The 144,179-nt window shown below is 42.5% G+C and overlaps 1 protein-coding gene across 3 annotated transcripts; it reads right to left on the bottom strand.

Annotated features, from left to right (window-relative positions):
• Positions 1-30,945: 30,945 nt before the first annotated feature.
• WIPF1 (WAS/WASL interacting protein family member 1) lies at positions 30,946-141,208 on the bottom strand. 3 transcript variants are annotated; one of them, XM_073633862.1, is made up of 9 exons: positions 141,069-141,185; positions 118,090-118,172; positions 55,699-55,788; positions 51,868-51,997; positions 47,197-47,385; positions 44,669-45,733; positions 41,730-41,936; positions 37,639-37,752; positions 30,946-33,995 (listed from the first exon to the last, which is right to left on the bottom strand). In XM_073633862.1, the coding sequence occupies exons 3-9, from the start codon at positions 55,753-55,755 to the stop codon at positions 33,940-33,942; spliced, it is 1,818 nt and encodes a 605-aa protein (XP_073489963.1). In that variant the 5' UTR covers positions 55,756-55,788; positions 118,090-118,172; positions 141,069-141,185; the 3' UTR covers positions 30,946-33,939. The 3 variants fall into 3 exon arrangements, with proteins under 3 accessions (XP_073489963.1, XP_073489962.1, XP_073489964.1); XM_073633861.1 differs by lacking the exon at positions 118,090-118,172 and having other exon boundaries at positions 141,069-141,208; XM_073633863.1 differs by lacking the exons at positions 118,090-118,172; positions 141,069-141,185 and adding an exon at positions 99,645-100,161.
• Between the last annotated feature and the right edge of the window lie 2,971 nt (positions 141,209-144,179).

The following is a 144,179-nucleotide window of genomic DNA, read 5'->3' as shown; positions in this document are numbered from 1 at the left end:
TGCGCTGGGGCTTTTGTAAAGACTTTTCTCGTGGCAGTAATGTTTTTTTCTGCCTCTAAACTCCTGTTAATGCCTATATGTGCCCCTAGGCTAACATGGAGGGGTGTTTAGAGGTAGAAAAAAAAGTCAAACTCTTGTAAAACAGGCGTTTTTGAGCTCAAGAGTACATGAGCCCTAAAACTGAACTCTGAAATCTTGTAGCAAGCCCCCCTCCTTGCTACAAGATTTAAATGCTCCTTTGGCCTAGAAGATAATGAATAAGGTGATCTGCTTACTTTTTTATTTCTTCATTGCCCCCCTCTGCTGTCTGAACCCCACGTTGTAGGCAAGCCCTTGCCTATCTTTCCATGTAATGCAGGATTGCTGGTCTTGCATTGTATTGTATGTGATGAAAGGGTACACACTGCTATTGTAAATTTTTTTTCCTTCCCTCCATATCCTACTTTCTGCTGCTGTTTCATTACATCCCCTCTCTGTTGGTATACCACAAATCTGTTTTGTGACCACTTCCCTTTTCTGGCTGGGCTTACAGTCTTAGTCAGCTTGTTTCCTCTTTTGATTTCAAAATCACCTATAAGCCAATTCCCCCAAAATATCTATGAGGTAAGGAAATGCAAAGATAGTACTAAAGTGATTGTAAAGTATACTTTTTATTTCTTGTTCAAATAACAAACATATTATACTTACCTGCTCTGTGCAGTGGTTTTGCACAGATTAGCCCTGATCCTCCTCTTCCTGGGTCCCCTGCTGGCACTCCTGGCTCCCCCCTCTCCTCCGCTGAGTGCCACCATAGCAAGTGTAGCAGTGTAGTTGCCACTAGTAACCGACAATCCACCAATTCACCCCGATGCCAGATTTCATACATCACTTGCAGAGACAATGAACAGTCTTTTGCTGGTTTTCTTTTTGTTGTTTTATTGGGGGGGAACAACTTGGGAAAAAGGGTATATGGGATGCCCATAGGATCGATTAATTGCCATCATATTCTAAAGATCTCTCACACTAGCACAAAGTTAGAGCCAGAAGAGTTAATGTGCATCTTCACTGAGTATGAATTTCCTCCTGCATCTCCATGCAGACTGTTGCTCCTCCTCTGCTTAACTCCCGCAGACTATTCCTTTCAAGAATTCCCTATCCCTCACCATGTAAAGGATGAAGACATCACTTTTGACCATGTAAAAGTGATGTTCCCAGAAATTCTTCTCCTCCTGCACAAAACTTATTTCCTCCTGCACAAAACTTATGTCCTCCTGCATAAAACTTATTTCCTCCTGCACAAACTTCTTAATACTGAGGTAATATAATGTCACATCTTCTAAGGGCAAGAAGGACCCACTCTGAATGAGTCCTTAAGCCGGCTCTGGTTGCTCACTGCTACTGGGCCTGAGGTCTGCAGTACCTCTCCCCGGAGGCCCAGTAGTTTAAAAGCATTCTTATGGATGGTGGACTACTGTTCCCAGCCAACCCAACTTGCAAATTCTGTGCCCTCAAGCCACATTGATTTGACACAGATCCCCACAGTCTCTCCTCTGATCCAGGACTCCTCATCATTCACCGTGTAAATGATGAAGACTTTGCTAATGACCATGTAGAAGCAAAGTTCCCTCACAGACTTCCTGGCACTTCCAGCCCTCCACTCTGGTAACACTCACCGACCTTCCAGTGCCCTGAGTCCTTGATGGAGAACTTGACCGGTCCATACGTTCCAACAGCTTCACCTGCCCAAGCGTACATATTCGCCAGCACACCATGGATCAGCAATTATTCGTCCAAAAAAGTTTTAATGAAGAAAGGTCACATCACAAAGGAAGGTGCAATGTTTCGGAACCACGCAGGACCCCTTCGTCAGGCATGTGATAAAGTGCAACAGTGTCAAAAGCAGAATATACATTTTTATTTTTATTTTCATCTGCTCGTATCACCTTTGTCTTTGTTGTTGATTCTTCTTTTCCTCTTTTTCTCTTTTCATATTGACATCACAGGGAGGGGGTGTGTAATGTTTTTTCATCTTTCACATGTTTTGATTGGTGACCACTGTATTTATATTCTGCTTTTGACACTGTTGCACTTTATCACATGCCTGACGAAGGGGTCCTGCGCGGCTCCGAAATGTTGCACCTTCCTTTGTGATGTGACCTTTCTTCATTAAAACTTTTTTGGACGAATAACTTCTGATCCATGGTGTGCTGGCAAATATGTACGCTTGATTTGATGCTTCCAGGACCCAACTGGTAATCGCTGCAGCACCCACCATTTTATGAGCCATTTTCACCAGGAACGTGTGCGATAGGAATATTGTTCAAACTGCTATACTGGGTTTCCGATACGCACCCCTGGTGGCGGCCCAAACGTGGGGTTCATTAATTTCCGTGCCCATCACACATGGGACATGGTTGTCACCAATTGATCCAATTGAGTAACTTGCCTAGGCACTGATAGCATCCGATGAGGCGGGGTCCTCCCAATTCAACAGAGCCCCTGGCTGCATCTACAGCCAAGAAGAGATTGATGCTATCTTGTTTCCTCCTAATGAGGACAAGGCGTTTGGAACTGACACTGCCACAGATATTCACCGTGAAATCAAGCGACTGAAGAAAAGACAAGTTGATCTTGAATTTCATGGACAGACTCCCTCTGAATATTACAGGACAAAGAAGATCCTGAGGGGTTTTCGTATTAAAAACCAACCTACCATTGGATGCCACAAACGTGAGTTCTGTGAAAAGTGGTGTGAGGTCTCCACGCAAAATTCGCTCAACTATATGTTAATCATTATAGAAGAAGTCAAAGTTCAACTGTGTCAAGTTAATAGAGAACTATCGACTCTTGTAGTACCTATCCAGGACAACGACGCACAATCAGGTGCATTGCGCAATATTGACAGTGAGATACTAGCATACTCCGAAAGACAGAAGCAGGTCAAATGAGACAAGCTAAGACTGGTCAATCAGGACTACCAGGAAGGCCGAGTTTACCTTTGGGTCACAGGCGCCACGCGCCCCAGAAGGAGACTCCGTGCATGCGGAGGCACAACGCGGAAATACGGCTGACCCCCAACGTCAGAGAGTGATCGCCCTACCAAAATCTATCGTCTGACAGTGAAACCGGGACATCAGCAGGCATCATTGCTTCTGAAGGCGTCACCAACAAAACCCTTTTTCCAACGGCCAGTGGAAACGCAGATCCAGGAGGGGCATCAAAAGACCAGGCTTTTCCACCACTTCGTAGCATCGGACGACGGGGACCCAGACGTGCCCGGTAATCAATCTTTCATCACGAGCCATCACTAATGGTGAGTCCAGACTTTTATCTAAAGGCTTGTCATTCTGTCCTACAAATAGACTAAACCTGTTTGATTTCGAGATAGAGATGTTTAAGTTTGAACGCACATTGAAAATAAAACAATTTTTTCACACACAACCCGGGACACCGGCTAAGACTACACCTGATAAGACTACACCGGTCCCATTCAGAGTAAAGAGCAAGTTCATGCCTCCTGGACAGTTCCACTCCATTGAAAACTACACCAGGGCAATCAAACATGATGTGTCCTGTAATGTTTCCAGCAGAACATATACCAATTTGAGTCCCAAAGACTTTGCAGCACTTAAATCACTCAAGGACGACAGGAACATCATCATAAAACCCGCCAACAAAGGTGGGGGTATTGTGATTATGGACTATAGCGACTATAGGGATGGTATGCTTTCCATGCTGGCCGACTCCACCAGCTACATGACACTAAAGAGGGACCCATCTCAGGGCACCAAGAACTTTCTGCTTGACCTAATCAACACACAAATTCGGGGTACAGCCATGGGGAGCTCAGCAGCACCCTCATTCGCCAACCTATTTGTTGGTTATCTCGAAGAGGAACACATTTACCCATCCCTTCTATTCAACAAGTATGTAAAAAAATGGATGAGGTATATTGATGACATTTTTCTCATTTGGTCGGGCAGTGAGGATGATTTCACTGTGTTCGTTGGCTTCCTGAATAGTATCTTTCCAGGAATAGTGTTCAATCCTGAGTTTTCACGTGATCGTATTTCATTTATTGACGTGCTTATCACCAATACCTAAATAAATAAAATAGGTGCAGCGCTAAAACAAAAACCAAAAAATATATAGTATAATCCAGGGATGAGGAAAATAACACTAGGGTAATGTCCTTGAAATTATGCAGAGCACAAAAAATGTCCAGATATTAAACATGAATTGTCCAGGTATTAAACATGAATCCACCAGGCAAACGTGATTTTCACAGCAATGATGTGTGACTGATAGAAGGACCCTTCACCATAAACCGAATGGCCTCTCACCTGATAACCAGGACCCTTCAAAGAAGAGTCAAGCGAGCATTCCCATAGGGATCAACAAAGTGAAGGTAGGGTCCAATGGCAAGAGACTCCTCCAGATAACCACGTAGCAGGGGGTCAGCGTGATTCATATAAACAAAAAGGGGCCATACATAGTGCTCTCCGTATAGCATACTTTATTGAAAGAATATGAAAACACACTTACATAGCAGGCACTTCACAAGTGCCAGGACGCTGACAATGAAAACACACAGCAGAGTGAATGCGAGCGGTGGAGCATGCGCAGTAGCCGCGGATGACGTCACAACGTCACGTTCTGTATTATCACCAATACCCATGGGACTGTCACTACATCCCTGTACACTAAACCCACTGACAGAAACACCTTACTCCATTTTCAGAGTGCACATCCTGCACATCTTCGCAAGAACTTACCCATCTCACAATTTACAAGGGTGTTACGCATCTGTTCAGATGAAAATGACAAAAAGAAACAACTTGAGATGATGTACCACAAATTTTTGGAATGCGGGTACCCCGCATTGATACTTGACCAGGCCCTTGACAAGGCCCTGTATAGGCGTACCAGGACCCCCAGTCCTATTACTCGTCCATTGTTTGTACACACATACAATCAGGAATCTTGTGCGATTAAACGTGCTACTGAACGTAACCTGAATATTTTACAATCTGACAGATCCTTAGGACCTGCCATCAGGACTAGACCCATGATAGCTTACAAACGGGGGAGGACGCTGCGCGACCATTTGTTACAGGCAGATCCTAGACACAAGTACACCAAAACACCAAAAAATCTAAGATATCCCAAAAAACTGGTTGTTATAAATGTTATAATTGTAACGTATGCAATTCACTTATTTGTGGTACACATTTCTCACATCCACGCATGGGTAATCGATACCCGATACATGAGTACTTCAATTGTAATGCCCTGTACACACGGTCGGACTTTGTTTGGACATTCCGACAACAAAATCCTAGGATTTTTTCCGACGGATGTTGGCTCAAACTTGTCTTGCATACACACGGTCACACAAAGTTGTCGGAAAATCCGATCGTTCTAAACGCGATGACGTAAAACACGTACGTCGGGACTATAAACGGGGCAGTGGCCAATAGCTTTCATCTCTTTATTTATTCTGAGCATGCGTGGCACTTTGTCCCTCGGATTTGTGTACACACGATCGGAATTTCCGACAACGGATTTTGTTGTCGGAAAATTTTATATCCTGCTCTCAAACTTTGTGTGTCAGAAAATCCGATGGAAAATGTGTGATGGAGCCTACACACGGTCGGAATTTCCGACAACAAGGTCCTATCACACATTTTCCGTCGGAAAATCCGACCGTGTGTACGGGGCATTACACTGATTTCTGTGTGTACATTCTAAAATACCCCTGCACATTGACGTATGTGGGAAAAACTGTTGGCCCATTCAAAAAACGGTTTCAAAAACACAGAAGTGATATTACGGTTGCCCTGTCCAAAACTGAGAAGGGTGAGCGGGCTGACCCTAACAAACCTGTAGCGATGCATTTTGTGACAACTAAACACCAAATCCATGAACTACATTGGATGGTGATTGAACATGTTAAGCTACCTTATAGGGGGGGTGTTTGGGATCGGTTACTCCTCCGCCGTGAGGCATACTGGATACACACACTAGGCACGGTACAACCTGGTGGTCTCAACACCAATTTATCTCTCACATGTTTCATTGATGACAGATGATGATCGCTTCTCTATTTTCGATTTTTTTCTTCTATGGCTTGTTTATCATTATGATGTACAGTATATCTGTATAATGTTTGTTGATGCTTAGTCTGGGCGATGCCTCATCGGGTATGAGATATACCATGTAATATACTTATTACCTTTCCTTCCTTTTCTCGGGTCTGTATTTTTCCTTCTGTCTTTTCCTCACACCATATGCTTACCTGCGATATGTACCTAGGGAGCTGGTAAATTGATGAATCTACGTTTTTTTGTTAAAGTATTGATCATGATTTATATTGCTATATACTTTTTTAGGGCTAAACGTAATGACTTCATTTCCATTGACTTATATAATAGATTATTACCAATTTGATGCATTCCCAGACTCCCACTGTGTTATGAGCATGGTGTGTTCTCACACAGGAGCGATGTGCTTAGATTTCTGTTTTCCCAATACTGCATGTATCTGTTTTTGTTCCATTTTGTGTCTTCCTTATATATTTTAGAATTTTTTATATGTTTTGAATTTTTGATTTTTTTTTTAAATTTTTATTTATATTTATCTTTATTTTTGTTTTTATTTTTATTTTTTATTTATTTACTTATTTATTTATTTTTTATTTTTATTTTTATATTTTGTTTATTTCATTTTTATTTTTACATTTATTTTTATTTTCGTCTGCTCATATCGCCTTTGTCTTCTTTGTTGATTCTTCTTTTCCTCTTTTTTCCTGCTTCTTATTCCCCCTTTTCCCCCTTTCCCCCCCCCCCTCTTTTCTTCCTCCCCCCCTTTTATTCTCCCTTACCTCTTTTTCCTTTCTTTGCTTTAACCTTTTTTCCCTTTTGGACATTTCCCTTTTTCTAAGTTCTCTCCTTCCTTCCTCCTTTTTTCCCCAATGCTTTTCTTTCCCCTCGTTCCTCTCCCCTTGCTGTTAGTTTTTTTCCCTTTCTTTTTCCTTTCCTCCATTCGCTCTGTTTACCCCCTTGTTACCACCTGCCGTGTTATCCCTGCTCCACTCTTGTTTCACTCTTCTTTTGCATCTATTGCTTTTCCCTAGCCTCGCTCTTGCACATACACACTCACATCTTCTTTTTGATTGCCTGATGCAGTGCCGGCCATACGTCACTGGTTTCCCTGACGACGGCGCATGTGCGGCATACGTGGCATGACGGGATTGGCGGCCAGGGCTGCTATCCGGCAACAGAACCGCTGGGTCCTAGAGGCGTTGTGCTCCGAACGGGCCCCACTGGTTAGTATTACCGATCTAGTGCTGCTTTTTATTCTGCTTTTGACACTGTTGCACTTTATCACATGCCTGACGAAGGGGTCCTGTGTGGCTCCGAAACGTTGCACCTTTCTTTGTGATGTGACCTTTCTTCATTAAAACTTTTTTGGACGAATAACCGCTGATCCATGGTGTGTTGGCGAATATGTACACTTGATTTGATGCTTCCAGGACCCAACTGGTAATCGCTGCAGCAGCACCCACCATTTTATGAGCCATTTTCACCAGGAACGTGTGCGCTAGGAATATTGTTCAAACAGCTTCACCTGCCCTTCTGCTCCAGGAGTTCTTTATCAAACACCATGTGATGAAAAAGACATTGCCAATGACCGTGTAGAGGCAAAGTTCCTTCACAGCTCTCCCCAGGCCTCCTCCTGCGTTCGGCGCACCCCCCAGATGGGGGTGCCCTCCTGCTGCTGCCTAGTATTCCATCCTCCACTTTACTCAGCCAACATCTCCCCCCAGTGACATGTTACCTCAGCTTATATAGGAGGCCCGCCACTGCCAATACCAATTGGGGATTGGTCAGGGCTCCCACATGAGCTGCCTGTCACTGCAGTTCTAGGCCCAGCCCCTCTTCCAGAATATTCTCCCTGGAAGCAGGGGAGGCGCCTCAGAACTGAAGTACAGGTGGTCACACGCACTGCTACTCTGACCACTCACAACCCCCAAATCAAAACAGACAGGCCTAGCTTGCAGCATAGGCCTGCCTAAATTTGCCTGTGCTGACAGTTCCTAGTAAAAATCTATTACTAGCCCCTACCTATTGATCGAGGGTGCTACACAAGCCACTTACTATGGAGCACGTGTGCATGTTTGCTCTCGAGCTCCGCTCCGCCCCCTCATCACTGGTTGTAATTAACAGCAGCAGGAGCCAATGGCTTCCGCTGCTGTATCTGAGCCAATGAGGAGAGAGAGCTGAGAGAGCCTTTGCTCTCGTGCACATCACTTGATTGAAATGTATTTAGGGGGGCTCTTGGCTGAGGGGGTTGCATGCAAAAGTTATTTTTACCTTACTGCAAATATATGCATATAAAAGCAAAAGTCCACAGCAACTATAGTCCTCGCTACATACGTATTTACAAAGATTGAAAGCAACTTTTGACACTGCATTGACATGTTAAAGTTTATATTCGATTTTAATGATTGAGTTTGAAACTATTTATATAAGGTATATTCATTGCTTTTTAAAATTTTGCATGCCGTTATTTATTTTTATTTTTTCAACACATTTACATGCAGCCCAAGCTAACTAGAAAAAGTGACAGTGTTTGAGAGAAAGTATATAGTCAGATTCTGGGTCACATACAGTGCTCATAATTTTACATACGCTGGCAGAATTTATGATTTCTTGCACATTTTTCAGAGCATATGAATAACACAAAAACATTTCTTTCACTCATGGTTAGTGTTTGGCTGAAGCTATTTATTATCAATCAACTGTGTTTACTCTTTTTAAATCATAATGACAACAGAAACTAGACAAATGACCCTGATCAAAAGTTTACATACCCTGGTGATTTTGGCCTAATAACATGCACATAAGTTGACACAAAGGGGTTTGAAATGGCTATTAAAAGGTAACCATCCTCACCTGTGATCTGTTTGCTTGTAATTAATGTGTGCTGCACCAACGTTTCTGGATTCTGATTAAGCAAAAGAATTATCAAAGGATCTGCGGTAAAAGGTAGTTGAACTGTATAAAACAGGAGAGGGATATAAAAAGATATCCAAGGAATAGAGAATGCCAATCAGCAGTGTTCAAACTCTAATCAAGAAGTGGAAAATTAGGGGTTTTGTTCAAACCAAACCATGGTCAGGTAGACCAACTAAAATTTCAGCCACAACTGCCAGAAAAATTGTTTGGGATGCAAAGAAAAACCAACAAATAACTTCAGATGAAATACAGGACTCTCTAAAAACATGTGGTGTGGCTGTTTCAAGATGCACAATAAGGAGGCACTTGAAGAAAGATGAGGTGCATGGTCAATGTGCCAGAAAAAAGCCATTACTACGCAAATGCCACAAAGTATCCCGCTTACAATACGCCAAACAGCACAGAGACAAGTCTCAAACCTTCTGGCACAAAGTCATTTGAAATGATGAAACCAAAATTGAGCTTTTTGGCCTCAACCATAAATGTTACATTTGGAGAGGAGTCAACAAGGCCTATGATGAATGGTACACCATTCCTACTGTGAAACACGGAGGTGGATCGCTGATGTTTTGGGGATGTGTGAACTACAAAGGCATAGGAAATTTGGTCAAAATTGATGGCAAGATGAATGCAGTATGTTATCAAAAAATACTGGAGGAACATTTGCATTCATCAGCCAGGAAGCTGCGCATGGGACGTACTTGGACATTCCAACAGGACAATGATCCAAAACATAAGGCCAAGTCGACCTGTCATTGGCTACAGCAGAATAAAGTGAAGGTTCTGGAATGGCCATCTCAGTCTCCTGACCTCGATATCATTGAGCCACTCTGGGGAGATCTCAAACGTGCAGTTCATGCAAGACAGCCCAAGAATTTACAGGAACTGGAGGTTTTTTGCCAAGAGGAATGAGCATTTTTACCATCTGAGAAGATAAAGAGCCTCATCCACAAATACAACAAAAGACTTCAAGCTGACATTGATGTTAACTACTTCCGCCCAAGGTACCAATAGGACATCCTTGACTTTGAGCAGGGATATCTGAATGATGTCTGCAGCTACACCTATAACGGTTCCCGAATTTAGGATCTTCCTTGGCCTATCCCTCAACATGGGCATTACTAATAAGTGTGAGTTGTGGTCATATTGGTCCACTTACCCAATTCACCATATGCCTATGTTCTCTGCTGCCATGGCCAGGACTCGATACAAGCAGATATTGCGGTTCATGCACTTTAACGGCAATGAACTCTGGGGTGACCCTGAACATGATCGGCTCCATAAAATTCGACCCTTTGTAAACCACTTTAATGAAAAATTTTCAGCCTTGTTTATCCCCAATTAAGATGTCTGCATTGATGAGTTCCTGATTAAATTTTCTGTCCGTCTTGTTTTCAAACAGTATCTCTCCAGCAAGCGTGCCAGATATCGGGTCAAAATGTATAAGCTCTGTGACAGGCAACAGGCTATACGTGGAGTTTTTTGGTTTACGAGGGTAAAGAGCCCCTCAACTGCCCAGACTACATAGGGAGCAGCGGCAAGATTGTTTGGGACTTGGTGTCACCCTTATTCGGAAAGGGGTACCAGTTAAACGTGGACAATTTTTATTTAAGTGTGCCATTATTTAGACACCTCTATCAATCAGGAATTGGTGCATGTGGCACTGTGCGATCTAATCGTCTGGGCCATCCCCAACGGCTTGTAAATGCCCAACTTAGTCTGGGAGAGGGAGCCTGCTTGAGGTCCAAATGAGTTACTTGCAGTGAGGTGGAAAGACAAACGGAACATTTTCGTTCTGTCATCCACTCACCCAGCTACGGCAGTCCAAATTCCTACAGCAACTGGTGTTGTTGAGAAGTCCCTTTTTGTCCACAACTACAACCATAAAATGGGAGGGGTGGACTTCAACGACCAGATGATGGGGCCGTACTTAGTTGCCTGTAAGGCCAGACGCTCTGTATACTTATTCCAATTGACTTTGCTCAACGCTTATGTGCTATACAAAGCGTCTGGACTAACTGGATCCTTTCTAAAATTCCAGGAAGAGGTCATCGCAGCCCTTCTGTATCCAGCAGGTGCTGTGGCCCAAATTCACAACCCAGATGCAGTGAGCTGGCTGCATGAGAGGCATTTTCCAGATGTCTTTCCTGGTACCCCTACCCAACAAGCGCCCCAAAAAGGATAGAGAGAAAAATATCACCGCTCTGAAAGAGGTCTGTGAGGAACAAAAATTTTCTCCATGCTGGAAGTAACAGGTGCAGGCAATGCTGGTAATTGAGAGGTAAACGAGAAATCCTGGACAGCCGCACTCAAAAATCATAGCTATGATTAAGCACTGACTACAGTGTGAAACGCGTCAGATTTCCTGCTATGTGATGCTGTGGCATGTATTTTTATGATTATACTTTAATAAAGATCGAAGATTACTTTTGAGTGTGGCTGTCCAGGATTTCTCGTTTACCTCTCGCCCCAAAATGGATGCCGTGTCTGTCACAAGCGCACATACAAACATGACACCTGCTATTTTTATCCCTCCTGTCCTGGCGAACCTGGTCTCTGTATCGGGGACTGTTTACGTCGCTACCACACACTAGTGGCGTATTAGACTAGAGTACAGCACGGCACAGTCCTATCGCATTTTGAGAGACCCTAAGCTGGAACATTTAAAATTATGATAAAAGTGTAAAAGAAAACAAAAAATATACAGTATCTCAGTACACCCCTCACATTTTTGTAAATATTTTATTATATCTTTTCATGTGACAACACTGAAGAAATTACACTTTGCTACAATGTAAAGTAGTGAGTGCACAGCTTGTATACCAGTGTAAATTTGCTGTCCCCTCAAAATAACTCAACACACAGCCATGAATGTCTAAAACGCTGGCAACAAAAGTGAGTACACCCCTAAGTAAACATGTCCAAATTGGGGCCCAAAGTGTCAATATTTTGTGTGGCTACCATTATTTTCCAGCACTGCCTTAACCCTCTTGGGCATGGAGTTCACCAGAGCTTCACAGGTTGCCACTGGCGTCCTCTTCCATTCCTCCATAACGACATCACGGAGCTGGTGGATGTTAGAGACCTTGCGCTCCTCCACCTTCCATTTGAGGATGCCCCACAGATGCTCAATAGGGTTTAGCTCACCTTTACCCTTGGCTTCTTTAGCAAGGCAGTGGTCATCTTGGAGGTGTGTTTGGGGTTGCTTTCATGTTGGAATAGTGCCCTGCAACCCAGTCTCCAAAGGGTGGGGATCATGCTCTGCTTCAGTATGTCACAGTACATGTTGGCATTCATGGTTCCCTCAATGAACTGTAGCTCCTCAGTGTCGGCAGCACTCATGCAGCCCCAGACCATGACACTCCCACCACCATGTTTAACTGTAGGCAAGACACACTTGTCTTTGTACTCCTCACCTGGTTGCCGCCACACAGGCTTGACACCATCTGAATCAAATAAGTTTATCTTGGTCTCATCAGACCACAGGACATGGTTCCAGTAATTCATGCCCTTAGTCTTAGTAAAACTGTTTGCAGACTTTCTTGTGCATCATATTTAGAAGAGGCTTCCTTCTGGGATGACAGCCATGCAGACCAATTTGATGCAGTGTGCAACGTATGGACTGAGCACTGACAGGCTGACCCCCACCCCTTCAACCTCTACAGCAATGCTGGCAGCACTCATACATCTATTTCCCAAAGACAACCTCTGGATATGACGCTGAGCACGTGCACTCAACTTCTTTGGTCAACCATGGCAAGGCCTGTTCTGAGTGGAACATGTCCTGTTAAACTGCTGTATGGTCTTGGTCATCGTGCTCCAGCTCAGTTTCAGGGTCTTGGCAATCTTCTTAGAGCCTAGGCCATCTTTATGTAGAGCAACAATTCTTTTTTTTAGAACCTCAGAGAGTTCTTTGCCATGAGGTGTCATGTTGAACTTCCAGTGACCAGTATGAGAGAGTGAGAGGGATAACACCAACGCACCTGCTCCCCATTCACACCTGAGACCTTGTAACATTAATGAGTCACATGACACCGGGGTGGGAAAATGGCTTATTGGGCCCAAGTTGGACATTATTACTTAGGGGTGTACTCACTTTTGTTGCCAGCAGTTTAGACATTAATGACTGTGTGTTGAGTTAATTTGAGGGGACAGCAAATTTACACTGTTATACAAGCTGTACACTCACTACTTTAAATTGTAGCAAAGTGTCATTTCTCCAGTGTTGTCACATGAAAAGGTATAATAAAATATTTACAAAAATGTGAGGGGTGTATTCTATGCTATACTGTAATGTTTTATTGTCTCTGTGTTTTATCGTGTTTGCTTTGCAGGTATGTCCTACTATTTTACTGTACTGATACTGTGATTTTTGCTATAATGTAAAATGTTATTGTTACTGTATTTTATTGTGTTTGCCTTGCAGGTATGTCCTACTGTTTTACAGTACTGTTATGTGATTTAATGTTAACCTTTGTTTTCTTTGCAGGTATGCCATTCAGCTGCAGCATGGATTTATTTATTTTGACTGCAAAAGGATTTGCTCTCACGATATGTAAATTCGTGACTCCAGCGCTGTAGGAGGTGATTTCACCACCACAGTTAAAAATAAGAGCATATATGCCAAAGCATAGGAGCGGGGTGAACATTAGGGGCGCATTGCCTCTATGCTTCAGCATATATTTTTTGGCACAGATTGCAATAAAAAAGTTGTTTTATTGATACTGTGATCTATTGTTACTTTACAATATATGCCCAACAGGGACCAGGGATGTACTGGTATGTTTCTGGACTTTGAGTGGTTATACCGGAATGATGCCTGAAGGTTTAGGTATAATCTTGGTATAGTTTTTTTTCATCCGGCGGTCGGCTTTTATGGAAAAGCAATCTTACCAGCTAATTAGCCATTAGACTGCTTTTACAAGCAGTGGGAGGGAATGTCCCCCCCACCATCTTCCATGGTTTTCTCTGGCTCTCCTGTAGCACTGGGGAATCCGAGAATGCAGCTGGTGGTTCCGCCAGCTGACCAGAGAGTTGATTGGAGACCAGAATGGCTCCAATCATCTTTATGGCCTAAAAAACCTGGAAGCTACGAGCATTTCATGACTTCGGTTTCACCGGATATAAACAGCGCCATTGGGAAATTGGGAAAGTATCTTGTCGCACTGATCTTGGTGTGGTCATATGCTTTAAGGGCGGAGAAGAGATCTAGAGTCTAATAGACCCCTCATTTTTCAAAAAAGAGTACCTGTCACTACCTATTGCTATCATAGGGGATATTTAAATTCCCTGTGATAACAATAAAAAAAAAAAATGAAAGGGACAGTGAGAAAATTAAATAAAAAAGGAAATAAATGCATGTGAGGTATCACAGTGAACTTCGAATTGAGGGGCAGTAATTCCAGCAGTAGACCTCCTCTGTAAATCTAAAGTGGCAACCCATAAAGGCTTTGAAAACTGTATGAAGTTTGTCGCCTCTGCACGGGTGTGCGTAATTTTAAAGCATGTCGTGTTTGGTATCTATGTACTCAGCAAAAAATTATCTTTTTTTTATATCTAGAACATTTGGGCAATATAGTGTGTTTTTGTGCAGTAAAATTCAAAAAAGTGTTTTTTCTTCCCAAAAACTTGCGTGGCTGCGAAAAATACTGTGTGAAAAAAAAAAATTGCAACACCCACCATTTTAATCTGTAGGACTTCTGCTTTAAAAAAAATATAATGTTTGGGGGTTCAAAGTTATTTTCTAACAACATTTTTTTTTCAGGCTTTCTAAGGGCATAAATTGTTGATTTCACTCCTCACTACCTATCACAGTTTCGGAGGCCATGAAATGCCATGATAGCACAACCCCCCACTAAATTACCCCTTTTCAGAAAGCAGAAACTGTGATAGGTAGTGAGGAGTGAAATCAACAATTTACGCCCTTAGAAAGCCTGAAGGCGGTGATTGCTTTCGGGGTCCTTTACGAAGCTAGATTGCCAAAAAAGTCTCACATGTGGTATCCCCGTACTCAGGAGAAGCAGCATAATGTATTTTGTGGTGTAATTTCACATATACCCATGACATGTTTGAGCAACATATCATTTATTGACAACTTTGTGTAAAAAAGAAATACATTTTTTTTGTTTAATTTTCCTGAAACTTGTGGCAAAATATAAAATATTCCATGGACTCAACATGCCTCTCAGCAAATAGCTTGGGGTGTCTACTTTCCAAAATTGGGTTTTGTGCTATCTTGGCATTTCATGGCCTCCGAAACTGTGATAGGTAGTAAAGAGTGAAATCAAAAATTTACGCCCTTAGAAATCCTGAAGGCAGTGATTGGTTTTTGGGGTCCTGTACGTGGCTAGGCTCCCAAAAAGTCTCACACATGTATCCCCATACTCAGGAGAAGCAGCAGAATGTATTTTGGGGTGTAATTCAACATATACCCATGGCATGTTTCAGCATTATATCATTTAGTGACAACTTTGTGTAAAATTTTGGGTTTTTTTTGTCATTTTTCAAACACTTGTCACAAAAAAAATAAAATATTCAATGGGCTCAACATGCCTCTCAGCAAATTCCTTGAGATGTCTACTTTCCAAAATGGGGTCATTTTGGGGGGGGGGGGTTGTACTGCCCTGCCATTTTAGCACCTCATGAAACAAGCTAGGCAGTCATAAACTAAAAGCTGCGTAAATTCCAGAAAATGTACCATAGTTGTAGACGCTATAACTTTTGCGCAAACCAACAAATATACGCTTATTTAATTTTTATCACCCAAGGCATGTGGCATAATACATTTTGGCTTAAATGTATGACAAAAATTTAGTTTATTGGATTTTTTTCATAACAAAAAGTAGAAAATATCTTTTTTTTCCCCCAAATTTTTGGTCTTTTTTCATTCATATTGCAAAAAATAAAAATCCCAGAGGTGATAAAATACCACCAAAGATCTATTTGTGGGGAAAAAAGCATGCAAATTTCATTTCAGCATTGCATGACCACACAATTACCAGTTAAAGCAGCGCAGTGACAAATTGCAAAAAGTGCTCTGGTCATTAAGGGGGTAAAACCTTCTGGGGCTGAAGTGGTTAAAACCATTGTACGAGGAATGGAACAATTCATTGTTTGCCATGACATGTTTTAAGTAAACATAATAGCAAAAATGTATTTGCTCTTGTTTTTTTTTATTTATTGCGTTTAGTACATCATTGGTATCATTATATACAATGTACATTATAGAAAATATACATTAACCCAGAATGTGAACATAAGTAAAATCACATACAATTTTGTTTTCCATACTTAGAATCATCAATAAAAAGAACTGATATACTGTAATTGTACTTTAGCACCCATATAAAGCCAATCAATAGTAAATGGAGTAGTTTACAGGTCAAATGACACAAAAGTGATATTTCAGTTTAGGTGGGATCCGGTGATCTGAGTCACTCATTGGCTTCTTTTACCTCCAGAGAATACAAGCAGGGTCATTTCCCATACAGAGTTTCTGGCTTTGTTCGCATCTGCATTGGATTCCTGTATAGCTTGTGCTCAAAATTATGTGTGAATATATAAAAAGGTACCTATGTCCTGAGATTATTATACAAAAAAAAATATAATAGAGGCAATGCAGACTTTCATGGTACCACCATACATATACAAAATCTATACAATTTATAGACCATTCTACACAATCATGACTCTCTCAATAAACTGGACTAGTACTATCAATAAATGGCACAATTAAGTACCACATATAGATGGTATGGTCTTGAATGTATTTAGCCAGATCTTATCAACATGTCTCAACATGCCGGGTAGACTGACTATGGATGTTATCTCGTGCACAGGTCCATGTAGGCTTGCTGGGTAAACCGAATTTCTCCACCAGTTGTAAGGCACCTTTTGTAAATTCGAAGAAGTGATATGAACTTTTCATATGTATTATCTTGTATGCTATGTTATATTTATTGTTTTTCCAGACACTCTCTCATATACTCCTGAAGAAGCGGTAGATCCGCAAAACACGTTGAGAAGATCTGGCTAAATATATTCAAGACCATACCATCTATATGTGGTACTTAATTGTTCCATTAATTGATAGTACTAGTCCAGTTTATTGAGTCATGGTTTTATTGAATTGTCTATAAATTTTATATATTTTGTAATAAAATGCTTTGTTTTTTTTAACACATTGTTGTAATGTCTATGGGAGTATAATGAAAGTCCGCATTGCCTCTATTATATATTTTTTTGTACATTGGAATCTTGCTTTTGCCACAGCAGATGCTCTCACTCCTCATGTTGTATTCTACGTATTATAAAAAAGAAGGCTTTGTACATGTGGGCTTCAAGACAGGGGCATCTGGCACACAAATGCTGCATGGTCAAAATAATCTTGGCATGCAGCATTCAGAAAGAACCTAACAACTCATGTCCAGTTAATAATTTCTTCCTCAACTCTTGAGTATGAAGCTTAAAAATCTCAGGGCTATATCACACTGTTGATCACTTCCCTTGCAGCAAATTGTCAGGAACAAGATTGATAAAGAACTACTCATCTGGTCCTAAGATATCAATCCCTCACTGAAGGAAATGTTACAGAATCTAGCTCACCAGTGAGTTAGCCGAAACCCAGTGACGTTTTACTGGCTTGGACAGAGAGGGAGCAATGCGAAGGAAGCAGGTGAGTGATCTCTATGCTGTCTTGGAATTCCTATCATTGCCAAGTTGCCACCAGTGGCAAGATTGCAAGTGACATGGCCCACAGAGACAGTAAGTCCAACTTGCAACCTTTGGCTTTGGTGCATGAAAAAAAAGAGATCTCACTGCTGGAGTCCCTTATAGGCAAAGGAAACTGACATGGGGGGGTCATTTTATATTTATACTGCTGAGTAATGACTGAGCAAAAGTGACTGCATTCACTCTGGCAGCAACCATCTGCACTGGTGGTCTCATGCAGGTTAGATTTCCACAATGGATTTCTGCTATCAATTCACAGAATGTCTTGTATTCTGGAACCACTCACAGAATTCAAAGTGTACTGTGAATGGACACGAAGGGAGAAGGAGCAGATAAATGATAGATGGCTTCATGGCATGAGAGCCACAACTCTCATAGTCACAGAGCCTGAAGTTCAGTGTCGACTGTAGTACCCAACGTACATTACTGAATGAATTGTACAGCAAAATAAAACGGATCTGAACATTTTACACTCCATGACAAGAAGCACCTTTTTTTGGCCTTACAAATGCATATAGATATCTGTGGCTGGAGTCCTGCTTTAACTTCAGTGGAATGAAGTCAAGTCACTAACTTGGCTGTACTGTCTGCCAGAGCAGTGCAAATCTGAGCATGGGCTTGTTCATATGTGTCACTATTATTGCTGCTCTTCTAAAAAAGCAATCTGCTGTTCTGCTGTGGATCATTTTTTTACCGATTAACTTCTGTATAACCATCCTGTCAGGTTTTCCCTGCTCGATCAGCGCTGTAGGCTATAGCTGGCAACGCTGATCAGTGTGTTCTGACAGCTGGGAATACAATAGCTCAGAGGGCAGAACCCACTGGTTGAACAAAAAACAATGTCTCATGCATGGACTGCATTAGAAGCTCCTGTACTTTTTGGGTAATGTCTATGGGGGTACAATGAAAGTCCGCATTGCCTCTATTATATATTTTTTTGTACATTGGAATCTTGCTTTTGCCACAGCAGATGCTCTCACTCCTCATGTTGTATTCTACGCATTATAAAAAAGAAGGCTTTGTACATTTGGGCTTCAAGACAAGGGCATCTGGCACACAAATGCTGCATGGTCAAAATAATCTTGGCATGCAGCATTCAGAAAGAACCTAACAACTCATGTCCAGTTAATCATTTCTTCCTCAACTCTTGAGTATGAAGCTTAAAAATCTCAGGGCTATATCACACTGTTGATCACTTCCCTTGCAGCAAATTGTCAGGAACAAGATTGATAAAGAACTACTCATCTGTTCCTACGATATCAATCCCTCACTGAAGGAAATGTTACAGAATCTAGCTCACCAATGAGTTCTGTGAGAGCTGGCAATGCTGATCAGTGTGTTCTGACAGCTGGGAATACAATAGCTCAGAGGGCAGAACCCACTGGTTGAACAAAAAACAATGTCTCATGCATGGACTGCATTAGAAGCTCCTGTACTTTTTCTCAACATTGAGTGACAGCACTTCTCTCAAATATGAATGGGCACAACAGCAAAACATGCAATTTTTATTAAAGCCTTTCTGGAAATGCACTTCAAACTGGTCAGGTGTGAACAGGGGTGCTCTTTTGTTTCACAACATTTAGGGTGGAAACTCACAGGAAATGTGATCTTTGAGCACCTAAGGTGGTTTTCATATACACAGGATTCCGGGTTGCTTACATTTGTAAAATTTTAGGTGGAACTTGGTGGGCTTAGTCAGCCCCCATGTCTTAGTCCTCATGCACATGGGCTTTTCATGTTAAACCCAGTGGAAGTTATCTGGAAAGAACAAACAACTTCTTGCTTCCCAGATCACTTTCTCCAGCATTGAAGGCCTTGTTCACATGGGGCTTATCGATGTAAATACCTGAAGGAAGGCCATATTTGCCCACAAGAGATGCACAAGTGTTCTGTGTATCTGCATGCAGGCAGTCCCATACATGTTACTTGGAATGCAGCATCTGCATGGATGTAAAATCTGGACCGGCGGCTGTGTCCGTGCAGCCCTTGCGTCCCAATTGCCATGAATAAAACTGCCTACACGCAGATGCACAGAACACCTGTACTTCCCATGTGGGCAAAGACGGCCATCGCACAGGTGTACTCATTGATATGCCCCGTGTGGGTGAAGCCTAAATATACCTGCATGTAGCTGCATAAAACCTGGCTAGAAGGTCAGAGAACACAGAAATTTCTTGTTTAGGTAAAAGCAACCAGACTGAATGCAGTTAGATGTAGCTCAATGTGTAGGCATGCATTCAGCCCTAGCAAAGCAATACATGCCTCCAGGTGTATTTAGAAACAAGCTATAAATGTACCTTGACACACATTTCTGAGAGCCGTGTGCATAAGGATTTACACATTTTGGATAATCCAATGCTAACATCTCTGTGCAGTAATCCATGGCTCTGTTGCTGCTCACCTGGGAATTTTATATATACCTCCAACACCTACTTTGTGTTTTTCAGCACCTTCTGTTGCATTATCCATAATGGAAGGGAAATTTAAAAAAGTCAGACGTAGAGAGTGGGAACCACTTATTATGGTGATAGCAGGTGAACAGACCCAGGAATCAAATGTAGATATGTCATCAATAGAGTCCCCAGGATATGTAAGAAAGTGCCAGGGGGGTTAACAGCATCTATTAGGAACTGAAATATCACTTTTGGGTAGAACTTTTGAGTCACAATTTATTTAAAGGGGACCTGTAGAAAAATGGCATGTGCCATTTCTGATTTGTTTGAATGGCTCTGGCAGTGGAGAGTCATCTTAATGATGGAAAGTCATTCTTTGCTTGCCAAGCTAGAGCATCATTGATTCAGAACAGGTATGTTGCTAATGAGGCTAGGACAGAACTTACACATTTAAAGCTGAATTTCAAGCACATCTAAATCAAAGGTTCATGCATTTATGTAGTCATAAATGTATTCTTTAAAGCCATACTCCAAGCTGCTATTAAATTTACCCCTGCAGTGAGGTCCCCCCCTCACACTTCATGGGTTAAATGTTTGGGTAGGAGAGAAAGGAATAGATTGAGATACTATCCTCACTTCCTTGTCCCAGAACAGCCAGTCCGCTAAAGAACACACTGGCATCATCACAGACAATGCAGGACCAGTTGTCCTGCATTATACGCAAGAACGTTGGGGGCCCACCAGCATATCAAAGTGTCGGACATTGGAGGAGAGAGTCGGCTGTTGGGGAAGCGAGGAATAAAGTGGGCTTTAGATACAACTAGTGCAAATACCTGAATTTGTCCTCTACTCCCCTGAACACTTAGGGCGCTTTCACACGGACGTGTCTGTGTACGGGCTCCGCTTTGCTCAGCGGGGGATGGCTCAGCTGAGCAGGCAGATGACAGGTCGGTCTCTGCACACTGCGCTGCTCTCCTCTATGGGGGATCGGATGAAGACCACCGTAGAGTTTTCATCCGATCCGCCAGATGGATGAAAAAATAGGGTTTCCATCCGTCACACTTTAGCGGATCGGAGCAGGTCGGATGTCAGCAGACATGTCACCGCTGACATCCGTCGCTTCATAGACCTGTACAGAGCGCCCGTTCAGGTCCGCCTAAAAAACTGACAGGCGGATAATACTCACACTGGGGGAGAAAAGGTCAAAACTAGAAGCGAATCAGACCTTGTAGTCCTGCTGCAACGCCGACAGATTGTGGAGTGATGACTAATTACCGTGCTACTGCTGCTGCTGCTTATCATCCAATCAGCAGGCTGGGGATGTGTTTTTTGGTCAGACGGCTGCTACAGTAGAGGTTGTGGACCTGTCTGGCAGGGTGCTGGATTTGGAGACTGACTGAACAGAGTTGCAAATCTTTTTGCTGGTAAAACTATTCCCATTAATGTATGTCAATATGTATTAGGATGCTTGACTGGAGTTCAGCTTTGACAATGAATTAGCGATGACAGTTTCCCTATTTCTGAGAGGCGCCTTGTAAAACAGTTGCCTAACCAACAAGGATACATAATGTGGCCGTTTTCCTATTTCCCAACAAATTTACAGATTAATAGGCTGATCTATTAACAGCAGTGTACAAAGTACAGTAAACCGCAGCAAGCTACTAGCAATATTGCGTCTACCCCTAAATAATAAATGTTTTTTTTTTCTGATTGGTTGCCATGGACTTTTACACATCATTGTGTTTTACACTGGTATGCCCAATTTCACTGACAGCTTTTATAATAAACTCCACAAATGAACAGAGTTCTTTGATTATTACCCCAGGAATCATTTTTTTTTTTTTTTACATAAAAGCGACTTCTTGTAGTCTACTGTACAGTAGAGCTCAGACTGTGAAAGATAGAAGCAGCATAAGGGACCAATAATTTGTGCTGCAGTGTCCATGTGCTAGGAACATAATGATAGGAGCAGAGAGCAAAGTGAAAGAGATAAACGTATTAGCCTACTGGATCTCGTGAGTTTTGGCCAGCAACAGAATTGCTATAATAAAATCAGCCCATGCATTCCTGCTTAGGTCTCCTCCCTGCCAGACGGGACTATGTTATGTTGCAGAGCTGTTTAAATTTCAGTTCTGGATGTACAGAAGTACAAATGCCTCCCATACTGTATATGATTTAACCTATATATTAAAGGTCACCTTGATTTATCATAACTCCAGGCAGATATAAAAGGCACGAATTAATGCAACTCTGTATTCATTAATACACCATTAGATTCAGTGCAAATCCCTGAATCTGACTTGGTATCAGCCTCTTGCAGTTTGTACAGCAGAGGTCAGAGTGGAGGGAGAACCAGCACAAGGAGCCAATCCGGTGTGCTGCAGAATAAGAAGCCATGCTCATAGGAGGTGAGAGCAGAGGAACACAGAGATGAGGTCATCAGTGTGCTGCTTCACCTTTCACTGTCCAGTCCCGAGAGGGGAGGGAACCTGTAAGTGAAAGTGAAACGACAGCAGAGATTGATCAGGTTCCTTCCCCAGCTGTGGGGCAGAGCAGTTTATATATCTGTTTTTCAGAAATACATATATTTTGGAAGATAAAACAGTTCCCATATATATAGATATATATTTCATCTATGTATTGAGCTGTATGCCTAGAGTGCAGATTTGATTCCTTATATGAACAACAGGGATCTGGAAATGAGAAAGTAATTAAGTTCATATAAATATCTTGTATTTCTTTAATAATACAAAAATAACAATATTAAAAAAAAGTTAGTACTTGGTTTATGCAAGTCATTAATGCAAAATCACAACCTGGTTTAAACTGGCTATATGTATAAAAAGTATAATTGTTTTTCAAAATGATTACAAGGGTAGCGCCAGCGCCACCAAAAAATTGTTATATCATTTACTATTCTAGTATAGAAGCACACTGATCACCTCTACACCAAACTTCTATAGTAACTCTTCTTCACAGAAAGAGAACTGTTTGGCAAGAAAGCAAGTATGTACATCTTACACTGCCGTCTAGAATTGTACATGTCTGCTAAAACCCAACTTCAAGCAAAATGTTTGTTTTTTTTATAATTTGATGGAGTGGGCTAGAGTTAGCAAGTCTGTCCTGTTTCTATTGTTGTAGACAAATCCATCCAGCACCAGGTCCAAAATGCCCAAAACGACAATACAGTATCAGAGCTAAAAAAACGATAAATAGCCATCACTCCAAAGGTAAACCTCAATAAATTTATTTAGGATATATCTCAAAAGTAAAGATAGGAGTGAAAAAAACAAACATATTCCACCAACTTTTCCAAACCTCGATAAAGGGGTCGTGAGGTGACAGACCTTAAAGAGGATCTTTATGGCTTTAGGCTTCATGAAAAAAAACAAGCGTCATCAGCTACAAATACCATTAGCTGCTGACTTTTAATAAAAGGACACTTACCAGTCCCAGGATCCAGCGCTGTCCTCACCTGGGCCGGTTCTTTACCGGTCTTCGGGTCGCTGGCGCTGGCATGTTTACTTGACTCCTTGCAGTTTCACAGATGGCTTCCCATTGCGCATGCGCTAGCCACGCTGCTCTTTGTTAATGGTCTGGCAGCCTTCTGGGGTCTGTGATGTGTCCCAGAAGGCTGCAGGCAAAAAGAGGAGGGGACAAACTAGGCAATCTAATCAGAAGTGGGAGAGGGTACCCGTCACAACCTCGTGCCCGCTCCTCCCCTATAAAAAATGTATCCAACAGTGATAGAAGAAGGGGGTGGAGGCAGAAATGGGGAACTTCCCCTTTTGGGTGAAGTTCTACTTTAATAACGAGGTCCTGCGGGGCCCTGAAATGTCAGTGGAATATGTTTGTTTCACGCTCACCATTAAATGTAGTTGTGTGCTTTTGCTTGGAGTGCTGGCTAATTTTGGTTTTCTTGCTGTGTCCCTAGTGGGGCAATTTCCCTTTATGTAGGAGACGGGGGGGTTTGGGGCTTAGAGGAACAGGTAGTGATGAAAATCTCTCAAATGGAGACACAACAGGAACACCTTTTTTCAGTGGAGCTGGGAAAGGTAAAAGCCTCTGCTAGGTATTTTGTGCTATCTGTTGATGGGGAAATTGCATATTTCACATTTCCTTATTAAAATTGGTTCACAATATCCTGGTTTCCTTAGCTGTATTCATGCCAAAGGAATGGTATTACAAACTGACCAGATCCTTAAAGGTCATGTTGCTTGCAGTAAGAGTTGACCATCTCCTTACATTCAAGTCCTGTATATACTACAGCTATAACTTGGAATATTGAGGCTCGTCTCCAGAGCTGCATCATGCATTTGTCTGGTCTGGTTATCTGTGCCACGCCATGCAATCGGGCGGTTCTCTAGACATCTTTAGTTAAGTATTCTTGTTATATTTTCTAATATTATTACATTTGTTATTTGTATCTGTCATTACTTAAATGTTATACTTATAAGTATTTGTGTGATCTCTCTTTGCACAACACCCCAAATACAATACAACCCCAAAAACGTAAACTATCATGTAAACGTGATAAAATACCTGTGCCTTCCTGTCCTGATGACTGCAGTTTCCTGTCATCACAGGAATTAACAGTGAATGTAGATTTCCACAATGGAGTTACATCCAGCATTAAATACAACTATTTAAAATAATTTTAACTACAGTTATCATTAATAAATATTGGCTGTCGAGTTCCTTCAAAAACGAAAGCTAGCCATTTTACATGGAGCGCCGACTCCTCTTTTATCCTATGCTCCCAGTTACTGCCCTTGAGAGAAAACCAGAACCACTCAGCAGTGAGTCATCTTTATGTATGGCTGTTTTATGAGAAATATATACAAAATTTTACAAAATATTACAACTTTTCCAATGTTAATGTAGATTATTTAATGTAGATACCTTTCTTGTCATATGATTGTTACTGTGCCTTATCCTAAGATGTATCTTTCTTTATATTCTCTAAAGCAGTGGTTCTCAACCTTTCTAGTGTCGTGACCCCTTGATAAAATTTCCCAAGTTGTGGGGACCCCTAACAGTAAAATTATTTTCGTAGCGTGGGTTTTCAGCACCCAAGGCAAGACAAGTGATTTGCACCCCTAACCCACGGAGATTTAGCGTTCCCGAGTCCCTTCCCCTCGTACAGTATTAAAACCCTTTCTGGTACATTTTAGGATGTACCACTCTTCCTCTTTGTTCTCCTTTCTTTCCCTTTTATCTCTTTCTATCCCAATTTCTTGATTTTTTTCCCTTTCCCTCTCTCTAGCCGTCGTTCTTGTTCTTTCTCTTATTCTTTCTCTCCCTTTTCTTTGTTACTCCCCCTCTTTTCCTTTCCCTTCCATGTATTCTCTATTTTTATTCCTTCTCTTACTCCTTGGTGGGGGGTGGGGGGGGAACGGGATGAGAGGCAGTGCTGGCGGGGAGTTGAATGAGTGGCATTGCTGGCGGGGAGTTGAACGAGTGGCAGTGATGGTGGGGGGGTTGGATCAGTGGCAGTGCTGGGGGGAGTTCTGATCAGCCAACTTAGGTGCTCTTGATCAAGGTCATCTGCTGATCTGAGAACTGTAGTGGGGACTTTTAATGGCAACTATAATCACAGGTAGTGTTACTCACTGTGTCTCCAACTTTGAGGTTACTCGCAGCAGTGACACCTATGCCGAAATCAAGAGATAGGGTCTCCTCCAGCTCCTCCCACTTCACATTCCTCACCAGTCAGCTGACCTCTAGTCTCTGCCCCCAGCCATGCTGTGAACTGAATGGGCAGCTGCGAAAAGGCTGAGTGGGCGGCAACGGGCTCCAGGAGCTGCCCAGCTGGGCGGCCACAGGCTCCAGGAACAGCCCTGCTGGGCGGCCACAAAAAGGCTGGGAGAGCAGTGCGGGATTCAGGAACAGCCCAGGATTCGGCGACCCCTGGCAAATCGTCATTCGACCCCCGGGGGGGTCCCGACCCCCGGGTTGAGAACCACTGCTCTAAAGGCTACGTTCATATCTATGTGTGTCGGGAACGTGTGCAAAATCACGCACTTTCTGGACACGCACAGAAACGTGCTGCCCGTTAGCAGATGAGCGTTGGTGCCATTAATTGTCATTGCCCCCCCCCCTCCATGCATCTGCAAACATGCGCTTTTACTGTTTGGTGTGGCACGTTTTTCAAAAAGAGTCAGGGACTTCTTTTATGTGTTTCCCACAGGTAGGGCAACCCGTTAAAATGAATAGGCTTCCCTACACGTGCTGCATGGGAATGTGTCCACGCTTGAATGCACCTGTAGGTGTGAACCAAGCATATGATGGCCATGCGATGGTAAAGCGTTTTCCGGTCACATCACTTCCGGGCCCCTGGCTTTCGGTTTTGTGTTTACACGGCAGTGGAACGCACACCGACCCTTGAGCGCGAGACGGGCGGTGACGGTTTCCTCCAGCGTTCATGCGGGCAATCCTTAGTGCCGGGACAAGGCACCCACACATGTAAGCAGGCATTTGTATTGTTTTTAAAGTATTTTTAAATAAACAGTATTATGCTATTGGTCCCCCCTTCTTTTATTTTAGTGGGCTACCGTGGTGGAGAGGAGGATAGAAAGAAAAATCTCCTGACCTATTGCTAAGAACAATAAAGCAAGTTCCAAGACTTAACCACTTAAGTGTATTTCGACCTTCTTTTCAGCTAAAGAGGTCATGGCCCTCTGGTGAGTATGACATCCTACTGAGCACATCCGGTGTGTGTTTGGATACAGTACAAGTTGGTGATGGTTTCCCACAGTATGTCACATTGAAGACAAATTATTGAAGATTTTATGAACCCTTCAAAGGACGTTTATTTTAATATTTTGGTTCACAAGTTCTACTATGGTATAGAACTTTGCACTTTAATGTTTTATTTGATTTATGAGGTTGCAATAGTTTTTATTGGGTATGTTATTGATGAAATCCTATTTCAGTTGGTAACACAACATATATAGGTACCACTAACACCCCCAAATTTTTCCTTTTTTTTGTATTCAAAGTATAGATATGCTACACTTTCAGGGGAGCAGCTTTTTTCGTTTTAAAATTTATATACATTTTATACATACATTTTCTCATCAGCAGTTAGAGCAGTCTTGTGACTTATATCTATGTCTGATTAAAGTTTGTAGGACCCCTGACCCCCTGTCTGGAAAGTGCTAATTGGCCCTGTGCTTATCACATGCACCCTCCCATAACAATAAACTCTCTAGCAATAAACACTAGATTGAGCATGTGCAGCTTGTCCCCTAGCCCCTGTTCTAGCAGGAGATAGGCTGGGGATAGTGGAAGAAGGGGAGGGATTAACCTCTTAGGTTCCACAGTGAGTATAACAAGCATGCTTTACTGCATATACAGACAGATATTACTGTTGTGGGTTTAGTAACACCAAAACCAAAAATGTAATATATTGCAGCTTATGAATACTTACTTGGTGGCTGCATTTGTTTTCTCCTTTTAGGCTTTTTTCCTTTATTTTACCTGGTGATTCGGCCAGTAACACACTTTCTGTCTTACAGTGTCTCTACTCAATGGGGGGGGGGGGCTTTGGAGAGCAGCATTGTCAGTCTGGGGAGAGGGTAGAATTAGATTAACTAGCAGATTAGATGGAGTTGACTAACAAATTAAACTTGGACTCCACATAACACTTTATAAGCAGTCAAATCAAACAGATTTATTTCCTTTTGGGATAAAGGTTTTACATAAATATAAAAAAAGGTGACCATTATAAATGTTTAACTTAAAATATAAAAAGGAAAAAGTGACTAAAAATGTCAAAAAGAAAATGACTGATGTGAACAGTCAAGTTTTCAGTCCCACATGCCGTGATGAAAGTTGAAACTTCTAAGATAGCCAAGGTGACACCATCCACTCTCATGCAAGGCTTACCAGAATGCTTGTGAACCCTTAATAAGAGTGGTCAGTAAACGCTTATTTAAAACAACGAAGCTGGCATAATGGACGAGGATAATATCATAGCCAGATATAAAGGCATGTACAGAGAACGTTACAGGAAGTCTTCCACCAGAAACAAAGATGGCCGGTGGCTGGTTGCGCATGCTTGGTAGCATGTGTGCGTGGCTCTGCAACTGCATATGCTAAGAATTGGTGAGCTGCAATTTGATTAATTTTGTTTTGAATTTAATACTACTTTCAAGTTCACATTCACTTTTGTGTTATCAGCACTATATAAATTCTCCCACTCGTTTCATATTTTTGGGGAACAGGTCCATGCTGTATCTAAGGTCTGCATAACAGAAGGGAGGGATGGGGGAACTTATACAGGGTTTTTATAACAAAAGAAAAAATATACTTTGAATTATAACTAGTTATGGATAATTATGAGCAGAATTGAGACAAGTACTGTTTACTACATTTGGGGCCCATTGACACCAGTTAACAGGCGTGAGCCCACAGGTGTGCCACAATAGCAAGCAGCTTCCTGTGGTGGAAAACTGGGAAGAGGAGGTGCCAAGAGCACTGGCAGGGAACCCCAGAAGAGAATGTTAGGGGTTTCTCTGTGCAATACCACAAGTATAATATGTTTGCTATTCTAACATTAAAAAAATCACTTACAATTGCTTTATTGTAATTTCAAAAGTAGTTTATAATCCCTTTAAATCTGTAGATTTTTTTCAAAATATAACTTGGTGATCCTGTCATGAAGCTTCTTGTTCAGATTATTCCTGTTATAGGGTGACAGCTGTCTATCAATTGTGCTTCTGGGTTGTCACCCTGTCACACACACTTTAGATACTGTCACATGCACCCCTAAGGCTTCATGTACACTACAGCTCCTAAACTTGACTTTGGGAGCTTTTGGCATTTTCTTTGACAAAGCTCTTAAACTCAACTCCATAAAAGCCTATGTGTCCATGTACAGATAGGCTTTTACCAGAGTTTAGAAGCTGCTGTTGTAAGGAGAGCTTCAACCTCCCTCTCTTCAACGCTGAAAAATTGCATTCAGTTTAGGAACAGTCTGACCTCTGGAAAATGCAAACCGCTGCAATTTTGCCACGTTTTGCGTTTTCCCATGGCCGGCGGTCAAAGTAGGCTGTGTGTACATGAAGCCTAATACAAACTACAAGCAGCTGTGCTGACACACATTGTGCAGGCATGATTCGCCTTTGTCACTATCAAGAAGCCAACTCTGGAGTGAGTGCATGTAGACAGAAAGTTGTGGAAAAAGGCCAGCAGAGATCATCAAGACTGAGAAGAGAAAAGAAAATGTAAAGACATTAAGCATGGCAACTGTTTATGCAAAACAGTGCTTTAGTGAGTTTACGCTGAATTTGAAGGAAAGGAAAAATCCTCCCTTGTAGGCTGCCCCACACATGGCCATGATTAGATGCTCATTTAGGTCTAGGGGACCACGAAGAATGCTTTATCTTACCTGATCTTCTGTTTCTGTAGGCTCCCTCCAGGCTGTAAAATTGGTTCCCACGGCTTCTCCCCCCCATGCTCTGGTGGTTGCAAGTCTTCTGAAGTCATTAAGACTGTTGCAGAGCCCATAGCCCTGCACTGGACATGAGGAACCTAAGGGACAGTCAACAGCTGGAGCACAGGGAAGTAAAGGAGAGTGTCGGCTCCTGGGGAAGTGGAAGATCAGGTAAGTAAAACTGGTAAGGCACAGTAGGTGTGTTGGTGTGTTGCTGTGCCGTAGTGCACCTCAAGGCACAAAAAGAAGTTTGTTGCCATGCACAGCACTGTAAGGTGTAGGGTTTACCTCTACTTTAATCCATAGGTCATTTTGATTACCGACTGGCTTCTTATATACTTCACTGACTTCATCAATGAGACCTATTCAGGTCCAGGTTCTGCTGTTCCCATCACATACTCTTACATCCCAAGCACTGCTTTCTCATTAGGGTTAATTTGCTAAAAATGAAGAGTGCAAAATCTGGTGCAGCTCTGCATGGCAGCCAATCAGCTTCTAACTTCAGCTTGTTCAATTTAACTTTGACTAAAAAAACCTGAAAGCTAATTGGTTTCTATGCAGAGCTGCACCAGATTTTGCACTCTCCAGTTTTAGTAAATCAACCCCATTACTGTAAAACAGATGACAGATACTCATGCATGTTGCTAAAACAACTTCCTCAGCCAATTCATTTATAACTTTATAATGACTATGCAGAATGGAAAATGCAGTCATGCTGCATCCATATTTGCTTGCTAAATCTGATCCCTGCATTTTACTTGCATTCAAGCTTCTGAGGCTTACTGCTCAGTCTAATTTTGCAAGACCCGCTTGCAAAACTCATGTTATTTGTGGCAGCATCAACAATGGACTGTTTCTTCCATCTCCTTCTTGTTATTTTCCAGCAAAAAAAAAAAAGATGTAATAAATGTGCTTATAGACAGGACTACACCTTACTTATTCTCTGCTACTATGATTACATCATCATTTAGTGTGATGAAATCATCAAACTGACCTAGATCATTTTGATGTCATAAGAATACTTGGTTGAGTACCCCTGCATACTGTTTCAGAGCAAGAGAGGTTATCCACTAATGATACTGTAAAACTCCACAAGCACAACATCAATATATTCAAACTCTCCAAAACATTCTTAGTAATGCAATAGTGGTTGCAGCTTGGAACCCTTCTAATTTTGGGCCCTGGTGTGGCTGCACACCATACAACCCCTTCATCTTCACACTGAGTAAACTGAACAGCCCCTCACAACCACCAGACCAGGGTTGTGGGGAAGAGGCCCTTGTCCTCATCAACATGGGGACAAGGTGCATCTCCATGACATGTACACAATGTCCTCTAGTGGACCAAAAGGAAAATGCAGCAAGAAAATATATCTGGCCAGGGATGTAGAAACAACATGTTAGTGCACATCATTAGAAACAGCAGACAAAAAACAACTGTTTGATCACACTTTAGCATTAAAATACATTAAAATTGCAGTTACATTGTACAATCATATTGCAGTGCGTTTATAACAGCACTAAGTTAAATAGGAAAATACAACTATTGAAGGTTTGCATAGGACCACAGGCAATCAAACATATAGCAATAACATTATTATGCTAGATACTGCTGAAAAGAAAAAGAGAACGATAAAAAAAAGCCTTCATCGTATAAAAATCCATGAATGCAATAACTGTATAAAAATAGAAAAAAAAGGAAATTCAAAATGTAAACTAACATAATATGATTATATATTTAACCAACTTTGTGCTTTTTTGCCTGCAGATCGCAAAACGAAAATCTTTGGTAAAGCTAAATAACAAACACCTTTTATGTTATTCTTATTGGGAGGGTGGAGTAAGCAATTTAATGACAAGCTCCACACAAAAATACACTAGCTTCTTATACCTGACTGCAGCAGCTTTTACACAGTCAGATGCGTAAGAATATGGTTTTGCTGTGTCCCTACAAACCAATGGGAGGAAATGCTCGCTACTGGTGTCTCTAAGAGAGGTATAACAAGTCAGTGGGAAATGTAACCCTTTGGTGAGTGCATAAGTGAATTAAGTGAACATTTTAATAACATTGTAGACTGTCTATAAATGTTCCTAAAAAATAGAAATAAAAAAAAAAAAAAAAAAAAGAATGCATCTCACAGTCCAACAAAATACTGTAGACTCCAATACTTCTGCAAATATTGAAGGTGACCTTACGTTAAAGACCTTGCTTCGATATAAAAAAACAAACAATATTTAGCTCTATTTTTTTCATGCTGGAGTATTTTTTCAACCAATGATTACAATAAAAGAAATATATAAAATTCTTAAATCTTTTTATATTGGTCAAAAAGAAACAAATTGCTCTTCACCAGCACAGCCATAGACTTGCTGTACATTGCATAATTAAGGTTTAAATCAATTTGAACATTACTTGTGGTGATTTGGCTATGTAGGGATTAACTAGCGCTTCCAGCAACACAAAGTGATCAGTACTGCAGACAGATTTTAAAATATGCTCTCTGTGCAGGTGGACAGCAATCCAGGAAAAAAAAGGATACAATATGTTTTCCATGTATGCACCACATCCACACAACCATTAAGTCAAGGAGAGTCTTAGTGGTCCACTGACCATTCAAGCAAATTGCCAATCCTGCAACATGCAAAAATCTAAACTGACCAATCATACAATTGCTTTTGTTTGTCAGGCCAAGCTGATTGATTGCTTTGCTGGAAAGCAGATCTAACCTTCTTGAACGTTGAGTCCATTAGTAACACTGGGCATGAAGCCTGTTTTGTAAAAGACGCCACAATACAATGGTACCAGATGAAGTTCACAGTTCCTTCAAGTATGGTAATCATAAACACAATCAAAGCAACCAAACCTATAAACCCCCCCCCCCCCAAAAAAAAACCCATAATTTTTTTCTCTAGACTTGATTTGTACCAAACACATATAAACCATTTTGTAAACATAACTGCATTTTCAGCTTTCTAATTATTCTCACCACCAAACTACCACATCGTAAAACAGCTCTCCATGGGTTAATATGAAGGATATGGTCATTTTTGTATATTTTTCATTTCAGATGTAACTACAGTATATGAATCTGGCTTGGTGTGCAAACAGTGCAACTGTTGGCTAGCACTATTCTTAAGTTGGCCATGCACTGTTTTGTTTGATTTATTTTGTTTCAGCCTACGGGGTAAATGAAAGAAATCTAATACATTTTTCACCCGAGTTAAACAGTACGGATGTTTGCTGAGATCTGTGGTACCCTCAGACATCCCAGTCATCATCGGATGCTAAGAGATTTGTTGGGATCAGACAACGATCATACAAAGTTTTGGGATTTCCATATTAGGTTGATGACTTAATGAAGCTATATACATTACTGCAGATGAATACACTATTTAGAAAATATGAATTACTATTTCTCACAGTGCTTGCCTCACGTAACAAAGGCTTGGAATATCCTTCATAAATGATGCACATGGTACATATAGACCAGCACCCATATCACAATAAGCCGTTTTGTTCATTCTTTACCTCGAATGCTCAAATAGCTAGGAATAAATGAGAACATATAAATCGAGAAGGCAACTTTTTTCTGAATCTTCACCAACAGTTGACTACAACTAGTTAAAGTGAACCTGTCACCAACTAGCCATCTCAGTTGTGCTATATTATGTGGTGGCAGGTACCTAAAGGTGTCTGCATGTACCTTTATAATGTGAAAACTGCTCCCTTTCCCACAATATATCCATGGGCTTTCCAATGTTGCAATGCTTGCTCACAATGCACTTGCTCTGTATTCAGATTCAAACCATATATTTAGGCAAGGCATTAAGGGACCATTGCCAGGAGGCAGGGGAGGTGACAAAACACTCTGCTGTCAGAAACTTTATCTGCAGAGGGCAAGCACACCTAGATTTGGCGTTCCTTGAGGTGCAAGGAAGCATATTTACATCACACTTAAGGCATTTTGCAAGCACCTATGGATGATTCACCTAAGAAAAAAATTGCATAGGACTAGCAGGATAAAAGACAGAATTCAAAAGAAAGCGCAGCTTTTCTTTCTGGATGTGAAAAATCTGAGCAAATGTACTAATCTTTTTTTAAGATTCCTGAGAATATCAATCATATTTAAGGAATTATGTCTTCATAGTCATGAACTGATAGGTCTTTTTGTTGGTCTTTAACACTGGTTATCCTCAAGACAGAAACACAGCAATGCTGATCGACAGTAACACAACATCCCTCAATAATGCAATGCAACCGTAGAGCAAGATGTATCCACCCAGTCATTCAGATGATCCTATGTGGTCTTTTTTCCTTTTCTTCCAACATATACAAAAAAAGTCAAGGAACAATGGTATCTTTGGCATGGAGATCCTTTTCACCTGGGTATTGGAGGCAAAGGAGGAGCACCTCTCTCTCTCCTGGAAGATCCACCTAGAAAAAACAGACAACATGCATGTCAGATAGGATATAAAACTAATATAAAGCCCCCCTAACATCCAAAAAAATTTTCTTTTTCTGACTGCCCTCTCCATCCACACATACTTATGTAGCAAGATGGTAGAAGGATTTGAGGGCCCAAAGATTAGAAAAAGCCTGGCAAGAAGTGTGGTTCACTATCGGTCCCTGCTCTATTATTGTTACTACATTGGAGTCAGCTTACAAGGTACTTAACAGATCAGAGGATACCACATTACTGGCATCGTCCTCCATATATAGTGGACCTATTCAAAGCTAAACCACTTCTGGTCTAAAGTTTTTTTTGTTCTTCGTACGTTATTCGGGATCCCTGATAGAGATCCCTGGCTAGCATTATTGCATTTCAAACCTCCTGGTGTTACTAAGAAACAGTTTAAATTTACTCATTTCATTCTTTTAGTTTCTAAAATGACCAAAGCCAAGGCATGGAAAAAACAATTCACCCACTGCTCTGAAGTCGAATTCCGAATGGGTAGTTTTTTCCGTGAACAAACAGTTATCTTGCATCCTTGCTAATAACCATACCAAATTCTGCAAAAATTTGGGTACCCTGGATTGCATACCGCCATCCAAAACTATCTGTCTAATCTGGCCCTCATTGATCCAGCCATTGATTATATATCATACCCCCCCTTGTCGTGCTCCCCCCTTTTTCCCAACCCTCCCTACATCTCTTTTCTATTTAATTCCTTCCCCTCACCATCTTTCCACTCCATCCTATCCACTCTTGCTTTTTTTTCTTTCCTTTTCTCCTTTTTTGTTAATTTCTCCTAGCCAATTCTGGCTCTATCTGCTAGGCACATATATGCCTTAACTTTGACTGGTCCTCCCTGTTGAGCACCAGATAGATGATTTTCTCTGTTTATATGTTTTGAATGATGACAGGACACTACTGACAACTAATATAAAGCTAAGACTCTACATTGTAGAGTCTACAATATGATAATTGCTATGGGTGGACAATAGTGGGATCATATTTTAAATGGCTTATTATAACTTGTCTTGAGTTTCTTTCAAACAAAAGTTCCACAATGTTTCTATACAGGGACTGATGTCAACCATCATACACAATTAATACAATGTAAATTAAATGTGAAAGAACAGTGTACGTTTAGTCCCATAATACACCAGCAATCATGTTGTCATCAGCAACAGGCAAGTTAGGAACCCAGATGTTTAACTTTAGATGCCACACTTTGCAAAGGTTTGTGGCTTCAGATGTGTTTGCAAATGTATGCAACAAATTACTGTTAGTTTATATTGATATGAACAGTTACCATTGTTGGATTTTGTATAGACACACACTGAAGGTCTTCAGTTTCCTTGAGTGGTGTTGGGCTACTCTTGTTTTGCTTCACCTTTAAGGAGGAAGGGTTGCCTCCAAGGCATGCCTGCTCTCAATGCATTCATTACTATGCCCATGTCTTAAGTTTGGAGCTTACACACACTTTGTGCAGAGAGACCTATGTTTTTCTGCAACTGATCAAAGCAGGTCTCCACAAGGGCACTAAGAAAACAATGTTTTCTATGTGCCCCCTTCACACTACAACAGTGTGGAGAGGTGCAGACTAACCACTTCAGCTCCGAAAGGTCTACCCCCCTTCCTGACCAGGCCAATTTTTGCGATACGGCACTGTGGTGCTTTAACTGGCAATTGCACGGTCATGCAACGCTGTACTCAAATAAAATTGATGTTCCCTTTCCCCACAAATAGGGCTTTCTTTTGGTGGTATTTGATCACCTCTACGGTTTCTATTTTTTGCGCTATAAACAAAAAAAGATCGACAATTTTGATTAAAAAAAAACATATTTTTTACTTTCTGCTATAAAACATATCCAATTAAAAAAATGTAAAAAATCTAATTTCTTCATCGATTAAGGCCAATACAGGCATACCTTGTAAAGTAAAAAAAATTAATTATAAATCTATGCCGTAGTTTGTAGACACTGTAACTTTTGCAAAAATCAATCAATATACGCTTATTGGGATTTTTTTACCAAAAATATGTAGCAGAATACATACAGGCATACCCCAATTTTAAGTACACAATGGGGTTTATTTACTAAAGCTGGAAAATGCAAAATCAGGCTCACTTCTGCATAGAAACCAAAGAGCTTCCAGTTTTTAATACCAAAGCTTAATTGAACAAGCCGAGGTTAGAAGCTCATTGGTTTCTATGCAGAAGTGATTTTGCACTTTCCAGCTTTAGTAAATAAACCCGATTGTGTACTTAAAATTGGGGTATGCCTGTATGTATTCTGCTACATATTTTTGGTAAAAAAATCCCAATAAGCGTATATTGATTGATTTTTGCAAAAGTTACAGTGTCTACAAACTACGGGATAGATTTATAATTAATTTTTTTTACTAGTAATGGCGGCGATCAGCACTAAGTGTTTTTACCTAAAATGTTAAAATTATTTAACCTCCTTGGCGGTTTTCCAGAGTGTGGCTCAGGGTTAAATTTCAGTACCATTAGCGGTAACTCCAAGCCACACTCGGGATTGCATTGCAGGATCCTGGTGCAGGTTACTTACCTTGTCCCCAGGATCCTGCGATGTCCCCCCGCTGTGTCTGTGGGCTGTTTCCTCTGCCCGATGCCTCTGAGTGCCGGGCTCCGTTCCCTGCGAGTGTCGTGACGCACGGGGGCAGAGCCTGGCGGCAAATTAAAAAAACTGAAAATTCATAACACATACAGTACACCATAATCTTACAGATTACATTACTGTATGAAATCATTTCACATCCCTTTTGTCCCTAGTGCTTTGTCCAGTGCCCTGCATGCAGTTTTATATTATATATACTGTTCTTTCTGCCTGGAAACTTGAGATTGTCCATAGCAACCAAAAAGTGTCCCTTTACGTCAAAAGCGGTTTTAGACCAGCTAGAAAACAGCGATAGTAAATTAGAACACTTGCAGAATTGAGCGATAGTGAATCGTGGGGAAATTCATTTTATTATTATTCTATTATTATTTTTTATAATTATTTATAGTTATTTATTATATTATAATTTATGATTTCGTGTTTTAAACTTTATAATACCCGGGATATCTACTAGACTCTTGTTTGGACAGATTTAAGTGTGTTATTGCTAAGAATTACAGGCCTACAATATAAAGCGCCAAATTTCTATGAAAAACAATTGTACCGCTTTGAGACGCAAAAAATCTGATATAATCATACTGCCAGGGAGGTTGCCTGGGCTTTTTGTGCTGAATAGCTGGAGAATGTGCTGGGGATTCTTTTTGTATTGTTCTGAGGATAGCTAGTCTGACATAGGCCTCAGTGCACCATTTATACCTCCCCTACCCCAATACATTTGTAACAAGATATATTTACCTACAACCCGTTCCTTAAAGAGCTTTAATTAATATTAATGATGAGTTTTCCATGGAAGTGAATGGAGGCCAAGGTGTCTCAGTATGCAGCTAATGATATGAAGTAATTGTGCAATGGTAGTATGATTTCAGCACAGGCCACACAGTAAAGGAGTGGGGTTGTAGATGCAATATGTATAAAACATTAAGAATTTGCTGGGGGTAGAGAGTTAAAGAAAGTGCACTTATCCTTTAAAGAGAAAGCTAATTCTACTCACTTCGGCTTTCATTTCTCATGAGTTTACTGGGGTAAGACTTGTTTGTCGGTATGTAGGGTTCCGGTGGTGGCAGATCAGTAAATGGGCGGAATGAAAATCGTCGTTCCCATTCATCTATATAAAGAAAGAAAAAAAAAAACATAATAATAATGAAACACACAGATAAGTATCCTACAACAAGGATACAACTAAGAAGATGATGATTGATATCATACAGAAGGAGAACATATGAGTTGTGCTCAGCATAAGATTAAGAGACTATAATAGACAGTGGCGGCCCATCCATAAGGGGCGAAGGGGCGCCATCCCCCTAATCCATGCACCCAGCCCCTAATCTACATGCATGGACGCATGGATTCTAATGTTTTTTTTTTTTTAGAAGCACATGATTAGAACCTGAGGCTCTAATTGGCTTCAAAAAAGGGTGAGCTCAGGGCGCGATTGGATTGTTTGCCGCCCCTACCCCCCCCAAAACAAATATCAGCCACCACTGATAATAGAAAAGAAATTATAAAATGTCTCAAGCTACCTATATAAAAGCTTTCAGCCTGCATACCCATTTTTTATATAGGCCATGAATTTGTGACTGATTTGTATTTTATATAATATCAGTTTACATTGACATACAGTAGATATTAAAATGTAGGTAAATCCTAACAATATGCAGTGCTGTGCAAAAGTTTTAGGCAGATGTGAAAAAATGCTGTAAATTAAGAATGCTTTAAAAAATAGAAGTGGTAATAGTTTATTTAAATGAAATAACAAAATGAGTAAAAAAAGTAAATGAACAGAAAAGAAATCCAAATCAAATAAATATTTGGTGTGACCAGCCTTTGCCTTCAAATCTTCTAAGTACACTTGCACACAGTTTATGAAGGAACTCGGCAGGTAGATTGTTCCAAACATCTTGGAAAATTAACCACAGATCTTCTGTGGATGTAAGTCTCGAATCTTTGCATTCTGTTTTTATGTAGATTTTGCACAGCATCCCAACTTTTTTGGAATTGGGGTTGTACAAACGTCCCAGATGTCATCCCAAATCAAAATTGTAGGTATTGTGCAATGGAAGGTTAACGTGTAAGTAAAAATGCTGAAATTTTAACTCCGTTATTAAAACTTGGTGCACCAGTTATTACTAGCAGTAACCTCTTTATCACATTATCTAGGCTAAATTCACAAAGCTATAGCCTAGGTTTACATTGCTGTGGGTTAGAAATCGTGCGAGTTCAACCCGGCAATGCAGTCCGACTTCGGGGGCGACTTGACAGACATCTGTGCGGGTTCCTGCACAGATGTCTATACAAATCGCCTCGCGAAGTCGCCAAAAGTAGTACAGGAACTACTTTTGGTAATCGGTGCGGTGCTGCAAAGTCGGCGCCACACTGATTCGGGCGGTGCCATTGCCGGCAATAGCTGACGATTTGGCATGCCATTTGACGTGTCAAATGGCATGCAAAATTGTACCAATGTGAACTTAGGCTTAAGGCCCCTTTCACATGGGCGATCCGATCAGGTCCACCTATCAGTTTTTCAGGGGGACTTGATCGGACCCTCCAGTCTCTTCTATGGACACATATCCATTGATAACCTCCTAGATCCGATCCTGTCTACCAAAAACAGACAGATGGAGGACCTATTCCCCATCTGTCTGGCGGATTGGATTGGATGGAAATAGACAGGCAGTCCGTTTCCATCTGATTTCCCCATAGAGGAGAGCAGGACGGTGTCTGTGTCCGCATAGCGAATCTGTCATCCACCTGCTCCGCAGTGAGATTCCCTGCTAAGCAAGCGGATCCTGCTTCACGGAGGCACCCATGAGAAAGGGGCCTAACACAAAGATAAGGCTCTCTAATTAAAGTAGAACTTTATGCTATAAGCTAAACATGGGCGAACAGATAGGATTTTTAATGTTGAAGAGACATGCCCTGTCTCTTCTACATTAAAGTTACTTATCTGCCTGTTCGCCTCTGTACAGTAAGCTGTGCATGCGCAGCTCATTGTACAAATTCGGCAATGCCGAAGCTGATGCTGAAGCGGAGTGACGTCATCTCAGCCCAATGACAGCAACCAGCAATCAAGACCCAGAAGCTGGCCTGAAGACGTCAGGCGGGGAGCTGCATCGCTGGACCAAAGGCGATTATAGTTCAGCTTTAAGTTGTGTGACTGAAATTTTTAAAGGAGAAGTCCAGCCTGAGCTTGTTTGGCTGGGCTTCCCCTAAGGGTCACAGGAGTGCAATTCGTTTTGCACTCCTGTGATCCGTTTTCAGCAGAGAGCGGACTGAATTCCGCTCTCTGCTGACGTCACTGGAATCAGTCCAGGCACCACGTAATCACGACAACAAAGTCTGTATCCTCCAGGTGCCTGGACGAATGCCTGTCTCAGCCTCTCAGCGAGTCGCTGAGAGGCTGAGACGGCCGCTCCCCGCCCCTCCACAGCTCAGCGCTCCAATGAGCGTGAAGGAGCAGAGTGGAGAGCTGCTGATTGACAGTCAGCAGCTCTCTGCTTGGGGAGCTGTGAGAACTGAGCCATCGGACCGATGCTGCATACACCTGTGTAAGTATAAATCTGAAAAAAAACAACATACTTCTCTTTTAAATCACATTGGATTAGCTGAAAATAACTGCCACTTTTTGAAAATACGTATACTCCTCCTAGTGTGCTAGCTTTTTGAATTGATCCCTGTACAGTGTCTCTTGTCACAGCTCTCAGTAACCCCTAGATAGCAGCTGTGTAAAAATCCCTAAAGCAGAACTTTACCTATAATAACTTGGTAACAAAATAATGTTCTTTGGCAAGGAACATACATTCCACATTAATAATAATGCTACCAAAATTAGTGTGTGTTGTAAATTGCTTCCTGCATTGGTCCTGTTTCTTCTTGTTGGAGGCATTTTTCTGAAGCCCAGAGCCCCTGAGCAGAAGTAAATCATAAAGTAGAACTAAACCCATCGATTTAACAATTTCAAAAAAGAGTTACATTCTTGGAATGTCGGGATTGCTGTCACATTTGTCACTATCTAGGAATTGCTAGAGAGTTGTAACAGAAAAGCTTAGAACCACCTCTATACAAGGGTACTGTTAGATGCTAAAGTACAATAAAGAACAAGGGTTTTTTTTTTTTGCTATTATCAAATGCATGTGTAGCGGTCACTACCTGCAGGTAGGTGATTAATAAGTATTTAGTGACAGGATGCAGGTAAATTTTGCCAGGCCTGAGGTTTAGGGCAGGCCTGGTTGTTTTGATTTGGGAGTAGAGCCTAAGAGGGAGGTGAGGAGGAGTTCTGGGCCTGGAGTTCCAGGTGGCCGGGGGCCTAGGGCCCTAAAGGAGGAGAGTCGTCAGAAAGCCTTGAAGGGGGGGTTCAAGATGGAGGTCCTGAGTATGGAGAAGATAGCATGTAGTGTCGGGGACTGTGCCGGACATCCCCATGCGGGGATGTGCCGTATGTGTGTGTGGAGGAAGTAGGAGTAAAGCGCATGAAGTAGACTGAAGCATCGACTTTCTGTGACCGGGGAACACAGAACTTTGATCAAGAAAGAAAGGTCAGTGCAACGTAAAGAAGAAAGAGCAGGAGAGAGTAGTAGCATGCTGTGTTGCTACGGAACACATTATGACCTGCAACGTACAGTAACTTCCAAAGACTGAGAGGTAGTTCTGCATTGAGTCAAGGAAGATAGGCGGTACAGGCCTTTGACTTTAGGATTCATAATCAGAGAACTTGTTTTAGTCAAACAGAGGAATTATTCAGAGGGATCCCTTTTGTTCAACTTGGAAGCATTGAATGGGGAACTTAGAGTCGGATAGCCCGCATTGTACAAGAAGTAATAGTCTCAAGAGGGGACTACATAGGGAAAATCCATTTTTCAAAGGCCACGGCCATGGATGATACTCTACTCTACATCTCATTATCTTATACCGTTCTCATTGATAACCCAGTTTACCCCGTAAATAAAAGCAAGAAAGATGGAATTACTGACTGGTGATTTATCATTGGTGATAGGAAATCGTAAGCAAGGTGATTGGCAAATGGCTCAAACCAGCAGCCCTTACGGGGGTACTGCGCTACACATGTTTTAATGTAGGTACACTTACCTTCACCAGATGAATCTTGATAACCATTTCTCATAGAAGAAGAAGGTGGTGGTGGGGGCAGAGGCCCTAAGCCTGGTCTTTCTGGAGGTGGTGGTGGTCTGGAGACAGTTCTGGGGGATTCTGCTCCAGGTTTCATCGGAGGCTGGGGTATTGATCCCCTAGGAGTAAATCCATTTCTATTGGCAGGGGGAGGTGGAGGAAGTTGTCCTACACAGAAGCAGATTTAAGATACATAACTATTATACAGTATATCTACATACCAGTCCAGCATAGTGACTGATAACATAACACTGCCATCTATCTTCAAGTATGAAAAGCTGCTTGTATGTATGACTGCACACTTACCGCATAAATCATTCTATTCATTAATTAACTTGCCACTTGTCCTGATAAAAATAGAATATCCCGGCACGTTTAGTCTGTGTACTACTGTATAGCTATAATTATACCACTACTATATACATATTTGCTGGAAGAATTTGTTACAGACTACAAATCTGCACTAATACAATGCAACAGATTAGCAAGTAGCTTTAAAAGTATAGCTAAACCCAAGTACAAAAATGAAATATACTACAGCTAATTAGTTCTTAGATGTGTTGGCTGCATTCGATTTCTTTGTATTAGGCTTTTTTTTTTTAATTTCTTTGCACTTTTTAATTGCACGAACAGCAAATTTGCTGTCCTTGGTTGGCTACCCACATCCACAGTATCTATGAAGGGAACCATGGATGCCATCAGGCTGGACCATGGACATGTCTGCCTTTGTTCATCTCCATTACATGGGAGCTAGGGAGATTAGTAGTTTACACAAGAATGATAACATTTTGCTTTCTGTTCAGCTCACAGGAAATGACAAGGGCACTGCATTTCTTGCAAAATCAACAGGTCATTTATGTACTTGCTGAGGACTGGTAAGCTGCAATGTATTACCTTTTTACATAGTAGGTGAGGTTGCAAAAAGACACAAGTCCATCAAGTCCAACCTATGTGTAATTATGTGTCAGTATTACATTGTGTATCCCTGTATGTTGCGGTCGTTCAGGTGCTTATCTAGTTTCTTGAAACTATGGATGCTCCCCGCTGAGACCACCGCCTGTGGAAGAGAATTCCACATCCTTGCCGCTCTTACAGTAAGGAACCCTCTATGTAGTTTAAGGTTAAACCTCTTTTCTTCTAATTTTAATAAGTGGCCATGAGTCTTGTTAAACTCCCTTCTGCGAAAAAGTTTTATCCCTATTGTGGGGTCACCAGTATGGTATTTGTATATTGAAATCATATCCCCTCTCAAGCGTTTCTTCTCCAGAGAGAATAAGTTCAGTGCTCCCAACCTTTCCTCATAATTAATATCCTCCAGACCCTTTATTAGCTTTGTTGCCCTTCTTTGTACTCGCTCCATTTCCAGTACATCCTTCCCGAGGACTGGTGCCCAGAATTGGACAGCATACTCTAGGTGCGGCCGGACCAGAGTCTTGTAGAGAGGGAGAATTATCGTTTTCTCTCTGGAATTAATCCCCTTTTTAATGCATGCCAATATTTTGTTTGCTTTGTTAGCAGCAGCTTGGCATTGCATGCCACTGCTGAGCCTATCATCTACTAGGACCCCCAGGTCCATTTCCATCCTAGATTCCCCCATAGGTTCTCCCCCCAGTGTATAGATTGCATTCATATTTTTATATTTTTGCCACCCAAATGCATTATTTTACATTTTTCTACATTGAACCTCATTTGCAATGTAGTTGCCCACCCCATTAATTTGTTCAGATCTTTTTGCAAGGTTTCCACATCCTGCGGAGAAGTTATTGCCCTGTCCTTGGGTTTAGTTATTTTAACCTTTTTTACTGCCAACACCATAAGGCTTAAGGTGGCTGACAGCTGGCTTTTACACTCCGCAAGCTGATTGTTGGCCTTCTAGTGAAATCAATTTGATGGCTGTCACCCCACAGAGTGGGCCCCCTCGCCGTGCTCTATTAGCTCCAATGGAATTCAGGTGAGACATCAGGGGTCTAAAAGACCTCTGATGTCTGATAAAAGGGAACCCGTCTTAATAACAATATAATCGCATAGGGAAACTTTTGCTCTCTATGTGATATAAATAAAGTTTTACTGAAAGTAAAAAATGTCAAAAAATAAAGTTACACCTAAGCGCTTAAAACTCCCACCAAAAAAAAATATTTGCATGCACATACGAATGTAAATTAACCTGTTCAGGAAGCCTATGTATGACAATGTTACGAATCACCGCACACACCAGAGTGAGAGCAAAAATTCTAGGGCCATTATTCATGGTTAACTCTAAACTAATGATATAATAAAGTGTTGCCTATGGAAAATATAAGGTACTGAAATTTGTCATCGTTTTGCGGGCGTGCACAAAATTAAAGCTTGAAATCTGCTTATTCGGTTAATCCTCATCCTTATACTTTACCAAAAATTGGGTAATCCATTATGTTTTTGTGCCCTAAAATGACTTAAATAAAAAAAAAAATTTCCTGAAATAAACTGTTGCGCAAATATCGTGTGACATAAAAAAGTTTATTCTTCTGGGTCTCTGCTTTCAGAAAATATATAATGTTTTGGGGCTTTAACTAGTCTTCAGCCCTAAAATGATTTTTTAAACGTGTGCAAAATAACGGAAAAACGACTCTGGCAGCGAAAGGGTTAAGGGATAAGTATCTCACTTTCTCACTTCTCAGTGATGGCCCAATTAGCTATGGGAAAAGGATTCCCCGTTCCACAGCTGCACATACACAAAAGGGATGGGGATGCCTATGACATCAGTGACCTAATATGGCCACAGGGCCCTATTAGACCATATTAGATCGCTGACACTGGCCATATTAGCACTTTCAAATTACTGGAACCTCTATCTGCCAGATCCTAGAAAGATTTTGGTGGCTAACATGCTATAATTTATATTATCAGTTAAAGTTGTTTACCTGTTCTTGAAGGTGGGTCTCTAGATGGTGGTGGAGGTGGACCAGACCTGATAGAGTGCACAGCAGGTGTAGGAGGAGTAGGTAAGGATGGAAAGGAAGGATTTCGTTGAGGAGGTCTTGACATATCATCAAAATTGGAAGGGGTAGGAGGAAGTGGAGGAGGTCCAGGGCGGCCTGGTGGCAGAGGGGGTCCCTGGTTAGATGAATTGGGTCTAGGTGTGGAGGGAACTGGGGGCTTATTGTTTTGAGGTGGGGGAGGTGGGGGTCCATCTCTTCCAAGTGGAGGTCTGTTTCCTGTTGGAGGAGGAGGAGGCCTGTCATCATCTCTACCAAAAGGTGGTCTATTTCCCATTGGAGGCGGAGGTGGCCGATCATCATCTCGGCCAAATGGAGGCCTATGTCCTGCTGGAGGAGCAGGGGGCCTGTCATCTTCTCTGCCAAATGGTGGCCGGTTTCCTGCTGGAAGAGGTGGTGGTCGGTCATCATCTCTACCAAATGGAGGTCTATGTCCTGCTGGAGGGGGTGGTGGCCTGTCATCATCTCTGCCAAGTGGTGGTCTATTTCCTGTTGGTGGAGGTGGAGGTCTATCATCATCTCTACTGAATGGTGGCCTGTTTCCTGTTGGAGGCGGTGGTGGTCTGTCATCCATGGAACGACTAGGTGTTTGAGGAAGTGATGGCTTGTTCATAGAAGGAAGTGATGGAGGTACTGACGGAGATGTTCTGCTGTTACCACCAAATCCAGGACTTTTATTCCAAGGTGAAGGAGCAGGTCCTGTGCTCATTTGCCTGTTTGCAGCAGGGACTGGTGGAGGGCCTCTGTTGTAAAGACTTGATGGGGCGGGCCTCGGTGTATTAGGAACTGAAGGTGGTGCATTTTCTGATCTAGGACTAAAATCATTTCTTGGAGGAGGTGGCATGCGGTTTCTCTGTAGTTCTGGGGCACTGCTTCTCATGCCCAGTTGAGGTGTGGGGCCTCTGGGAGATCCACTTGGTGGAGCAAAAGGTCTAGGAGTGGTTGATCTTCCACCAGGAGGCAACATTGGTGGTCTGCTTCCCACTGAATCTAAAAATTACAGAATTTAGTCAAAATGGTGTAATCTAGCGAGGGAATATTTTTGGTATAGACAATTGTAGAAATTACTATAATCAACTGAAAAGAAAGTTGGTGGGTGGATTGAAGACAATGTGCAAATTATCTCTTATCAAAGCAAATAATCAGCCACGATCATGCCTTTTTTGCGTAAATTATATCATGATTGTAGGAGGCTGCACTCAGTTATGCACTGCTACTTGCGTAAAGTGGTACATGCCTACAGTCATAAGTCTTTAAACAGAGACTGTCACCAGGGGCTCCCAAGCATCAAAACACACCAGTGTGTTTATGCTGTAAGATTGAATGTGCCTGTGTGCATGAGTTCTTAGTGCTTCTTAAGCTAAGTACATATTGTGTTTTTTTTGTTTTTTTTCAAGTAATGTGAATGCAGGAATCTCCCCCACTGTGCTTATTGTACTCTGACTGATCGAATGCTGTTTTTTTCGACAAAAGCCGGCTTAATGATTGACTTCTATTGAACAGAGAGGGCTATACACAAATAACATTTTGATACGTGTACCCAGCTTTACTCTCCCTGTACAATATTTTATTAACTGGTATGTTATGGGGAATGTAAGAAAAGGCTTGGAACACCTGTAACAAGTTCATCATTGTAAATGGAATTAAACTCTAAGGAAAGGAGTGAGGAACTATGGTAGGAAATCTTGCCAGTGAAGTATCCAGGAGAGATAAGAAGCCATACCCCGACTGGCCAATTAGACTCCACCTTTACTTGAAAGATTAAGCTGGTCATAGATGGATAGAATTTTGAATCAAAAATCTTAGGAAAAGTCTTAGGAAAATGTGTACGTAAATTCTAAGAACAGTTAAATATAGTTTGAAAGATTTCCTTTGTTTTTAACATTTGATTCTGGAATGAATGGACTTTACTGAACGAAAACCACATACACTACTAGAAATAAGTTCTTTTGAGAAAAACTTGACCATCCTGCTCCTTTAAATTAAAATTAAAATAAAATAAAGTTTATTGTATAGAAAAGGAAAAGGGGTATGAGGTACATAGAAAAAGGGTATTGCAAATACCCAAAATGTAAAATTTTTTAACATGGAATAAAAATGTTACATCATAAATGTCAAACTGTTAACAGGTATGTGGAATAAGGCACAAATAAAAAGATATAAAATAATTAAGATAATAAAGTACAAAAAAGAACATTCTTTTCCAAGAATTTTGTTTGTCTACATTCTACCCATCTATGGCCAGCTTTAGTTCTGGGTGTACTGGATAGAGATTCTTAGCCAAATCTTTTTTTGGCCACTAGGTGGCACAAGTAATTCTAGCAATAGTGCAAGCACCATTCAGTCTAATAGAATAAATGAAAGTATGCAAGACAGTTTACCTTACATAAAACTTCATAACAACTCAGACATTATTAAATGGCACATCATATTAAAAGAGAGTAGGTTATTACCATTTTCTCTGCTTCCCGAAGATCGTAGCTTTGGCATTCCTCCTTGAAACAAGCCACCTAACCCAGGTGGTCCTCCAAAGCCTCCTCCGCCACCTCCCATTCCTCCACCTCCGCCGCCACCACCACCACCACCGCCCATTCCTCCACCGCCCATTCCTCCACCGCCACCTCCTGGAGATGTTTTCGGTTCTGTTGGGAAAAAAAATAAAATGTATAAAAAATAGGTATAAAAGAACTACAAAATGGGGTTGATTTATTTAAACTGGAGCGTGCAAAATCTGGTGCAGCACTGCATAGAAAACAATCGGCTTCCTTTTTTTTTTTTTTTGGTCAAAGCTTAATTAAACAAGCTGAAATTAAAGCTGATTGGCTACCATGCAGAGCTGCAAAAGATTCTGCACTCTCCAGTTTTAGTAAATCAACCCCAATGTGTTTTATAATTTAGAATAGACTACAGGTGTACAAGAATGCACTCCCGATATGTCACAATATACAGCAACAGTTTATTTTCTTTTTTACAAACCTAAAAACCTTTTATCATTGAAAAAAAATGGCCTTGAGCACCAGTCAAGTCAAAGAGATTGGTAATCAATGGATCATCATGAGATAATGATGTCATCAGTCTGCTGCAGACAGGAGGCAGCATTTCCTCAGTCTCTTCCCCAGTGATCACTTGGATTCTAATGCCGCGTACACACGAGCGGACATTACGGCGGACTTTGCCCGGCGGACTGGATTTCGTCGGACAATTCGATGTGTGTGGGCTCCAGCGGACTTTGTTTTCTCAAAAGTTGGACGGACTTAGATTTGAAACTTGTTTAAAATTTATCCGTTGAAATCGAGTCCGGTCGAAAAGTCCGCCGTCTGTATGCTAGTTCGACGGACAAAAAGCCATGCTAGGGCAGCTATTGGCTACTGGCTATGAACTTCCTTGTTTTAGTCCGGTCGTACGTCATCACGTACGAATTCGACGGACTTTGGTGGATTGTGTGTAGGCAAGTCCGTTCATTCAGAAAGTCCGTCGGAAAGTACATCGAAAAGTCCGCCGGGCAAAGTCCGCCGTAATGTCCGCTCGTGTGTACGCGGCATAAGTGTGTAACTTTATAGCAAGTCACACGGTATTGGCCAGCAGTATGGGGCTGATTTGTGTGAAACAGCTTTTCTATATACAGCCCAAACCATAGTGCTTGTTGAACAGGCACCAGGATTTATACAACTGTCCCCAGGTAAAATGTTTTACACCAGAAAGTAGGTGCTGACCCTTGACAATACTTTCACAATGGTGGTGCTGGCCTTTTGGAGGTAAAGTAAATTAACATCCCTGGCGGTATTCCAGAGTTAAATATCAGTACCATTAGCGGTAACCCCGAGCCACACTCGGGATTGCATCACAGGATCCTGGTCCAGTGTACTTACCTTGTCACCTTGTCCCCAGGATCCTGCCATGTGTCCCCCCCCCCCCCCCCCCCGCTGTGTCTGTGGGCTGTGTCCTCCACTCGAAGCTCTGTGTGCCGGGCGCCGTTCTCTGCGAGCGTTGCGCCACATGGGGGCGGAGCCCGGCGTCAAATTCAAAAAGTACAAAATTCATAACACATACAGTAAGTACACTGTAATTTTACAGATTACATTACTGTATCAAATAATTTCACCTCCCTTTTGCCCCTACGCTTTATTCAATGCCCTGCATGCAGATTTACATTATATATACTGTTCTTTCTGCCTGAAAACCTGAGATTGTCCATGGCAACCAAAAAGTGTCCCTTTACATCAAAAGTTAGCTAGAAAGCTAAGCTAGTTAGCTAGAAAGTCAGCTAGAAAACAGCGATAGTAAATTAGAACACTTGCAGAATTGAGCGATAGTGAATCGTGGGGAAATTAATTTTATTATCATTATATTATTATTTTTTATATTTATAGTTATTTATTATATTATAATTTATGATTTTGTGTTTCAAACTTTATCATACCCAGGATGTCTACTAGACTCGTGTTTGGACAGATTTAAGTGAGTTATTACTAAGAATTACAGGCCTACAATATGAAACGCCAAATTTCTATGCAAAACAATGTACCCCTTTGAGACGCAAAAATCTGACATAACATACCGTCAGGGTGACTACAGCATTATTAGGATAAGCTTTGTGATCTCTAGGAGAGGGAATGATAACCTGCTAATTCCTGCTTATATAATTTATTTTTCTCAAAAGTCTTCCCTTTTTGACTTCTTTTGAAAAAAACTTGTGGCCTGGCTGTCATGCTGTTTATGTATGTTTTAATACTTTAAAAGGACAACTGTATTTTGTACAATCATCCTTTAAATGATTCCCCACTTCCTAAGACCTTATACTCTAGCACAGTGGTCAACGCATATTGTGACCCGGGGGCCAGATGCAGCCCTTTGCTTGCTTTTATCTGGCCCTGTGATACTATTCCATCCACTGACACCAATAGTTGGTCATATGTCCTCCCACTGACACCAATGAAGGAGCACAATTCCTCCCAATGATAGGAACGATGAGGCACAATTCCCCCAATGACAGTAACAACGAGACACCACTTTTCCCGCTGACACCAACAACTGGGCATATGTCTCCCCACTGACACCAATGAAGGGACAAAATTCCTTCTAATGACACCAACGATGGGCACTATTCCTCCCACTGGCCTCAGTCTCAGCATTGTTTATTCCCACTGACACCAGGACATTTTATACTCCCACTGGCCTCAGTCTGGCCCCCACAGTCTGAAGGACAGTATACGACCCTCTGTTTAGAATGTTTGGGGGCCCCTGTGCTAACAGATCCAAACCCGTGTGGACAAGGGGACACTGCAAAGCCACTGCTGGAACCTCTCCCAAATGGTCCTAAAATTATTAGTGCATGCACAAACAAATCCTTTCATTCCTATGGAAAGGCCATCTATTATGCAACCCAACAATAGATGGTTTTTCCATAGTAATAAATAGGATTGCGCATGTGGAGAAGAATTTGGGACTGGCTGGGAGAATTTCTAGTGGTGACTGTGTAGTTCTGTATATCTGCAGTGCAAGGCTGACCATACACTATACAACCTGACCACACAATGTGCTTTAGATCTACCATCAAATATTATTATTATACATGCTTTATTTAGCATCAACAGTTTGTGCACCGCTTTACAACGTTAGGGCAGACAGTCCAATTACAATACAATTCAATATAGGGGGGAATCAGAGAGCCCTGCTCGTTAGCGCTTACAATCTAGGAGGGAGGGTCAAGTGATACAAAAGGGTAATAACTGTGGGGGATGAACTAATGGAGAAAATGAAAGTGCAGTTGTTAGGTGGAGTCAGGTAGGCTTCTCTGAAGAGAAAAGTTTTCAGGGATCGCCTAAAAGTGGATAGATTTGGAGATAGTCTGATAGATTTGGGTAGGGAATTCCAGAGGATGGGAAAGGCTCGGGAGAAGTCCTGGAAGCTAGTATGGGAGAAGGTGATGAGGGTGCTAGAGAGCAGGAGGTCTTGGGATGACCAAAGAGGAGGATTAGGTTGGTATTTTGAGACTAGACTAGTGATGTAGCTGGAGGCAGAGTTGGGGATGGCTTTGTAACTTATTGTTAGTATTTTGTATTTAATTCTTTGGGTGAGTGGCAGCCAATGGAGGGATTGGCAGGGAGGCATAAGAGACGATGAACGGTTTGTAAGGTGGGTGAGTCTGGCAGCAGCATTCATGATTGACTGAAGAGGGAATAGCCTATTTAAAGGGAAGCCAATGAGGAGGGAGTTGCAGTAGTCGAGGCGAGAGATAACCAGGGAGTAAATGAGGAGCTTTTTGGTTTAATTGGTTAGAAAGTGACGTAGTTTGGAGATGTTGCGGAGGTTGAGGCGGTAAGCTTTGGAAAGTGATTGGATGTGGGGCCAAAAGGAGAGTTTAGGGTCCAGGATAACATCTAGCACCCTGAAGTGTGGGGATGGGTGGATGTTTGTGCCATTGCTCTTGACAGAGAAGTCAGAAGAAGAGGCAACTGGGGGAGGAAATATTATGAGCTCAGTTTTGGACAAGTTGAGTTTGAGGAAGTGGTGTGACATCCAGACAGATATGTCTGTTAGTAAGTTAGTGATGCGTGAGGAGACTGATGGCATGAGCTGAGGGGTGGAGAGATAGATTTGAATGTCGTCAGTGTAGAAATTATATTGAAAGCCATGGAAGGCTATCAGCTGACCCAGGGAGGAGGTGTAGATTGAAAAAATAGGAGAGGTCCAAGAACAGAACCTTGTACAATAGCCTGTCTGATTTGATACCACTGAATTGGTCTTTTCAGTTTGTCCTCATAAAACATAGTTTTGGTAATTCTAAAGGAGATTTTGCAGAAATTGTATAGATTGTTAGCATAGGAGTCAGTATAACAGCCATGTAACTCAGATTTTGTTGCACCATATTTTTCTCATAACAGGTTTACTTTAAGATATAACAATGCTTACAGAGTGGCATTATGACTCATTTCTCGTGTCTCTGAAAAATAATAAGAAATTGGTAGGTGATTCAACTTGCCTCTACTGTGTCCACCCAAATGGAAAAATTAGCTTTGGGCCAACTGACCTTTATATGTTTGGTTTGGACAGAAATATGTGAAAACACTCAAAAAATGCTGAAGGTGCACTGTATCTATAAATATCAGAAGGAATAAACTTACTGTCAAGAGCTGGCCCACTTCTGTCATTGGTGACGGCTTTCTTGAGCTTTTTTCCTTTTGAAATATCAGACAACAGAGCATTTCTTCCCGATTGCTGGGCTTTAGATAAACTGGGTTTTTCTATATTAGCCTGTAATAAAAATCTCTCATGAACACAATGTTCCCTGGGAAGCAATGTAAAGAGAATAAAACAATGTTTTTATTTTGGACAGAGTAGAGAAAGCTTAAAACGTTTGTTAGGCTTCCATTGTTACACGGATCTCCAGTTTGGAGATTTCCCCATACTTCTTGTCCTAGTGAACACACGTTAGGTGAAATAAAATATCTACTCATTGGGGTCACAGACAGTGATAAAAACCTCAGAGAGGTTATTTAAAACTGTTATTTAAAGCAGACCTCCACCCAAAAGGGGAAGCTCTGTGTGTCTGCTCCCCCCCTCTCTTCGGCTGGGGTGCCAATTTTGCGGGATCCCTGGAAAGTTAAGTGTTCTAATACTAAACACACTGTAGCTGCTGACTTTTAATTTTTTGGTGGGGGTTGGAGCTCCTCCATAAGTCACACAGTATAAATAGTTTAATTGCTGTCTCCACCGTTAGTACAGAATATGCACACAAACACAAAAAACTTCTACGATCAACTAAGGCTTCTTGCACATGGGTGCAATCCTGGGGTTTTAGTGTGCCTAGGAGGCACAGGTGCAGTACCCGGTACTACTGCCTGCAGCATGTCAAAATCTATAACATGCTGAAGTATACTGCAGCTCGATGGAGCTGAATGTTGTACTCAGTGGTACTGTACTGACTCAACTACAAGGCTATAAACTTTATCTCCAGCTTCATATAGGGCTTATAACACCTGGCAACCTTTTGTAACCCTTGCATCAATTCAGACAGCTTAACAATAATAAACTCACTTTTGAGGAGACAGACGATGATGTCTTTCGAATGTTCCGTTTAATGAAGGATATTCATAGGTAGAAAAACGTTGATGTTAGACACATGAAAAGATGATTACAGCATGGTGGAATACTGAGCAATGATACCAGAGAGAAGAAAGGGGAGATACAGAAGTATGGTGGGAGAGAGAGTTCAGCTTAGACAGAACACAGCCTAACTGCTTGCCGACCTGCCACTGCAGTTTTACTACGGCAGAATGGCACAGCTGGGGGAAACGACGTTACCTTGCGTCGCTTCGCCTTTTGGCCACTAGGGGCATGCCCGCAGCATGTGCCAGGAGCCAACGCGAGTGCCCGGCAGGCGTGATGACCGCCGGGCTCCTGTGATCGCTCGTGACAGAGCGAGAACCGGATCTGTGTGTGTCTCAGTGTTCTCTCAGGGGAGTAGAGACAGATCGTGTGTTCATAATATGTATGAACACCGATCTCTCTCTCCCCCTAGACAGTCCCATTCCCCTACAGTTAGAATACAGTGAGGGAACACAGTTAACCCATTGATCGCCCCTAGTATTAACCCCTTCCCTGCCAGTGACATTTATACAGTAATCAGTGCATATTTATAGCACTGATCACTGTATAATTGTCAATGGTCCCAAAAATGTGTCAAAAATGTCCGATCTGTCCCCCGCAATATCGCAGTTCCGATAAAAATCGCAGAGTAAGTTAAAACTAGTAAAACAAAAAAATAAATAATAAAAATGCCATAAATCTATCCACTATTTTGTAGACGCTATAACTTTTGCACAAACCAATCAATATACGCTTATAGCTATTTTTTTAACCAAAAATATGTAGAAGAATACATATCGGCCTAAACTGAGGAAAAAATATTTTTTTTTTGATAAAAAATGTGGGATATTTATTCTAGCAAAAAGTAAAAGATATTGTGTTTTTTTTTTTTTTTTTGTTTTTTTTTAATTGTCGCTCTTCTTTTGTTTATAGCACAAAACATAAAAACCGCAGAGGTGATCAAATACCACCAAAAGAAAGCTCTATTTGTGGGAAAAAAAGGACGTCAATTTTGTTTGGGTAAAGCGTCGCACGACCGCACAATTGTCAGTTAAAGCGACGCAGTGCCGTATCGCAAAAAATGGCCTGGTCATTGAGCAGCCAAATCTTTCGGGGCTGAAGTGGTTAAAGACACAGAGCAATAATATGTCAAATAGTTCAACACAGATGAAAAGATAATAAATCACATAGTGTAACACAAGAGGTACACGTGTTCAGGGATGAATGCCCAGACCACAGGATTTCTGCATTCTGGGATTTGTCTCTGAACGCATAGGGCCCTACATGGAAGTACCACTTGGAACAGCCTTGCCATATCTCAGCCAGCCCTAGGCATTGACTGCCTGAAAGCATTGGAAACTTCTGTCAAAAGGGACAGGCTGAAAAACTTTTTTAGATCAGCAGCTGGGGGGGGGGGGGGTCTTGGGTTCAAAGTGCTTTCTCAGAAAAATAAAGCATGGAGACTTGGATGGATGGGTGAGTTGGCTGTGAATATTAAACATGAATTAAAGTGGTTCTAAAGGCAGAAGTTTTTTTTTTTTATCTTAATGCATTCTATGCATCAGGATAAAAAACCTTCTGTGTGCAGAAGCTCCCCTTCCATCCCCCCTAATACGTACCTGGACCCCATCTTGATCCAGCAATGTTGCACAAGAGCCTCGGCTGTCCGAGACTCTCCCTCCTGATTGCCTGAGACACAGCAGCGGGCACTGTTGGCACCCACTGCTGTCAATAAAAGTCAGCAGGCCAATGAGGAGAAAGAGGGGGGCAGGGCTGAGCCGCGGCTCAGTGTCTGAATGGGCACACAGAGCAGTGGCTCGGCTCAGGTGCCCCCATAGCAAGCTTCTTGCTTGCTATAGGGGCACTTGGCAGGAGTGAGGTGCCAGGATTGCCAGCGAGGAACCCAAGAAGAGTAGGATCTGGACTGCTCTGTGCAAAACCACTGCACAGAGCAGGTAAGTATAACATGTATGTTTTTTTTAAACAAACAAACAAACAAAAAAAAAACAAGACTTTAATATCACTTTAAATAGCATTTTCAGTTTGTGGTGCTCAGATGCAGTTTAGTTCTGCTTTAAAGTGGTTGTAAATCTCAAACATGAAATATGAACAAAGCACATCCCTCTATAGTGTGTACTTGTCTCAGGGTGGGTTCACACTAGTGTGAATTGGATGACAGGAGAAAGTGACCGGCTCTCTACATGTCTCTGGGGCGGCTGCAGAGTGCATTGTACAGAGGTCCTGTGCATCTTTGACTCCGTTTCAGGGCCAAATTAAGGCAAAAATTCGGCCCTGATTTGGGATGCACCGGACCCCTGCTGCGAGCCGCATGGGGCTTAGATGTGAACCCAGCCTCAGTCTAGAGCTCTAAGTGTAATTTCTCTCTGCTGTTTCGTTCCTCTGTTATCAGAATGAATCACTTCTGATAAGTTTTCCTGACATCAAGACAAAAATGGTGATGGGGTGGGGGGTGTACCTCCAACTGATTGACAGCCTCAGCTCTGTTCCTGTGCTGTGTGAAGGGATGTGTGTGTCTCTTCCCTCCAACCAGCTATCAGACCTCTCCTTGCTGAGCTCTGATGTGTGTAATTTCATCTCTCTGCCCCCTTCTTTCTGAACATTCAGAGAAGCTTTATAAATCCAACACTTTGAACGGCTGTAGGGAAGTGAAGACTGCAGGTAGAAAGGTACAACTTATGTAGGAGGATTTATTTAATCTCTGTGTATCACCTAAAGCCAGTCACTTCACTGGGAAATTGTAAGGATTTACAACCACTTTAAGTTCTGGGTGAACTTATGCTTTAATAATAAAAAGACTAATCATTAACAGGATTAAGAATTAAATCTATGTAAGGTTAGTAACCCACCTGTGAAAATGTAGGAGGAGGGGGAGGACCGGGAGGAGGAGGCGGGGGGACCGGCATTCTCACAAAGGTTTACTGTACCGTCTCCAGGACCTGTCAATAAGGAAAAAGAATATTTCATCAGACACCTGGTACAATGTTATATTTAATGTGTAGTCTCCAATGTCTAAAAATATATAGGGGAACTTTAAACGCAATAGTTGCTTAGTTATTGAATGTTTTGTTAAAAATACTATACTGTATATATGCTTAAAGAATTATACCAGTTTAATTAAAAGTGGAGTTCCAGCCTTTTTTTTTCCCCCTAAAAAACACCCTATACCGGGGTAGGCAACCTTTTGAGTAGTGTGCCGAAAAATGTTTTCAAAGAAATTGAGCGTGCCGATTTTTCACACTCTCAATCACGAAACGACTTTGGTAGTGAGAAATTAACATCCTGCATTCTCACGCCTCAGATCAGCCCCAATTCCTGAAACTCCACACCTCAGATCACTGTCCCCCCCTGTACATCTGCCCCACCACTGTTTTACCCTGCACATCTGCCCCACCACTGTAACCCCCCTGCTCATCTGCCCCACCACTGTACCCCCCTGCTCATCTGCCCCACCACTGAACCCCCTGCACATCTGCCCCACCACTGTAACCCCCCTGCTCATCTGCCCCACCACTGTACCCCCCTGCTCATCTGCCCCACCACTATACCCCCCTGCACATCTGCCCCACCACTGTACATCCCCCCCACCCCTGTACTACCCTGCACATCTGCCCCACCACTGTACTACCCTGCTCATCTGCCCCACCACTCTACCCCCCTGCTCATCTGCTCCACCACTGTAACCCCCCCTGCTCATCTGCTCCACCACTGTACCACCCTGCTCATCTGCCCCACCAATGTACCCCCTTTCTTATCTGCCCCACCAATGTACCCCCTTCCTCATCTGCCCCACCCCTGTAACCCCCTGCACATCTGCCCCACCAATGTACTACCCTGCACATCTGCCCCAGTTCCTTACCTCTCTGCTCATCTGTCCCACCACTGTAACCCCCTGTACATCTGCCCCACCACTGTACCACCCTGCTCTTCCATCCCACCACTGTAACCCCCTGCTCATCTGCCCCACCAATGTTCCCTCTTTCTCATTTGCCCCACCACTGTACCTCCATTTGCCCCACCTCTGTTTCCCCTGCTCTCCTGCCCCACCACTGTAACCCCCTGCTCATGTGTTCCACCTATGTACCTCCTTTCTCCTCTGCACATCTGCCCCCACTGCTGTACTCCCTGCTCTTCTGCCCCACTGCTGTAACCCCCTGCTCATCTGTCCCACCAATGTACCTCCTTTCTCCTCTGTCCCACCGCTGAACCCCCTTCTCATCCCTCCCACCACTGTACCCCCTTGCTCTTCTGTCCCACCACTGTAACCCCCCTGCTCATCTGCCCCATCAACGTACCCCTTTTCTCATCTGCCCCATCACTGTACCTCCCTGCACATCTGCTCCACCGCCATATCCCCATGCTCTTCTGTCTCACTACTGAATCACCTTCTCATCTGTCCTAACACTGAACCCATCTGCTCATCTGCCCCACCACTGTAACCCGCTTTCTCATTTGCCCCACCAATGTATCTCCTGCACATCTGCCTCACTTCTGCACCTAACTGTTTTCATTTGCTTTTGTTCACTGTGGCTTGTCAATAAAAACAAAGATTTTTTAAAGAGCAACAACCGGATCTTTTTTCCTACATTACTTTACTCAGCCAGCGACTGTGGAACCTCCGCTTATCTGCTTTCTCCCCCTCTCCGGTGCCACATTTGGCACCTTTCAGGGGGCAGGGGGGAACAGGTACTTGTTTTTGACAGGTACCCTTCCCCACTTCCAGTAGACAGCGCTGTGGCGCCATCCCTCGGAAGTTCAGCCGCCCTCCTCCTTTCTCCGCCGCCAGGCCAGTCAGAAAGCACAGCGTGCTTTGCGCAATGGCACTAGAGAACCGGCTGTGAAGCCAAAAGGTTTCACTGCTGGTTCCCCTTAAAATGAATAGCGATGGCAGCATCCAAGAGCCCATCCGAAAATCGTCTGGGGTGCGGACATTGTGGGAACCCTGGACAGGTAAGTGTCCTGCTGACTTAAATTTTTTTGTGGGGGGAGGGGGGGGGATTGCAGAACTCCTCTTTAATTTGCAGAGATTTCCTCTCACTTCCTATTTGGCTATGGAACCGGAAGCAAAGTAAAATCTCTGCAATGGGGCTCAGATGGCAAAAAATTAATAAATAATCTGACAGGGGTTCTATCCAAAATTAAAAAAAAGGCCTATAGTTCTACTTTAAGTGTGTGGAGTTCTGCTGTATCTTATATGATGGATGCTGTAAGACAGGGGTGTCCAAACTTTTTTCAAAGAGGGCCAGATTTGATGAAGTGAACATGCGTGAGGGCCAACCATTTTGCCTGACATTCTTTGAACCATTAAAATTTGGTCTGTGTGTGTTCGTCCGAGCACTAATACACTGCCCAACAAGAATTCCCTTGCCATTGTGGCTGTGTGTGGTGAAGAGCTAAGCTCAGGCGTGTTATTTGGATATACCGTATTTATCACTTCAAGAGGGAAGTTTCAGGAGAAAAACAGAAAATTTTAAATAAAGAAATATGAAGCAAAATAAGGGTCAGTGCCCTTCAATACAGCCTCAAAAGTGCCATGAATGAAGCGCCGCCATTGCCATGAATGCAGCCCCGCCATTGCCATGAATGCAGCACCCCCATTGCCATGAATGCAGCACCCCCATTGCCATGAATGCAGCACCCCCATTACCATGATTGCAGCCCCACCATTACCATGAATGCGGCACCCCCATTGCCATGAATGCAGCACCCCCATTGCCATGAATGCAGCACCACCATTTCCATCAGTGCAGCCTGATCCATGGCCTTCTGCAGCCTCGGAGGGGACAGGGAGGGGGCGGGGCGAGTGCCGACAGATAACATACAGGAGAATCGGTTTTCTCAGCGGCCTCTTTAATACAAAGTCCCGCCTCCTGTGATGGACAGAACAGTTGTCCAATGGCAGCGCAAAAGACGGGACTTCCTATTACAGAGGCCGCCTGTAAACAGGAAACTCTCCTGTATGTACAGCACTCATCCTGCCCCCTCCCTCTCCCCCCCAAGGCAGCCAGCATATATATCTTTTTTGGCCTCCGGCACTCGGAGATTCGTCGGGGGCCACAAAAGATATATATGTCCAAATTACCAGGCGGGCCGTTCGATACCGGAACACTGGGCGGACTTTGGACATGTCTGTTTTAAGGGGATCCTTTAGTCTTACTTTATGGAATTGTCACAAGCAACAAACCAATATTATCTTGTACTAGAAATCCTAGGTACCACTTAATATGTTTCATCAGGGGAAATGCAACACTTTATAAACTTTAGACAGCTAGCAGAACATCACAGTTTCCCTTCTAGTGCTTCCCTCCTCAGTAGCTACACTTAGCTTCCCCCTCTAGGACTTCCTGTGAAGAAAAAAAAAACTGTGACAGGAAGGTTCGTGCTCACTGCAAAGCCGCAGCCATCCTGTTTCTCTAATGCATTCTTATATCAGCTGCTGAAACCAAATGAGGTAACATGCCACAGCTCAGATCTGACAAAGGCACGCTTATGACAGGGGAACACGCCAAACTCTGCGCATCTCATCAGAGATTCCAGTATGCATCATGTTAAATAATATTGAAGATGATAACTTGTAACTTTTGCATATTCAATAAACAGGTCAAAGGTATATTCTGTACACACAAAGAAAATGACAAATGTAAGATTATAGGATGAGCAGGGCCCTGTATTTTTTATTATTACTGTAGCACTAACCCCCGAAGGAGCTGCTGAAATAAGTTGGGTTGTCACCGTCACCCTTTACCTTTAGTTTCACCACATCAGGAACTTAGAGTCTATGTTGAGCAATGTATGCACCAGTCACTTTAGTAATTTTCCAATGCTTTAATGAACAAACTTGAAGGAAGTAGCAGTGAAGAGGTAGAAAGAGAGTTGCAGGAAAGTTCAAATACCTTTTTATGATCACTGATGAATGTAAGATCTTAGAGACGAATACACCTTCAGTCCAAGATGTTTGCCCATCCGGATAGGTCTCTCACACTGACCTAGCAGCCGGAATGGACCACGAACAAAAAGTCTCTGCCACAGACTTTAGAGAACAAAATAGGTATACGATCCTCTGCCACAGGACGTAATGGTTTTAGATGAACAGCAACACAGTACCAGAACCTTTAAGCCGATCAGGCAGTACTGCGTGATAGGTTAGGTTAGGATGCATCCTCCAATTGAGTCACCAGGCCTCTCTTGAGACACGGTCCTCTCCAAGATGAGTCCTCCCCTGGATCTCCTCAATTGCTTGGCTTCCTCCCGCAGGACAGACAGCACAGGACCATCTCTAAACCTATGATCCCCAGATGACCTCTGGGCCTACTCATAGTAACGAAGCCTCGGGCCAGCATGGTCCCGAGGCAGCAAGGAAGCCGTCATATACCTTTAGGCCAGGAGGGCCAGCGGGTAAAAGAGAACAAAAAATGGCGTCTGCTCCTTAAGTACTCTCTCCCAGAATGCTTAGCAGCAGATGACCTCTGCCGAGCTGCCTCTGAGAAAGAAGAGCACTCAATACACTTCAGCCTGTTGCTTTTCAACACTGGCCTGTGGTGACAACGACACCTACAGACGACAGTGTGGAACTGCACGCAACACAGCCAATGCTGTAACAGAGGCTAATTTAGCCATAGATTAAATCTGAACTATATACAGAACAAATGACCCACTAAATTTACATATAAGCGCCTGATCAACAGGAGCAGGCGCTATATTACTATATAGCGCCAACAGTTTGCTCAGCACTTTACAAGACAGACATCCCAGATAGCTAGCAATTGGGCTGCAAGTTTGAAAATGACTTGCTAAGCTATTGCTAGACTTGTTAGGCTTCACAAGTTTGTTGCACAATTGCAGCAAGTCCGCATTACATGACTCGAGATCAACTTTCTTTGCAAACATTCTGACAGTCTGCTGCACGTTCTGGTTCGGTTATGTTGTGCAATAGTCATCCCACCTCAGGGGTCACTGTGGCTGAATTTTATTGCTGTAGACTTGCAGAGCTCTTGCTGTAGACTCACCACTGCAACTTTGCTCTTGCTAGAGAATTACCACGTAAATGTGCTAGAAATTAGAAAAAAATAGAACTTGTGCTTTAAGTACTCAAGTGTACAACTTGCCAGTGAAAATGTGCAGCAAGTTAACAGGCTTACAATTCAACACTGCCACACATTTCTGGCAAGTTATCCTTGCTATCTGGGTTACAGTTGCAATACAATTTGGTACAAGGGGAATCAGAGGGCCCTACTTGTTAGAGCTTACAATCTAAGAGGGAGGGTTAAGTGATACAAAAGGTGATAACTTTGGAGGGTGGGTGGATGGAGAAAGTAAAAACACAGTGTATTAGTTAGTAGCAGGTTAAGTTTCTTTAACCACTTCAGCCCCAGAAGGATTTACCCCCTTAATGACCAGGCCATTTTTTGCAATACGGAACTGCGTTGCTCTAACTGATAATTGTGCAGTCATGCGAAGCTGTACACAAACAAAATCGATGTCCTTTTTTCCCCACAAATAGAGCTTTCTTTTGGTGGTATTTGATCACCTCTGCGGTTTTTATTTTTTGCGCTATAAACAAAAAAAAAAAAAATACACAAAAAAATACGTAAATTTTGAAAAAAAAAACAAAACAATATTTTTTACTTTGTGCTATAATAAATATCCAAAAAAAACAAAATTTCTTCATCAGTTTAGGCCAATATGTATTCTTCTACATATTTTTAGTAAAATAAATTGTAATAAGTGTATATTAATTGGTTTTCACAAAATTTATAGCGTCTACAAAATAGGGGATATATTTATGGCATTTTTATTTTTCATTTTTTTACTAGTAATGGCAGTGAGCAGCGATTTTTAGTGGAACTGCAACATTGCAGCAGACAGCTCGGACACTTTTGACACTTTTATGGGACCATTGACATTTACACAGCGATCAGTGCTATAAATAGCCATTGATTACTGTATAAATATCACTGGCAGGGAAGGGGTTAACACTAGGGGGCGATCAAGGGGTTAAATGTTCCCTAGGGAGGTGCTAACTGTGGGGGGGGGGGGACAGGGAGTAGAGAGCGAGAGATCGCTGTTCCTGATTACTAGGAACAGCAGATCTCCCTCTACTCCCGACAGAACAGGGATTTGTCTGTTTACATTGTGACGATCCGGGGTGATTAGGTTCAAGTGGTGCATGCAGTTTTCCAGAAACGTGCTACTCCAGACTGCGTTTTTAAGGCATGGCAGCCCACTTTTATTTAAAGGTAATGAAAAAGTTCAAACAAACAGTAATCTTCCCTCGCAGGGGGTTCCACCATCACTGTATAAACACAGTAAGCCAGGATAGCCTCCTGGCTTACTCACTGTCAGCTTCGTGCTGTTTTGGTCGTTGGCCACATTTGCCTGCTACAGAAGTGCACACACAGCCTGCCACCTGCAGCCTTAGACTCCGAGACCTCCTGTCTCTTTCTCCTGGAGCCGTCTCCTACTGGGACCCTCCGGACCCTCCCGACCTCCCAGGCCAGACTTCCTGTCTGCCGGGCGGTGCTGTTTCCAAGTATGAGCACTGACCTGTATTCCTGGGATGATTATGAAGCCAGCACACAGGTGTGCAATTAGCAAGCCTACCAAATTCAGGCATACACTGCTCATATGCACCTGTGACATGGGGTCGCATCTCCACAACATTGACAGATCCCCGTTTTGGCTCTCTGAGGAGCAATGGTGGTCGCCGGCCACGTGCATTGGCTCCGGCGTTGCGGGCATCCTATAGCCCTTAAAAGCAACCGACGTACACCTATGGTGGTTTGCGCAGCCGTGCCACCCTGCCGCAGGGTAATGATGGCGGCTGGTCAGCAAGCAGGTACAAAGAAGGGTTTTCAGGTATTGTCTAAAGATGGATAGAGTTGGAGATAGTCGGACAGGTTGGGGTAGGGAGTCCCAAAGGATGGGAGAAGCTCGGGAGAAGTCCTGGAGGTGACGACAAGGGTGCTAGAGAGCAGAAGGTCTTGGGAGGACCGAAGAGAGCGGTTTGGTTGATATTTTGGATTAGTGATATAGCTGGGGGCAGAGTTGTGGATGGCTTTGTAAGTTGTTGTTACTACTTTCAATTTTATTTGTTGCGTGAGCGGAAGCCAGTGAAGGGATTGGCAGAGAGGGGTACTAGACACTGAACTGAATTTAATTGTAACTGTACTGTCTTCCTTAATTTTATATAGAGCTGCACAAATTTTATATAAATCCTGTATAATAATGTGCTTTTGAGAATTCAATGTAGATATCAGAAAGCAAAACAAAAATGAAAAAAATGAAAAGTCAAAGAAAACTGAAATATAGCACAGCTGAAAATTAAAGTTACTGCTTCACATTAGGTGACAGCTTTATTTGGTCAAATGCATGTCAACTGAATGTATTATTCTACCAAGTTTTGAGCTCTATGTGAGGCAGGATCTCGTCACATATTCTCTTTGCAGCTGTTCTGCTGAGAATCGCTGAATGAGTCGGAGCGGACACACAACCCCTTCCTCTATTCAAGCAGAGATGGACCAATTTATTTACTCACTTTAAGCAATCTTTCAATGTTGCAGGCAGTGCTGGGCTTTCTTAAGAAAGTCCAGCATGCTTTGTCATGGATACAACTTTTAAGAGATATTACAAATGTGTTTATGGGTTTATAAATGTAGGGAAATACAGAGCCAGCAATCCTACATATGCAGACATGGTGTCCTGCTGGATGACTTTCCCCGCATGGCTGTCTACCTATAAAAGTCTTGGAGTCTGCTAATTACCACTGCAACTATTAAAGGGTGTCCTGGCCCTAAACCCTCTCTCCCACAGTTCTGTTCAAGAGAAAATTAATCTTTTAAAATTTAAATTTGCATTCAAGAAGTATCTGGCGCCCATGAATCTACCTTGCATTACACCCACCATGCCTTGTTACCCACTCTACACAGAAGGATGTCAGCTGTCCCTAAGACCCCTTTCACACTGGAGCATTTTGCAGGTGCTATAGCGTTAAAAATAGCGCCTGCAAACTGCCCTAAAACAGCTGCTCCATTCACACTAGTGCGTTGCGCTGGCAGGGTGTCAGAAAAAGTCCTGCCGGCAGCTTCTTTGGAGCGGTGAAGGAGCGGCGAACTCACCGCTCCTCCACCGCTACGCCCCATTGAAATCAATGGGGTAGCGCTGTGATACCACTGGCAAAACGCCGATCCGGCGGTGTTTTGCGGGCGGATTTAACCCCTTTTCGGTTGCTAGCGGAGGCGGTTTTAACCCCCCCGCTATCACCCGAAAAGGGGTTAAATAGCGCCACTAATATGACGGTAAAGCGGCACTAAAAATAGCGCCGCTTTACCGCTGACGCCCTAGGCAGCACAGTGTGAAGGGGCTCTAAGGCTCGATTCACATCTATGCATGTTGCTTTTGAGTGTGTCTGCAGTGCTTTTTGCGGTGTTTGCCGCGTTTTTGAACATGAGGTTTTGCGGCGTTTTGCTTTTTTTTTTTTACAGTATTTTTTTTTATACTGTATACAGTGTAAAAAAAAAAAAAGAAAAAAAAAAACGCGGCAAAAACGTGGTACTTGCGTTTTGGATGCGGGTCCATTGAATTCTATTACATGCAAAACGCTGCATTTTGCATGAAAAAAAGTCCCCGACCCTTTCCAAAAACGCAGAGGCACAAAAATGCATTGTTGTGAACATGTTCCATAGGAAAAAATTCCCATGCATTTCTGCAAAATGCAAAATGCATCAAAAAATGAATTCGTGCGAATAGAGCCTGACTCCGGAGGTTCTCATTAGACCAAAGAGAACCCGGGACCTTGCTATATATAGATAGACTTTAAAGCAGAAAATAATGGGAAATGGGCAATTAAGGTTTTTAATGTGGCTTGCTCTGCTAAAATGCATAGATTGCTTTTTCAAACAAACGTTTTGTACAGAATAGACAACCAAACCCTTTTATTGTAGCAATCCCCCAAAGCATTTTTTATGAAGGTTTGCAACCAATTTACCATAGTATGAAAATACATCTTCACTAAAACCGGTCATTTCATGCAATGTAATTAGGATTTTTTTTAAAACAAATCTCTTTTTTGTGGTGGTCTACAATAATGGAGGGACAAACATACTGTACATAAACACAAAGATTGAACAATCTGTCCAGGTTAGGCATCATCGCGACAATGGAAATCGGGATCCGCCCAGATCCCTGGACTGACACCTGGCTCAGCCTCTCAGCGAGCCACTGAGAGCCTGAGCCGGCCGCTCCCGCCCCTCCACAGTCCAGCGCTCCAGGGAGTGAGAAGGGGGGAGAGCAGAAAGCTGTGACTGACAGTCTGCAGCTTTCTGCCCACAGAGCTGTCAGAACCGAGCAATCGGCGATTCTCAGTGCAGAGGCGCCGAGGGACAAGTATAAGTATAAATCTTAAAAAAACAAAAAACAAAGCTATACTACTCTTTTAAGCAAGTGTAATAATACAAACAAATTACCCCTTGGCCATATAAAAGTACCATATCCACCTTGATAAAAAAAAAATGCATTCCCCACCTTTGGCACCTGCTGTAGATCATACAGTTACTTTCATTAGTCAGAGAGGTCTAACCTGGCTAATGAGTAGTCTGTCCATCAACAGTTCCAATGTACTCATGCCTGGGGTATCCAGACAATGACCCCATAAATTGTCAAATTTATGGGGACATCCCCTATGCTTAATAGATGTACTTCTCTAATCTAAGGGTTTCCTTTTGTATTGAGACAATTTAATTAATAAAAAAGATTCTGTGAGGCCAATGGACATCAGGATGTTTTGCTCAACCAATGTTTCATCCATCTGAGTGGCTTGGGTAACTCAATAAACCATCTTAGGCCCCTTTCACACTGGGGTGCTTTGCAGGCGCTACAGCGCTAAAACTAGCACCTGCAAAGTGCCCTGAAGCAGCCGCTGCTGTGTCTCCAGTGTGAAAGCCCCAAGGGTTTTCACACTGGAGCGGTGCACTTGCAGGACGGAAAAAAAACTCCTGCAAGCAGCATCCTTGGAGCAGTGAAGGAGCGGGGAAATCAATGGGGCAGCGCGGCTATACCGCCGGCATAGCGCAGCGGCGCTTTGTGGGCAGTTCAACCCTTTTTCGGCCGCTAGCGGGGGTTAAAACCGCCCCGCTAGCGGCCGAATAGTGCCGCTAAAACGCCGCTAAAAATAGCGGCGTTTTACCGCCGACGCACCCACCGCTCCAAAGTGAAACTGGCCTTATTGTTTATGTTGTCATTCTGTCCCTTGAGCATCACTTGTGACACCTTAGGCCCCTTTCACACTGGGGCGGTGGGGGCGGTGGGTGCGTTGGCGGTAAAGCGCCGCTATTGTTAGCGGCGCTTTACCGTCGGTATTCGGCTGCTAGCGGGGCGGTTTTACCCCCCGCTAGCGGTCGAGAAAGGGTTAAAAACCACCGCCAAGCGCCTCTGCAGAGGCGCTTTGCCAGTGGTATAGCCGCGCTGTCCCATTGATTTCAATGGGCAGGAGCGGAGAAGGAGCGGTGAATACACTCTGCTCCTTCACCGCTCCGAAGATGCTGCTGGCAGGACTTTTTTTCCCATCCTGCCAGCGCACCCCTCCAGTGTGAAAGCCCTCGGGGCTTTCACACTGGAGACAAAGCAGCGGCACTTTCGGGTCAGTTTGCAGGCGCTATTAGCGCAATAGCGCCTGCAAACCGCCCCAGTGTGAAAGGGCCCTTATTGTAATCATATTTGGCTCCTAACTGACTAGATTTCATGCTTGAATCCATTATGGTTATTTTTATTTTTGCAATTCACATTGCTGTATGCAGACTTTGTGCATGCAATGTTGTTGAAAAACATGATAAAATCTTAAACATAGGTTGCATAAAAAAAAGATTGTGCATGCTCTACCCTCTTCCACCACCTTCCGTACACCTCTTCACACATATACTGTATCCACAATTTGAAAGAATGAGATAGATCAAAACATATTTTATATTGTAAAGCCCTGTGCAAACTGTTGCCGCTATATAAATCCTGTATAATAATAATAATAATATCAAACAGGGGCTTTCATCCCTTCCTTCTATCTTATCAGCACTTGTTTAAAAAAATGATAGGCAGACACTAATAACATTACAAGTACAACCACAATTAAAAAGAAAACAAAAAAAAACAGCTTCCGTCCTCTATAGTCCTCTAACCTATCAAAATCTAAAAAAGAACGCCTCTCTGTAAAATGTAGATAACTACTGTGTGGTCTACATCTCTGGTCCTGAAATCTTCTGTGGCACTACCAACACGTATACATGAACTCCCTATACAAATGAATGGTGTACTGCCTCTACTGAAGGAGTACAGCTTTATTCAAGTCTATGGGGAGTTACTGCACTAGCAATGAAGAATAACATTTCTGCACTAGGCATGTAAGTAGTGCGGGAGGACACCGCTGTCATAGAGAGGTAAGTATGCTTCAGGTTGAGGGGGTTAGGGAAGAGGGGCTAGACTTTTTTTTTAGGGAGAGCATAGCTGTCCTCTATTGGATTTCTTATTAAATTTGTATTTTTCTCCAGGGTACAAATACAACCCCCTTACAACCTGTGTTTCCTGCACTCATCCCCTTCTGCACACCCCAACCCTAGTTCACGCCTCTTTTTGTAATAACCTCCTTTATCAAAAATGATACTAAAAGTGGTATTAAATCCAAAAGCAAACATATATTGTATTGCAGCTTACCAATTCTTAGATGTAGTGGCTGCATTTTTTTTTCCTTGATTTTCTCCTGGTGATTTGGCCAGTGATTTTTTTTCAACAGAACACACTCCTCTGCAAATGTATCAGAGACAGAGTTGAGAAAAAACATTTACCACAGGCAGGGGTGTGTACAATGACCGGATTTTATTTATTCATGTAACTTGTTTACCTGCAGTGTGAGCTGGAGTTTGGTTTTTATATGTTAGTGTATCTAAATCTGCTAGTACATCTAATGCCCCATATACACAATCCAATTTTCCGACAACAAATGTTGGATGTGAGCTTATAGGCGGAAAGTGTGTACACTCCATCGGACATTTGTTGTCGGACTTTCCACCAACAAATTTTGGCTAGCATGTTCTCAAATTTTCCGCCAACAAACGTGTTGTCGGACTTTCTGATTGTGTGTACACAAGTCCGTCGGACAAACGTCCAAAGTACAAATGCTCATGCTCGGAATCAATGCTCACCAAACACAACATTAGTAGAAGGAGCCCAAAGGGTGGCGCATGACTATTGAACTTCCTTTTTCCTCGGCTCGTCATATGTCTTGTACGTCACTACGTTCGTAATTGTTGGCCAACATTTGTGTGACCGTGTGTATGCAAGACAAGTTGGAGCCAGCAACCTTCGAACAAAATTCCACGGTTTTGTTGTCGGAAAGTCTGATCGTGTTTATGAGGCATAACACTCCTCTCCCCCTCCCAGACTGACAATGCTGCTGTCCAAAGGTGCCCCAGTGTTCCTTTATTCAGAGTCGGGGCACTCTAATACAGGTGTGTTACTGCCCAGATCACCAGGTAAAAACAGATTGAAAATAGCCTAAAAAAAAAGAAAACAAATGCAGCCACCACATCTAAGGATGGGTAAGCTGCAATATATTCAATTTTAGGTTTTGGGTTTAATATCGCTTCAAATTTCAAATGACTGTCACTTTAAGGGGTTTTCCGAGTATATGACTGAACAGCATAAAATTTACAATTAGGTCATTTCTGGGATTCATATCTAAAGTGAGTAAGTCATACTTTGCTATACAAGGAACAAACAAAATGTAATATCTTAATAGAGGCTCATTGTGCATGCAGCAGTTGTCGTGAATGTAGTCAGAAAGAGGAATGTAGAGATTAATAGGCCTCTTAAAGTTCACCCGTTCGATCTGAACAATTCTACCATTCAGTGCAAGTTATAAAGATGAAGTAAAAAAAAAAAAATAAATAAAAACATGGCACAGTTTAATTCTGATTCAAAATTTCTATTTTTTTTTTTTTTATAAGACAAAAACATTAATGATCAGATATATAATGTGGTATCTGTTTAATCAACAATTATGTATATTTTTGTCAAACTGCATTTCCGTTCCCTTCATTACAGGGTAATTGGAATGAAAAAGCACCGCCCACAACTGTGATTTCACTGTTCTAGCCAGTCACCCTAGTCTAATGTCAGTGTCATATGGGGAGAGAAAGATTTGTACTTCTGATCAACGGATTTAGGCTTCGTGCCCGCAGGTGTAGAGTGTGGAATGTCATTCCCGGGGTCTGGGGAGTTTGCATAAAGCATCCAAATGTGCACTGATATATGCTATGAATGCATACTCTCTGCGGCAGTGTGCATGCAGGTGGTTACAGCCAACTCTTCTTATATACCTCAATAGATGGCTGTACGTGGGCCCTGAATGTCAATACGCTGGCACTGCACTTTGTACATCACCTATATGCCCACGTGAATGAAACTTTACTGAAAGTGTACTTGGCCAATGGAGTGACAAGTTGTACATCTAGCTGCTTGCATGTAGATTCACTTAAAGTGTTACCAAATCCACAAGAGTAAAATCAGTCTGTATATTGAGTAAAGCATCCTTGTTATACTCACTGTGGAATCTAAGGGTTAAAACTCTGCATTGCGTAAAAAGGCTGGTTGAGCCTATCTTCTCTTATCCTCCCCTTCTTCCACTGTCCCCTATATATCTCCTGATAAGACAGAGCCTTTGGAGTCCATCTGCTCAGTTTGGTGTTTTGCTGGAGAGTTGTTTTTTTTTCTTGGGAGAGTGCATGTGAACAGCACAGGGCCAACCAGCACTGTCCAGACAGAGGGTCAGAGGAAAATGAAAACTCATCCTACAAGCTTTAACCACTTCAGCCCCAGAAGGATTTAACCCCTTAATGACCAGGCTATTTTTTGCGATACGGCACTGCGTTACTTTAACTGACAATTTGTACAACGTTGTACCCAAACAAAATTGATGTCCTTTTTTTTCCCACAAATAGAGCTTTCTTTTGGTGGTATTTGATCACCTCTACGTTTTTTTTTTTTTTTTGCACTATAAACAAAAATTTGAAAAAAAATGTTTTACTTTCTGCTATAAAAACACATAAAACACATCCAGTAAAAATATGTAAAAAATCTAATTTCTTCATCAGTTTAGGCCATTTGGTAATAATTTTGGTAAAACAAATCCCAATTAGCATATATTGATTGGTTTGCGCAAAAGGTTTTGCGTCTACAAACTATGGGATAGATTTAAGAACCTTTTTTTAATTTTTTTAATAGTAATGGTGGTGATCAGTGATTTTTAGCGGGACTGCGACATTGCGGCGGACAAATTGAACACGAAGTGACACTTTTTGGGGACCAGTGACACCAGTACAGTGAATCAGTGCTAAAAAAAAAATGCACTGATCACTGTATAAATGACACTGGCAGGGAAGGGGTTAACATGAGGGGCAATCAAAGAGTTAAATGTGTTCCCTGGGCGTGCTTACTAACTGTGTGAGGGATGCTGACACTGGACAAAGAGAGAGATCTGTGTCCCTGATTACTAGGAATCACAGATCTCTCTCTTTGTCAGTGACAGAACGATGATCTTTGTTTTCAACCACAGTGACTGGAAAATTTAGAAATAATAGAAAACTTCTTGGTCAAAGGAATTTTCAGACAGTGTATGTGGTTTTCCTTCAGAAATTACATTCGTTTTAAAACAGAATGTTAAAAGCAAGTGAAAATTTCAAACAACATTCTTTCATTCGGCAAATGTACAAAGATTTTTCGTATGAAAATTGATCCGTGTGGCCAGCATAATGCTCGGTACACACCTAGGCAGTTTGCTTTTGATCTGTTTCTGCAGTGCTTTTTGCTGTGCGTTTTGACTTTTTGCGCCCGTGATTTTGCTGCGATTTGCGTTTTTGCATTTTTTTTATGCCTTTTTTTTTTTTTTTTTGCCCAATTTGTTGTTGGGCAGATTTAAAAAGAAAACACAAATTGCTGCAAAAATGCATTACATGCTTTTTTGCAGCTTCTCCATTGAAGTATATTGAACCAAAAAAGCACCGTTTTTGCATTGAAAAAAGTCCCTGACCCTTTCCAAATACGCAGCAGCTGAAAAAAGCATTGATGTGAATGTTAAATGACCTGTAGTGCGTTTCTGTAAAAAGCACCAAAAAACACATAGGTGTGAATCAGGTCTAAGACGTTTAGTAACATAATTCGATTAAAAAAAAAAATAGCCCTTTATAGTACAAAAAGAGCAAACAATCGCTACTGTAAGAGGTTCCTTTTTTTACTTACAACAGTGAAAGTAATATTTACAGTATTGATTATTTGCTCTTTTTGTACTCTAAAGGGCTAATTTTGTTTTTTTTAACCCCATTATGTTACTGGCCGATTTAATCGATTATGAAAATAGTTATTGATTAATTTCATAATCGATTAGTTGTCGATTAATTGATTCGTTGTTTCGGCCCTACATACAAGTATTTATCGTATTTTTTTACTTTGTTGCGGATATATGATTTACACTACATGGCTAATGTATTCATCTGTATAAAAAGTATGTACCAGTGATTAGAAGTGATTATGTCATCACAAATACCCAAGGCTCCCAGGTATCTTGTGAATATTTTTACTACGGTTGTGTTTACAAGGGTTGTAATCCTTCATCCATTGTAAGAAATCCGGCCCTGATCCACTTGCTCTCCAATTAGCATACAATTCAGGACAGTCCATACTTGGAAAGATTATCAGAGTTGAGGTTTAAAATAGTCTTTCTTTGTACATTTTGAGCAACACTCTGGCAGTAAACAAGCAATCTTTCTTTATCAAGACCTATGTACTTCCCACAACCCACCGCGGTCCAACAATGGATCAGGAGGGTGGAGGATATTAGGGTGGTGAAAAGTCTCACAAGCACAATAAAAGATACACATGAAAAATTCAGAAATACATGGTTCTACTGGGATTGAGTTCTCCTGTACGGTTGACTTTAAATGTTTATTAGCCGAATAACCGGACTGATATCACAGCCATGTCAGACGTGGACCGTCGGTCTCAGACGGTCTTTATCTGTCGGGGTCAGATTGAACACAGTTGTGCCCCTCCTTCACAACATTGCCACTATGGGTCCCCGCTGGTGGCACCCTTTCTCCCCTCCTACTCTTTTTTTTTCTCTCCCTCTCTCTCTCTCTCTTCTGCCCACCCTTTCTTTGTATCCACTTGTGATCAGACACCTACTCGGGCGTGGTGGAGCCTTCTAGAAAACTTACAAAGAGGTTCCCAATAATCTCCTGGAATAATCTCTCCTTGAAACGAGCTCCTGGATCCCCTGACACCCAGACTTTTCACTCTGGAAATACGTAAATCAAAGCCAGTCATATACAGTATCTTAAAAAATTCTAAATTATCACCTGCGCTAGGATACTACAGATACAGATATATATTAACACCCCTTATGTAGGCTCTCTACTATACAGTGCTAATTTGTAGAATTTAAAGTGCATAAAAATGAAAATATGTATCTGAAAACACCATTAAAGTGTCCATGAGCAAAAAAAAAAAAGTTTTTTAAATACTTCTCAATAAAGTCCACTGTGCAAAATAGTTCTGATAAAATTGTGTTCTTCAGGAAAGTGCTGCAGTGATCCACCACCACACCAGAGAATTCACCGGATGAATATGACAATCCACTACAGGTAAGTCATATAATGGTTGATCTCAAGCAGAGGATTCACTATTCACAGTAGGCCTGGAGCATCCACCCTTAAGCTCATTAATGTTGAAGTATAATCACAGGTATGGCAATATCCCTACTCACATCCAATAGTGCCATTTCTTGCACCAAGGTTATATCGCATGCCTTAAAACATCAGAAGTCCATCAATGCTAATCCAGCTTTTATACAATCTTTCATATAAACATAGCCAGTTACCACTGTTGATCATTCCCGGGTGTACAGGGGCTTGACTTTCAGGTGTATCCTGTGTGATGACGTCACTGCCGAGTACGCCCAATGCGTTTCGTCACTGTGATACTATGCGTCCCCGCCAGTGGCACCCCTTCTCCCCTCCTACTCGCTCTCTCTCTCTCTTTCTTCTTCCCACCCTTTCTTTGTATCTGCTTGTTGTGATCAGACGCCTACTTGGGAGGTTCCCAATAAGCCCTTGGAATAAAATCGCCTTGAAACGAACTCCTGGATCCCTTGACACGCAGACTTTTCACTCTGGAAATACTTAAATTGAAGCCAATCATATATTTGGCCTCCCTCCCCTTTCTACGATGTTCCTTGGACTTTGTTGTAGCAGAAGGTCTTCTGACCTGTTTGTGTAGATAGTACAATGTTCGGCTGCCCCTGTTCTTTACAGAGTGTTTTGACTTCCCTGATGTACCCAGTCCCACAGCCTTTCCTGTACTTCCCTTTTTTTATTCACTTACTTTTGTAATACATATATACGTATATATACACGCACACACTGAGCAGCCATAACATTCAGACAGGTAATGTGAATAACATTGATAATCTCATTACAATGGCACCTGAAGCAAGTGAGCATGTTGTCCCTGAAATTGATGTGTTGAAAGCAGAAGAAACGGGTAAGATTAAATTATTACTAAACCCAGGACCCTGCATTCACTATATCTGGTCTTCCACAGTACACAGAGCATGGAAATACAATTATTTTAGTAAATGTAAACTGCTAGATACTTTCTCATCAGCAGTTAGAGCAGTCTTGTGACTTCTATCAGTGTCTGGTTAAAGCTTGTAGGAGGAGTTTTCATTCTCCCACAATTGGGAATGCAGGACCCCTGACCCTCTGTCTGGACAGTACTGATTGGCCCTGTGCTGATCACAGGCACTCTTCCAAGAAAAAAAAAAACTCTAGCAATACACACCAAGCTGAGCAAGTGCAGATGTGCAGCCTGTCCCCTGTGGCTCTGTCATTATCAGGTTTTATATTGGAGTCAGTGGAAGGAGGAGAGGATCAGCGAAGACAGGATCTAACAGCCTTTTTACACAATGCAGAGGATTAACCCCTTAGATTTCACAGTGAGTATAACAAGCATGCTTTACTGCATATACAGACTGATTTTACTGTTGTGGGTTTAATAACACTTTTAGAAACTTTTAGGCTATTAGCAACTTTGACAAGGACCAAATTGTAATGACTAGAGGACTGGGTCAGAGCAACTCCAAACCTGCAGCTCTTGTGTGATGTTCCTGGTAGGCACTGGTCAGGACCTACCAAAAGTGGTCCAAGGAAGGAAAACTGACAAACTGGCAACAGTCTCAGGGCAGCCAAGTCTCATTGATGTACATGGGGAGTGAAGGCTGGCCCGTGTAGAGAAGTTACTGTAGCTCAAATTGCTGAAAAAGTTCATGTTGGTTCTTCTGTTGCATATGGGGCTGTGTGCCCATGCTGACCCATGTCCACAGCTTACAAGATGCAAGTGAGCATCAGAAAGAGACCACAGGAAGAATGGAAGAAGATTGCCTGATCTGATGAATTCAAGAATGGGGATGTGCAGGAAAAAAAAGGCTGATCCAGGGAGGACCCAACTCGAAACTTACAGGACTTCAGGACTTAAAGGATCTGTTACTGTTGTCTTGATGCCAGATAACACAGCATACAGAGGTCTAGTGAGTCCATGCCTTGACAGGTTATGGTGGGTGGTCATAATCGGTGTGTGTGTGCGCCTATATACGGTATATATATATATATATATATATATATATATATATACTAGAAATCTTCAATTCTAATTAGTATAAGTAGATAGACGTCTGTACAGATCAGCACATCTGCACCCAAGTTCATATGAGGTTATGTAGCAAATATTTCAGAGGAATGAGGACATAAAAGTACAGTATAAGACTTGGGGAGGTGGCTGATGTGTCCTTATAAAAATAATTGTACTAAGGCTAGGTTTCCACTACTGTGGCTGTGATCTGATCAGATTTTCAGTACGATTATGAAGTGAAACTTGTTTGCGGTTTGAATTTGGTTTGCATATTCTTTAGGGCCAAAATTACACTTGATTCGCACCAAAGTCAGTGCAGGACCCTCTTTCAAAATCATGCTGTGCTGCATTGATGTGAACAGACGCCATTGAAAACAATGTAATTTCCATTGTCATGCAATTCTGTGTGACTCAAGTCGCATCTGAAATCACACTAGTGTGAACCAGGCCTTAAAGTAGAACTCTCCTTTAACCACTTGCCGCCCACCCACCGTTAAATAACGGCGGAACGGTGCGGCTCTCATTCTAGGTGGATGTCATATGCGGCGCACCCGAACAGCCGCTCCGTGCAGCACAGCGATTACTGCTGTGCCGTGTTGCTAGGACACGGCGCGACCCCCATCTCTGTAAAGAGCCACTGCCGTGGCTCTTTAATCATGTGATGGGCTGTGTCCAATCACAGTCGGTCACATGTAAACAAGGGAGTGCCGGTAATTGGCACTCCTTGGCTCACACTGACAGATTGTGTGGCGAAGAGAGCTGATCAGCGGCATCTCCTCGCAGGGGACAGTGAGAGATGTAATCAGGGCACTGAAAATCAGTGCCCTGATTACTTTAGAGTGCCAGCAACCATTGCCCAAAAGTGCCAGCAAACAATGCCAGCAATCAATGCCCACAATCAGTGCCCACCACAGCCAGAAATCAGTGCCCATTAGTGATGCCAGTCAGTGCTGCCTATCAGTGATGCCCATCAATGCTCATCAGTGCCACCCATCAATGCCCATTAGTGCTGCCCATCAGTGCCGCTTGTCCATCTATTAGTGCCAACCAGCTGCCAGCTATCAGGGCCCGTCAGTGCCACCTATTAGTGCCCACCAGTGCCACCTATCAATGCCCACCAGTGCCACTCATCAGTGCCACCTAATCAGTGCCCATAAGTGCCACCTCATCAGTGCATGCAGCTTATCAGTGCCTTTTTTTTTTTTTAGGAAAAAAATAAAAATCCCAGCAGTGATTAAATACCACCAAAAGAAAGCTCTATTGGTGTGAAGAAAATGATAAAAATTTCACATGGTTGCAGTGTAGCATGACCGCGCTGAAAGCTGAAAAATGGCCTGGGCAGGAAGGGGGTGAAAGTGCCCTGTAGATAAGTGGTTAAGCACTTCCTGCCCGGCCCATAGCAGATGACGGCCGGGCGGTGGTTCAGTTATCCTGACTGGGCGTTATATGACGTCCAGCAGCATAACATGCCGCCGCGTGCCTGCGGGGGTGCGCATCGCGGCGATCGGTGGATCAGTGTGTCAGTCTGACACACCACTACACCGATCTTGGTAAAGAGCCTCCGGCGGAGGCTCTTTACCATGTGATCAGCCGTGCCCAATCATGGCTGATCACGATGTCAATAGGAAGAGCCGTTTATCGGCTTTTCCTCACTTGCGTCTGACAGACGCGAGTAAAGGAGAGCCGATCGTCAGGTTCTCCTGACAGGGGGGGTCTGCGCTGATTGTTCATCAGCGCAGCCCCCCCTCAGATCACTACACTGGACCACCAGGGATCGCCACTAGGACCACCAGGGAAGGGGGCAACATGTGGATGGCCAGGTATGTACCCCATGGCCATCCACATGTGCCCAATGTGCCCAGTCAGTGCCCAATCTGTGAAAATCAGTGCCCACAAATGGGCACTGATTGGCACCATTATATAGCACTGATGCCCAGCAATGCCACCCTTAGGGGCATCAGTGTCATCAGTGCCACCCATCAGTGTCCATCGGTGCCACCTGTCAGTGCCCACCTATCAGTGCCCATCAGTTCCCATCCGTGCCACCTATCAGTGCCACCAATATGTACCCATCAGTGCCACCCATAAGTACCCATCAATGCCACCTACAAATGCCCATTAGTGCCGCCTATGAGTGCCCATCGGTGCCGCATACCAGTGCCACCTATCAGTGCCACCTATCAGTGCCCATCAGTGCCGCCTATCAGTGCTCATCATCAGTGCCCATCAGTGCCACCTCATCAGTGCCACTTCATTGGTGCCACCTCATCGGTGCCCATCAGTGCCGTCGTATCAGTGCCCATCAGTGCAGCCATATCAGTGCCCGTCATTGAAGAAAACGTACTTATTTCCAAAAATTTTTAACAGAAACAAAAAAAAACCTTTTTTTTCAAAATTTTCAGTCTTTTTTTATTTGTTGCGCAAAAAATAAAAACTGCAGAGGTGATCAAATACCACCAAAAGAAAGTTCTATTTGTGGGAACAAAATGATAAAAAAATTGTTTGAGTACAGTGTTGTATGACGGCGCAATTGTCATTCAAATTGCGACAGCGATGAAAGCTGAAAATTGGCCTGGGCGGGAAGGTGTCTAAGTGCCTGGTATTGAAGTGGTTAAAGAGGTTTTTAATTTTCATCCACCTGAGTGTTAGATGCATGGAGTCTTAGATGTATTTTACATGTCTTACCATTACTATTCATCTCTACGGAAAGTGTATTTTTCTGGAAGCCACACCAATCTTGTTGCAAACAACGTTTTTTTAATCAATAGTTGCTATGTGACTCCAAACTTGCCTCTTTCTCATGATCTCTATGATTAAGCCCTTTGTGGGGTGAACACATGGAGGTGAACTGGTATGACTATATGTTGGGAATCCTCTACTTATATTAAAGTTAGTTTTACATGGGTGACAGTAATATTGTGGGGCCCGTTCATTTTTACTTGATAAGAGAAACAATTTTTAAAAGGATAAGTTCACCTTTATACACACGGTACATCCGTATTTAGGGTCTAACATGTAACACATTCAGGAACCTCCCCCCTGCACCCGCTGTCAAATTTCAAAAACAGCATGTATGTACAGGACTCCGCCCACACAGCTGTGTCATTTATTCACAGGAATGTGTGAATGAATGAATGAGCTACAAGTACAATCTTCCACCGCGGCAGACGGCTTGTAGTTCTCAATGAACTTCGAGGGTTCTGATGAGCGCTCTTATAGTTCATGGACACTTTCTTCAGCTTTCAGGAAGCTGTAGCAAGTGTCTGCAGGAGCTTGCACCCATGTTCTGCTGATTGCAATGCTCCACAGGTTCCTTAGGGTCCTTTCACACAATCGGTCCGCCCAGCAGACTCCGCTTTGCTCAGCAGGGGATTGCTCTGGTGATCCCCACTGAGCAGGCGGATGACAGGTCTGCCTCCGCTTGCTGTGCTAAGACGGACCTGTCAGAGCCCCGCTCTCCTCTATGAAGAGATCAGATGAAAACGGATCGCCTGTATGTTTTCATCTGATCCGCCAGACGAATGGAAAATAGGACCTCCATACATCTGGATTTGGCGGACAGGATTGGATGACAGTGGGTGTCAGCAGACATGTCACCACTGACATGCGATGCCCCATAGGGGTGAATGGAGCGTCTGTTCAGGTCTGCCTGAAAAACTGACAAGACAGACGGACCTGATCTGAAAGCTCGTGTGAAAGGGGCCATAGAAGAAAAAAATAAACGCACATTTCTCTTTACCTGCTAACACATTTATTATTTTTGTGTAAAAGGTGAACTTAGCTGCATTTGTAGCGCACCAAAAAGCATAGCTGTGAATGCAATTTGTTTATTCACTTTATACTCTTCTAATAATCGCATCTTTGTTGGAAAACTTGTTCTGTTCAGATATATTTTTACATCTCTAAATAATATTGTTTGCTTTTGTCATGAGAAAGTTGTGTCTGTTAGATACAAGTGTAAGCAGTGCAGGGAAGACAGCAGGGCTGCGTTACAGGCAACATATTCCAAGGCAAAGAAAATAAGCAGTAAGCTTAATGATATTAACACATGACAGGCTGAGAACCCTAAGGGGGAAGTGTGGGCAGTGCAGGCTGTGAATACAGATAGGCAAGCCACAGGAAACATCCTGCTGCCTTCTAAGGATCATCTGTGTCCAATGTGAAGTTTGCAAACTGCTGAACAGCTGACAGTAAGGATATGAATTCACGATCGACTCAGTGTATGAAAACACACAACTATACCTTTCAAGTTTTGGTAAAGGGGATTTCCTTGTCTATATATACCTGTAGTTTTAGTAAAAGGTACACCACATGCTGTAAGCAAATACCAACTTTCACAAAGTCAGCACAGTTATCTAAAGTGAAATTCAAGGCTCCACTAGTCCTCCTTAGGAATCCCTGAACCAGGGAGACTAATATATAAATATCCACTTTCTTGGTGAAGGCTGCGATTGGCCCTACCTCATGCCAAGCCTCCTGATTGGTCCATTAATGTGATGGTTTGCTAAATAGCTTATATGAGTAGAGTAATGGAGTACAGGGAAGGTGGAAATTTGCATATAAGATCAGCTTGAGTTTTATGGTTTCAAAGGTACTCTAGATGAACTTGGACATTATGGGGAGTCCGGTGGAGGCGTCTACTAATGCTTTACATGTCATATTACTATGAAGGATAATATCGTATCAGACTACCAACTGCATAAAGCAAGATTATCCAAATGTACTCAACCCCTCACCTCATCCCATATAATAATAGAAAATCGAGAGGGTTTGGTTTGGTATGGTTTGGTTTGGTATGTCGACAGACATACCAATTATTATTACCTACTTCTGTAATAATGATCGGTATGTCTTATTTATGCACCTTTTCAGATCAAACAATATATCTTCACAGGAAACCCCTGAAGAAGGAAAAATTGTAGTTTTTAATATTCCGAAACATGTTGGGTCTTTAAAAATATCATGCCTGTATATGCTTCTAATACTGGAACTCACAGTTGTATGATGTTTGTGTAAGAATTGTATGAATTATTCATTGTTTTTAAACCAATATTTTGTATAATTTTTGAATAAAGTATATATTTTTTACTAATATCACCTATCATTCACTCCATACCAATCAAACATTTTCCAAAAACATGTTTAGTACTAGGATTTCACTACAGAGAAATTGAAGATCCTCCCTTGCAGTGGGGCTGAACCCACACTGCAAGGGTTAACTGCGTGTTTAGTCTAGGGGAGTGTAAAAACACTTTAACTTAGGTGATCCTCCACTGCCCCGGCAGATGGTGCTCCCCTACAGTCCATCAGTGGACTGTCCCTTGGCATCATCACTATAAATGCGCTATGAGCGTTGCATTGGTCTTGATGAAATCAGAACCTTAGACTGCTGAAGCATGGGGGAGAAGACACTAAGGGGATCGGTCTAGCAGTAAGGAGGAGCATAGGATCAGGTAAGTAAATCTTATCTATGCCCTCTACACCTAAATGAGTAAATACCCTTGCAGAGCGGGTGCAGTCCCCCTGCAAAGGTTACTTTTTAAAGGATCAGTTTAGCTTTCATATCATGTTACAACTGTATCCAGGGTGTCACATACAAAATGGCACTAAATAAGCATCCTCACCACTCTCCCAAGCCCCCATTGTGAAAGGGATCTTCTCCTCGCACTTGCTGTCACAATTTAAAATCATTCAGTAACTGCCTACAAGCGCACAGTTACACTGACAGTCGGCAGAAGCCTGAGATTACACTGGTGATCTGCTGATTGCAGGTACAATGCTTTACCGGCTCCTAATAGAAAAAATAATAAATGCACATTCTTTTCCCTTCAAAAAGATGTGCAGTTATTTTTTTTAAATGCAAATTTATCATTTAAGTTACCCAGAGTTAGGCACAACTTCTCTGCAACCTACTACAGTGTAGTGTGGATACCTCTCTATAGGTTGTTAAGCTATACTAGCTTTGTTTAGGAAAAAAAAACATTATTTTTCTCAAGCCCATGGCACACTTGTATTCTTACCGTCACTGACAAGTTGTCAGCAAAGAATCGCTAAATAGGGTAAAGAAATACTCACCTGATTCCACATAAGATCCTCGCTGGTGGCCAAGGTGTTGCTCCAACACTGGTAAGTGACATTCTGCTAGTAAGAGGACAACGTCTTGCTCATCTGGGGATCCTTTTGCTGGTGAGATGTCACCAACGACAGGATCGCAAGGGTGCCATAGGCCTTACTGTCAGAGAAAAGGGATGTTAAAGAATAACTAAGCCCAAGAACATTAGTGTAATATATTGCAGCCAGGTTCACATATGTGCGGCAGCACTTCCCAGCATGGGGTCCAGTGCATTCCTCTTCACCGGTTCATCAGGTCTGAATTTTTGCCTAAATTCGCACCTGAACCAGACCCAAACACACACAGGACCCTTTTGGAATGCGGACCACGGCCACCCCGGACCTGTGAGAACCGGCTCAATTAAGAGCCAGTCATGTGAATTCCCCACATCCAATTCGCACATATGTAAACCCGGTGTGGTGGTTGCATTTGTTTTCTTTTTTCGGGTTCAGAACATTTTCAAGCAAGTACAGAAAATACCGGTTGATTGTGTCCTTGTTATTTCCTATGAGCTGATCTGAAAACTTAAAACAGTCTTATTTTCCGGCTGTAATCTATTAATTTCCTGATACCCCATGTAATGGAGATGAACAAGCACTTGAAGTCCAGTCTGGGTGGCAATCAGGGTTCCCTCCACAGATACAGTGCAGAAATGAGTATAGCCACACATGGACAAGAAGTGTGCCAACCTCAGGATTACCAGGTGAAAATAGAAGGACAAAAGCCTGAAATATGAAAACAAATGCAGTTACCTCATCTAAAAACTGGTAAGCTGCAAAATTTTAAATCTTTGTTATTGGGTTTAAATATGCTTTAATGTATGTTATGCTGTATATTACACATGGGATTAAAGGTGATGAAGAAGAAAAGAGCAAAAAGGTAACGCTTTAAAATTAGAGTTTAAAGTAACCAAGACAAACTGTGATATTTAGCTCCGGGCAGCTTTCTAGGAGCTCAGTCCACTCAGAAACACACATTGTAGGCCTTCAGCCCACTTTTATTTGTTAACAGAAGTACTTTTACACAAGTTTTACCCTTGTCAGCAGCACACAGATACAAAGTATTCAGCCTCTTAGATATTTGGTCTGCTTAAAGTAGAACTATAGGCAAACCTTTTCATTTTGGATAGAGTAAAGGAGGGCTATAACCCCTGTCAGTTTTTTGTCATCTGAGTCCGATTGGGGAGATTTACCGTCTCTTTCTGTCCCAAAACAGGAAGTGAGAGGAAATCCCTGCAAAAAGGGAATCCAATGGGGCCTCTCAGGTCACCAAAACTAGTATCCCTATTGGAAGATTTCCCCTTTCTTGGGGATTTTCTTTTACCTTTTACTTTCAATGACAATTGTAAACAGGATAAACAGAGAGGGTGAGTCCCCCTAAAGCCTTGTACCCACGGGCCGAATGTCTGGAGAACGCAATCATTTTTTATTGAACATTCGGCCCGTGTGTATGTCGGTCTGTTGGACGAGCATGCTGGAAAACAGCAGCCGACTGACTCCCGATCAGCGCTTTCAGCCAATGGCAAAGAGGGCTGATCGGAGTGTTCTGGTGGGGGGCGTCCCTCTGTCAGAACACCACAGCTCAGTGGGGGAGATCACTGCACAAACTTCGGATAGTTAGTACAGCGGATTTTTTTGTTGAATCCAGCGGGTTTGCTTTGTGCACTGGTGCACAGTCATGTTGAACAGGAAGGAGCCATCTCCAAACTGTTCCCACAAAGTTGGGAGCATGTTGTCCAAAATGTCTTGGTATGCTAAAGCCTTAAGAGTTCCCTTCACTTGGAACTACAGGACCAAGCCCAACCCCTGAAAAACAACCCCACACCATAATCCCCCCTCTACCAAATGATTTGGACCAGTGCACAAATAAAGACCTGGATGAGTGAGTTTGGGGTGGAGGAACTTGACTGGCCTGCACAGAGTCCTGACCTCAACCCGATAGAACACCTTTGGGATGAATTAGAGCGGAGACTGCGAGCCAGACCTTCTGGTCCACATCAGTGCCTGACCTCACAAATGCGCTTCTGGAAGAATGATCAAATATTCCCATAGACACACTCCTAAACCTTGTGGACAGCCTTCCCAGAAAAGCTGAAGCTGTTATAGCTGCAAAGGGTGGGCCAACTTAATATAGAACCCTATGGACTAAGACTGCAATGCCATTAAAGTTCATGTGCGTGTAAAGGAAGGCGTCACAATACTTTTGGCAATGTACTGTGTGTGTGTGTGTGTGTGTGTGTGTGTGTGTGTGTGTGTGTGTGTGTGTGTGTGTGTGTGTGTGTGTGTGTGTGTGTGTGTGTGTGTGTGTGTGTGTGTGTGTGTGTGTGTGTGTGTGTGTGTGTGTGTGTGTGTGTGTGTGTGTGTGTATCTATATATATATATATATATGAAAAAGCAATATAAATACCTTTTTCTTGTTATTTTTTTATTTCTTTTTATTAAAAGTGATCACATCACCTCTGTTTTCTGCTGTATAAGGGGCTTGGGAGGGGTTTGGAGTGGAGACTGTAGGGGAGCAAGTCAGTAGGAGGCAGAGAAGCAGCAGTACACTGATCTTCCCAGCTAGCTGCCATAACCCAGTATCCTCTTCAACAGTGGGTGGTCGGCTTTCAGATAAAAATGGTCTCAGCAGCGGATTCGCCCCAAGATCACTTTTATCAGAGGCGGGAGAGGGGACCCCCCCTCCTGCCTCCTGACGCACTCCAGTCGTCTCCGCCACTTCCCTCACAGGCTGGGTGCCGAGTGAGGGAAAGGATGGCGGAAGCGACGTCAAACGTCACTTCCACCCAATGGTCTTAAAGGGGTAATTTTTTTTTTTTTTTGCAAAAAAAAATTCTTTTTTTTTTTAAATTTTTTTTTACATTTTAGTGTAAGAGCCCTTTCACACTGATAGCGTGGGGGCGTCGGCAGTAAAGTGCCGCTAGTTTTAGCTGCGCTTTACTGTCGTTTTAGAGAGCGCGAATGCATACGTAAGGCATGCCTACATATGAAGACGGGGTTCAAACCACACATGTGAGGTATTGCCGTGATTGTTAGAGCAAGAGCAATAATTCTAGCCCTAGACCTCTTCTGTAACTCGAAACTGGTAACCTGTAGAAATTTTTAAACGTTGCCTATGGAGATTTTTAAGGGTCAAAGCTTGTCCACATTCCACGAGCGGGCACAATTTTGAAGCGTGACATGTTGGGTATCAGTTTATTCAGCGTAACATTACCTTTCACAATATAAAAAAAAAATGGGCTAACTTTACTGTTGTCCTATTTTTTATTTCAAAATTGTATTTTGTCCCAAAAAATTGTGCTTTTCAGACCGCTGCGCAAATACGATATGACATAAAGTATTGCAACGACCGACATTTTATTCTCTAGGGTGTTTGAAAAAAAAAAAAATAAATAAATATATAAATATAAATATATATATATATATATATATATATATATATATATATATATATATATATATATATATATGTTTGGGGGTTCTAAGTAATTTTCTAGCAAAAACACCAAATTTCAAAAAGAGGCTCGGTCCCTAAAGTGGATGTAAACCCAATTCATAAAATTTGACCTAAGCACACATATCTGTAGTGTTTTCTTATCTCTCTCCAAAGCCCTGAGTCCCGTGTCTTTCTGCTGCTCAGTTCTTCTGTTATCAGCATGATAATTTCCGACAAGTTCTCCGACAACCGAGATAAAACCAGCCTGAAATTAGTGGTTGGGTGCTATAAATAGAGTAGCAGAGAGCTGGTCTAGTCACAGCACAGCTCTGCTGATTCCTTTCTTCCTCTGTCTGTGGAGAAGGGGGTGTGTGCCTTTCCTCCAATCAGATGTCACACAGTGTATGCCAAGACTTTACTCCCAGTGCTAAACAGGAAGAAAAGATCTCTAACACTCTGAGGGTTATTTACTAAAACTGCATGGTGCAAAATCTGGTGCAGCTCTGCATAAAAACCAATCAGCTTTCAGCTTTAACTGTCAAACCTTAATTGAACAAGCTGAAGTTAGAAGCTGATTGGCTACCATGCACAGCTGCACAAGATTCTGAGTGCTCCTGCACTTGTAAATCTCCCTCAATGTGCACTTTCTAAAGAATATAGCAAGCTGAAGACTGCAGATATACATGTAAAACTTATGTAGGAAGATTTGTTTCATCCCTGTGTATCATCTGAGGCTGTTCACTTCACTGGGTATATGTGAGGGTTTACATCCACTTTAAACACTTGCCGACCAGCCGTTGCAGTTTTACTGCGGCAGAATGGCACAGCTGGGCGAAACGTTGCTTCGCCCTGTGGCCACTAGGGGCACGCCCGCTCTGCTCTTCCCCGAAGCCGATGTGAGTGCCCAGCAGGCGCGATGACCACCGGGCTCCCGCGATTGCTCGTGACACAGCGAGAACCAGGATCTCTGTGTGTAAACACAGAGATCCTGGTTCTCTGAGGGGAGAAGAGACAGATCGTGTGTTCATACAGAGATGACAGCGATCTGTCATCTCCCCTAGACAGTCCCATCCCCCCTTCCATTAGAACACACACTAGGGAACACAATTAACCCCTTGATCGCCCCCTAGTGTTGACCCCTTCCCTGCCAGTGACATTTTTACAGTAATCAGTGCATTTTTATAGCACTGATCACTGTATAAATGCCAATGGTCCCAAAAATGTGTCAAAAGTGTTCGATGTGTCCGCCATAATGTCGCAGTCCTGATAAAAATCGTAGATCGCCGCTATTACTAGTAAAAAAAATAATAGTAATAAAAATGCTATAAATCTATCCCCTATTTTGTAGATGCTATAACTTTTGCACAAACCAATCAATATACGCTTATTGAAATTTTTATTACCAAAAATATGTAGAAGAATACATATCGGCCTAAACTGAGAAAAAAATTTTAAAAAATGGGGATATTTATTATAGCAAAAAGTACAAAATATTGTGTTTTTTTCAAAATTGTCGCAAAATTTGTTTATAGCGCAAAAAATAAAAACCGCAGAGATGATCAAATGCCACCAAAAGAAAGCTCTATTTGTGTGAAAAAAAAGAACATCAGTTTTGTTTTGGTGCAGCTTCGCACGACTGCGCAATTGTCAGTTAAAGCGACGCAGTGCCAAATCGCAAAAAACGGCCTGGTCATTTAGCAACCAAATCTTCCATGGCTGAAGCGGTTAAGCTCTGGAGCTATGCACTTGCAAAAGTGCACAGTCTATTTGTCTTTAGTAAATCAGCCCCAATCTGTCTCTGTTCAGGACCACTTAGCCATCCCTGTAACTGCTCAGATGTCCTGGTATATACATACAGCTGCAGCATCTGTCAACCTGTCACTGATTTGTAGAAGCTGCTCCCTGCGTCTATAAGCAAATACCTGTCACTCCGGCATGCAGAAATCACGCTCCTTTGCGCGCGGTACAGCGATCGTGTGAACGAGGCCAACCAGTACATTTACTTATACAGGTTTCAGACCTAGGAGGGATGTATGAGAAGGAAGGAGGGACAAAGGGACTATCTTTCCAAAAGTACCATTGTAAACTTACTCACTGACTCATTAAAGGGAATAGGAGACTTTTGGCACTTTAACCCCCCCCCCCCCCCCCCCCCCGTTCAACCTAAACAAAGCTATTATTAGTTTATCTTAGACATCATTTAAAAAAAGTCATAGTTTTTTGTAGAACTTCGGAAAAGCAGAACTGTGTGTGACCTAACACTGGCTCATCAAATCACTGGTCTAATGTCCAAAGGGAACTTAAATTTGTTATTTAGAGGAAAGGAAGTGGTATGCTGAAACAGGGAAAAATCGAAAACAACAAGATGACCCCTGGTAGAATTTCTGGGAAAAAAAAAATTGTAAAGATTCATTTGTCAGAAGAATGACACTTTCTGGATAATGTGGTGATATTAAAAAAATACAAAAGATATCTGATTATAATATACATAATATAAAAGTATAAAGCTTTTAATCCACACCCTGGTCATCTCTCACCTCGACTACTGCAACTCCCTCCTCATTGGCTTACTTCTAAATATTCTATTCCCTCTTCAGTCCATCATGAACGCTGCTGCCAGGCTCCACCTCACAAACAGCGTCTGCTATACCCCTCTGCCAATCCCTCCATTGGCTGCCACTCAACCAACAAATTAAATTCTAGATACTAACCATAACCTACAAAGCCATCCACAACCTGGCCCCCAGCTACATCACTAACCTGGTCTCAAAATACTAACCTAATAGTTCTCTTCGCTCCTCCCAAGACCTCCTGCTCTCTAACTCCCTTGTCACCTCCTCCCATGCTCGCCTTCAGGACTTCTCCAGAGCCTCTCCCATCCTCTGGAATGCTCTACCCCAATCTGTCTGACTATCTCATACTTTGTCCACTTTGTCCCTCAAAACTCATCTCTTCAGAGAAGCCTATCTGGCCCCCACCTAACAACTGTACATTTATTTTCTCCATCAGCACATCCCCCACAGTTATTACCTCTTGTATCTCTTGACCTTCCCTCTTAGATTGTAAGCTCTAAGGAGCAGGGCCCTCTGATTCCTACTGTATTAAAGTGTATTGTATTTGCACTGTCTACCTTCAAGTTGTAAAACGCTGCATAAACTGTTGGCGCTATATAAATCCTGTATAATAATAATAAAGCTCCATACAGATGGCCATACAAGGACCGTACAGCATGTAGAGCCTGCTTAACCCATTTATGACCACCTGGCACATATGTGTCGCCGGGTAGCCTTTGTTTATGTGCCGAGAGCGTGCTCACTGCGTTCTCTAAGCACAAAAACCAAGCTGTCGCAGTCAGCTACAGATTGTAACTAGTGGGACTAGCTTACAATCATGTGACCACTGAGTGGTCATGTGATCACCCATCCTTTCCACCCCCGCAAGCATTCCAAATCATTTAACAGAACATCAGGGTGGGTAGGAAGCAGGGTTGCCAACCGCCAGTAAATTTACTGTTAGTTTGTAAAAATCAGTGATTTTTTTTACAACTGCTAGTAAATATCAGGGGCTGATATTTTCATGCAGTGTTGACTTTTTAAGTGTAAATCATGCAAATTACTTTGGTATAGGTATTGTCAGTGTTTCCATATCATATTTATACTGCTAGTTTTCTGTAATTTGCCAGTAATTTGCCAGTAAAAAATGTGCTCCGCCAGTAAATTTTCCATGTTTTGTCAGTAAAAAATGCTGCGGGATGTTGGCAACCCTGGTAGGAAGAGGTTGATCGCTTTCCTGGGACTTGCAGCTGACACATGCAGCCACCCACATATAAGAATGACAAGAATGGTTATGCACTGGGGGTTGCGTAAAGCACCTGCATGTACATGAATGCACGGTCCGATCGCATCTTCTAATTCATCTCAATGAACGACTGTACAGGGAAGCTGTGAGCCCCAGGAGAGTGATTACGCAGGCTTGAAGAAGTGTCATCATGGAACCCAGAATCTTCACACTGAGCATATCACTTCCTAATTTATACTTCTGCAATAAGAATGCAATCGCTGTCATTGGACATTGCTTGCTGTAATCTCTGTTAGGAAACACTTCATGATATTTTCTTGTTAGACAGATACTAACTACACAGTATTTAGTACAGAGTAAATGGCAGGATGTAGTTTTTTTAAAGCTGAACTCCAGGCAAACAAATAAATACATACTGTAGATCCAATGCCTGGCTTTACAGCTACTGCGTGGGCCGGCTGTGCAGAATCACATATATATACGTGATTCTGCTTTTCCGGATAGGAAGCGCGCACGCCACTGTACGCCATGTGTGCTGTGATTAGTCACAGCACGAGCCGAACAGTGGGTGCCGGCCAATGAATGACCGCTGGCACCCGCTGATCGACAAGGAGGAAGACAGGACAGAGCTCTGTGTATGTAAACAAGGCAGAGCTCTGTCCTGTCAGCAGGGATATGCTGGTTTTGTTTCCCTGCAAAGCTTCAATTTCAATTCTCCTTACATTACACTACAAGCCAAGGAGACTGTGGAGATCCTGTGGGGTGTAGAAGCTGCCTACCCAGGAACCAGATCATTTACACCAGTGGTCTCCAAACTGCGGCCCGGGGGCCAGATGTGGCCCTTTGCTTGCCTTTATCTGGCCCTTGGGGCACAATTCATCCCACTGATAAGGCAACTAAGGCACTTTCTGCCAACTGACATCAACAATGGGGCACCATTTCTCCCGCTGACACCAACAATTCCTCCCACTAGTACTAAATGTGGTGACTTTTACTCCCACTGATGCCAAGAAAATTTCCACTCCCGCTGTCCACAGCTTGGCCCCTTAAAATTCTGAAGGACAATAAACTGGCCCTTTGTTTAGAAAGTATGGAGACCCCTGATTTACAGTAAAAAGACCTTATTGTTGTAAATACTGACTTCCAATAATGCCCTGTACACACGACTTTCCGACAACAAAACCGTGGATTTTTGTTTGAAGATTGTTGGCTCCATATTGTCTTGCATACACACGGTCACACATATGTTGGCCAACAATTACGAACATGAGAACGTGGTGACGTACAACATGTACGACGAGCCGATAAAAAGGAAGTTCAATAGCCATGTGATATCTCCATTACGAACGCTAGCTTTACAAGACTGAGCGCTTCCGGCTCGTACTTGATGCGGGAACTTTTGTGCGCGGACTTGTGTACACACAATCGGACTTTCCGACAACAAAGTTTTGTTGGCGGAAAATTTGAGAACCTGCTAGCCAACATTTGTTGGCGGAAAGTCTGACAGCAAGTGTTCGATGGAGCATACACACGGTCGGACTTTCCGACAACAAGCTCACATCCAATATTTCCCGTTGGAAAATCCAACCGTGTGTATGCACCATTAGAAGTCAGTACTTTGTCCTGTCCCTGTACTCTCCGTTCCTGTGCCTTCACTTTCATTGACCAATAGTGGTTCATGAGAGGCAGGAGGGGACAGGCCAATCACTGACTTACTTGTAGGAATTTGGTATTTGTGCACTCTATGGGCCACTGAAAAATAACTGACTATTTAGGTATGGTAGGTGAGCACTGTCAATATGGCTGGTCCTTTAAAGAACTATAATGCCGTATTTCTTGTACAATTACCTATTAAAGCACGACAACACAGACAACAAATAATTTCTGGAATCTGGTGTAGGAGATTAACAAATATGCAAATCAGATTACATTTAAAGATTTAGCTCTGTTATATGAAGCTACAGAAAAGTGTTTTTAGGGCAGAATTCTTCCTTCTAATAGGTACTTATTAATCAAAGCATGCCTAAGTATACTTTGATATGTGGGTTATACAAGCTGTTACTATTGACCTAGTCCACTACAATATCATCATTTATTTATTGAGAACACTGCAAGACTGTCCTGGTGCTAAATATATCCCAGCTACTATTTCCTGTGGATCTACTAGAGGTTGTCAGTCCAGAACAAGAGACAAGGGTATGGATATCATCCCAAATCGATCAGTTACAGTTGACTTATGTCTTCGTTTATTTCCTCTTTTAAAGCAGACCTACTGTATCACCTAAATGTTTGCCTAACAGACAGGTAATAGAACTAATAGCAGGATATTGTACACATCGCATCTGATAAACTCCAGATATATTGCAGGTCATATTAGTTACACAATTTGGATATATACAGTGCATTCGGGAAGTATTCACAGCACTTCACTTTTTCCACATTTTGGTATGTTACAGCATTATTCCAAAATGAATTAAATTCATTATTTTACTCAAAATTCTACAAACAATACCCCATAATGACAATGTGAAAGACGCTTGTTTGAAATATTTGCAAATTTATTAAAAATTAAAAAAAAAAGAAATCACATGTACATACAGTAAGTATTCACAGCCTTTGTTTAATGCTTTGTTGAAGCACCTTTGGCACCAATTACAGCCTCAAGTATGATGCTACAAGCATGGCACACCTATTTTTGGCCAGTTTCTCCTATTCTTTTTTGCAGGACCTCTCAAGCTCCATCAGGTTGGGTGGGAGCGTCGGTGCACAGCCATTTTCAGATCTCTCCTGAGATATTCCTATGGGTTCAACTCTGGGCTCTGGCTGGGCCACTCAAGGACATTCACAGAGTTGTCCCACTTCTTTTATTATCTTGGCTGTGTGCTTAGGGTCGTTGTCCTGTTGGAAGATGAACCTTCGCCCCAGTCTGAGGTCCAGAGCACTCTGGAGCAGGTTTTCATCAAGTACGTGGCTGCATTCATCTTTCTCTCGATCCTGACTCATCTCCCAGTTCCTGCTGCTGAAAAACATCCCCACAGCATGATGTTGCCACCTCCATGCTTCACTGTAGGGATAGTATTGACCAGGTGATGAGCAGTGCCTGATTTCCTCCAGACATGATGCTTGTCATTCAGGCCATTGAGGTAAAAGAATTAAATCTTTGTTTCATCAGAACAGTGAATTTTGTTTCTCATAGTCAGAGAGTCCTTCAGGTGCCTTTTGGCAAACTTCAGGCGGGCTGTCATCTGCTGTTTACTGAGGAGTGACTTCCATCTGGCCACTCTACCATACAGGCCTGATTGATAGAGTGCTCTCACCTCCAAAAAATGATGAATCAGCCTTAAGGATATCCCTGGTGATGGTGATCTCCCACTTCCAGACTCCTGGCTATCGGCTCTCGATTTTTCCCTTAGGATTCCAGACGACATGTGGGAATTAAATAAATGCCTCCCATAGTGTAGTACATTTAAACAATCAAAGATTTATTGAAAGGCAAATGGAAGCTTACATTTAAAAAGGTTAAAAAGCAAACTGAATAGAACAGCGGCGTTACAGACACCTCTCACATCACTTCCGGTCCTTACCTTACTTCCGGCCATGCCCTACGCGTTACATCATGTGACGTAGCGCATAGGGCATGGCTGGAAGTAAGGAAAGGACCGGAAGTGACATGAGAGGCGTCTGTAACGTTGCTGTTTTATTCAATGTGCTTTTTAAATGTAAGCTTCCATTTGTCATACTCATTGTTGTGATTATGGGGTATTGTTTGTAGAATTTTGAGGAAATGTAATCCATTTTGGAAAAAGGCTGTAACATAACAAAATGTGGAAAAAGTGAAGCGCTGTAAATACTTTCCAGACGCACTGTATACACAGGTACGATTACTCATTTAAGAGTGAACAGCCAAATAACTGGATCAGAGCACTGAACACTCATATATTTGCATATACTGTAAGTCTAGTCTAGTGCAGGGATGTTTAAAACTTTTTGATAGGAGGACTACATCATATTAATTACAAATATTAAAATCTGTTTTATATATGAATGAATAGAATTTGAGTTATTGACTACATTTTAATTTGAGATTTTTTATAATCAGCATGATATAATTCAGAAAAACAGAGAACTTTAGAAAAACAAGGCAAAGAAATTCCAAATAGATTTGAGACCATCAGTGTCCCACTGCTCATCAAATTCCGCCCTTACTTCAGAGTTCCTATCAGAGTCCTCCTTACATCAGAGCTCCCCTAAACGAGAGTCCCCATTAAGCTCCCCCTTACCTCAGGGTCCTCATCATAATCCTCTTTACATCAGAGTCCCCCCTTACATCAGGGTCCTCATCAAAGTTCCCCCTTACATTAGAGTCCCAATCAGTATACCCTTACTTTGTGGCTAGGTGCCTGGAGTTCCCAGGAGCTTGGCTATAGCAGCAGGTGGAGAAGGTCAGGACAGGGTAAGTGGTGTTCTTCTGTGTCTACATATATATGACCCCGCCACATTGATCTCCGTACCGGCACAGCGAAAGAGAAGTGCGTAAATACCGGTAAGAGGGAGCTCTTTCCCATCTTCCTGTCGGCACACAGAGTGATAATGCTAATGCACATGGGGTGATTAGGTTGTGCCCAGGCACACCCGGCACACCCTGTGCGCACGCCTATGGTCCTAGTAAACAATGAAGGTACAATGACCATGTAGTTGAGGGAACCTGCTCAGAGACCTGAGGGAGGAAGGGAGGGGTGGATGTTGGGGAGATAGGGAGACTATAAGCTGACCTGGAAGACCACTGAACCTAGCTGCGACCAGATAAAATCTTGCAGCAGGCTGGATCTGGCCCGTGGACTGCAGTTTGGAGACCCCTGGTCTAGTGCAGTGCAGCTCATAAAAACATCAGGAGAGGACCAATGAACACACTTTTTGTATTTTTTACATGAAGCCCACCTAAATAATAACTGAACTAAAGAGTGACTTAGTCACTTAACAAACAATGAACGAATAAACACCTAGTAAAAGGTGTTATGGTAAAATGGTATACTGGTAAGGTATAATGGTAAGAAGGTATAATGGTAAGAACTAAACACCTAGTAAAATGTTTCAGCATATGCAATTCATTTTTTCTATTTTGGTGTGAGAAGGTGAACTTACACTTTAAGTAGATGATTTACTATGCAGCCACTTTAATATCATCTCCACTTTCCTATCCTGGAAAATAAAATAACATTGGACCCGTACTCTTCCTACGCCCAGCATTCCGGTAAAAGCAATAAATGGAGTTTACTATTACAAAATACACATCCAAGATGTAATAAAATGACTGGAGATACATCAAATGAGGTCCACTCAGCATCTGTACAGAAGAGTAGCAGCACATAGTGCTATGAAACTCTGGACATTAATACATTTACCCCATAATTAGGCAAGTGTAATTCTAATATTGGTGAAATAAGGGAAGGTCTCATGTATACTGGGCATTGAGGTTGTGTGTGGCAAGTCCCAGCTTTTTCACAGGCCTGGAATGCACAAGTGCAGCATCTAGCCCTGCTGCCTGCAGCCTGTCAAAGCCTATGACAGGATGATATACACTGTGGCTGGATGGTGTACTGAGTGATACCTGTGTTTAGGGCTCTATGCATTCAGGGACACGTAAACACAGAAAACCCACATTCTGGCCTTCCCCTACACCACTATAAAAAACTGTATTTGGTTTCAGTCTGCGTTGCTGCTGGAACTTTTCACTCACTTCAAAACTGTTTCACCGATAAGTATGGGGAACTCATTCTAAAGGTCACCATACACGGTTCAATCTGACCGTAAAATCTTTGTACAATCAACTTTAGCTTTACCAAAATTATGTAATATAAGGACCTACATAAATCACCTAATCAATCTATATCCAATCAGGCAGGCTCTTGAATTACAAGTCATTGAAGTCATTTGCAGACATTCCAACCTGCAAAAACTAATTTGAGGGAGGTGGCAAACTCATTTCAGGGAGGTGAAGCTTTGCAGCGGCTGCACTGACCCCCCCCCCCCCCCCCCCCACTTAAATACAGCCTGATCAGTTCCAATTAAATACAGCCTTACCAGTGCCCATGGAATACAGCCTTACCAGTGCCCATGGAATACAGCCTTACCAGTGCCCATGGAATACAGCCTCACCAGTGCCCATGGAACACAGCCTCACCAGTGCCCATCAAAAAACAGCCTTACCGGTGCCCATGGAATACAGTCTTACCATTGCCCATGGAATACAGCCTTACCAGTGCCCTTGGAATACAGCTTACCAGTTCCCAGGAAATGCAGCCTCCTATGATACATGTCACACTGATTCAATGTATCATTGGATCAGTTACATAGTTACATAGTCAGGTTGAAAACAGACACAAGTCCATCTAGTTCAACCATAAAAATAAATAAACAAATAAAAAATAATATCAAACAATCCCATATACCCAATCCTATATCCACAGTTCATCCAGAGGAAGGTGAAAAAACCCAGCATGATCCAATTTGCTACAGCAAATTCCTTCCTGACCCCTCCAAGAGGCAATCGGATTTTCCCTGGATCAACTTTAACTATATTGTGTGCATTTAGGAAAGAATCCAGGCCTTTCCTAAAGCAATCTTCTGACCTGGCCAGAACCACTTCTAGAGGGAGTGTATTCCACATTTTCACAGCTCTCACTGTGAAGAAACCTTTTCGTATTTGGAGATGAAATCTCTTTTTCCTCTAGACGTAAAGAGTGCCCCCTTGTCCTCTGTGTTGACCATAAAGTGAATAACTCAACACCAAGTTCACTATACGGACCCCTTATATATTTGTACATGGTGATCATATCCCCCCTTAATCTCCTCTTCTCAAGAGTGAATAAATTCAGTTCCTCTAACCTTTCCACATAGCTGAGCTCCTCCATGCCTCTTATCAGTTTCGTTGCCCTTCTCTGCACTTTCTCCAGTTCCCCAATATCCTTTTTGAGAACTGGTGCCCAAAACTGAACTGCATATTCCAGATGAGGTCTTACTAATGATTTGTTCAGGGGAAAAATTATATCTCTCTTTCTGGAGTCCATACCTCTCTTAATACAAGAAAGGACTTTGCTCGCTTTGGAAACAGCGGCTTGGCATTGCATTCTATTATTCAGCTTATGATCTACCAAAACCCCCAGATCCTTCTCTACTACTGATCCCCAGTTGTACTCCCCCTAGTATGTATAATGCATGCATATTCTTAGCTGCCAAGTGCATAACTTACATTTATCTACATTAAACCTCATCCGCCACATAGTCGCCCAATTAGACAGTGCACTGAGGTCAGCTTGTAAATTGGAGACATCCTGTAAGGATGTTATTCCACTGCATAGTTTGGTGTCATCTGCAAAGGTTGAAATGGTACTTTAAATCCCAGACCCTATGTAATTTATAAATATATTACAATATAAGGGTCCCAGCACTGAACCTTGGGGTACACCACTGATAACCTTAGACCATTCAGAGTAAGAATCATTAACCACTTACTCTCTGAATTCTGTCTTTTATCCAGTTTTCTATCCATTTACAAACTGATATTTCAAAGCCTGTAGACTTTACTGTACCTTACACATGAGCCGTGTATGGGGAACTGTGCCAAACTCTTTAGCAAAATCCAAGTATACCACGTCCACAACCACCCCTCTGTCCAAGGTTTTACTTACCTCCTGATAAAAAGAAATCAGGTTTGTTTGACAACTTCTGTCTTTCGTGAATCCATGCTGTCTGTTGCTTAAAATATTTTTTTCCAGCAAGAACTCATCTATGTGGTCTTTTATTAAACTCTCCAGTATCTTCCCGGCTATAGAAGTTAAACTAACAGATCTATAGTTAGTTGGTAAAGACTTTGTTCCCTTTTTACATATAGGCACCACATTGGCCCTATGCCAATCCAGTGGTACCATTCCCGTCAATATTGAGTCCCTCTATCTAGTGTTCCGTCTATCTAGGAGGCGGGACTTTGTTACAGTCCTCGACCTCGCACAGACAGGGACGTCATCACATCCACCTGTCACTCAGCAGCAAACAGAAGACAGAAGATAATTGGTTCCTATGGGCAACACAGACAGTTTATGTTTCAGACACTTTCACCTCCTAGACACACACTGTACACATAATACCACCCAGACCCACAATGACCCCCATTACACTGAGAACCCTTCCTCTCTTCTTATACCTACCTCTTCCTCCCAACATTGAGATGATTCACATCCCCGGTCCGGCCTGCAGACCCCACCATGCCGCTGTACCTCACTTCACACATAGTTACATAGTAAGGTTGAATAAAGACACCAGTCCATCCAGTTCAATCTGAGTGAGTGTCTACAATTGTCCCTATACATTGTGTCTCATTAAGATGCTCCTCTATTATATATTATTTATTTAAGGTATCCATACAGCACTGTCAATTTCCTTCTGTAGCCATGGTGACAGCACTACTGACAAATAATCCGCCAAATCACCCTACTGCCAGACTTCATGCATCCTTTCCAGAGACAATGAACAGTCATTTGCGAGCTTTGTTTTTGTTGTTTTATTGGGGGGGTACAACTTGGATAGGGATTGGGATATGGGATGCCCATAGAATTAGTCATTGCCACCATATTTACAAGTTTCAATATACTTTGATCCATTTAGAGCCTGAGATAGAATGTGCACACTTGACTAAGTAGAAATCTTCTCCTGCATCTCCCTGCAGACTGTTACTCCCTCTGCTCTCCTATGCAGACTATTGCTCCCTGCATCTCCATGCAGACTACTGTTAACTAAGAGTTCTCCATCCATCACCGTGTGAGAGACAGAAACATCACTTTTAACCATGTAAAAGTAATGGTCTTAGTTCTCTTCACCACCTGCCCAAACGTGCTTCTCCTTGCACACTTGGTTTCCTCCTGAACAACTTGTAGTTACATTAGGGTATAACACATCCTCTTCAAATGGGTATGAAGAACTCACTCTGAATAAGCCCCTCTACTGGCTCTGGTGACTCGCTGCTACTAGGCCTGAGGCCTGCAGAACCTTTCCCCAGGGGCCTAGTAGGTTAAAGTCTATGTTCTAGGAAATGGACCACGGCTCCCAGCCAGTCCAACTTGCAAATCATGTGTTCCCAGGCCAAGCGGATGTGACGCATACATCCCCACAGTCTCTCCCCTGATCCAGGATTCTCCATCATGCACCGTGTGTATTGATGCAGACTCCATTAGTGACCGTGTACTGGAAAGGGAACAGAGTTCCCTTTCCAGACTCCCTGGCACCTCCAGCCATCCACTGCGGTAACACTCACCGATCTTCCAACCTTCCAGCCCTGAGTCCTTGATGAGGAAATTGCCTTGGCCATGCATTCCAACAGCTTCTCCTGCCCCCTCTGCTCCAGGAGCTCCCTGCCAACGACTGCGTGGTGACAGAGACATTGCCAACGACCGTGTGAAGGCAATGTTCCCTTACAGATCTCCCCAGGCCTTCTCCTGCGATCCCACACCCCCCCTAGATAGGTGTGCGGTCCTGCAGCTGTCTAGCACTCCAATCCTCACTTCACCCAGTCGACTCTCCTGCCCAGCAGTATGTCACCTCAGCATATATGGGAGACCCGCCCCCTGCCAATGCCAGTTAGGGATTGGTCAGAGCTCCCACATGTGCTGCCTGCCACTCCAGCTCTAGGCCCAACCTCCTTTTCCAGAACGTTCTCCCTGGAAACAGGGTAGGCGCCTCAGAGTGGAGCCCAGGTGGTCACACCCACTGCTACTCTAAACACTCCCAGCCCCAGAATCAAAACAGACAATCCTAGCATGCAGCCTAAGCCTGCCTAAATTTGCCTGTGCTGAATAAACCTAGTAAAACAACCCTTACTAGCACCTACCTTCTGGTAGAGGGTGCTACACTTTACTTCCTGTTCCATAGCCAAACAAGAAGTGAGAGGAAATCCCATCAAATTAAGGGCATTCCTTGAGGACCCCCAGGTCACCGGAACTAGTGTTCCCATTGGAAGATTTCTTCTCTATACACTTTTCTGGGGACAACCCAAAATCTTGGATTTACTTTCACTTTCAATGATAATGGTAAAGAGGACATATAGAGAGGGCGAATCTCCCCAATGGGGACACAGACAGCAATACAAACTGACAGGTGTTGTATTCCCTCTCCACTCTATCCAAAGCTAAAAAAAAAAAAAAAAAAAAAAGGTTTTGCCTTAATCATACTTTAACACAGGTTGTGTTCAGCCTGCCAGATAGGGCTTGGATTACATCTTTGTGGTTTATAGTGGCCTAAACATTCAAAATCTCTGACTAGAGGAGGAGAGAGATCGCTGTTCCTGATCACTAGGAACACTAGATCTCTCTCTACTCCTCTGTCAGAATGGGGATCTGTCTGTTTACATTGACAGATCACCGTTCTCTCTGAGGAGCGATCGCAGGTGGCCAGCGGACATCGCGGCCGCCAGCCTTGCGAATCGGCTCAGGCATCGCTCACGTATTTAAATCACCTTAGCCGCCAGTCAAAAGCAGGCAATGGCCGCCAGACAGCACCATATACATTGCCAGGAGCCACAACGCTGTGCTTCAGGGCATCACAAAAAATAGGACATGTCACTTTCAGCAGGCCACCATGCCCCACAAAGGTGTATGGGGCTGTGCTGCAACTGTTTTTATTAGACATGGTTGCGACATAGTGAAGAAGGATTGAGGGGGGATTTCCCACCTTCTTCAAACAGCTGTGCAGAGGGCGGTATATCTAGAGTTGCCACCTCATCCTTTTAAACCCGAACACATATGAATTACACAGGTTTTGAGGCTAATTTAATGCAGATAAGGCACCAAGTGAGTTTAATTACCACCTTAGTTAGCCATAGAAACTGTGTAATTAATATGTGTTTGGTTTTAAAGGGATGAGGTGGCAAGTTGGCAACCCTAGGTATATCCCCAGCCAGTAACCTGCTAACTGTGCGGCAGCCACTGCTGATTCAATCCTCTACGGATCAAAAGTCAGTAGCTAGGCCCATGTGGCAGAGGCCTGACTTATACCACTCTAGCATCTGCCCTGCTTGTTCTTGGCTGTTGCTCCTGGCAAAACAAGTGTCCTATAACATGAGATGGCAATCAATCAATAACGCAGCTTTAAACAAGATTTAGATAATGTATTTACAAGCAATGGTGCCACATTTATATTTACAAAGGGTAGTATGGCATTGTTTTAAACCAGAGAACTGATCCAAATGCCTTGTGGAATTGGGAAGAATTATTTTTTTTCCATAGACACAATATACCACAGTTGCCTATGAGATTTTGTTTTGCCTTTTTCTGCACCAAGACAGCTAAGGTTCGTGAGAGGGTGACATTTGCCTTTTCTCAGTAAATTATCTTTGCAACAACACCATATAAATGAATGCAAGAACGGAAACCACAGAGCATGGCCTCAGAATGTGCAGCATGCGTTATACACCAATTATTATAAAACATTACTGTTTCATTTAATTATACAAGCACGATTAAAACATTATATAAATGTGGGAGCCCAATTTTCAACATCACATAAATCCCCCCTTTATACAGAAATAGCACCTCTCTATGACAATGTCCAGACTATGACGCTGCAGTTTAGCACACAGTTCACTAGATAGTCTGTTGGGAATCTTTTCTATGAGCAACCTCCAGATTTATAGCATTTTTTCAAACAATCTTAACTGAAATGTTACAGAAAAACACTAACCTGCGTCCTGACAGTGATTCTGTTTAAGCCCCGATGCAAGTTCCTCTAAATCATATAAGTAGCTCATTTCCTGTAAAGGCTGCATATGACGACAAACTTCCTCTTCTTTGCACCTTATTCTTTAGCTTTTTTTATTGCTGTGTTAAACAGACTGTGACCCTTTGACGATCACAGCACCTAAATAAGTGTCAGGCTTTACCAAGTAAGAAACAGATTATTAACTGGGGCACACATCTACAAGGCTAATGGGGCGTACACACGGTCGGACTTTTCGGCTACAAAAGTCCGACAGCCCGTCCGACAAACTTTCGACGGACTTGCGGCGGACTTTCTAATGAACGGACTTGCCTACACAAAAGTCCAACGGATTCGTACGTGATGACGTACACCGGACTAAAATAAGGAAGTTGATAGCCAGTAGCCAATAGCTGCCCTAGCGTGGGTTTTTGTCCGTCGGACTAGCATACAGACGAGCGGATTTCTGGGTCCGGCGGAGTTACGACGTAAAGATTTGAAGCATGTTCCAAATCTAAAGTCCGTCAGATTTGCGACTGGAAAAGTCAGCTGAAAGTCCGGGGAAGCCCACACACGATCGGATTGTCTGCCGGATTTGGTCCGTCGGCGTCCGTCTGACTTTTGTAAAAGTCCGACCGTGTGTACGCCCCATAAAGAGCTTTTTTAGTACTTTGTCATTAAAGTCGACCTAAAGTATAAACTTGACGTTAGGTCTGTTGGTGACCCTTACTGTGCCCATGGCAAAAAACAAATTCGAAACACCAGTTATCTGGTGCATATTTCCTCTGGTCTGACCGACTCCTGCTTTATGGTCTCCTATAGAGTGTCATGTGGTGTATTACATGCTGTTCATACTCATTTAGTCACTATGAGATTCGTTTTCTGTATTCTGCAAAATATCTGGTTGATCCTGCTGCTCTCTATCTCCCTTTCTGCCCATGTCCCCAATTCAGCTAGGGACTTTGCAGCTGTAGTGGCAACTCTGCACATGCTCAGTTTTCAGTGTATTTCTACTCTATGCATTTACTTCCTATCACATTTGAGCAGCCCATGTGACTATTGAGTCACACATGTGGGCGTATACACAGTGGTAAATGACACCCCCCTCCCTCCCTCCTCCTCCATGCCTACTAACCAGCTAAACACAATGGGGGGCTGGATATTACATGTAGATTCATGGAGGCTTCACATTCCACTTATTCTAAGGCCGACCATACATGGTTCGATTCGAACCGTAAATGGGAAGGCTGAATGTACCAAGTTCAGCCAATCGATCAACTTGGGTACAACCAGCATATAGGATTCTTTTGCGATTATTGCTAGCAGCTGCTACAACCACTAGCAATAATCACTGTCTTCTCCCTGGGGGGGGAGGCTTCCCCTACCCACCCCCCGCCAGAAGCAGACAACGGCTTAGCAAGAGGGATTCCCCTGCCAGCCCTGTCTATGTTGATGGAGAAATTGTGCACATTTCTTTGTTGCAGGAAAGAAATTTGTATCATGTATGGCTGGCCTAAGTCACAGGCTGGAGGGGCGTGACACAGGCTGTAACTAGCAGAAATCCGCCCACACCATGTTATTTCACAAAAAAAATAAAGATTTGATTTAAAATATATATATTTGTAAGCCAATTTAAAACTTAGATTTTTTTTAATTAAAATAATTAAAGTGCCATCATTCATATACAGAAATAGAAGGGATAATATTATTTAAACAGTGTGTGTTTAGTATCACTTTAAGGTTTCCTCTAAACATAATCTAGACTGGAAAGGTGGTAAATCTGGGTGTTAAAAATGGAAAATTTCCAATCAAATACTTATGCCCCGTACATATGAGCGGATTTTCCGTCGGAAAAAAACTTGGATGGTTTCCGCTTAAGCTTGCCTTGCGTACACACGGTCACACAAAATTTCGGAACTTTCGACTGTCAAGAATGCGGTGACATACAACATTACGACGAGCCTAGAAAATGAAGTTCACTGCTTCCGAGCATGCGTCGAATTGTTTCCAAGCATGCGTAGGAATTTTGCGCGGCGGAATTTGTACAGACGATCGCATTTTCGAATAGGAACTTTTCCCGACCGAAATATGCCTTTGTCTTGCAGTTTTTTTTTTTTTTATGGGTTTACAACCACTTTAATATTATCCTAACACCACTTGGTGTAAATAAGGAAAACTTTGTGGAACTAGGGCCATCTTTCCACTCCTTCAAGTCTGCTTTTTCCAGAAAATATGTATGTTTATATCCATACATTTAAATATATCAATGGTGCCATGCTCCACTTCAAATATATCTACACAGAGATTTTAAAATATTGCATTGTGATGATATAAAACACTAATCAAAAACGTCTTTCACTTCAAAAAATGCGATGACATATAAATCCTCCAAATTGCACAAATCATATATTGCCCATATGTGCTTTCCAAACAAAAAATCAGTCCAAAAAATATATTAAAAAAACGTAATTTTTTTAATATTCCACTTTGTTCTTTGGTGCGCTTCTAAATAACATCCACTTCACTATGCCAAACATGCTTCATGCAACTCCCACCGGTTGTGCTCTCACCTGGGATTTTGGATCATATATCCAAATATGATCCAAAAGGGCTTTTGTCCTTTCTAAGGGAACCAGTGATTCACCTTCAAGATCTCTGTATTAGGAATGCTTCCTTCTCCTCCAGAATGCCATTCACATACAAATGTAAAAAACAGCAATAGCGTTTTATCCTTATAAAACGTGCACTTTATTATAGAAACTCCAAGTAACACACTTGCATTTAAAATATGCTTCCAGTGCACGTAACTGTAAACACATAGACTCTCATCAATTGGATACACCACCGATTGCTGTATAATCCTCCTGTATCCTAGTTTACCGTAATTCCTCGATCTCCTCTGTACTAGTATCGTGACATCAGAGCCCCTCCCATACGCGTTATGCCACAGGGTCACATGGCTCTTAAATTGAATACATGATAAAAAAACAAGGTGTCACTTCAATGCAGACTTTTACTGGTACTACTGTCTGACTATAGGACATAGTATGGTTGATTTATAAAAGGCAAATAGGCTGATCATTTTGCAAGGGCATTTGCCCCAGAGCACAGTAAATGAGGTGAAGTTTTATTTTGCAAAGGATACCCAATCACATACAAGGGAAATAAAAAAACATAATTTTGTGCTTTTAGAAGTGTCCCATAAGTCACTTTTTGGGACCAAGCTCTAGAAAGTTCTATAAAAAAATCAGGTTGTATGAGTATATTACATCCCTTTATATCCAAGCAAGAAATATTAATAGATCTACTACTGATGTTCAATGATTTTAATTCTTTTTGTGACAAACTCAGGGTAGCACCAAATTATTGGACTTTATGATGGATTGATGTAAAAAATACAACGGTACAAAATGATCCAATCTGGTAGTATAGTGAGCTGGAAACCTCCAGTCCAGAACAAGAACTTTGCCAGTCTATAGTCACTGCCTGCATTGCATCAAACCACTGGCATGATTCTAAACGTTGAAGTACAAGTATGTTAAGTGCATTATTCTGCTCTAAAGACATCAACTTCTTGAATGACAGGCACATCCGGCAAGGACAAGTGTGGGGGCTTAGAGCTGGCAAGCATCCATCCAACAAAAATGCATGTGCTGTATAAGAAAAAGCAACTGAATAAAAAATAATTGTGATGTACTCTATATTCATAATTGTGTCACACATACAGGGCGGTAGGTTCTCCTGTATTCGTTTTTTTAAAACAGGCGTTTAGCATCATTGCTAAATGACTGCTGAAACAAAGGATACGCCACACAGAGGGGCTTATCTAAAACAGCAACCTGTGAAAGTCACATGACATGCTCCCCTCCAATCAGAGAACCCTTTTCCATTGAGCATAGAGATCTGTGGGGCTTCCTTGGCTATACAAACTGGTAGAAGTATATTACGTCTCACATGTTAGTGCAACATATTAAAGCCCAACTCCAGGAAATATGGCAATTGTTCCTTGTGGTGGGGCTGTATTAATTTAGTTTATGGAAGAGGAAAAGCACTTTAACTTACCTGACCCTCTGCTGCCCCAGCAGATGGCACTTCTCAATGCGTTGGTGGTGGACTGTCCCTCAGCATCATCACATCCTATGCAGGGCTATGGACCCTGCATTGGTCTTGATGAGGGGTCTTCAAGCTTTCTAAACAAAGGGAGAGTTTACTGTCCTTCAGACTTTAGGGGGACATGGGACTTGTCCTGGAATCAGTGGGAGTAAACAGTGCCCCATCTTTGGTATTTGAGGGAGGAATAGTGCCCCGTCCCTGTTGTCAGTGGGAGAAATAGTGCTCCATTGTTGAGGTCAGTAGCAGGAATTACAGTGCCTTGAAAAAGTATTTATTGTATTGTATGTCAATGTATTTTATTGGGATTTTATGTGATAGACCAACACAAAGTGGCACATAATTGTGAAGTGGAAGGAAAATGATAAATGGTTTTTCACATTTTTTATAAATAAATATGTGAAAAGTGTGGCGTGCATTTGTATTCAGCCCCCTTTACTCTGATACCCCTAACTAAGATCTAGTGGAATCAATTGCCTTCAGAAGTCACCTAATTAGTAAATAGAGTCCACCTGTGTGTAATTTAATCTCAGTGTAAATACATCTGTTCTGTGAAGCTCTCAGAGGTTTGTTAGAGAACCTTAGTGAAGAAACAATATTGTGAAGGCCAAGGAACACACCAGACAGGTCAGGGATAAAGTTATGGAGAAGTTTAAAGCAGGGTTAGGCTATAAAAAAATATCCCAAGCTTTGGAGATCTCACAGAGCACTGTTCAATCCATCATCTGAAAATGGAAAGAGTATGGCACAACTGCAAACCTACCAAGACATGGCTGTCAACCTAAACTGACAGGCCGGAGAACCTTAATCAGAGAAGCAGCCAACAGGCCCATGGTAACTGTAGAGGAGCTGCAGAGATCCACAGCTCAGGTGGGAGAATCTGTCCACAGGACAACTATTAGTTGTGCACTCCACAAATCTGGCCCTTATGGAAGAGTGGCAAGAAGAAAGCCTTTATTGAAAGAAAGCCATAAGAAGTCCCCTTTGCAGTTTGCGAGAAGCCACGTGGGGGACGCAGCAAACATGTGGAAGAAGGTGCTCTAGTCAGATGAGACCAAAATGTAACTTTTTTAGCCTAAAAACAAAATGCTATGTGTGGCAGAAAACTAACACTGCACATCACCCTGAACACACCATTCCCACCGTGAAACATGGTGGTGGCAGCATCATGTTGTGGGGATGCTTTTCTTCAGCAGGGACAGGGAAACTGGTCAGAGTTGGGATGGGAAGATGGATGGAGCCAAATACAGGGCAATCTTAGAAGAAAACCTGTTAGTGTCTGCAAAAGGCTTGAGACTGGGGCAGAGGTTCACCTTCCAGCAGGACAATGACCCTAAACATACAGCCAGAGCTACAATGGAATGGTTTGGATTGAAGCATATTCATGTGTTAGAATGGCCCAGTCAAAGTCCAGACCTAAATCCAGTTAAGAATCTGTGGCAAGACTTGAAAATTTCTGTTCACAGACGCTCTCCATCCAATTTGACAGAGCTTGAGCTATCTTGCAAAGAAGAATGGGAAAAAATGTCACTCTCTAGATGTGCAAAGCTGGTAGAAACATCCCCAAAAAGACTTGCAGCTGTAATTGGAGCGAATGGTGGTTCTACAAAGTATTGACTCAGGGGGGCTGAATACAATTGCACGCCACACTTTTCAGATATTTGTAAAAAATATGGAAAACCATTTATCATTTTCCTTCCACTTTACAATGATGTGCCACTTTGTGTTGGTCTATCACATAAAATCCCAATAAAATAAATTTACATTTTTAGTTGTATAACATGACAAAATGTGGAACATTTCAAGGGGTATGAATAATTTTTCAAGGCACTGTACTGTATGTCCAGATGTTGGTGTCAATAGTGCCCCAAGGGCTGGATAAAGGAAAGCATAGGACTGCATTCAGCCCCCAGGCCGCAGTTTAGAGACCACTGGTCTTGATAATGTCAGTACCTTAAATTGCTGGAGCAAGGGAGAGAAGATAGTTCAGGGACCAGTCTAGCAGCACGGAGGATGCAGTAGTTTAGATCTTTTTTAACAAGTCCCTTAGACCTAAACGAGCAATTAACCCTTGTAGTGCAGGCGCCAGCCCCACTGCAAGGGATCATTTTTAAGTTTCCCAAAGTTGAGCTTTAACTCTTCCATCTAACAAGCACCATTGAACACCTTTTACCATATTTATGCTGAAAGATGCAACTTTGCTACAACTATCAAATGTCAGTTCACCTAATTGAATAGAAAACACTGAGTAAGGTGTATGCTATATTGGGAAGGGAAATATATTATTGGGCTGTACACTATTCAGCCATAATATTATGACTACTGCCAGTGGGTGGGATATATTAGGCAGCAATTGACCATGTTGTCCCTGGAGTTGATGTGTTGAAAGCAGAAAAAAATGGGCAAGCATAAGGATTTGAGCAACTCTGAAAAGGGCCAAATTGTAATTGCTAGATGATGGGGGTCATAGCAACTCTAATGCCGCGTACACACGGTCGGACTTTTCGTCTACAAAAGTCCAACGGACGCTGACGGACTAAAGCTGGCTGGTAATCCGATCGTGTGTGGGCTTCTCCGGACTTTCAACGAACTTTTTCAGCCTCAAATCCGACGGACTTTAGATTTGAAACATGCTTCAAATCTTTCCGACGGACTCGAGTCCGGTCGAAAAATCCGCTCATCTGTATGCTAGTCTGACGGACAAAAACCCAAGCTAGGGCAGCTATTGGCTACTGGCTATCAACTTCCTTATTTTAGTCCGGTGTACGTCATCACGTAAGAATTCGACGGACTTTTGTGTGATCGTGTGTAGGCAAGTCTGTTCGTTAGAAAGTCCGCCGCAAGTCCGTCGAAAGTCCGTCGAAAGTCTGTCGGACAGGCTGTCGGACTTTTGTAGCTGAAAAGTCCGACCGTGTGTACGCCCCATAAATCTTCAGCTCTTGTGGGATGTTTCCAGTCTGCAGTGGTGAGGACCAACCAAAAGTGGTCCAAGGAAGGAAAACTGGCAAACCGGCACAGGGTCATGGGTGGCCAAGGCTTATCGATGCATATGGGGAGCGAAGGCTAGCCTGTGCAGTCCGATCTAATAGAAGAGCTACTGTAGCTCAAATTTCTGAAAAAGTTAATGCTGGTTCCAATAGAAAAGTGTCAGAAAACACAGTGCATCGCAGTTTGTTGTTTATGGGGCTCAGTAGCTGCAAACCGGTCAGGGTGCCCATGCTGACCCGAGTCCACAGCCAAACATTCCTGCATGGGGCACCTGGACCACGGAATATGGAAGAAGGTGGCCTGGTCAGATGTACTATATTGTCAAAAGTATTGGGACATCTGCCGTTACATACACATGAACATCCCAGTCTTATTCCGTAGGGTTCAATATTGAGTTGCCCCATCCTTTGCAGTTATAACAGCTTCAACTCTTCTGGGAAGGCTGTCCACAAGGTTTAGGAGTGTGTCTATGGGAATGTTTGACGATTCTTCCAGAAGCGTATTTGTGAGGTCAGGCACTGATGTTGGACGAGAAGGCCTGGTTCTCAGTCTCTGCTCTAATTCATCCCAAAGGTGGCTATCGGGTTTGGATGCCATTAAAGTTTATGTGTGTGTGAAGGCAGGCACCCCAATACTTTTGACAATATAGTGTAAATTCAAGAATGGTTTGAGGAACACAGCTATAACCACTTAGCTATGATGTATATGTGAGGTACATTAATCAACACTGATAAGAACAGTATACTGCTGCCAGATGGTACTCTAGAGAGAGGACCCCTAAAGACAACAAGAAATAGACAAACAAAAAAACAAACAAAAAAGGGAAATGTAGACAATCCCTTTAAACCTGCAAACATGCACCTGAAGAAACATGAATTTCAATGGCAGAAAAACATATAGACCAGGACGGCCTGCGCTTAGCTTAGTATAACAACATACCCTTAGCAGCCAATACAATGCAATCATTTCTTGTTTCTCAAACTGATTAAAAGGGTGTAAAACTCAAGCTTACTTCCCTATTAGCAAAATATCTAACTGTTTCAATAAAGTCGGTGTATATTTATAATGTGGGAATTTTTGCTTGTTCTCTTTGGATTCATATGCAAATTTTAGCAGAACTTCCAACAAAGGCTTATCACGAGTGCCCTGCTGAGAAACATTTTTCCCTCTTGGTATTTATTATAGTCATGTATATAGTATCACCAACTTAAGCAGTGCTTTACATACTGTACATTCACATCATTCCCTGTCCCAAAGGAGATTACAATCTCCAATCTACACTGAAGCCAACTAACTTGCCAACATGTCTTTAGAGTGTTAGAGGAAACTGGAGTACCCAGGGGTAATCCAAGCAAGCACAGGAAAAACATGTAAACTCCATGCAAACAGTGTCCTGGCCAGGATTCAAACCTAGAACCACAGTACTGGGTGGAAGAAGTGCTAACCACTATCTACACCAGCCTTTCTCAACCTTTTCAACACAGAGGAAACCTTGAAATAGTTCTCCGGTCTCAGAGAACCCTTGCTAAAAATAAGAAATCTACAACTCAAGATACATTAGTGTGATGGTCAGTGGGAGGAATGGTCCTTATACTTGTGGTCATTGGGAAGAATTACCTCCTTACAGATATCTAAAAAGATCAATGGTGTCAGTAGGAACTTATCTCAGAGGCAGAAATTGCCCAATGCTGAAGGAACTCCTAGCAGCCTCTGGAGGAACCCTAGGGTTCCACGGAACCTTGCTTGAGAATCACTGATCCACACAAAGTTTGCATGCTCTTCTTTGTTTTGTGTTTTTTTACAAAGTACTGCTTTCCTCCTGCAGTCCAAAAACACCTGCAGAAAGTAACTGATCCCGTTTTTTTTCAGCTAGCTTACATGTTGTGCTAATGAGAAGGGATCACCACTTTAGTCTTCTCACTAGTAGTGGACTCCCTGTCCTTAATCAACCACAGGACTATTAGAGGTACTTGCTGTGTTAAACAGGGTCCATTAACTGTCAGAAGGAACCATGAAGAAAGAAGACAGTCCTGGGGCTCTAATGTAATCTGGTAGAATCATAATTATTCAGTGTTTCTTCACAGTTGGTTCATTTTGAGCAATAGCACTTAATGAAGTGGGATTGGCTGTCAGACTGATGGCTGAGCTTCGGGGTGCTCCTAAAGTGCAACTGATCCCCAGTGTGCTCCCATAGATGACATCTACTCCCCAGGATATTAGACATATAAGTGCACTTTGGCATCTTTGCCTTGAATGTGTTGAGGACCTTGTTCTGGAAATTATGCTGCCCCTGTTCCCATTGGAGCAATATGAAACAAAAACTCTTTTGAGCACATATCTACATTGGGTCAAATCTAGCCTATACATCAAGCAACCAAGAATATGCACTGCCAATCATTTGTCAGGTGCATTCATAACCAAATGGTTCACAGCAGAGCAGCGCATTTAGCTACCACATAAAACACAGAACCATCCTACTAATCAATCAGGTCTATTCATATCTCATCCTACTAATCAATCAGGTTCATTTATATATTATCCTACTAATCAATCAGGTCCATTCATACCTCATCCTATTAATCAATCAGGTCCATTCATATCTCATCCTACTAATCAGTCGGGTCCATTCATATCTCAGCCTACTAATCAATCCGTTCCATTTAGAACTCATCCTACTAATCAGTCTGGTTCATTTATATCTCTGTGCAGCACCCTGAATTCATTTTCTTTTAATATGCATTTTGGGGCCCATGAAAATTTATGTTAACACATGTACACTGCATCCGGAAAGTATTCACAACGCTTTACTTTTTCCACATTTTGTTATGTTACAGCCTTATTCCAAAATGGATTAAATGTATTATTTTCCTCAAAATTCTACAAACAATGCCCCATAATGACAAAGTGAAAGAAGTTTGTTTGAAATATTTGCAAAAGTATTAAAAAGAAGAAAATCCCATGTACATGAGTATTCACAGCCTTTGCCATGACACTCAAAATTGAGCTCAGGTGCCTCCTGTTTCCACTGATCATCCTTGAGATGTTTGTACAACTTTATTGGAATCCACCTGTGGTAAATTCAGTTGATTGGATATGATTTGGAAAGGCACACACCTGTCTATAAAAGGTCCCACAGTTAACAGTGCATGTCACAGCACAAACCAAGCCATGAAGACCAAGGAATTGTAGACCTTTGAAACAGGATTGTATGGAGGCACAGATCTGGGGAAGGGTACAGAAACATTTCTGCAGCATTGAAGGTCCCAATGAGCACAGTGGCCTCCATCATCCCTAAATGGAAGAAGTTTGGAACCACCAGGACTCTTCCTAGAGCGGGCCACCCAGCCAAACTGAGCGATCGGGGGAGAAGGGCCTTAGTCAGGGAGGTGCCCAGGAACCCGGTGGTCACTCTGAAAGAGCTCCAGCGTTTCTCTGTGGAGAGAGGAGAACCTTCCAGAAGAACAACCATCTCGGCAGCACTCCATCAATCAGGCTCATATGGTAGAGTGCCCGGACGGAAGCCACTCCTCAGTAAAAGGCACATGACAGCCTGCCTGGAGTTTGCCAAAAGGCACCTGAAAGACTCTCAGACCATGACAAAAAAAATTGATGAAACAAAGATTTAACTGGCCTGAATGGCAAGCGTCATATCTGGAGGAAACCAGGCACCGCTCATCACCTGGCCAATACCATCCCTACAGTGAAGCATGGTGGTGGCAGCATCATGCTGTGGGGATGTTTTTCAGCGGCAGGAACTGGGAGACTAGTTAGGATTGAGGAAAAGATGAATGCAGCAATGTACATAGACATCCTTGATGAGAACCTGCTCCAGAGCGCTCTGGGGGTGAAGGTTCATCTTCCAACAGGACAATAACCCTAAGCACACAGCCAAGATAACAAAGGAGTGGCTAGGGGACAACTCTTCGAATGTCCTTGAGTGGCCCAGCCAGAGCCCAGACTTGAACCCAATTGAACATCCCTGGAGAGATCTGAAAATGGCTGTGCAGCGTCGTTCCCCATCCAACCTGGTAGAGCTTGAGAGGTCCTGCAAAGAAGAATGGGAAAACTGCCCAAAAATAGGTGTGCCAAGCATGTAGGATCATACTCAAAAAGACTTAAGGTTGTAATTGGTGCCAAAGGTGCTTCAACAAAGTATTGAGCAAAGGCTGTTAATACTTATGTACATGGGATTTTTTTTTTTTGTTTATTATTTTTAATAAATTTGCAAAGATTTCAAACAAACTTCTTTCATGTTGTCAATATGGGGTATCGTTTGTAGAATTTTGAGGAAAATAATGAATTTAATCCATTTTGGAATAAGGCTGTAACATAACAAAATATGGAAAAAGTGAAGCGCTGTGAATATCGTCCGGATGTACTGTTATGCAGCTTACCAATCCAATATAATAAAGATTTGCTTTTGGGTTTAATATTTATTTTTTATTATTTAACGAAATCCAAACAAAAGCAGAAATTATATATAAAGTCTATAAAGAGAAAAAAAGGTGTGAGCTTTTAAATGAGCTTTAAACAATGCTGACCTTGACATCAAAACTAAGCTGCCGAGTGCATGTGAGGCTCTAATTACTCGCCACCCAAAATTAAATTATCAGATTTTGAATAAAGATTTTCTCTGAGATCAAATAGTTTGTAGCTTTGAGCTGTTCTGTATTAAGTGCTACTATACGTCATGGCAGGAAATTCGAGCTAACTCAAAACTTTCCAAACTTTCCATTTCAAACTCAATGCAGACATCTCCTGAAACACAGTGTACAACCAAAAGATACTTTATAACTAACAAATACAGTGTAATGTGCTTATCCAAGGCAGTTCAATATTTGCAAGTCACCTATAGAGATAAAAAAATATGTTTTATTGTTCCTTTTTAGGCAAACCTGCCCCTAGTATGATCAACAAAAACTAGTTAAAGCTGAACTCCGGGAAAACAAAATGCCTTGCAGTGGGACTCTCCAGGCACTGCAAGGATTACATATACAAAATAGTGTGCTGTTCCTTAAAGTGACAATCAACTCTAAATGCATCCAAAAAATAATGGCATATGAAAAGGGATAAAGTAAAAAAGTGCACTGTACCTTTAAATACACATGAGTTCAACCTAAAAAATCAGGTTGCATATAGAACATAAATATAGAAATGTGTCACTGGCGCAAAAAAAAAAAAAGATTTAATAGTGAAATATTAATAATAAAATTTGATCTGCTGCAGTTAAAATGTCCTATACCTTAGGTTTAGGAAAAAAAATGTTTTATTATTATATACTTATGGTTCAAGTTGGGATAGTTTGCACTTTATGATATTTGGCACTTTATTGTCACGTTGCACTTTATAGCTTATAGATTTATTGGTAAGGTTGGCATATAAGGTATAAACACCGCATTAGTGGTAATATTGCACTAGCACTTGTTTGGATTAGCGCAGTTACACTATTTGAATGCATATAGAACATCAATAAAGTGTTAAAATATAGTACAACGTGCAATATAATGAATATGATGTAGTCCTTTAAAAAAGTGCAAATGAAATAAAGTCCATTATGAAAGTGCCAATGACAAAAGTGCTGAGTGCTTTACATCGTACAACCACTCCAAAAAAGGCTCCAATCATTGATTAGAAATCCATTCGTATTTCAAAAAATTTCCAACATGGCTGATCACTCAAATTTCGATTTTCGAAAGAAAATTAGTTTGGAATTCGACCCATGTGTGACCGGCTTAAGGCTTTGGTCACACTGAATCCGACTTTGAAATTGTTCTACTTCACTTGAAGTCGCACAATTTCAAAGGTGCATGGCAATGTGACTTCATGTGCAACTTGAAAGACGTCTGTGCCACTTCTTGCACAGATGTCTATGCAAGTCGCACCTGAACTTGCAAAAAGTAGTGCGGGAACTACTTTCAAAATCAGTGTGACTCTGATGGACCACTACCATTGCATGTCCTCCTGGTGTATATATGTGTGTGAGTTTGTTCTAATAAACATTCCGTGTTGTAACTGAGCTAGTCTTGCCTGTTTTTTTTTAGTTACAATATTCGGCTGTAGTATCTGATATCTGAAGGTCTAGATTGGAGGAAGCAGTGTACTGACAGAAGCACTCAAGCGGAGTGTGACGGGGTTCCGTGACATGGACAATAGGGTGCGACTTGTCATGCGATTTGAAACCGCATGACAAGTCGTACTGGTGTGGCGGGGGGCTTAGCAAACACTTTGTTTTGATGCACCTGGAATGTGATTGGCCAAGTTAGGTCTCTTGCATGCTAGACATTTAGCCCTGTGCATAAGATTTCAGTGTTTAGGTGCAGGCGAAAGGCACAGGCCCCTATGAGTGGCTGAAAGCTGCTGTGGCTGGATGATGCACCGATTGCTACTAATGTTTAGGATCGTAAGCGCCCAGGGACGAATGTTCAAAAGGCAAACTGCTTGTATTCTAAACATTTGTGTTTTTAGCCTGTACTTACGTACACGCTGGAATTTCATGCACTGGGACTAAATTTAAAGGTTCAGTTGAGTTTTAACATTCTTCTTTTGACCTAAGCCAGATCCCTTTTATGTATGGCTGGCTATGTGCACCTGCATGGGAGACCTAACATGAACTCTGAGGCTAGGTTCACACTTTTGCGAATTGGATGCAAGTGTGCTGCATCCAATTCGCAATAGCGGGAGATTTTGACCAGCTCTCTATGGAGCCAGTTCACATATTGCTGCTGCGGCTCTGGTGCGAATTTGCACATGGGTCTTGTGCGTCTTTTGGTTCATTTCAGGTCCGAATTCAGCCAAAAATTTGTGCTGAAATGGTGAACGGGGACCAGGAAAGGGGAAGAGACCAGCTAGCTATAACTACACTAAGAAAAGGTGCTGATATTTCAGAACAATTTATGGAGTTAAACAAACGGAACATCATTCAGACTGGAAGAAAATGCTCAGTAGAGGCTGATTTCACACTCTGTTGAAAACATGCGGTAAAACCACTTATGTGTTTTCACCACGTTTTTCATGTGTTTTTGCTGCATTTTCGGGACATTTTTGATACATTTTCTATAGAATTCAATGGGAGATGCATTTTTGTTGCACTTTTGAAAAGAGCACCAAAGATGCAGAATGCGGGACTTTTAAAATCGCACCACACTTGCAGCACACTGATATGAAGAGTTCCATAGGTTTTAAAAAGTATACATTTTCCATCAGCTTTTTTTACCCCAAAAATGCATCAAAAATGGAACAGTGTGCAAGGACCCTTAACCCCATCTGATTATTTTGACGGCTATTGCTTTCCTACTGGCTGATTTTAAGGTGACAATCTGTGTTTTTAAGGCTGGGTTCACATTGATGCGGCCGCGGGTCCTGGCAGGGGGTTCGGTACGTCCCTGTACACTGATTCAGGTGCGAATCAGGTCTGAATTTTTGTCTGAATTCGCACCTGAAATGGAGCCAAAGACTTCTGCAATGTGGACCGGGGCCGCCCCAGAGCTGTGTGAACCGGCTCCATTGAGAGCCAGTCAGTCTCCTGTCATGCGATCCAATTCGCATCAATGTGAACCCTGCCTAATCTGAACTCCACACATATGTATATATATAAAAAAACTATTAATGCAGTTATGTATTTATTAAAATGTTCTGAATGTTGTTTTAAAGGGCATCTATAATAAGATTCTGACTTTATAGTGGCTTCCTGTGATTTCATGCACAGCAGGGCTCAGGAAAGAAATAATACTAAATGCCAAATGGGCACTGGTGCAATGCTCTGTGCTGTCCAACTCTATAAATGTGATTTTAAATGAAGAAGACACAGAACATTGATCACTGCTCCTTTATTGTCCAATCAGGACAAGCAAATGTGTGAATAGGTAGTAATGCTTACAGCCCTTCTATGGTCAACATTTAAAATCATATATTTGTTTCAACATTGTATTTCAATTATTTCTAATCTACTCCTATTAATCTGAACAAACTGGAAAAAGATCCTCACACATTTAAAGTGGTGTTCCAGCCGAAATTTAAAAAAAAAAAAAGTCAGCAGCTGCAAACACTGTATTTGCTGACTTTTAATAAGGACACTTACCTGTCCAGGGAGCCTGCGATGTTGGCCCCCGGAGGCCGATCCGTCCATCAGATCGGGTGCAGGTGCCGCCATTCCAAGTAAGGGAAACCGGCAGTGGAGCCTTGCGGTTTTACTGCCAGTTTCCGACTGCGCATGCGCGAGTCCCGCGGCACTTTGTGAATGGCCAGCTTATCTCCTGGGACACACACATGTCCCAGAAGACAACGGGGGGCTCGCCGCAGAAGAGGATATGACTTCCTCGGCCGTGGCCTGGCTGGATTGGAAGTACTCTTAATACTTCCAAAAAAGGTAAGTTAGAATGTAAAACATTTTTTTTTAATATCCAAAAACAAGGGGTGGAGAGGTCGTCTTTCGTTTAAGACCACATCTCAAATTTGGGCACTTTAACCCTGATTCACACCTATGCATTTTTTAGTGCATTTTCAGTTTTGCAGAAACACGGTACAGTCCATTTAACATGGTTTCCTATGGGTCACATTCACATCTGTGCATTTTATGGAAAGGGCCAGGTTTTTTTTTTCAGATTTTTGGTTCCATAGACTTCAATGGTTTAAAGATGTGTTTTGAAAAACGCAAAATGCACCTGCAATATGCAAACTGCAACCCGCACAAGTGTGAATCAAGCCTTACTTCTTTGAATTCTGTGACCTACATTGATATGCACTGTGAGAAGACACTGCTCTGTCTCAGGATTCACAGAATAATCAAAAATACCTAATGTTTGTTCTGCTATTGTAATGCTGATGTTATAAAATGAAATTGTATGCTGTGACCATAGATCTCCTTTAAATACACATTCCATCTTTTGTAAATAATAAATTAGAGAAACAATATTAAAAAAAGAAAAAAAGGTGCATTTATTAATTTTGTGCTTTGGATCCTACAAAGCATTGAAATCGCAATCATTTAATTGCGTTTTCAATACACAGGCTCTTTCAACCAATTCCCCCAGCCCCAGGTCTGTATGTACAGTGGGGACAGAAAGTATTCAGGGTCTGAATACTTAGGACCATGTGATATTTCAGTTTTTATTTTTTAATAAATCTGCAAAAATGTCAACAATTCTGTGTTTTTCTATCTTCAATATGGGGTGCTGTGTGTACACTAATTAGGAAAAAAAAATGAACTTAAATGATTTTAGCGAATGGCTGCAATATAACAAAGAGTGAAAAATTTAAGGGGGTCTGAATACTTTTTGTCCCCACTGTAGGTACTGAGTTTGTTTATGGCGTTGGAGGAAGTAATCAACGGAGATGTCACTGCACTTGTGCTCCATTGATATCTACCCTGTTTCCCCGAAAATAAGACCTAGCGTGATTGTCGGTGATGGCTGCAATATAAGCCCTACACCCCAAATAAGCCCTACCCTGTTTGCCCGAAAATAAGCCCTACCCTGAAAATAAGACCTACAAGGACTTTAATTAGGGCTTATTTGGGGGGTAGGGCTTATATTGCAGCCATCACCGACAATCACGCTAGGTCTTATTTTCAAGGAAACAGGGTATGAGTTCCTGTGCTGCTGTGGCAGTGGGTGGTAAAATGTCCACACTATCACCCTATTTACCATATGCTGTAAATAAATACGGTAATAAAACCACAACTTTTGTATGTAAATCACCTGCACTCAATGTCAAAACCACATATCCACACATACGCAGCACTATATTCATCATTATTCTTATGCACTAACTTAAAATAATTGCATACATGCAGATAATTAAGATACAAATGATTAAGTCATTACACTGTAACAGGGTCCTTTGAAATGAAATCTTCTACAGGAAAGAAGATTCACTGTGACATTTCATTTTATGTATTCATTCATGTGTATTATGCATTTACAAGGTTAGCATGTAAGAACAATTCTGAATACAGTGCTGCTTACGTATGGATAATGAATGGGATTACAGATCTGTGAATGCGTGATGTGGCTCTTTGGGTGAAGTCAGGCATAGAAAATACAGGACTCTGCAAGGAGAAGCACCTTACAATTAGGGTAAGGAGAGGGATTTGAGGGTGGGGGCTCTGTAGAATGTGACCATATTTCAAGTTACACCCTAAATATGGATGTAACATGACACATGCTCAGAAGGGTGGAATTAACCTCTAAAGCTTGGTACATGAATACTGTCCGGTTCAACAGAAACCGGTCATCATTCCGGCCGACATTTGTGTATGTGTGGGGGCCAGTCCCCCTGTAAGAACACAATAGCTCAGCTGGGATTTTGCTGTACTAACATCACATAGTTAGTACAGAGACCGCCTTGGGAGCTCCTCAGTTTTTTTTCGTTCAGGACGTTAGACTGAATGAAAAAGAACTAAAAATATGTACCAGGCAAAACTCAGTATAGCTTCAGACATGACTATGCTGCCTGGCAGGGCTATATATAAATATATATATATATATATATATATATATATATATATATATATATATATATATATATATACCTCAGTCCTCCTATACAGGGCCCCAGCCAGCAGGGTGGCCCAGGCAGCAGGGTGAATCAGATATGGGCAGGCAGGGTGATTGGTACGGCAGAGGAGCAATTACTGGAACCTATCCCCGGTATGGCTCTCTCTGCAGCAGCTGAAAGCTGGCTTCTTCTCCTCTCCCTCCTGTTGGCTTTCAGCTGCTGCAGAGATAACCATACAAAGAATCGGTTCTAGTAATTGCTCCCCCCCACCACACTAATCACCCTACCTGTGCACCATACATTTCCCCCTGCTGCCCAGGTCCCCCTGTGTGTCCCCCCTGCCTCCTCAGCGCTGCTGGCTTCCCCCCTCTTCTTCCCACAGGCAGGTGCAAGCACACAATAGGATCCTTCAAGATTGAGAGTGGTGGAAGGGCCAGGTAAATATGTCATATTTACCAGCCCCTTCCTTTCCTGAATGAACACAATGAGTGATCGGTACCGATCACTCACTGTGTTCATTCATACTCATAACAGAAGCATTGGCTGTATGGGGACCTGTGGTTTTTAACAGCAGCCCTTCTGCCTGGCAGACGTATCTTTATAACAAGATGGACTGTGCGGAGTTACACATCTTTTAGAAGTTCATATACTTAAATTTCAGATATTTATATATATATAGCTCCTTGCCCAACGTTCAGTTCTAAATAAGCCCATATAGAATCTACATGTTCAAAAAGCAAACAGTTTAAAAGACAAAATCATGAATTTTCTTTGTTTTAAAAAAAAAAACATATATAGTATACTGTATAGTGTAAACTCTGTTTTAGGGAGAGCTTACCCTGTGTTTTCTCACTCCTTAGAAGTTTACTTCTCTGCAAAGTTATGTGCAAATCCTTTCTCTTCCTGTTATGGCGACAGACACTTGGTAACCAAAAAGAAAGAAGACTGATGAGCAACACAGTTCCTTCGTGTTTTTTTTTTTTTTTAATTTACTTTGTATTTCCCACATTGCATATTTGATACTAAATCTTTATATACATTCATTACTTTGTAGCAAAACGCCTATGTAACACTTTCAGAGAGGGTAAAAAAAGAATATTTTAAAAAAGTAAACCTGTTACTGGGGAACCTTAAAGTGGTTCTAAGCTTTTTTACCTTCAGACATTCTATTCATGAAGGTTAAAAAACTTTCTGTTTGCAGCGCCCCCCCCCCCCCCCCCCCCAATCCTTACCTGAGCCCCCTCTGATCCAGTGATGTTCATGATAGCCTCGGCTGTATGGGGACTCTCCCTCCTTGTTGGCTGAGACAGCAGCGGGAGCCCATTGGCAGCCAGTGAGCCAATGAGGAGAGAGCGGGGGCGAGGCTAAGCTGCGGCTCTATGTGTCTTATGGATGCATAGAGCAGCGGCCCAAGAGCGCGCACGCAATGGTGCCCCCCCCAGGGCAAGTGGCTTTCTCTGGGGGCACTGCTGAAAGGGGAGGAGCCAGAAACGCTGGCCGGGGACATGAAGAGAAGAGAGAATCGCAGCTGCTCTGTGCAAAATCACTGCACTGAGCAGGTAAGTATAACATATTTGTTATTTTAAAAAAAGTCAAAGTTTAACTTATGGACACAGATGTGAGAAGGAGGAGCTGTGATATGGGGGGGGGGGGGGGCTGTGATGTTAGAAGGAGGAGCTGTGGTATGTGGGGAGGGCTGTGATGTAAGAAGAAGGGCTGTGATTCCAAAGGGGGCTGTGATGTGAAGGTGGGGGAGCTGTGATGTGGGGGTTGTGATTGCAAGGGGGCTGTGATTTAAGGAAGCTATGAAAGGGGGCTGTGATGTTGGGGGACTGTGATATAAGGAGGGAAACTCTGATGTGAAAGGGGGTCTGTGATGTGAGGGGCGTCTGTGATTGCAAGGGGGCTGTGATGTGAGGAAGCTATGAAAGGGGGTTGTGATGTGAGGAAGGGGGAGCTATGATATGAGGGGGGTCTGTGATTGCAAAGGAGGCTGTGATGTGAGGAAGGGGGGAGCTATGATGTGAGGGGGGTTTGTGATTGCAAAGGGGGCTGTGATGTTGGGGGGCTGTGATATAAGGAGGGAGACTCTGAAAGGGGGGTCTGTGATGTGAGGGGGGCCTGTGATGTGAGGGGGGTCTGTGATCTGAGGGGGGGTCTTTGATGTGAGGGGGGTCTGTGATCTGAGGGGGGGTCTGTGATGTGAGGGGGGTCTGTGATATGAGGGGGGGTCTGTGATGTGAGGGGGGGTCTGTAATGTGAGGGGTGTCTGTGATGTGAAAGGGGGGTCTGTGATCTGAGGGGGGGTCTTTGATGTGAGGGGGGTCTGTGATCTGAGGGGGGGTCTGTGATGTGAGGGGGGTCTGTGATGAGGGGGGGGTCTGTGATGTGAGGGGGGGTCTGTGATGTGAGGGGGGTCTGTGATGTGAGGGGGGTCTGTGATGAGGGGGGGTCTGTGATGTGAGGGGGGTCTGTGATGTGAGGGGGGGTCTGTGATGTGAGGGGGGGGTCTGTGATGTGAGAGGGGTCTGTGATGAGGGGGGGTCTGTGATATGAGGGGGGGTCTGTGATGTGAGGGGGGTCTGTGATGTGAGGGGGGTCTGTGATGTGAGGGGGGTCTGTGATATGAGGGGGGTCTGTGATGTGAGGGGGGGTCTGTGATGTGAGGGGGGTCTGTGATGTGAGGGGGGTCTGTGATGTGAGGGGGGTCTGTGATGTGAGGGGGGTCTGTGATGTGAGGGGGGTCTGTGATGTGAAAGGGGATTGTGATGTGAAAAAGGGGACTAAGAACACTGATGTAAAAGGGGGGGCTGTAATGTGAAGGACCTGAGTTACAGAACAAAAATGAGATGCGGACCCCTGCAGAAAGAACATATTACTGACCGGATCTCTCCATGAATTTTAATTCAGTTCCCCTGAACTACACAATGCACACCAAGATTCAAGGTAGAATATCTCCTGTATTTAGATCATATTTACTGATCCTGGAGTTCAGCTTTAAATACTAAAACAGCAGCAATCAAAACAAGTAGACTTACAGCTGCCCAAGAAAAGCAGCTGTCAATTCCCGCACAGCTGTCTGTTGACTTGTGGACTGTGACTGGTAATAGAATGATGTGCTGTGTTCTGCTACACCCTCCAGCAGCTGTCTCTGCCTCCTTCTACAGCGGGAGCCCTCGAGCCCAGAATGCAAAGCCTGTTGAATGCACACTGCCCAATACAACAGGAATACAGATTCCAATCTGCGGATTTATCATCTTGGCATCAAAATGAACATTTTACATGACATTATATGAAATCCCTTGCCCAGAAATAAGTTCCTTCTCTGCAGAATAACTAAATGAATGTGCTTTGTATAGCATAGCACTAATACCATACCTGGCATATGTGGAGTGTTTAATAGACAACATGCAAGTGGACATTGGTAAAAGTGCGGGGACAGGGAAGGGGGTGGTACATCATAGTGCACTTCTCTTTCTCTGCTTTGCATCCTGAGATTCCCAGTCTGTTGACTTTCTGGGGCGCATGCCCTTTGTTTCTCTTGGATTTAGGGATGTCCACATTCAGGGCTCTTGCAAGGATTTTTGTCTACATAGTCAAAGGTGCATTTTGCTATTTTGGCTATTTTGGATTTTACCGCCCTCCCCCCATCCTGGCACCCTAAGGCGGCTGCTTAAGCCACCTTATGGTAGCGCCGGTCCAGTCCAATCCAGCCAGGGTAAAACCTTGCCTTTGTGCAGGAGCTTCCTGCAATAAAGACTGGTCATGGTTATTCTCCCTTTGTGCAGGGTGACTGGTATTGTATCCGCCCCTCTGTCATTTTTTGCAGGCAGCCTGCTGTAAGCGGACCCGCTTGGTCCCTACCACAGCTCTGCACTCTGCACAGGCTGTACAGCACAGGGATGATATCACTGCTACTTGTACATGGTAATACCTGGGTTTGAAATGCCATTGGGTGCACACAAACCAATCCACAACTCTGCCCCCAGCTACATCACTGACCTACACTCATATTTTAGTGTCAGGACCACAGATATCAGGGTGCCGTGACGTGGCTCTGTGGCTCTCGCATGCGTTTGCAAATGCATGAGGACTAAACCCATGTTTTTAACGCATACTGTTAGACAGGTCAATTTGGTTGTCTGCGAGCTGGTGGTAAGTAGGCTTTGGTTTTTTCCTGGGCATTCCCCAGACTTTGCTGTTACATGTTTTAGCCTTCCAATGGCGCTTACTGCGATAGCCAGCTATAAATGAGGGAGGTGGCAAGCTTTTGTTTCCACATGTGTTTGTATTGGTCCAGCAGCGCACCAACACCTTTGCAGCCATTGTGCAATTTGCTGGGTGCTCAGTGTGCTCCTGTACCTTTAAGAAGGGGTGGGCTCCCCTTCAGACCACCTGCCCTCCACCTATCCATCAGAATGCATGTGCTTCCACTGTGGGGCCACTCATATTTTAGTGTTAGGACCACAGATACCAGGGTACCATGACGTGGCTCTGTGGCTCACACATGCGTTTGCAAATGCGTGCGGACTAAACCCCTGTTTTTAACGCATACTGTCAGACAAGTCAATTTGGTTGTCTGCGAGCTGGTGGTAAGTAGGCCTTGGTTTTTTCCTGGGAATTCCCCAGACTTTGTTGTTACATCACTGACCTAGTCTCAAAATAGCAACCTAATCATTCTCTTCGTTCTTCTCAAGACCTCCTGCTCTCTAGCTCACTCATCACCTCCTCCCATGCTCGTCTCCAGGACTTTTCCAGAGCCTCTCCAAGCTTATGGAATTCCTTACTCCAATCTGTCCGTCTATCTCCTACTCTATTAGCTTTTAGAAGATCCCTGAAAACCCTCCTCTTCAGAGAAGCCTATGTTACCCACACCTAACAACTTTTATTTCATTTTGTCCATCTTATCATCCCCCACAGCTACTGCCCTTTTGTTCCACTTGACCCTCCCTTCTAGATTGTAAGCTCTAACGAGCAGGGCCCTTTGATCCCTTCTGTATTGAATTGTATTGTAATGTAAATATACTGTCTTCCCCGATGCGCTGTGCAAACTGTTGGCGCTATATAAATCCTGTATAATAATAATAATTTCTATCCTCTGTGGCTACTGAAGAATATATTAAAATAAATGATATACAATATTTGGTGCCTGAAGTTAAGCTTTAAGGATTACGTAAAAACAAAAACTCTATAATCAAATATGCTGCTATTTATGTCCAATACCACTAAACCACAATGCAATGGGGTATGCTTTCCAACAGCCCATAGTTCCCAGGATTCCCTTGGGTTTAAAAAGTTCTAAGGAATAGCACTTTGTGAGATTACTGCATGGTACAAGTACAGCCATATGATATGGGTGTTTATATATTGTAGGGCTTTTGTATGAAAACTATGCTAGAAAATGTAATGTTGCCAACATAAAACTATTAAAACAATTGAAAAGCACGGAGGCCTAGTGGTTAGCACTTGTCTAAGACTGGCCATACACAGTGCAAATTTATTTCCTGCAATCACAGGTTTCCCCCATTAACATAGACAATGCTGACAGGGGAACGGGGGAAGCCGTCCCCGCCAAGAGAACACAGTGATTATTGCTAGCGGCTATGATAAGCCGCTCACGACAATCGCAAGAGAATCCGACAGGCTGGTTGTACCTAAGTTGGGTACATATAGCCTGCCCATTAATGGTCTCAATCTCAGTCGAGATTCAAACTTTGTATGGCCGGCCTTACAGTGCTGGGGTCTCAAGTTCAAATCCTAACCAGGACACTGCCTTAATGGAGTTTGCATGTTGTGCTTGTGGGGGTTTCCATCCACGCTCCAAAGACATGCAGGTAGGTTAATTGGCTCCTGTCTAAACTAGCTACAGTATTTGTGATATAGGGACCCTAAATTGTAAGCTCCTTGGTACAGGAACTAATGTGAATGTGTACTATATAAAGTGCAGTGTAAATTGTTGGTGCTATATCAATTCCATATAATAAAGAAAATAATATTAACTTCCAACTGTCATGCCTACAGTCCATGGTTTGACATGGATAAGCCCCATTATTGTTTGCGCAGAATACTTGGTTATCTCTTTGTCTGTACTGCCACACACAGACTCTATAAAGTGCATCCTGCAATATAAAATATAGCAATAGATTAAATATTGATTAATAGACTATAAACTACGGGGCTCAGTCTGATGTTAGCTGAGACTCATCTATCAAAGTGTCAGTAACAAGAGCTGTTGTTTTTACCCGTAGTCAGCATGCATATCCAAACTCTCAGACTCCAGTGCTCATAGTACAGACTTTTTGATACAAGAAACAACATTTGATATGCTGCTGGATATTGGTTCCAGCTCAGTAAATGAAAGCCATTCCAGTTAATCATACAGTTTGGGAACTGTGTAACCCTTCACAAGTTAAAGGCTAACTTTACCACTCCCATAGCACTGCTTTCTAAGATGTGAGTTCAAATTCTAAGTTGCATATCTAAATAGTTTCACACACAGGACCACACAAGTAGGTCCAAAGGTGACCTTCTAGCAGGCCCCCGAAAAAACCTTTGAATTGAAAGCTAGGTCCAATAAAAACTGACACATTGGTTTTGGATGGACACCAGAGGGTTGAATCATCCAACAGTGTTTTAAAGCATCCAGGGACACTTTGATCACAGTATGTTAGTTTTCGGTGTTATTTTTTTCCACACAGAGCTTGTAGCGCTGGAAACAAATAAAAATCCTGTCCTGTACCCTAACTGGCCCTATTGTCTAAACCAGGGGCCTCCAAACTTTTCAGTTCGAGGGCCACATTGTATATTGAACACATACTCATGTGTCAAAAAAAAAACAACTTATAAATAAATCCGCAGCAGCGAAATAAAATAAAATTTGCCAAGTTGCTGGTGGCGGGGCTGGATGGTGAACCTGTATCCTCCTCCTGCAGCTAAATTCTGTAGCCTCATGCAGCAGATTAAAGTGATATTAAAGTCAGTAAAAAAAAACAAAAACAAACATGTCATACTGATGGCTCGTACACACGATCCGAAAATCGGACGAAAAAATACCGTTTTCAACGCGATTGGACGATAATCAGATCGTTAGTACAGAGCTTTCGAGAGCCGATCATGACAACTCATCCGATATTATTCGACCGGACAAGTACGAAAATTTTCATCCTACGACACCAGATCGTACGATTTTCATTCAGTCAGTACAATTGTCATCCGAAAATACATTACAACACATGACATCACTTCCGTTTTTTTTTTTTTTCTGTTGTACGAGAATTTTCGTGATTTTAGTAACCTATTCAATTTCTACTTGCGACTATTAAGCAACAAAAGTGGTACGATCTGTCGTACGATATTCGGATCATGTATACGGGCCATTACCGGTTCTGTTCAGTGGTTTTGCACAGAGCAGCCCTGATCCTCCTCTTCTCAAGTGTCCCCCCCCCCCGCTGGAGCTTCTGGCCCCTTCTGGCCCCTCCCTTATGGATTTAATTGCATAGTTACACTGGTCCAGTTTGGCCCAATGCTGCATATGCCATACCTGTGGGATCTCTGTGGAAGGAATCACTGAAGTAGAGGCCACTATTATAGTGATCGATGTTGTCTTTTGGATCCCATGGCATCACCTTTCCACCTTTCCACCTTGGCCAAAGATTACATTCATTGAGAAAAATAAAAGGTGTTCTGTGAAGAGACAAGACCTGGAAGACAGCAGCAATAACTGTAGTAGTGATGTTTACTGCAGTAATTCTCCACTTCCACAGTAGTTTCACTAGTATGGCATATGTATACTTACATTGGTCCAAGCTGGACCAATGTAACTGTGCAATAAAATTCATACCAGGTATTCAACTTCAAAGATTAATTCCAGTTATGGCAATTTTTAAAATGATAAAAAGCTTGAACCAACGTAAGTATGTACGTGCCATACCTATGGGATCCCCCTAGAACATGGTTTCTCAACTAGGGTTCCTCCAAAGGTTGTTAGGGGTTCCTTGAGCAAGGAGCAATTTCTGCCTCTCTGATAGGTTACCACTGACACCATTGATCTTTAATTCTTCCCAATGACCGCAAGTGTAAGGGTCAATCTTCTAACTGACCATCACACTAATGTATCATGAGTTGTAGCTATAGTCATTTTTAGCAGGGGTTCCCTGAGACTGGAAAGTTATTTTAAGGGTTCCCTGTGTTGAAAAGGTTGAGAAAGGCTGCCCTAGAAGCTGGAAATCACAGCAGTAGGCTCTGCTACTCCAGTGATCTCCACTAGCTTCCAAGTCCCATGCCAAGCGTATGCCTTGCATTGTAAACACAGGAGGTTGATTGCTCTGCATGGGTAGTATTCAGGAAACATTTTTGCATTCACTCAATGAATGCAAGGCATTCTATGATTGGACTAGGTTGACATAATCTATACCTTGTCTAATCAGAGAACACTTGCATTGATTGAGAAAATGAAAATTATTCTCCGAATGACGCCTGTGCAGAATAGGCAACCTCCTGTTTCCAGAAAGCAGAAGTACAGCTGCCTGGAAAGGGATCCGGAAGCCAGTTAAGCACTGCGCAAACTGTTGGCGCTATATGAATTCTGTATAATGGTAATAATAAAAATAGTTGAATCACTGTAGTAACGTTGCTTACTACAGTGATTTCCAGAGGGATCCCACAGGTATCACACATACATCTCTATCTTGGTCCAAAGATTGCCATACCTGGAATTGAACCTTAAAGCGGAACTAAAACCATCGATTTAACAGTTTACAAAAACTGTTACATTCCCAACACGTCCTGGGAATGTGACTGTCACATTGGTTGTGCTCACAACCAAAGTGTCAAACCATTAAATGGCTGATGTAATAACTGATCACATGTGCAGCATCATGGCAGTTGAAAATCGGACAGAGGATGTGATGGCAGCTTCCTTGGCTGAAAACGATAGGACAGTTTAGTTCCATTTTAAGTTTTGTATAATGGACTTAGCATAGGAGATCTGCAATACCTCGGAATATTAAGGACTATAGGTCAAACTAAAAAAGAGATAATTGAAGAGTAAAGATGGACAGAGGGGTTTTATTGCAAAAACGGGACAGTTGCTTAAAAAGTGGGATTGGGATACTTTAGAGAACATTTAGAAATACTGCTATACAGCAGAATAAATGCTACAGTATAGTAGACTGACTGGCAGGAGTTCACCATAGGAAATGCAATCTAAGCAATATACGAGAGCAGTAAGGATATTTCCTGCTAACAGAGACGAGCACCAAAGCTCTGAGTAAGGACATCCTATTTCGCAACGGCCTCAGCAAGCAAGTTTGAAGATACTTTGCATTTGAAGCTGCATATGAAAGGACATAAAACAGCTTTCAGCTCAGATACCTCACATGACTCTACAAAGAAAACATTAGAAAACCACTTGTCCACCACAGAGGTCACTGTGAACACACTGTCTTGGGAGGCAGAACTGTCAAGCTTTGTTCATGGGAGAACACCAACAAAAACAAAGTGAATATAGAAACAAAAAGGTAATATAAACATAAAAATATGGAAAATTGGTACTGAAAAGTTTATCATTTATTTTTAGTAACATCTTCAGATGCATCGAAAGACCAGCTAATATTACTAACATGTTTCTTTCAAACTATAGCTACAGTGGAACTACTAGTTTCACCATGATCTAAAGCTAACCACAAACGTTACAATCTGATTGTACAGATTGCCTCTGAACACCTGTTCTCTAAATAAATGGGGGGGGGGTGGGGGGTGTTGGTGTCACGATTAGAGGTCAACCGATATATCGGCCGATATTTGGCATTTTGTAAAATATAATCAGCATCGGCCGATTGTACTGATAAAAAAAGGCCGATTTAACCCATTTAAAGACTAATCTTATTGCTTAACAAGTAAAAATCCTGTATTTTCTGCGAGAAAATCACTTAGAACCCCCAAACATTATATATATATATATATATATATATATATATATATATATATATATATATATATATATATATATATATATATATATATTAGCAGAGACCCTAGGCAATAAAATAGTGGTTGTTACAATATTTTATGTCACACGGCAATTTTTTTGGAAAAAATACACTAGTGAATTAAAAAAAAAACTAAAACAGTAAAGTTAGCCCATTTTTTTTTCGTCCAAAAGTTTTACCTGTTTTTGTGTATTTAATATTTAAGATATAGTTTTTTTTAAAAATCTAAATTATACATACAAGTGAACTGATTGGAGGTTTGTTTTGTTTAATAAATGTTTAAATGTAAGAAATTTTCTGTATCACTTATTATGGCTGCTTTCACACTGGACAGGCGGGCAGGTGGAGCGGGCATGCGTTGACGGTAAAATGCTGCTAGTTTTAGCGGCGCTTTACCGTCATTTTAGCGGCGCTATTCGGCTGCTATAACCCTGCGAGCGGCCGACGAAGGGGTTAAATGCTCCCGTGTAGCACCGCTGCCGAAGTACATTGCAGGCGGTGCCCATTCATTTCAATGGGCAGGAGTGGTGGAGGAGCGGTATACACCGCTCCAAAGATGCTGCTTGCAGGACTTTTTTTTAACATCCTGCCAGCGCATCGCCTGATATCACACTGAGACTGCAGGGGAGCCGTTTTACAGGCACTTTACAGGCGCTATTTTTACCCAAAAGCGCCTAAAAACGCCCCAGTGTGAAAGGGGTCTAACTGTTAGATTTTATGAGATGAAGGGAAAGAAAAAAAAAAATCGATCTAACATATCGGCCCAAAAAAATCGGCACCATATATCGGCCATCGACCGCCACGATTTCTAAATATCGTCATCGGCCAGAGAAAAACACATATCGGTCGACCTCTAGTCACGATCTACTCTCGTTCAGTCAGACAGTGCCCTGTATTCACTTTAAAAATACAAAACGTTCTAAGAATGGCGGCGGTGCTGAGCGAGCGACCTCCTGTGTTCTATGCACTTCCACAAAGATCGGCCAGGTATGGCACATACAAATTTACAGGTCCAGGCTAGACCTACAGCATGTAACTACTGTATGAAACAATTGCCATACCCAAACTTCAAAGATGAATTACGCACCATGGACTCATTTGTTAGTGTCATCTGCAGCCTTGGAACATGCCTGGTTGCCACATTTTATATCCCCATTACATGAGCCGCCCCCCACATGTAAATAAAGTTTTACAATTATTGATGTCACCACCTAGCTAGAGTAAGCGGTCACACCACAGGTACAATAAACGTTTACTGGAGTGATTTACTTACAGAATGCAGATGCGGTTGGTGTTCACCTCTTCTTTCTGATGCTCTGTGTTGTAGGTGAGTCCTTAGCATCCTAACCTAGGCTCATGCATATGGTCATAAATATCCTCATACAGTGTAATGCGGTCTTATTTTCTATGCCAGGAGTGAAAGGTGCGGCGTACAGCCAGTAGAAATCATTGGCAGGCAGCAGCTGTACATACCTATATAAATATATATATATATATATATATATATATATATATATATATATATAAGCAAAAAAGTTCCAAAGAAATAGGCTCTTTCCAGCTTAAGCAGCGCTCAAAAAAAAACCCCACATAAATAAAGTTCAAAAAAATGCATACGAGCAACCAGCACTCTAAAAAATTGTGACAGTCCAGGTGTTGAGTAATTTCTCATAAGACAGTTCACATCATTGCGGAAATGTTCCGCCATCACCACACCTTGTGATTCCACTCCCTATAGGAATTGCACTCACCAGACTGCTAATTATCAATTGACTTAGTGAATCAATCCAGCTTTATCTCAGCAAATAAACATCAGCGTTCGATTTCAATAACGATCAAATCGACAGAGATATGGCGTCCTGATCCTGAACATTCCAGACTGAACACACCCGCAATCCTCTTATTCCACTCAAGCATATAGAAGGAAAAGGAATCCTCATAGTGTGAAACTGCAAACTTTTAGACCCCTTTCACACTGGGGCGGATTGCAGGCGTTATTGCGCTAAAAATAGCGCCTGCAAACCGCCCCAAAACAGCCTCCGCTGTTTGTTCAGCGTGAAAGCCCGAGGGCTTTCACACTGAAGCGGTGCGCTGGCAGGAGAAGAAAAAATCTCCTGTCAGCCGCATCTTTGGAGCGGTGAAGGAGCGGTGTATTCACCGCTCCTAAACCGCTCCTGCCCATTGAAATCAATGGGACAGCGCAGCTATACCGCGGTAATACCGCGGCTATAGCCGCGCTATACGAGGGGTTTTAACCCTTTTTCGGCCGCCAGCGGGGGGTTAAAACCGCACCGCTAGCGGCCGAATACCGCGGTAAAACAGCGCTAAATATAGCGCTGTTTTACCGCCGACGCCCCCTACCGCCCCAGTGTGAAAGGGGCCTTATAGTCCCAAAAAACACCCGACCCTTAAGCTATCGCACCTACACAAAGATATACTGAAAACAGCATTCAGGTAAAATATACACTGCTGGTGAAAGCAGTTCCGATAATCTCACCACCTCAGAAAGAAACAGATCGTTCGTGGTGGTTCCCGGGAGAGATTCAGAACAAATCCCCAGTGCAGCAAGCCGTGTGGTCTCCCCTAGATGCGTTTCAACATTCTGTCTTTGTCAATAGGCGGGCCGCTGCTTAGTATGATTTACTTCTTATCTTGAGCGCTGGCTAAGTGACCCTGTTTGCTGTTTGCTTTTACTTCTTATATATATATATATATATATATATATATATATATATATACACACACACACACTATATTATATCACTATATTACCAAAAGTATTGGGACTCCTGCCTTTACACGCATCCAGGAGTGAAAGGTGCTCCGTACAGCCAGTAGAAATGATTGGCAGGCAGCAGCTGTACATAACTATATATATATATATATATATATATATATATATATATATATACACACATACACACACACTATACTATATTACCAAAAGTATTGGGACGCCTTTACACGCAAACGAACGTTAACGGCATCCCAGTCTTAGTCCGTAGGGTTCCATTTTGAGTTGGCCCACCCCTTGCAGCTATAACAGCTTCAGCTCTTCTGGGAAGGCTGTCCACAAGGTTTAGGAGTGTCTATGGGAATGTTTCACCATTCTTCCAGAAGCGCATTTGTGAGGTCAGGCACTGATGTTGGACGAGAAGACCTGGCTTGCAGTCCCATTTGTAATTCATCCAAAAGCAGTGGCGGTGCGTCCATTAAGGGCGCAGCCTCTCTTGTCACGCCACCCCCCTATATGACTAATAAATAGATTCATGCATTGCATGAATCTATCCATGGCTGTCACTGCCAGCCCCTATTCAAGCGCCCGGCCCCTTTTCGGACACCGGGCGCCTGAATTACAGCGGCGGGGATGTTTTTTTGAAGCACCTGATTACAGCCATAGGCTCTAATAGGCTTTAAAAAAGGTGGACTCGGGGCGCAGAGCATTGCGCTCGCAGCCCACCCAGGTGTGTTAGAAAAGCAAATAAATATTGAGCCGCCTCTCCGCCGATCAGGTCTAATACCCGTCACCTGATTGGCTGAAGGCAGAGGCGATCCTATTGGACGCCTAGCAGAACAGAAGAAGAGACGCAGGGAAGCATGGAGGACAGCATTAGGACCCGCTGCTCGTCCCACACAGCTCACCGCCATCACCCGCTGCCTGACCTGCCACCAAGATGGGGTAAGTGCCAGTCAGACAGGGGGGCTCACCGTGGCTGTATATGATGGGGCACAGTGGCTGCATATCATGGGCACAGTGGCTACATATCATGGGGCACAGTGGCTGCATATGATGGGCACAGTGGCTGCATATGATGGGCACTGCACAGTGAGACTGCATTTGATGGGCACAGTGGCTGCAATTGATGTTTTTTTCTGTATTTTTCAGAATTGTTCAGCTTGTTTGCGCCTCCCCCCAAAAAAATTTTGAACACCAGCCACATCTATTCCAAACGTGTTCTATCGGGTTGGGGTCAGGACTCTGTGCAGGTCAGTCAAGTTCCTCCACCCCAAACTCGCTCATCCATGTCTTTATGGACCTGCACTGGTCCAAATCATTTGGTGGGGGGATTATGGTGTGGGGTTGTTTTTCAGGGGTTGGGCTTGGCCCCTTAGTTCCAGTGAAGGGAACTCTTAAGGCGTCAGCATACCAAGACATTTTGGTCAATTTCAGGCTCCCAATGTTGTGGGAACAGTTTGGGGATGGCCCCTTCCTGTTCCAAACATGACTCCACACCAGTGCACAAAGCAAGGTCCATAAAGACATGAATGAGCGAGTTTGGGGTAGAGTAACTTGACTGCCCTGCACAGAGTCCTGACCTCAACCCAATAGAACACCTTTGGAATGAATTAGAGCGGAGACTGTGAGCCAGGCCTTCACGTCCAAGTTAATGTGCGTGTAACGGCAGGTGTCCCAATACTTTTGGTAATGTAGTGGATATAAACAAGTCCACACTTGTGATTTATTAAAAAACAAAAAAATATATATTTGCATATAAAATAGTTGCATAATGTTCCACAACAGTTTCGGGCTATAATGCTCACACCCTTCTTCAGGTAGGAACAAACATACAATAACAATTCCTTTGCATCCATTTATTTGGAGACATTTTATACCAGGAACCAATTAGATATTAATTATACAATTAAGTAAAGCAAGAAACCTGAATTAATTAATTCTAATTCCTAGAGTGATGGTTAAACGAGATGCAATCACCTTTCAACATCTTAGGCTGGATTCACACTTATGCATTTTTAGTGCTTTTTGCATTTTGCAGATTTGCACTACAGAACGTGTTCCATAGGAAACCATATTAAATGGACTGTAGTGAAAATCTGCAAAATGCAAAAAGCACTAGAAATGCATAGGTGTGAATCCAGCCTTACAGAGAATATTCTGGTAATTAACCTATTACCAAGAAAGATATACAGTATCTCACTAAAGTGAGTACACCCCTCACATTTTTGTAAATATTTTATTATATCTTTTCATGTGACAACATTAAAAAATGACACTTTGCTACAATGTAAAGTAGTGAGAGTTCAGCTTGTATAACAGTGTAAATTTGCTGCCCCCTCAAAATAACTCAACACACAGCCATTAATGTCTAAGGCGCTGGCAACAAAAGTGAGTACACCCCTAAGTGAAAATGTCAAATTGGGCTCAATTAGCCATTTTCTCTCCCCGGTGTCAGGTGTGAATGGGGAGCAAATTTGGTGTTATTGCTCTCACTCTTTCATACTGGTCACTGGAAGTTCAACATGGCACCTCATGGCAAAGAACTCTCTGAGGATCTGAAAAAAGAATTGTTGCTCTACCTAAAGATGGCTTAGGCTATAAGAAGATTGTCAAGACCCTGAAACTGAGCTGCAGCACAGTGGCCAAGGCCATACAGCGGTTAAACAGGACATGTTCCACTCAGAACTCAGAACAGGCCTCGCCATGGTCAACCAAAGAAGTTGAGTGCACATGCTCAGCATCATATCCGGAGTTTGTCTTTGGGAAATAGACGTACGAGTGCTGCCAGCATTGCTACAGAGGTTGAAGGGGTAGGAGGGTAAGCCTGTCAGTGCTCAGACCATACGCTGCACATTGCATCAAATTGGTCTGCATGGCTGTCGTCCCAGAAGGAAGCCTCTTCTACAGATGATGCGCAAGAAAGCCTGCAAACAGTTTGCTGAAGACAAGCAGACTAAGGACATGGATTACTGGAACCATGTCCTGTGGTCTGATGAGACCAAGATAAACTTATTTGGTTCAGATAGTGTCAAGCGTGTGTGGTGGTAACCAGGTGAGGAGTACAAAAAGCTACAGTTCATTGAGGGAACCATGAATGCCAATATGTGCTGTGACATACTGAAGCAGAGCATGATCCCATCCCTTCGGAGACTGGGCTGCAGGGCAGTATTCCAACATGATAATGACCCCAAACACACCTCCAAGACGACCACTGCCTTGCTAAAGAAGCTGAGGGTAAAGGTGATGGACTGGCCAAGCATGTCTCCAGACCTAAACCCTATTGAGCATCTGTGGGGCATCCTCAAATGGAAGGTGGAGGAACGCAAGGTCTCTAACATCCACCAGCTCCGTGATGTCTTCATGGAGGAATGGAAGAGGACTCCAGTGGCAACCTGTGAAGCTCTGGTGAACTCCATGCCCAAGAGGGTTAAGGCAGTGCTGGAAAATAATGGTGGCCACACAAAATATTGATACTTTGGGCCCAATTTGGACATTTTCACTTAGGGGTGTACTCACTTTTGTTGCCAGCGGTTTAGACATTAATGGATGTGTGTTGAGTTATTTTGAGGGGACAGCAAATTTACACTGTTATACAAGCTGTACACTCACTACTTTACATTGTAGCAAAGTGTCATTTCTTCAGTGTTGTCACATGAAAAGATATAATAAAATATTTACAAAAATGTGGAATACTGTATATACCATTATTAAATACTTAAAGTACATGTACTTAGAAGCAAGATGTATAACTACAAATTGTATAAAATAATTTTACATCCACAGATACCCTGTATGTCTTACAAAATATATACAAACGTCCATTCTTAATTTTTTATCTTTTAATAAAAGAAATTACACCTCTGTCAGAAAAAAATCTTCCAAGGAAATCCTCTCAGAAGACCTTCTCTGAATTAAAGGAGGTCAATTCATGTAAACATTCCAAACTGCTACACCCCCCCCCAAAATGTATGAGCATTATGTGATAGAAATCCCTCCCCCCCCAAAAAATGTGAGTACCAATCTGCATGCTTACTCTCTAAGCACAAATTCCCCCTCTTCCTGGTACATATCTGCTCCCCTGCTGAAATCCCCCCAGCACAAATGCCCCCCCCCCCCAAAAAAAATTACTCCTTTTAGCACAAATGCTCTATCCTTCAATCCCCTCAAATTGCATGCCCCCCCCACTTTAAATCCCCCCTCTTATTACAAATCCCCCCCCATCTCCCACCTAGCTCAAATGTCCAACCCCCCCAAAAAAATTTCCAGTCTTCCTGCAACCCCCCCGCCCCCATTACTCCCCCCTCCCCCCCCAAGAAAAAAATTTCCCCTCCTTCTCTACCATATCACCTCTTCTAGCACAACCCCCCCCCCAAATCACAACTACTAGCACCCCCTCATGGCCCCTCCCAACACAAATCCCCTCCCCATCTCCTTGTGGTGCCCCCTCCCCCCACCTGATATCTCCTGCCCACCCCTTGTCCCGGCCCTGATTACAGGAAGAGATGCAGATCAAAATCAGAGTTCAGGCCTCTGGGTTGTAATGTATCGGGATGATGTATCCACCAAACTTGCAATTTTTGTAAATTTAGTTCCCAATTCCCTCCTGGTCTATGTTGGGGAACTGCATTGATAACCATATACCTAAGCTGTGTGACTATATGTCCCATTTCCACGAAGAGTCTAGCAAGTGGTACAGTAGTTTTGTCAATCTATCTCGTATTGAGTTTTTGTGCCTGGCAATCCGATCTTTTACTTTTTGTGTTGTTTCCCCCACATATAGGAGGCCACATGGGCAAAGGGTTGCCACCTCATCCCTTACATTAATTACACAGGTTCTGTGGCTGATTACTGGTGCTTAATTGCATTAAAATAGCCCCAGAACCTGTGTAATTCATATGTGTTTGAGTTTAAATGATCTAATTATATATACCACATACGATGATCGGCAAGTATAATAGGCCTTAATGTCTATATTTGTACCTCCATGTGGGTGTGTGAAATGCTTTCCTTTCATCATTGAGCTGCATTGTATGCAATTCAAACATGGATATGATCTGTTGTTAGGTGGCCCATAAAAGGTTAAAGTCTTTACTTTCTGACAGAACTGATCTGATAAGTCTGCTGTGTATAGTTCTACCCTTACGATTTGAATATCTTATATGTGGGGGAAACAACACAAAAAGTAAAAGATCGGATTGCCAGGCACAAATACTCAATATAAAATAAATTGACAAAACTACCAACTTGCTAGATAGACACTTTGTGGAAATGGGACACACGGTCTCATATTAGGTATATGGTTATCGATGCAATTCCCCAAAATAGACCTGGAGGGAATCGGGAACAACATTTTCAAAAGTTGGAAGTTCGGTGAATACATCGTCTCGATATATTACAACCCAGAGGCCTGAACTGTGATTTGGATCTGCATCTCTTCCTGTAATGAACTGACCCCCTTAAATTAAGAGAAGGTCTTCTGAGAGGATTTCCTTGGAAGATTTTTTCTGACAGAGGTGTCATTTCTTTTATTAAAAGATAAAAAATTAAGAATGGACTCTTGTATATATTTTGTAAGCCATATCTGCGCATGTAAAATAATTGTATTGTATACTGTATATATCTTCGTGGTAATAGGTTAATACCGGAATATTCTCTGTAAGATGTTAGAAGGTGATTGCATCTCGTTTAACCATCACTCTACGAATTTGGATTAATGAATTCAGGTTTCTTGCTTTACTTAATTGTATAATTAAAATATAATTGGTTCCTGGTATAAAATGTCTCCATATAAATGGATGTAAAGGAATTGTTATTGTATGTTTGTTCCTATCTGAAGGGAGGAAGGGTGTGAGCATTATAGCCCGAAGCTGTTGTGGAACATTATGCAACTATTTTGTATGTAAATATATTTATTCCTTTTCAATAAATCAATAAATAAAAGTGCAGCAATGCCTGGACTTGTTTTTATATATGGCCATTGGGAGGGACCGATTGCATGCACCGGAAGAGCACCATAGTGCTGTTTACCTCACCTGTGGATCTATATATATATATATATATATATATATATATATATATATATATACAGTATCTCACAAAAGTGAGTCACATTTTTGTAAACCTTTTATTATATCTTTTCATGATGAAGAAATGACACTTTGTTACAATGTAAAGTAGTGAGTGTACAGCTTGTATAATAGTGTAAATTTGTTCTCCCCTCAAAATAATTGGGCCCAAAGTATCAATATTTTGTGTGGCCACCATTATTTTCTAGCATTGCCTTAACCCTCTTTGGCATGGAGTTCACCAGAGCTTCACATGTTGCCACTGGAGTCCTCTTCCACTCCTCCATGAAGACATCGTGAAACTGGTGGATGTTAGAGACCTTGCTCTCCTCCACCTTCCGTTTGAGGATGCCCCACAGATGCTCAATAGGGTTTAGGTCTGGAGACATGCTTGGCCAGTCCATCATCTTTACCCTCAGCTTCTTTAGCAAGGCAGTGGTTGTCTTGGAGGTGTGTTTGGGGTCGTTATCATGTTGGAATACTGCCCTGCGGCCCAGTCCCTGAAGGGAGGGGATCATGCTCTGCTTCAGTATGTCACAGTACATGTTGGCAATTATGGTTCCCTCAATGAACTGTAGCTCCCCAGTGCTGGCAGCACTCATGCAGCCCCAGACCATGACACTCCCTCCACCATGCTTCACTGTAGGCAACACACACTTGTCTTTTTACTCCTCACCTGGTTCTAGGCTTCAAGCATGGTTTAGGAGATATCCCCTGTATCTGCATGTGCCAACGTCATCGGCACATGCACACTACAGCAATGGCACGTACGTGGCGTTTGCTTCAGTGAGTGTGCCGTTACCGGTGGCTCCAACGCGCATGCGTGGGAGTGACGTCATCGCGGCTCTTTCCAATCACAGCGCCAGAGCTGTGATACCCGGAACTAACTCCGGGGAGAGATGTTGCCGGCCGGTGCTGTGTACAGGCACCGCAGGGGGGGCTTCCATCTCAGGTGAGTATTACATAATGAGCTAGTATGCTATGTGCTCTGTGGTGAGCAGAGACCCCCTTACATCAGAGTTCCCCTTTGCACCAGAGTCCACAGCATTCCCCCTTAAATCAGGGTTCTCAGAACACCACTTTACATGAGATCCCCCCTTAAATAAGGGTTCCCCTTTACATTAGAGTCCACAGAGCTCCCCCTTACAGTAAGTGGAAATTCTGCAGACTCTAGGGCAGTGATGGCGAACCTTGGCACCCCAGATGTTTTGGAACTACATTTCCCATGATGCTCAACTATACTGCAGAGTGCATGAGCATCATGGGAAATGTAGTTCCAAAACATCTGGGGTGCCAAGGTTCACCATCACTGCTCTAGGGGGACCTCTGTATGGACTCTGATGTAAGGGGACCTCTGTGTGTATTCTAATGTAAGGGGACCTCTGTGCAGACTCTCATGTAAGGGGACCTCTGTGTGGACTCTGATATAAGGGGGCTCTGTGTGGACTCTGATGTAAGGGGACCTCTGTGCGGACTCTCATGTAAGGGGGCTCTGATGTAAGGGGGGTCTGTGTGGACTCTGATGTAAGGGGGCTCTGTGCAGACTCTGATGTAAGGGGGCTCTGATGTAAGGGGGGTCTGTGTGGACTCTGATGTAAGGGGGCTCTGATGTAAGGGGGCTCTGATGTAAGGGGGCTCTGTTCGGACTCTGATGTAAGGGGGCTCTTATGTAAGGGGGTCTATGTGGACTCTGATGTAAGGGGGCAGGAGGAGCTGGAGATCTGCACAGTGAGCAGAGAGTAAAAGGGGCACTGTGATTACAGAGAAAAGGGGGGGGGGGGTAATTGCAGGGCACTGTAATATAAAGTGGCCTGTCTGTAAAGGGGCACTGTAATCATTACAGTGCCACTTTACAGTGCCATCCCCATTATATCAAAGTGTCCCCTGCACATTACAGTGTGGAGGACACCGATACCAGCCACCCCCGCGAATGCCTACCGAACCCCCCAACCCCCCCCCCCCCCCCGATTCCTGGAAAAAAAATTGGCTGCTCAGTCTTAAATGCCAGGGCCTATTTTTTGTCCCGGTCCGGGCCTGCTCTGTGCCCCGAGCCCACCCTATTTTGAAGCCTAAACACCCCCGTCATCCTGAAAGGGGCCAGCACATGGATAGGGAGGGCGGTGGATAGGGGAGATGGCGCCCATGCGCCCACAATGGACGGGCCGCCCCAGTCCCAGTTTTAGTCTGTAGGGTTCAATATTGAGTTGGCCCACCCTTTGCATCTATAACAGCTTCAACTCTTCTGGTAAGGCTGTCCACAAGGTTTAGGAGGTCCATAAAGACATGGATGAGTGAGTTTGGGGTGGAGGAACTTGACTGGCCTACACAAAGTCCTGACCTCAACCTGAGAGAACACCTTTGGGATGATTTAGAGCTGAGACTGCGAGCCAGGCCTTCTCTTCCAACATCAGTGCCTGACCTCACAAATGCGCTTCTGGAAGAATGGTCAAACATTCCCATAGACACACTTCTAAACCTTGTGGACAGCCTTCCCAGAAGAGTGGAAGCTGTTATAGCTGTAAAGGGTGGGCCAACTCAATACTGAACCCTATGGACTAAGACTGGGATGGATGCCAATAAAGTTCATGTGTGTGTAAAGGCAGGTGTCCCAATACTTTTGGTAATATAGTGTGTATATATATATATATATATATATATATATATATATATATACATACAACCACTGTCTGCCATTGATTTATACAGGCTGACTGGCGGTGACTGTACATTGCACCTGTCATTACTGGCAGAGAATATATGTCTGTATTGTATGCTATGTGCCCATAGGTACCCATGTGCATGAAGCCTTCCAATGCAGGACTATTGATACTTGTACCTTGTACACTGTACTTGATGATGTCAGAGCTGCGACGGAGCATCTTAGAGAAGAGCCTTTGGGGGGACCAGTTGCATAGAAGGAGGAGGATTTAGGTAATTAAAGTCGTGCTTTTTTCCTGAACATTTTTTTCCAAAACATGAGCATTTAAAGCAGAGCTCCACCCAAAAGGGAAAGTTTTGCTTTAAGGACTTGTTCCCCGCTCCTCTTGAAGAATTGGCACTTTTTTTTGTTTGAGGAGCGAGGGGGGGGGGGGGGGGACAGGTACCTGATTCTGACAGGTATCCGCTTTCCACTTCCATTCCGAACGATGCGGCGCTGGGAAAAAGAAGTTTCCAGACAGGTCCCAGAAGACTGCATCCACCATTCACGATGCGTAGTACGACTCACGCCAGGGGAGCCGGGTGCCCATAGTGAAGATGCTGGCGCCGGGGGGAGAAGACAGCGAGTGAGTCCAACTGGGGTGAACACACCGCTGGATCGTGGGACAGGTGAGTCGCTTTTTTTAAAAGTCAGCAGCTACAGTTTTTGTAGCTGCTGACTTTTTTCCCCAAGGTGACTGGAACACCTTAAGTATTGCAGTGCAGGGAAACCAAAGGTATTTGTGACATTAACAATAACCTTTTTCAACAAATATAATCCATCTACATCCACTATTTAAAGTGATTGTTTAGGATCGTTTTTTTTGTTTTTTTAAAAATAACAAACATATCATACTTACCTCCACTGTGCAGCTCGTTTTGCACAGAGTGGCCCCGATCCTTGTTTTCTGGGGTCCCCCGGCGGCTCTCACGGCTCCTCCCCACATCAGATAATCCCCTAGGAGAAGCACTCTCCCGAGGGGGTTGCCTTGTGGGCGCTCTCCCGAGTCCAGCGTTTGCGGCCACAGACACGAATGCCGGACTCGGCCCCGCCCCCCGTCATTGGATTTGATTGACAGAAGCGGGAGCCAATGGCTGCGCTGCTATCATTCTATCCAATCAAGAGCTGGGACCCCGTGGAAAGAGGGACAGCACATCCGCACCAAAGAGATGAAGGGGCTCAGGTAAGTAAAACAGGGGGGCTGGGGGACCGGTGACTGCCAGGTGTTTTTTCACCTTAATGCATAGGATGCATTAAGGTGAAAAAACATGAGGGTTTACAACCCTTTTAATGACCCAGTAATTTGTTTTTTTTTTTTTTTTGTGAAATCTTTTCTTACTTTGTTTTCTACCGCCTTATAACGTCCTCCATAAGTTTCTGAACCTTTTCTCTCCCCCTCACTTCCGCTTGTTTGGAATGAGTAGTACATGTTAGTTACGGTCATGTGCTCTACTCCATCCATACTACAAATCCCATAGTCACCGTCCATCTCAAGAGCAAGTAAGAGAGGGTGGCCATGTTCCTACATATAACCCATATGTAAAACGCTGTGCAAATTGACGGCGCAATATAAGTACCTGTAATATATAAATGAATAAAATACAGTGGGACTATGGAGAACAAATAGCCACTTTCTAACATGAAGATGGATCACAGTAACAAAAAAATAAATAAAAAGAAATTATTGGTGTGGAGATCTGGAGGAGGCTGAGAGCAATAGAGCGCACTTTTGTGAGTTAGGAGTATTATATACATTTTTAAAGGATGATAAGCTGCAATATATAACATTTATGTTTTTGGCTTTAGATACACCCCTAACCCTGAATAAGCATTCAGCAAAGGACAGAATATCAGGGTCAAAAAGCAAGGCAGCCAGGCAACTAGAATTTTTGTTTAGTAGATCAGCAATCCTTACACATTTCAGTACAGGTTCTCTTTGCTATGCCACTGCAACACTGTCAGATCTAATCCCATCTACAGTACAGTAGTAGGTGATCTGTCACTCTGCCAACACACTGAGCGACTGGCATCCACTGCCAGCACTACAAACTGAAGGGGTTAAACGTCTCCACCGGATGCAGATCAATACTGAAGATCGATCTATAAATATAACATTCCGGCAAGTGCAGATGGAGGACAGGGGGGGAGAGAGGGGAGAATACCGGCACTACCAGCGGAGCCGGTCCCGGCTTCTCCCCCAGTATTGTCCCCGCAGATGTACAGATGACATGGCAGAGGTGACAGCCGCATCCCCAAAGCCACACCCATCCAGCACTGCACACCAGGGACCCCTGGGGGCCACACACTCACTGCCTTGTTGTCACTTACTGGCACTGCGGAAGGTGCTGCTGAGGACTTCTCCCAGATGTGGCTCTCTGATTGTCCCGGCAGCGATGTCTTGTTTTCCAGACTTCTCTCTGAGTTCAGAAGAAAAAAAAATCTGACTTCCCCTCAGTCCGGAAACATTGAAGTGATGCAACAGTTCCCACATGTGGCTGCTGCTGATCTGACTGCTCTGTACAATGTACTGCTATTATATGTATACAACTGCCACTGTGCAATGTACTGCTATTATATGTATACAACTGCCACTGAACAATGTACTGCTATTATATGTATACAACTGCCACTGAACAATGTACAGCTATTATATGTATACAACTGCCACTGTGCAATGTACAGCTATTATATGTATACAACTGCCACTGTACAATATACTGTTATTATATTATACAACTGCCACTGTGCAGTGTACTGCTTTTATATGTATACAACTGCCACTGTACAATGTACTGCTATTATATGTATACAACTGCCACTGTACAATGTACTGCTATTATATGTATACAACTGCCACTGAACAATGTACAGCTATTATATGTATACAACTGCCACTGTGCAATGTACTGCTATTATATGTATACAACTGCCACTGAACAATGTACAGCTATTATATGTATACAACTGCCACTGTGCAATGTACTGCTTTTATATGTATACAACTGCCACTGTACAATGTACAGCTATTATATGTATACAACTGCCACTGTACCATATACTGTTATTATATTATACAACTGCCACTGTGCAGTGTACTGCTTTTATATGTATACAACTGACACTGAACAATGTACAGCTATTATATGTATACAACTGCCACTGTACAATGTACTGCTATTATATGTATACAACTGCCACTGAACAATGTACAGCTATTATATGTATACAACTGCCACTGTGCAATGTACTGCTTTTATATGTATACAACTGCCACTGTACAATGTACTGCTATTATATGTATACAACTGCCACTGAACAATGTACTGCTATTATATGTATACAACTGCCACTGTACAATATACTGTTATTATATTATACAACTGCCACTGTGCAGTGTACTGCTTTTATATGTATACAACTGCCACTGTGCAATGTACTGCTATTATATGTATACAACTGCCACTGTGCAGTGTACTGCTTTTATATGTATACAACTGCCACTGTACAATGTACTGCTGTTATATGTATACAACATACAGCCACTATACAATGTATCATTATTATATTTATACAGAAGAATACTGCCACAGCTCTGTACAATGTATCATTATTATATTATTATATTTATACAGAGGAATGCTGCTATTGCTCTGCACAATGTACTAGTATATTTATACAACATACTGCTACTGCTCTGTGCAATTTATTATTATTATTATTAGTAGTAGTAGGAGTAGTAGGAGTAGTAGTAGTATATTTATACAGAAGAATACTGCTACTGATCTGCACAATGTATTTTATTTTATTTATACATATTACTGTCACTGTCCTGTGCAGTGTATTATTATCATTATTATTATATTTCTGCAGAAAAATATTGTCTCTGCTCTGTACAGTGTATTATTATTTTATGTATACAAAATACTGACACTGCTCTGTATCGTGTATTATTATTATATGTATACAAAATACTGGTACTGCTATGGTGTACTATTATTATATTTATACAGAAGAATACTGCCACTGCTCTGTACAATATATTATTATTATTATTATTATTATTAGTAATATTATATAGAAGCATACTACCACTGCTCTGCACAGTGTTTTTTATTACATAGAAGCATACTAACACTGCTCTGTACAGTATTATTATTATTATTGTTATTATTATTATCATTATTCAGAAGAATACTGACACTTCTCTGCACATTGTTTTATTATTATTATTATTATTATTATTATTATTATTATTATTATTATTATTATTATTATTCAGAAGAATACTACTTTTGCTCTGCACAGTTTAATATTATTATTATTATTATTATTATTCGTCTCGAGATCTCCGCTCTACAGATATCTCCCACACTTTACACTCCTTGTCCTCCTGCACAATCAATACTTCCCTCTTTTAACCCAGCTACTATAGAGAAAGTCACTAAACTTTTTTCTAATGCCTACCTAACCTCCTGCCCCCTGGACCCTGTTCCTTCTCAAATACTACAGTCACCATCTGACTCAATCCTACACTCCTTAACTCATATCTTCAACCTCTCACTCTCTACTGGCATCTTCCCCAACCCTCTAAAACATGCGCTAGTCACTCCCATACCAAAAAAGGCCTCAGACCCCACCAATCTTAACAAACTAAGATCCATCTCTTTACTCCCTTTTGCCTCCAAACTCCTTGAACGTTTAGTCTACAACCGACTGAGCGACCACCTCATTGAGAATAACCTTCTTGATCCCCTTCAGTCTGGATTTTGCCCACAGCACTCCACAGAAACTGCCCTCCTAAAACTCATAAATGACTTACTAACAGCCAAAACCAATGGTCATTATTCTGTACTCTTACTCTTGGACCTTTCCGCTGCCTTTAATACAGTTCACCACCCCCTCCTCCTCAAAAAACTCAATTTGCTTGGTCTCCATGGCTGCATTCTCCGTTGGTTCGAATCTTACCTTCGGTGTCACTTACAACTCCACTTCCTCTTCTCCAACTCCTCTTTACCATTGGGGTCCCCCAAGGTTCTGTCCTTGGACCTCTACTATTCTTGATCTACACGTCCTCCCTGGGTCAGCTGATAGGCTCCCATGGCTTTCACTACCATTTATATGCTGATGACACCCAAATCTATCTCTCTACCCCTCAGCTCACCCCATAAATCTCCTCACGCATCACTGATTTACTAACAGACATATCAGCCTGGATGTCAAACCACTTCTTCAACTGGATCCATCTACAACCGAGCTCATAATATTTCCTCCCCCACGTGCCCCCTCCCCTGACTCCTCTGTCAAGATCAATGGCACATCTATCAGTCCGTCCCTACATGCCAGGGTGCTAGGGGGTAACCTTAGACTCTGAACTGTCCTTTCAGGCCCACATACAATCCCTGTTCAAATCACGCCGCCTTAGAACTCCGCAACATTTCC

Source organism: Aquarana catesbeiana, linkage group LG06 (genome assembly GCF_042186555.1).
Source record: "Aquarana catesbeiana isolate 2022-GZ linkage group LG06, ASM4218655v1, whole genome shotgun sequence".
Classification (NCBI taxonomy): domain Eukaryota; kingdom Metazoa; phylum Chordata; class Amphibia; order Anura; family Ranidae; genus Aquarana; species Aquarana catesbeiana.
This window is presented reverse-complemented; position numbering and strand designations above follow the sequence as displayed.

Excerpts from the sequence above, each read along its gene's own strand:
- WIPF1 (XM_073633861.1), bottom strand. The coding sequence starts at position 55,755 with ATGCCGGTCCCCCCGCCTCCTCCTCCCGGTCCTCCCCCTCCTCCTACA. Across the intron at positions 47,386-51,867 it reads AAGTGGGCCAGCTCTTGACA|AACCGAAAACATCTCCAGGA; the intron begins GTAAGTTTATTC and ends TTTTCCCAACAG. Across the intron at positions 41,937-44,668 it reads AGACCCACCTTCAAGAACAG|GACAACTTCCTCCACCTCCC; the intron begins GTAAACAACTTT and ends GCTTCTGTGTAG.